This window comes from Echiichthys vipera (assembly GCF_963691815.1).
Source record: "Echiichthys vipera genome assembly, chromosome: 6".
Taxonomy (NCBI): domain Eukaryota; kingdom Metazoa; phylum Chordata; class Actinopteri; order Perciformes; family Trachinidae; genus Echiichthys; species Echiichthys vipera.
The window spans coordinates 15,108,926-15,226,012 of NC_139831.1; the positions used below are offsets into that span (position 1 = coordinate 15,108,926).

General features: G+C 40.7%; 7 protein-coding genes across 10 annotated transcripts in view; 1 reads left to right on the forward strand and 6 right to left on the reverse strand.

The window, feature by feature from the left end:
• LOC310947961 (neuronal acetylcholine receptor subunit alpha-3-like) overlaps positions 1–6,296 on the reverse strand; it is a gene marked incomplete at both ends in the record, with an annotated part of 19,311 nt that extends 13,015 nt beyond the window's left edge. Inside the window, one exon of the mRNA XM_083914950.1 lies at positions 6,239–6,296. Coding sequence (XP_083771076.1) covers positions 6,239–6,296 — 58 coding nt within the window. The remainder of the gene's footprint in view (positions 1–6,238) is intronic.
• A 13,319-nt stretch (positions 6,297–19,615) lies between these two features.
• Positions 19,616–37,461, reverse strand: chrnb5b (cholinergic receptor, nicotinic, beta 5b; the record flags this gene model as incomplete). Its single annotated transcript, XM_083914951.1, has 6 exons — positions 19,616–19,771; positions 20,842–21,832; positions 26,658–26,767; positions 27,015–27,059; positions 27,207–27,352; positions 37,410–37,461. The coding sequence occupies 6 exons, from the start codon at positions 37,459–37,461 to the stop codon at positions 19,616–19,618; spliced, it is 1,500 nt and encodes a 499-aa protein (XP_083771077.1).
• A 16,939-nt stretch (positions 37,462–54,400) lies between these two features.
• Positions 54,401–68,145, reverse strand: LOC310948135 (E3 ubiquitin-protein ligase RNF38-like). Of its 2 annotated transcripts, none has more exons than XM_083915157.1 (12): positions 68,072–68,145; positions 63,205–63,257; positions 62,847–63,028; positions 61,589–62,027; positions 60,024–60,164; positions 59,702–59,890; positions 58,433–58,594; positions 58,236–58,339; positions 57,510–57,591; positions 57,293–57,414; positions 56,174–56,273; positions 54,401–55,464 (listed from the first exon to the last, which is right to left on the reverse strand). In XM_083915157.1, the coding sequence occupies exons 3-12, from the start codon at positions 63,026–63,028 to the stop codon at positions 55,402–55,404; spliced, it is 1,584 nt and encodes a 527-aa protein (XP_083771283.1). In that variant the 5' UTR covers positions 63,205–63,257; positions 68,072–68,145; the 3' UTR covers positions 54,401–55,401. The 2 variants fall into 2 exon arrangements, with proteins under 2 accessions (XP_083771283.1, XP_083771282.1); XM_083915156.1 differs by having other exon boundaries at positions 66,884–68,139.
• A 986-nt stretch (positions 68,146–69,131) lies between these two features.
• LOC310947976 (zinc finger CCHC domain-containing protein 7-like) lies at positions 69,132–76,178 on the reverse strand (the record flags this gene model as incomplete). Its single annotated transcript, XM_083914966.1, has 8 exons — positions 69,132–69,625; positions 70,250–70,367; positions 70,631–70,735; positions 71,378–71,413; positions 71,633–71,803; positions 72,991–73,101; positions 73,415–73,467; positions 75,812–76,178. The coding sequence occupies 8 exons, from the start codon at positions 76,176–76,178 to the stop codon at positions 69,132–69,134; spliced, it is 1,455 nt and encodes a 484-aa protein (XP_083771092.1).
• Positions 76,179–83,256: 7,078 nt separating this feature from the next.
• LOC310947978 (signal-transducing adaptor protein 1-like) lies at positions 83,257–87,771 on the forward strand (the record flags this gene model as incomplete). Its single annotated transcript, XM_083914968.1, has 10 exons — positions 83,257–83,358; positions 83,526–83,597; positions 84,319–84,435; positions 84,545–84,601; positions 85,463–85,755; positions 85,976–86,107; positions 86,996–87,065; positions 87,153–87,255; positions 87,336–87,509; positions 87,614–87,771. The coding sequence occupies 10 exons, from the start codon at positions 83,257–83,259 to the stop codon at positions 87,769–87,771; spliced, it is 1,278 nt and encodes a 425-aa protein (XP_083771094.1).
• Positions 87,772–89,297: 1,526 nt separating this feature from the next.
• ankrd13d (ankyrin repeat domain 13 family, member D) lies at positions 89,298–97,851 on the reverse strand. 3 transcript variants are annotated; one of them, XM_083915159.1, is made up of 17 exons: positions 97,600–97,851; positions 97,187–97,283; positions 96,854–96,989; positions 96,631–96,755; positions 96,320–96,365; positions 95,195–95,338; positions 94,855–95,044; positions 94,677–94,743; positions 94,020–94,101; positions 93,564–93,625; positions 93,330–93,460; positions 93,075–93,232; positions 92,670–92,783; positions 92,325–92,497; positions 92,146–92,225; positions 90,976–91,215; positions 89,298–89,503 (listed from the first exon to the last, which is right to left on the reverse strand). In XM_083915159.1, exons 2-17 carry the CDS (start codon positions 97,268–97,270, stop codon positions 89,440–89,442), a joined length of 1,896 nt encoding a protein of 631 aa, XP_083771285.1. In that variant the 5' UTR covers positions 97,271–97,283; positions 97,600–97,851; the 3' UTR covers positions 89,298–89,439. The 3 variants fall into 3 exon arrangements, with proteins under 3 accessions (XP_083771285.1, XP_083771286.1, XP_083771284.1); XM_083915160.1 differs by lacking the exon at positions 97,600–97,851 and having other exon boundaries at positions 96,854–96,986; positions 97,187–97,448; XM_083915158.1 differs by lacking the exon at positions 97,600–97,851 and having other exon boundaries at positions 97,187–97,448.
• A 710-nt stretch (positions 97,852–98,561) lies between these two features.
• kdm2ab (lysine (K)-specific demethylase 2Ab) lies at positions 98,562–112,347 on the reverse strand. Its single transcript, XM_083915151.1, has 23 exons — positions 112,006–112,347; positions 111,740–111,780; positions 109,719–109,857; positions 109,377–109,455; positions 109,166–109,212; positions 108,603–108,781; positions 107,751–107,857; positions 107,537–107,630; positions 107,137–107,290; positions 106,933–107,048; positions 106,160–106,286; positions 105,519–105,793; positions 105,313–105,390; positions 104,845–105,105; positions 104,324–104,452; positions 104,131–104,217; positions 103,505–103,729; positions 102,998–103,027; positions 101,580–102,625; positions 100,919–101,082; positions 100,642–100,788; positions 100,275–100,490; positions 98,562–100,156 (listed from the first exon to the last, which is right to left on the reverse strand). Exons 1-23 carry the CDS (start codon positions 112,025–112,027, stop codon positions 99,975–99,977), a joined length of 3,945 nt encoding a protein of 1,314 aa, XP_083771277.1. The 5' UTR covers positions 112,028–112,347; the 3' UTR covers positions 98,562–99,974.
• Between the last annotated feature and the right edge of the window lie 4,740 nt (positions 112,348–117,087).

The window sequence follows — 117,087 nt, forward strand, 5'->3', positions numbered from 1 at the left end:
GCTTACACTGTTGTACTACTGATGCAGGGCTTGACAATAACTTTTTTTGCTCCCAAGTTGGAAAAATTAGGGACCACATAAAGAACTTGAGTGCAATGAAAATTAATCAAATAACGTGTTTTTCCTTAATGTGTCTCACCCATTTTTTCACCCTGTTTTTGGTCCGCTTGGTCTTCAACCCTGTAATGCACAATTTAGTTATTTACACCATTTTTTCAGGCTGCCATAATAAATATGCTGAGTTGATGTCACATGTGTGTATAAATTGTTATGACTATAAAGGAAAAAAAAGAAGAAAATTAACCTCACAGAAAAGTAATGAAATCACATGGGAATAGAGGCCTTTGAAAACTGTTCTGCTAAGTCTTGAGAATCAGTGAAAACAATCATAACAAAGTCCATATAGATTTTTCTCCAAAAATCTAGTAACCACTGAGACCATCGTCACTATTCTGAAGGCCTAATTTATGTAATAACAACTTGGGGTAACTAGATACAGCAATAAATAAAACGATGATATGCGAGAGCCTGTGTTTGTGTGGTATCAGCTTGACAAACACAGCTTGCTTAGGGCACATGAGCAAACGCATCTATTAAAAACAACAAATCCAAAGAGAAAGAGAAACTGAATCAATAAAAAATGTACACAGGTAACGAGGAGAAGAATAGTGGCTTCAAGATGCTCAAATGCCTCCGTCTGAGTCATCTGCTGTCTTGCCCAACCTCATCTCCAGCTTTCTACTTCTCAGCCTCTCTCCCTCCATCCTAAAGCGTGACTCAGTTCACTGCCAGTGCCGAAAACCAGGATGTCCTAGAGGAATCAAGCAGCAGGGCTGTCTGGAGTAGGATGTCTGTGTGTGTGAAAGAGAGTGAAAGTGCAGTGTTGGTTGGAGGGGAGTACGATGGTTTAAGCCAATCCATAGGGGGTAGAATAAATTCCTCTGCCTCTGGTGGTTACACCGTGTGTGTGTGTGTGTGTGTGTGTGTGTGTGTGTGTGTGTGTGTGTGTGTGTGTGTGTGTGTGTGTGTGTGTGAGTGTGTGTGTGTGTGTGTGTGTGTGTACGTGTGTGTGTGTATGTGTGTGTGTGTGCCTGCCTGGGGGAGGGGGTGGGGGGTTCGGTTGCAATAATCACACAACAATCGTGTTAAGAGGATCCTCAAGCCACCGCACAATCCTTAAGCCACACGCACAGTAAACCAACACATACACACACTGATCGCCTGTCAGACTTAAATGCAACTATATTGCTTCTGGGTGAGAAACCAGAGAGCTGTTCTGTAGTTCCAAGCTCAGAGGAGCATTTAAGTCTGGCAGAGGAGCAAATATGCTTGTGATGATGTTGTGATGAAGCAGACAGCTCCATACAAGCAGACTTAGATAGAAGCCACGGGAGCTTAATATAAACCATTCCGAATGCTGGTGAAATAAAGAACTTTTGATTGTTGGCCACACTACAACCCCAATTGTGAAGACTCAGCTGGGAAGGCATTTTTCTAAATTATTAGCAATACACTTTTACTTGCTGCTCTTTTGGACAGAACTTGTTAAAAAGCAGATCCTCTTTACACTGTCAACGCGCAACTGCAGCCTATTAAAAGCACTGTAGAGTGAGATAGAGGGCCAAGCCTGAAACATATTGCGGATCAGATCAGTATAATACAGGCATGGCTGGACAATTCTCTCAGCTATTTATGCTGTAGATGATGCAGGCTGGGGGGAAATACACCATGCAGTTTCACTCATTTTAATCACTCAGTCTCAAACCCTATGGAGACCATCCTATCCTAAAATATGCTGATGATGTGCACTAGAATCTATCACACAGGCGGTGACTTTAGCAGTGCAATGCTGTACAGATCTCTCACGCCTTACCTCAGAGCTACTCTATCCAAATTCAACTAAAATACACCAATCCCATGGTCTGCAGAATCAGCTTTTCCTCTGTTATGAGGACAAATCACCCAATCCTTGATGGCATGAGACAATACCTTCTGTAGCCCACAAATCGGACCCCCGCTGGGAGTGTGTGCACGTGTCAAGGTGTGGGTTTTTTTCCAGGCACTTATCTGCATCACAGCCTGTGTACAGAATCATACAAAAGCCCACACAGCCAGTGAGGGACTGAGGGGAGGATGGGAGAGAGGAGAGGTGGAGGATGGAGTTGGGGATAGAGGAAGGTGACACCAAAATATTGCCATTTTTCTGTGGGTTTTCACTCTAAATAGACAAGTTGACCACCTCTAACAAGCAAGGACACAGTAGATTTCCTCTCACTTGAGCAAAATCTGTTCTGCCAAGGAGAGTATTGACACTGTCATCCCTTTCACGGCACCGCTTTCTTGTTCCTTTTGAAATCCGCCCAGTTCAAGGGCGAAGCGACAATGCAGTAGGCTGGAGCAAATCTCTCCACTTGAAGAGAATGAGAGAATGAGTGAGTGAGTGAGTGAGTGAGTGAGTGAGTGAGTGAGTGAGTGAGTGAGTGAGTGAGTGAGTGAGTGAGTGAGTGAGTGAGTGAGTGAGTCTGCATCCGGTTACAGGATGTGTGAAGCCAGTGTCTTTCACATGTCGACTGGAGCGTGACAACACGAAGGCTCTTAGTGGTGCTCCCACAGGAGGACTGTGGGTACCACATCTGGGACAAACTGCCGCGCTCTGGGCTTTGAAGTTAAAAAACAGTTTCATATGATATGGCAGTGAACTTTCTTACCCTGATTTTGGAAATCTGAAATTAAGAAATATCGATCTAATAAATGGACAATTAGATTTGTCACTCCACATAACATCCACTTAAATGAGGCAGTAATGTTGAAGAACAGAACACCAGCTCAGGCTGAAAAATAGAGATACATTTAATTCCCATGAGCTATGGAGAGTACATGTTGTAATCAAATAAAGTTTATTTCCTTAAACAAACTAGTTTAAGCTGTAATTGTTAGTAGATAGGCCTGCACTGTCCCCGTATTTAAGAGTAAACTTAAAACTTTCCTTTTTGATAAAGCTTACAGCTAGGACTTACGAGCCCTTAGCAATGTTGTTATTTTTAAGCTGATTTTGTTCTGCTTAATTATGCTGCTATAGGCCTAGTCTGTCGGGGGATAATACTTTTCCAGATACTCTGAGCTTCTCTCCACTGTGTCTGTATCATTCATGTCTCATCAATGCATGTTACTAATTCAACTTTCTCCCCGGAGTTGTTTGTGCTTTGTCGTCTCGCAGGTCTCTGCTGATCGTGGTGGTGCCTGCTGCCGTGGTCCTGCATGACGCTTCCTGCTACTATTATAATCTATAACCTTAGCTGTGCTTGTTTCTACTATTCTGCTGTATTAACTGCCATTACATATAAGTCATATTCACATTACTGTAGATATTATTATAGTTACTGGAAGTGTCTCTCTCTCTGTCTTTATGTCTGTCTTTGTCTCTCTCTGTCCATCTGTCCGTCTTTTCTCTCTTTCTCTCTCCTTTTCTTCCTCCCCTACTGGTGCAGACAGATGGCCGTCCTCCATAGAGCTGGATCTGTCTTTTTCTGTTTTTTTCTTTTTTTTTCCGTTGCCACTGTACTCTACAGGGGAATTGTTGGGTCTATGTAAATCATAAATAAGTCATAGAGTGTGGTCTTTACCTTGTTTGTAAAGTGTCCTGAGATAACTTTTGTTATGATTTGGCACTTAAATAAAATTGAAATTAATTGAATTGAATTGCTGTTCCCCCTTTTCAGTCTGTGAAGATTAACCAAGGCAATACAACCTTTCTGGCTGTCACCATAGACTGTATAAAAGAAGTGGATGTAGCAGCGGTGACATTAACCATTGGTTTGTGGAAGACCATTTTGAAGCCTTGAGTTTGGTGTTATGAGCGACGCCATCTTGTTTTTGGGAGCTAGAAGTGAACATGTTTGGATGAGAGGGTGGAGCTGGGGAGGAGCGAAGGGTGTATCTGATGGACAACCCGAGGACAAAATGCACTTGTCAATCACAAGGTAGTCACGCCCTGAAGCATACCCTGCTTTATCCTTTAGTTTACTCAAAATTGTACAAAAACAAAAAAAACATACTGCTGTGTTGAGGAACACTTGAAACTGTACCATAAGGTCATTAGGAAAATGTTTACTGAGTTAGAAAATGAAGTGAGAAGTGGGGTCTTTTTTACTACTATACAATCTGACATGTTTTAGCAACCAGTGGAGTCGCCCCCTGCTGGCCATTCAACACCATGCAGGTTTAATGCACTTCGGCATTGGCTTCACTTTTCAGGTGGTACAAAGTTCGCCAGACAAAAAGTTTCTTCGGTGCTTCTGTAGTTACTCTTCTCTGCCTTTGTGAGGCTCAGCTCAAATTTTAGCAACACAAATCAACAGAAAAAAACTGACTGACAGGTCTTCACAGCAATGAGCACTTAAAACGAAGATGCTGCCAAAAAAATCCATTACCACTTTAAAGTAAGTTATTTTATCCTCCACATAGATACGCAAAATGTTCCCAATGGCAAAGACGTTCTCCACAGATGCCTCTATCTGTATACTCTTTGTGGATGTGAATGCGATGAAATTCAGGATTTAAATAACCATTCGGTTACATGTGAATGCAGCTTCAAAGCATTTATATATTCTTTGTTCTGCTATGGGTCCCCTGGGAACCACTCAAGGACCCCACTTCAAAATCTGCTGTTCAAAAGCACACAGTCGACTGGCAGACTTATATGAAGAAAATAGAAAATATGTGCAGAGGGGATTTTGCAACCAGTGGAGTCGCAAAATACAGACGACCTGATAGAGTGATCCAGCTTGGCTTAATGTCACAACAGACATTATATCAAACCCAGGGGAAATGAGTCTTGCAGTTAAAGTATCTACATAGTAGAAAGGTAGATTCCCATGTCTTTTTGATTATGCAGCTGCTTGAGGCTATACTAATATGAACATGCTCAGTCCACAGAGAAATGCACACCGCCTGTATTCAGATACTGTGCTTTAAACTAGCCATCAGGACTTCTGTACGGTTGTGGTGTCACAACTATGCTATATATAGATAGAAAGTGTCTCTACAGTGACGTTATAGTCATTCCCAGGCTTTAATGATGGCGCAGATACACAGAGAGTGCAGATGCAGACGACCCAGAAATGCTAACCAATCAGAGCAGACTGGGCTTTTTTTTAGGAGGGAGTCTTAAAGAGACAGGCGCAAAAACGGAGCGTACAGGTATATTCAGTTACACAGTATGAGAAAATAATGTTTTTAATATTATGGCATGTAAACATGTTCTAGTAGAAACCTAAAATACATGTATAAACCTAAAAATGAGCATGGAACCTTTAAATGATTTAAATCATCAGGATCAAGAGAGACTGAACTTCAGGTATGACTGGCAGCCATCCACCCACTGTAATGCCCTAAAGCAAGACACTTAACCTCTGCAGGTCCATGGCATCCGTCCTGTACCTAACCCTGACCTCTGATCTCTGAGGGTTGAGTGAACCCACAACCTTCCACAACAGAAGGATCCAGAGATTAAATCAACATTGACAGTCATTGAGCTGCTGCTGCTGGAGAAACGTATGTCATCCATGTGTTGGCTCATTTTGTGCACGAATGGCTGCTTCTCAGTAGCTCCAGGGGACGAGGTATCAGCTATAATGAGACCATGTCTTGATCACAAATCATCATCTCCAAGGCAAACTAAACCCTGTGTCCTTCCCTGCAACATAACTCTGACTGCACAATCAGATGAGCACAAATACTCAGAATGGGAAAAAAGCAATGTTGCCCCCCGCCGTCTGAGGTACAATATAATGTTTTTGATGAAGCAGCAAGCGGGACGTTTATCAGAATGGGGGGTGGGGGCTTTTCAGAGATCAGCTCTTGATTTGCTGCGAGTTGTGCGCTCCTGAGCTTTCAAAGACTGAATAATTCAAAACGTATGCTGAATATGTTTGCACAAACTGACAGTTGCACTACATTTAAATGTGTCATCGCGCTCACGTTTCGTTTATAACCATGTTTATCCCTCTTAATTGCAGTAGCAATTGGAGGAAAAGCGCTGTTTGTTTTCACGGATCTTTCACCCAGATGCGCACTGGGAAGGTAAGTCGAGGTGGCTGGAAGCTAAAGACAACTTAAAAAGTAATGAACCATTTACATGAGTTACATGAATTTAAAATAGATGATGATTTTCCTCAAGTAATGAGTGTAAAGCTACTTTTTGCGAGCCGGCACCGACTCACGGCGCGCTGTGTCTTACCTTGCGCTGCGAGGAGCAGCAGCAGGAGGACGTTTGTTGGTTTCCCGGAGTAATTCATCTATACATCTGTGCTTGACGATGCTTTCTGAGGATAAAAAGATGATGCTGGTGTCGGTAAACCACGGCGGGTGACTTGTGTCAACAACCCACGGCAGACTGTCAGTGAAGCCTTTATCATTCGAGCAACATTTCCCTTTGAGCTCCGTGGAGAAGCTGGACTCGCGGTGCGCTCTCCCGACATGCACAACTTCTGCACGTCCCGCCTTCCTCTCCTCTCCACCCCTACTCCCCTCCCTCCTTCTTTCTGTCCCCGTGTCCCGCTCACCCACCCACTCACCCAAGGGGCAAACCGAGCGACCTGACGCACGGTGACTCACAGGTGCCAAGTTTGGAATAATGGAATGGGTTTCAAATAAGACTTTAAGACCGCCGGGAGTCCTATTACAAAAATGTCTATTTTAACATTTATTCCCATATTCAGTTTGCATCCTGTTTCGTTAAACAACTCAACTACATGTTGTTTTACTGTATTTTTACATTTCTGATTAAGTTTAAAATATTCTTTATCCATCTATCTATCTATCTATCTATCTATCTATCTATCTATCTATCTATCTATTGCATTAATAGAAGGATATAAATGAAAGTTCACACCCAAAGAATTATCCTCACATCTACTCAACAAAGCTCTATATAGAAATACGCAGCACACACAATAAAATCACATATTTTCATTGCTGAGCTGTAAATGACCTATTTAGTCACTTAATTGATTTTGTATGCATAACAATGCTCAGGCAGCTTAAAGCATTAACTGCTCTGTAAGTCTTGCTGCAGAGTCTGCCCAATTCAAATAATGGAAAGTAAATGCACAGCAGCAGCACTGGAACTGCTGTCAAGCATGAAGTAGTTTAAGATATCACAAAGATGTAGAAGTATCTTTATTTTTGTTTGGCCCAGTTTCTTAAATTAATCTTTTGTAAACATATGAAATATGTTTGTGCGTTTTTTAGTATTCTGCAGCACAAGGTGTATTTGCAACATACATACATTACCTTGTACACAAACTACACACTTAAATCTGTCTAGAAATGCATTGAGAGACAAAATAGAAAAGGAAGTATAGTATGTAGTATAGTGTTCAGAATATAGGAGATAACAGAATTTTTTTTTATCATGATTGACATGTTATTGTGTGTTTCCCTGCTGCACACTACCACCACATCAAACAAAACTCAGCTCTACAGCGCAGTAAGTGTAATGTGAGAATGGGACCTGTGTACTGCACACACACTGCAGTTGATCGTAAATGTACAAAGTGCTCTGCATGTTAGCAGCTGGCAGGTCCGGAGCCAAGAGGCTGAAGATGATTGAAGACAATTTTCAGCCCAATTAGTTTTGTCACTGGGGAAGTGAAGTCAGCCGAGGTTGTTGTTTAAGCTCTAAAGGGTGGAACCTGTGGCGATTAAATGCCTCTCATGGGCCAATAGGACCCCCCAAAACAACAACAGAGACAGAAAACAAAGAGGAAATTAAAAGGGAAATAAAAAGTTAGGAGAGAATGTTACAGAGAGGGCATGAGGGGTCAGACTAAAGGCATATGCCGCTAATAGAGAGAGATACACAGCTGAGCTTAAATGTTAAAAAGCTCCAGAACTGACATGCTATGTAAGTGTCACCAGAAGAAGATAGAAAAAACAGGGGTGCAATTTGAACGATTGATGGGCTTCAGTGAGGCAGAGCCAATGACTCTATTTGCAGATTTTTAGATGCTGAGGAAGAGTCTCCATCCACCGGCGCAGACAAGGGAGCAACTGGAGATCGTTTTCTTTGACTCTTCCTTTCCCAATACCTTTGTCTTTTTATTTTTCTGCCACCAATATTTCAACTTCAACTTCTACCTTAATAACAGTGAATCCTGCCTCAGTGGTACAGGGACAGAATTTGTGATTGATATTTAAACAAGCCTCCTTGTCATTCAGAAAATTAACAAAAAAATTGCAGTTATTTTCCCTCAGCATGAGCTTTAAAGCTAAAAAGGTCAACTTGTGACCTTTGCTGTTTATTGAATACATTTCCCCAGTGTTCATTATGAGGGATGGAGTTACCAAGGTGTACAGTACGTTTGTCTGAATATGATTTCAATTGTTCAGTAACAATAGTACTTGTTTCATAAACTCATTTAATGAACAGTCTTTGATCTAAAATTGGGAACACATGGAAAAGCCTTTTAAATGTTTCACATCTTCAGATATTGTTTCTGAAATACATAATATTTGGTACTTTTTTCTCATAGTTCTTCCTCCCACTTGTTTGTAACTGCCCCTCTGCTCACCTCATCCGCTTCTTATCTGCAGCTCTTTCTTGGTGATTAGTTCCTTTAATTAGGAGTAAAATGTGATAATGGCTTCCCTGGATTCACAAACCTCATCAAAGTAAAAGCAAGTGTCCCTGATATTTTCTACACTCAGGACTTACAGTATTATGCTCATCTTTAGGTTCATACTTGTATTTTGGATTTCTACTTGAACATGTTTACGTACTTTAATGTTCTTATTATATTTACATGTGCTATTTTAATAAATGGATATTTCATAGTCTCCATTTTAAAAAATAACATCATGCACACGTTTTTGGAAAAAAATGCAGTTTACACTAACCCATGTATATATATAGCCCCCGTTAGCCTAGATCCCAGATCACCGCAGCCGAATGAAAATGTAAACATAGGTTGCACTTATGACGCAGGTACAAGTTCTGGCGCATATTGTGACGTTGGCTACCGGAAACTTCCTTTTTCTTTGTTTACATACAAATGTGCTATAAGAGTTTTTCGAAATTTCTACTCTCCTCAGAGGCAAGTTCTCGGTTTGCATATGAACGAAGGGCACAAATGTAGGGTGCCTGTCTCTTTAAGCCCCCCCCCCCCCCCCCCCCCCCCAGCCCCCCACACACACAAAAAAAACAGTCTGCTCTGATTGGTTAACGTTTCAGGGTCTTTCACATCTGCACCCTCCGCTTCTCTGCACTGTCTTTGCATGACTGTTACAGCGCTGCAGTGAGACATTTTACCTATACTGTAGTATAGTTGTCAAATGAAGTCCTAACAGCCCATTTGAAGACACAGTTTCTGAATTCAGGCTTTGTGGATTGAGTGTTTTGATGCTTTCACACTATTAATATAGCACCTTGATCTGCTTTTTATGATCAGAAATCTCTCTTTTTACAATATGGGACCTAAAGAAAAATAGGCTTAATTAATGTGTCTCTCTTCTGCAATTATCTTGATAGAGCTGGTCATATACAATAAAATGATAATGATAAAATATATAAAAAGTATTAATACATTAACATCATTCTACCATTTCTATTCACACACACACACACACCCACACACACACACACACTTTCAGCATTGTGTATGAAAGTGCACATTCTCAAGTGTGTGTGTGTGTGTGTGTGTGTGTGTGTGTGTGTGTGTGTGTGTGTGTGTGTGTGTGTGTGTGTGTGTGTGTGTGTGTGTGTGTGTGTGTGTGTGTGTGTGTGTGTGTGTGTGTGTGTGTGTTTGTGTGTGTGTTGTGTATTTACTTAATACTTAGATCCAGCAGAGAAAGTCAGAAGAAGAAAGGGAAAGAAGCAGAGCATCTGCAGCGATGCAGGAATTAGTCAGGTTCACAGGAGTAGACTATTGCCTACAGTGTCACAATCAGTCGGCTGGTGACTCCAGCTGAGGTGACATCCCAGCGCTGCTTACTCTCCACCAGAGCAGGTGAACCGAGGCAAACACTCTCATGCCCTTCTTCTCCATACTATCCTTTTTTCCCTCTCCCTTCTATCCTTCCTCTTTCTTTTCTTCTGTCCTGTCTCTCTCCCCGTACGACCATGCACAGACGCACTGTTAAATAACAGCACGCATCAACAGCTCAGACAAAGCAGAAGGACCTTGAGGGCCTGATGGGGACAGCGAAGGAAAAGGAAAAGGGCAAGTGTGGTTGCAACAATGTGTGTGTCAGACAGGACTGTCCTGGCTCATCCACATCAACCGTGTACGCTGTTTCTCTCTCCTAAGCCAAATCCTTCTCTCCGTTTCCTTTCTTTCCACCTTCCTCACTTTATGGCTGTCTCTCTAAATCACTCATTTCCTGACTTTGGTTTCTCCTTTTCACATTTTTATTGCTATATAAGAAAAGTATACTTATACTACGTATACTACGTGTGTGTGTGTGTGTGTGTGTGTGTGTGTGTGTGTGTGTGTGTGTGTGTGTGTGTGTGTGTGTGTGTGTGTGTGTGTGTGTGTGTGTGTGTGTGTGTGTTTGTGTGTTATATTTCCTTCCCTCATCAAGTGCATTGTTACCTGTAGTTATATTCTTCTTCCTTTCAGCTGGTCACAGTCTCACCTCGTTCAGTCACTCACACTGATGAGACATTCGCCTTTGAACGACTTCTAGTCGTTGCAGCAAGTCTGATCAGTAACCTTTATTATTGAACAGGTTGTGTCTGTGGCAAATTTAATATCAATTTAACCCGTTGATATACTGTTGACCTTAACTCAACTGATCTTTTAGCGTCTTTTAGCTCAGGGTTTCAGTTTTACAACTCAAAACTTTTAGGTTCACTCACTGCTAGGGATGGGAATTGATAAGATTTTATTGATACCAATGTCATTATCAATTCTGCTTATTGGTCCGATTCTTTAGCTATTTCCTTACTGATTCCTGATGGATATTCTCGGTGGAAAAATGAAGTCAGCATACACAAGTTTTCAGCATCGACACAACTGTTTTATTATCTGAGTCTGAACACAATGTAGATGAAATAAGAGAATATTAGTACAGCTTTTCCTTCCTGTTTAGTATTTTAGGTTTATCAAATAAAAATTCTAATAATACCTATTCTAATAATATTATTATAACGCCATGTAACGCCAGCATTTCTTCCTCTCCATCATGACTCCTTCTTGTTGCAAGTTTCCAGCAGTGTAGACACATGAGTTTGGCATCATTGTTTTTCAATGTGCAGCGGACGTTAAAAACGGCATTGGTCAAAGGAATTGATAAGCTTGTAGATGTACGCTTCCAGTTCCGATTCAAATTTGTCACCAGTTCTCAACTGGAACTAGTTCTTGATCACATTCCTACTCACTGCTCTCCTTAGTGTTGTTATTGGCCACAGCTGTTTACAGTGAAAGAGCTCTGATAAAAAAGACTGCACGCCACTCGCCCAGCAGATACATTTTGAAGAAACATCATGCTGAGCGGATTACTTCTTCTTTTAACATAATGAGGAAATGTTGTTAATTAACATATCTGGAAAAGTTCAATCTTGCATAGCCAGACCCATCTCCACGGTGCTGTTTCAGTGCCGGAGAGAAGTCTGCCTGCACTAGTTAACATTCTGGGATAGGGGAAAAAACGTTTTGGCTTGTTTCTATATCTTTAAAGCAACCACAGCCAGAAGATAGTGGAAGGGGTGGGAGACGCTGGCTGAAATAGGCGGCCAATGGCAAGTTTTATCCAAAGTTAACACTAAAATGTTGACTATTTCATTTGTTTTCGTTATTTAACTTTTTTCTGGATATGTGTGGGCACTCATCATGTGCTTAACCTTAGCGAAAGGTTATGTTCTGGTTTGATGCAGAAAAGCTCTCCGGAAAAAATTTAAATAACATTTTCAGTTAAAATGAATGCATTTATTATCCAAATTTTTAATAATTGACTTGTATTTAATTTTTGGTCATAGAGATGGGGTTGAAATGTAATCCATCTTTCTTTCCTTACCCTCTAACCCCATCTGAACAGTTTAGCCTTCCTCCCATGATCCCCTTCTTCCTTCTGCTCCGTCTAATCTCACCACTCCACTGTCACCAGCATCCGACAACCCCTTTTTAAAAGCTTTGAGCATCCCCTTTCCTCCTGCTGCTTGTGTTGTTCTGCCAGTCACGCTACACTCGGTGACCCCACTCAACCCTGAAGCATTCAGCCTCCTCTCCCCATCTCATCCAGCCCTCCACTCTCACATGCTCCCTCCTCTCTCTAACTCCAGCAGACCCATTAACACCACAGAGAGTGTCCGTTCATCCAGGGTCCACTACAGCGTGCTTGGTCATGCTGTGGCCTGTTGCAGCCACCAGCAACTAATTAAAGTCCCTTCACTGCTCCAATTACAGTTATCTGAATAAAGCCCTTTGCAGCTAATTGAGCTTTTTCTGCACCATGTTTTTTTCCCCTACAAACCCCTCTCACTTATATACACACATTTACAAATGTAGACCATCAACCCTTTATATTGTGACACTTTTTTTTTTACAATAATGCTCACAACTCCAATCTGCTTATAATCTTCTGTCCGTCTTGTTCTCTGAATAACCAGCAGTGTCATTTACATTTAAATGGCTGCAGAAGATGACTCATTATCTGGTCTGCTCATGTTTGTCCTAATATGATTTAAATGAAATATGAATGATTGTCTGAGCCTATTTTTGCCATCACAGATGATCTGCCCATCGTTGCTTCAAGTTATTTTGAATCATTTTAAAATGTGTTAGGAACATTTTGTTAATAGCTATTGTAAGCGTCATTGGTGGCTTTGGGGCAGGTGTCCAATTGGAGTATTTCTTATTGTGACTCGTATCAGAATAGTGCAAGATATCTGGTGACGTTTTTTGTCACAAACTGTTGTGCTAGAAGCACATTATTGTAATTCATAACAGACAGGGTGTAGATGTGTTTTGGCACATCTACACCCTGCATTGTTTCTCTGGCCCATTTATATCTTGATCTATAATTACGTCGAGTAAAGTCATAAAGTCAGGTTTCTAAAGTTGGATTATTTGGAACAAAAACAACTCTAACTGTAGAGGATAATGGAACAAGCTTGAAAGGAATCAATCACACTGATCAGATGTCTGTTCAAACAGGCTACGTTGTGTCCTACAACCTGGACTAAAAAGACTAAATATATGACCCCGAACAAAGTTTTTAAATTGCACCACTTGCCATTTCATAGAGGGGAATTCAAACCATATGCATTCAAATTGATGGATTGTGCTGTACATTCAGTACTTTCATTGGTATGTTCATGTCAACATTTAGTAATCAGTTGTGGTTAAATTAAGTATTTGGTTGCTTATAAAGATAAAATTATTATGACTTTATTATCACTTTCCTTTTTATACAGGAAACATTCTCACTAAGATGAAGGCTAAAAAAGTGACTTTACTTATTCATATAACACCTTGATGTTCTGCAATCATACATATGTGATATGTACACAATGTGTAAAATAGTATGTACAGCATTTGCATTGAAATGTCATCCCAAATGTATCATATGGACTCATGCTTTTTCTATGATTTGCTGTCGTGGTAAAGTAGTGACAATTCCTGTTCCTACTCTTGTTGCTGAGAGAACCCTGCAGTGTCTCTTTTGACCACTAGTGAGCAGCACCAGGCACCCTGATCTGTCAGCAGGTAGCAGACATGAGGACAGATTTAATGCTCCAGCAGGGACTTTACAGAGCGACCCCTGAGCCCAGTTTAAAACCCTTAAAGAGTTTGGACCGAAGCTCTGCGTCTGTCCCCCGAAGCTCCAGCTCAGAGGGGAGGATCGATGGCCCCCCTGACTCGACTGCACGGCAGCTACACATTCTGTAATGCAGTAATGTAGTTCATAAATATTGACCACAGAGCTGAAATGGAGAGTATAAATCCTGAAGGAATGTCCTGTGAGGATAATGGGGAGATGGAGGGCAGCGGCCAACTACAGGAAACAGATCAAAGTGCTGACATTCACCAAGCTGCATCTGAGGTTTAAGAAACTTCAGGTTGACAGAGGATAAAATAAAATAGAATAGAATAAAATAAAATAAAATAGAATAGAATAGAATGAAATAGAAAGGAAAGTCTTTGCATGTAATCCTATTCAAAAATTAGATTTTTTAATTTATTTATCAAACATACAATTAATACATATTTCAAATGCATATGACTGCTTGTCTGCCTCTGAGTGTGTGTGTGTGTGTGTGTGTGTACTGTATGTCTATATGTTCGCACATTATATATGACTTAATGCACGTGGGTTTGTCTTACAGAGAAGAATAAATGCTTATTGATCTCTGACTACAGCATGAAGCGGTCTTTAATGTCGGCTCCTCTGCCGGCCTAACAGACGGCAGAGGTCTTGTGTCTCTTGTTTATGGCCGACCTTTATCATCCATGTCTCCCTTTATCATTCCTTTCCCTCTTTTTCTCTCCCACGCTGCTTGTAACCCTCCTTCCTCACCCATCTGCTCTCATCTCCTCTGTTACGCTTCATGATCAGACCTGGAGACTATAACACCAACTCTCTTTGACTGACTTTTCGCTTTTGGGCCTGGTTTTGCAGTTAGCCAGGAGGACGTGGTAAAGTGATAAATGCATGAGAATACACACGAACACATTCTCATTATATGTTAGTGTAATTTGTGTTGGTTACACTGTTTTCATTTTCTGTTTGTATAACAAAAATGTAATTTGTTTGTAATCCATGTATTTAATACTAGAAACTACGTCCGAAGCAAAGAAGGAAATCAGCCAGCCTAGTATAAGATCATTAAACTCTACCTAGGGAGGTGGCCGAGGTGGTGGATGGCTCCCAAAAAACAGGACTTTCTTCCAGGGGCCCAGCATTCGTGTCCTGGCAGTGTTTGTGTGCCAGAAGTACACGCAAAACCACAATTTTTTCTAATTTTTCATTCATTCTCTGCAAAAACGCTCTAAGAAGTTGCAGGCTTGGTTGCAGATTGCTGGATTGAAGGATAGTTTAACTTCCTGTTGTTTTAGTGTTAACCAGCAACGTATAGCTAATTTATAAAAAAATAAAACTACTGTATGTACCGAAGAGGAAAATTAGGGATCATGTCCTCATGCTGGATCAAGATATTGCTTTCAGTTAGAGACACATGCATGCATTTTTACAAAAAAAATTGATAGGACATGAGTATGAGTTAGAACTCTTTGTTTTCCAATCAAGACTCCCTGAAAATATTCCATGCCATCGTGGAGAAGTTCCTTGCTGCCAGATCTATGGACGTCTACTCTCTTCAGACCAACCGAGGGAGTTATCAGCAGCAGCCATGGCTGGAAATTATTTTATTTACCCCCCAAGAGTGAAATGAAATGTCTTGGCAACAGCAAATGCAGGTAAATCAGAAACTGGAAATTCAAAATTTGGGAGTAAGGATATCAAATACCAAAAAAAAATCTAGCAGAAAAAATACATAAACTCTTAGGTTGAGAATTATTGAATTAGTTTCAAGGACATTTTAAAAGGTATTGGAAAAATCTTATGAAAGTTTGAAGGATCATCATTGTTGACACAAACACAAACCCACCATCAACACCACCGCTTCATCAGCCCCTCTAACCCTCATGTGGCCACCCTCTTAATGGAAATTGATGCAGATGTCAAGTATCTAATTTATGAGTCACACGAGGGGTGGACGGGTGCACAATCATCAGCTATAATTGCTCATCCCAATTCCAATTCAGTGGTTGTCACCATGTCTGTCGGATTATGTCACTGTTTGACTCTGAGTGTGCGTTCGCATGTGCGTGTGTGGCTGATATGATGTTAGCCGGACAATTATGATGCAATAGTATCTTGGCTGGAAAACAGCATTTCATACTGTATATATTTGAGTTCTGTAACAAGACCTTTTGGAGGTGACTATTAGCTGTGTGTAACGAACAAGCTTTATCCGATGCTTCTGGCTCCATTTTTAGGTCTCATTTCAGGAAATCTGCTGCTTGATATTCCAGATTTGTGTGTGTGTATATATTCATTCACATGCTGTGTCCCTTTAGCAGTCATACCGCCTCGCTGCTGTCTTATGCTAACAGAAGGTGAAGATGCAAACCTCCGGGATACAAGTCTGTCTAATGAGGCCTTAGTCAGCTGAATAACATTTAGCCCTTGCCCTGGAGAGTTCACATACACATGCATAAAAGTCTAAAATGCCAACTGCCTGGAGATTGTGCTTAATTTTCAATCATCTCAACGTGGCTATAAGGTGGGAGAAAAGCGCCTTGAGGATGTTTAAGCTTTTACTTAACAAGGTAAAACTCAAATAATCTGTTGGACACACACACACACACACACACACACACACACACACGCACACAAACACACACACACACTAAAGGCAAATAGGGCAAAACATTTTAACTAGTAGATATCACCTTGAAACTTTCCCAGTTAATTACTTAAATTGAGATAATTACTTTTTGTATAACAGGTTTTCCAAAAGGTCACGTTATGCAAATGAGGCATTAACTAATTAAACATCTTCTAATTGGCATACATTTCCAGAACACAATTTTGAACATTGGATAAAGCCAGGTTAAAAATTCTTGTTTCATTTTGTCGACATATTGGGGTCAAAGGTTTTTAATTGAGGGATTTTTGGATATCTCTCCATTATAAATCAGAAAATACTGTCAACAGCCATAAAAATCCATTTTCACCATTTTCTTTGGAATAGAAGTTTACATAAATCCGGCTATGAATAATTCATAAGCAAACCCCTCCATAAAAACCTGATAGGAACACAACCAGAATGTTTAAGTGCTACTGAAGTGGTGGAACACATGTGGCTCAATTTTTAGAGCGGGTCGGCCAATGTCTGCGGTTCGATCCCCGCCCTGCTCGTTGGGCAAGACACTTGCCTCGTGTGAATGTGTACGACTGCTGTATGTTTGAGGAGGTGGTTGAGGAGGGCTGTAGGCTGAGGGAACATGCTTCTGCCCCACTATTGTACTTCACCATGTATGTCTGTGTGAATGAATGGAACCTGGACTCTGTAAAGCGCCTTGAGTACTGAGAAAGGCGCTATATAAATCCAATCCACTGTTATTATTCTTACAAATCTGGCTTTAAAGATATGTATTGTAAAAATGCCTTCATTTGTAAGACAATTTGTCAGTAGGCTAAAGAAACCATAATACATATCACCATGAAAAACATCCCAAGTTGATTGATATTAAGTAAATAATTAATTTGGTAAGGCTGAAACATTATGTTTAAATGAGGCAATATCTAATGATAAACTTTTGAGATATATACAGACGTAAATAGAGAAGGTGTAGTAAAATAAACATCTAAATGTGTATTTTGGATCTTTCTGCTAGTCTGAAAGAAGACATGTAATGGGAGTAAAATAGCCCAAAATCTTCAAATCTTTTTTACAGTGCATGTAATGAAGAAATGTTTGCTTGTAGTCTCAGAGAGGAAAAGCTAGAGGAGAGATAGTGAGCAATGCTGACACATGTTTATAATGCTGGATGAAAGACTGCAGGATAGAATGACCAAATAATGCTCATGTGATTCATTAGGTTTGCTTGTTGCTATCATTTCCCTTTATTGCTCCAGTTATCAAGACATCAGCTCCCATCACAGTCCAGTCCAGTCCTGTAATTCTCAGCATTTATTCTCTGGAGCGACAAAACTCAGCATCACAACACCCAGTGGGAAGAAAACAAAAAAAGTATATTTCATTTCGTCGACTGAAAAATCAAAGATGAAGAAAATCAGTACAGCTGGATTAGTACAGTAGACCTTTTCCTTGGCTAATGTTGGTAGCAGTGACGGACAGCGCGTTATGAGGGTGACAAGTTATAATAACTGTTGGAAATAATTGCTGGACACGGATTCAAGTAAAATCTCTGAGAGCAGATAATCAAGGTGAAGCAAGTGAAGAGCCAGGCTGTTTGGTTAATTTGCCTCAGGTCAGTGCGTATGAAATACTGTACAATATTATTGCTGCTGGTTTCCTTGGTGATGGATGCTGACGAGCACTGCTTTGATGAAACCAGCGTACTGTACCTTTAAAAGAAGCACAGAGAATAACACCAGCCTTAGGGTCATTGGTTTTTAGTTTTCAACTTTTTTCCGTAACGTCTCTTCTTTTAAAACACAGCTTATTTTAAACACCAAAACAACAGCTTTTCATACATTTGTTTAGTCTATTTTTTATCATCATCATCCCCACCATTATCACTCCACACAGTGAGGTGTGTGTGACGATAAAAACGTATACACCCCTCCACTATTATTTGAACAGTCCAACAGTTAGCTGTTTTGTGTCCCCTCTTGCTCTCATTTTCAAGGCAGATATTAGAAAATCATACAGTATGTGTGATTTTGGCAAAAGGACACAGGGAGGTGATCTTCTTCTATGTGTCTACACAGAAGGGATTCACTGCTTCTCCACTGCAGTTGATGTGTTGTCGACTTGAGGCCCGTATCTCCAGAATGAGTCTGTTTGTGAGTCTCTGTGGCGTTGTTCATCTTTGGGCTCTTTTTCATCAAGTCAACATAAAAAAACCTACAGAAAAAAAACAACAGTGCCCTGTTGTGAGCATGCAGGCCCCCATAATGTCATTAGAGCCATTATAATGTGATTTAGACGCTGGGGGATTGGGTGGTGGAAGAGAGCAAGTCTGTTCTCAACAGAAAAAGTCCTGAGTTGCTGTTGGCCAGGTAAACCTCTGTGAACAGTGATAGGGGTCAACACACGTTCAATTCTTTTAAAGGTAAAGGTCTTATTTTTTTTAAATGCTGCTACATTTCAATCATTTGAGACTACGGATCTATATTGATCCCCAAGAGAGAGTATCATGACTCAATGGTGGTTTCACTTCATGTTTTCAATTAAAAGATCATTCTGATTTATTATAACTTGGGTCTTGTTTTAATAGTTTTGGCAATTGTTATTTTTGATTATGATATGATTGCACACACCACAGTATTTGCTTTGTGCATGCACAACTACAATAAGTGAGTTATGCCAATGTTGAATCTGATTGAAGCTGAAAACATTTCAACACAAACATTTTAGGTTAAAGTTGTGGAATATGTTGTACATGTCAGCCTTTTTGGTTTACATCTAGAACATAGCTAGTTTTTCAGTTTTCTTGTTATTATATCTCTAGTGAAACAGGGAAATATTTAGTAAAAGTATTCTTAGGAATCCTGTTTCCCGGGAGTAAACCCTACTACGTAGCATCCACGTTCCCAAATCTCCAGTTACAGTATGATCTCCATCATTGTTGTCTACTGAATGATGTCCAAAAATGTGTGACCCAAGTTGTTATAAAATATAGTTATCTGTTAATTAACTGAAATACATTTAATCTGAGTGGATGGTAGGACACATGGAGGCCTAAGAGGACAAGGGGTGGAAGTAATGAAGGGAGCAGGTGGTGGAAGAGGGCTGAAGTGCATCCATATAATCTCCCAGTGAGCGTGTGGTGTGAGGCGGACATGTGAATTCATGTGCTAAAATGTTGTCAGAGCTCTGTTTCTGAGGGGGCACTCAAAGTTCATGATGACGTTTCAGACTTCAGTTATGGTCCACCTCATCAACAATAGGAGTGTTGTAACTATGGAACAGAGGCTGCATGAAGAGGCCCAGAGTCCCGACCACACACACAAACACAAAGATCCACAGGAAGAGTCGGTCGATCACCATGGCAACGTACTTCCAGTCTTCAATGATCTGCAGAGAGAGGTTAGATTTTAAATATCGCCACTTTCCTGTCCGCAACTTAAGTTACAAGTTAAGTCTTTTTCTGCTTATAATGTCTAATTTCGTATATCTAATCGTTTATTGGCTGAAACAACTTAAAGCTGTTGATAGATTTGGTCTGGGGGCAGGCACTTTTACCATAACTGCTTAGGTATTTACCATTGTAGTGGCTAATTTTTTTCAAGCTCAATAGTGTAACGAAAAGAATGGGACTCTTACTGAATCACTACAAGATATTTGTGTAATTCCTACAATAACAAAGTCCTCAACTGAGCTCTTCATAGGAAGGCAAACACTCAAAACACAATATTTTGCAGAACACATACAATGTAGATTACATTAAATATTCCAGTCCAGGGGCCTGTTTCAAAGATGTATTTTAGACTGGTCTTTAGTGTGAGGCCACTCTTACAGTAATTGTGCTGCTAGATTAGTCTTGACATTTTAGACTATTTTGAGCCTAAAAGGCTAACCACCCTACCCCGAGGCTAACCGTATTTAGACATACTGTATGTTTCAAGTCTGACTAACAGTAATCTAATCATAGCCAAAGTTAAAGTCTATCTGTGTGAAACGGGCCCCAGTTCTAATGTAGAATATTTATTGTAACACAATAATATATCTGCCACTATGAATTGTTTAAATAAAAGATTGTGTAGCTTGAGCATAAAGGCCTAAAGGACAACAGGGGGTGATTTGCAGTAAATACTAATGTCAACATGCTAACATGCTCACAATGACAAAGACGATGTTCACATACTGATGTTTGGAAGGAATAATGTGGTGGCACCAGAGGAAAAGTCAGGGGATCAACAAAGTCAGAATGATAAACGTTTGCCTAAAATTCCATAGATATCCATTCAATATTTGAGATATGACCAATAGACTGCATTACCAGTTGCTATCATATATATCTGTTCATAGCTATCCTGCAAAAAATGTAAAAATCTCAAAAAAGTAAAAACAACAAACAAGGAAGATACAACCTTTGAAGCATGCTGCATGTATTATGACACACATATACATATAGATACACCTACCCCCTCATCATCATCCTCGCTCTTCATCTTCTCCGCAATGTAGCGCACTCCATCCACCGCATCCTCCACGTCAATGTTGCACTTCAGTGTCATCCTCTTCCTGAATTCTGTGTTCTCTGACAAGTCGCTGATCTTCCAGCCATAGCGTTTAGCCGACTCCTCATTCACAAAGAAGGATGTGGAGGAATCTGCCATTCCTGCAGGACTTCCAGTCCCTCCGTCAGCTCCACGCAGTTTCTGGTCAGAGTACGAGCGCTGCTGGTGTTTTTTACGGAACTTCTCACGGATGTTGGAGCTACCGGGTCTCCGCATGAACAGGTAAGAGGGAAGCCGGTACAGGAAGATGCGCTTGACCCAAGGAGGCATTGTGTGCGTACTGGGGGACCGGTGGTGCACATTGAGCACGCAAACACTTGTGACAATGGAAAAGGTAACCAGAACCATTGAAAACATCAGGTACTTTCCAATTAGAGGCACTGCTAAAGACGTGGGTGGCACAATCTTTGATATAAGGAGCAAAAACACAGTCAGGGCCAAGAGGACAGAGATACAGAGAGTCATCTTCTCTCCACAGTCCGATGGGAGGTAGAACACCAGAATTGCCAGTGATGTGATCAAGATACAGGGAATGATCAGGTTAATGGTGTAGAAGAGAGGTTTTCTCTTGATAATAAAGTCATAGGTGATATCCAGGTACTTGATGTCATTAGGGTCTTCGTTCTTGCGTCCAGGCAGTGAAACAATATCCCACTCACCGCTGGGTTTGAAGTCGTCACGTGAGGCGAAATCACTGAGGAGAATGATATCGATTTCAGTGTGGTCATAGGTCCAGGAGCGAAACTTGAGGGTGCAGTTCTGCTGGTCAAAAGGGAAATCACGGACTTCGATTTTGCAGGCTGACTTGTAGATAGCTGGTGGGAGCCAGGTCACCTCGCCATTATTGGAGACTACAGCATTGGAGTAGAAGGAGACTTCATAGGTCCCATCAGCACTGAGAGGATGAAAAGGTATAGGAGGTAAGCAAAAGAAAGGAAAAAGAGAAAGTCAAAGTACTCAAAGAGAAACCAATAACTGGACAGATCATTCATTCAGCTTCAATCCCGGCTGACGGACCCAGTTCAGGTGGTTCGAGTATCTGATAAGGTATCCCCCAGGACACCTCCTTGTAGGTAGGTGAAAGTATTCAAGGTGCAACTAACTGGAAGGGACATGTTGGTACACACCCAGGGCTAGCTCAGTGCTGAGTACAACTGTAATCTATGCTGGAGCAATATCAGCAAGAGAGAAAAAGTTTACTTGAGTAAAACAATTTACTGTGCGGACTGATGGCGTGTCCAGAAAATGATTTCATGACTTTTACTGTGTTTCTGCAGAGGCGGTACATGCAACAGTTGCATGTGTTGAGAGGATGTATGACAATCATCTCAGCAACATGGAAACAACTGCCCACCGCCAACCTCAAATCTGCTGAAACTGACTTTTATTCAAAGGCTGAAGGTGATGCATTATAGATAAGTGGTCTATCAATTATAAAGTAGGTCAGGAATCCAACCATCACACTTGGTCTCTAATGCTTTGGGCCCTGCTGTGAATATGGAGACAAATAAAAAATGCAGAGGCCCTACCTGCTTACTGCAACCTCTGGTCCCTCACACTTGGCCAGGGACCTCGACCTGAAGTTGTAAAGTACTGCTGATCATCTCCCATCATTGTGCCTCTTAAGCCATTATGCTCTTTATGTGATCTTTAGCGGACCAGCAATCTGTGCTCATAAAAACTTTAATGCCTACTACTCCTGTATAAACTGTGGGGTAACACTGCTGACCCAAACACAAAAACTACACACCCACACAGCCGTGAGCATGTCAAACCATCTCAATATTAGGTTCATTATTTACCTCGTATACAGTACTTGAGAAAACCAGGTCTATTTAGTAAATGTTCTGGAGCTTTTGATCACACAGTATCACACAGTCCTCCTCAACACTTGACTCAGGCTTTTGTACTAGATGTTTTTATGTTTTATGTATTTGTTATGCAGCTGACAACTAAGAACCAAGGTGAATACTAAATAGTAAATCTTACACAGTCAAATAATTTCAAGTTATCGTACACAATTTGTGAGAAAGAAAGTTAGAAAATGATTCACCATTTTAACTGTCTGATTGGACACGTACCACAACTATAAACAAAAATTAATGCAAAGCTAAAAATAAAAAATAAAAATGTTTTAATGTGATTTGAGACAACAGAGAAGGACTCCTATATCAACTAGATTTTTGTGATAAAAGTTAACCATTAATGTTATATGAGAAACTAGCAGATGGAAAAAAGACCCAGGTGTTGACAGATATGTGTGACAGATGAAGTGAGGCCTGAAAGCCTGCGTGTCTGCCAGCCAACACTCCAGTGGATAGCGGTAGTGGGGCTAATTTCTCCTTGAATGAACATATTACAGCATCAACGTCCTCAAGTATTGATTTTCCCTTGCAGCTATTACATACAGCTGTAAGATAATTTTTAGATGTGCACACAAAGTGAAAACCTTCTCACATCAATGTTTTGTGCATCCCTGCTCGATGAAACACAATAATGTGGGAATGTTATCCTACAGTTCAGAGTAGTTTGAATGTGTGGTAGGAGCATTAGTGCACTGGTTTATGTTGACACTTTGATTGTAAAGACTATGATTTCATTGTATTGATCCATATTTTTATTGCTCAAATGCAGCTGAACCATGTTGGAATTTATGGTTGCTACAAGGTATAGAAGAGTTTCTGTTGATAATACATGTTTTTTCTGGAATATCAGTGAGATCACTTGATGTGGGCATCAGTTGTCAAAGGTGTGACCAAACGCACCTGCAGATTTTATCACTTCAACATCTCTACACAGCCTAGATAATGCTCCCATGAAATATATATATTACCACCAGGGTAAGGTGATGATGAACGTGCTACTCTTTTTCATACAAAATGAATACAGTCACCTTTTAAATGCTCAGGGTATGAAACCTGACAGAGCACCTATGGCAAGCAATTTTAACATTTAATTGATCTCTATCTGTAATTACATTTTAGATATCCATAAAACAATTTCTCCTAGTCAAAAATGAATTCTTGCTAGTCATAATAATGATTAAATTAATCCACAATGACATTCTTCCTAGTACGAATGACGTCAATTTCATGTGAATTGGTATGGAAGTAATTCTGTTTCATTGGATTTTGAAATTAAAAAGCCATTCAATTTCTAGCTCTCAATATTTATGCATTGAAATTGTGTATCGGAATGTTTTGACTCTGAATTTAACTCTTCATTTTTCAGTGTTCAAACGAACGATAATTCAACGATAAAGAATTCAAGGTTCAAAATGTCAGTATACCAAATTGATGCAACTCAATGTTAAAAATTCAACATGCCAAATTCAGGTATCAGCTTCCTGGTAACAGTTTGTATTGAGTTGGTCTAAAACAACTGGTTACCTTGATCTCATCTTAAAAAATAACGAGGGGGTTTATCAAGGGGGTTTTCCAAAAGCTACGGATATATTGACCACTGAAATACAGCTCCCTAATGTGTAGAGTCGTAGAAAGCTGTAATGCAGTGTGCACTTATACAATCGTATCTGCCACAGTAGATATTAGATGCAGCTTGAAAATCATCAGTAAAGTGTTTGTGAATCTGACGAGAGGCTGAACACAACAGCTGCTGTTAGACAAACACACCAGAACATTGTTACAGCTCTCCTTGCTCGATCACATACACCTGGGGCCGTATTCACAAAACATTTTATTCCTAAGGAGCACTAAAAGTTCTTAGTTAACAGTAATTTCTTAAAACCTTTTCACAAAGCGTCTGAGACCAACTTTTACTAAGAAGTGGGAGGGACTCCTGAGCTAAGACTAGAGGGCGGGGTTGACCTTGTTGCTATAAATGACATCATATTCATACCTTCTATACCCACAGTGCTGAGAGGGAATGAGTCCCTAAGAGTGAATTTATGATAGAAACACTTCAACAGGGAAGTTTATGAACTGTTGCATGATGTGGGGTCCGGATAGGGCATTTATCACCTGGTGCAAAATCCTACTAACTGACAGCTGAGAGAAGCCAAGATCATCTGCGTTGCAAAGCTGCACTTTTGTAGAGTTGTAACAACTTTATTCTCCGGGGACATTTGGTATTTTTCATTTGTTGGTGATGTGGTGGCATCCCTGACCAACGCTACCACGTTCATAATGCCATCTCCATTAAGGCGATACCTCTTTAAAAGCTCACTATCATTTAATCTCCCCGAAATGTTGAATGCAACAGCCATGTTAGGTCCTTCCTGATTTACTCTTAGTCCTCGAGAGGACTCCTACGTTTTTATAGATTTAGGAGCTACTATTAGCGCTAAAATGCTTTGTGAATTACAGTTATCTTAAAAAGCTAGGAGTCCTAAAATTAGGAGTGAAACGCCCCTTTTTAAGAGTTACTTACTAAAACAGCAAGTTAGGACCTACTCTTAGCCTTAAGATGTTTTGTGAATACGGCCCCTGATCTAGTATCTAGAAACGATTGCACTTCCCTGGTTCCCAGCATGTGAACACTGAATTTTATACATTGAATTTTGCAGCTGAATTTGGCATTTTGAATTTTTAACCTTGAATTTTTTAACTTTGAATTCATTGACACTGGAAAAAAAGAGTTAAATTTAGGCAAAACATTCAGATACCTTTTTAATTTAAAAATGCGATGACACAGATTCATGCCCATAAATTGGGCTTTCAATTATAGATATCCACACATACACAGGTCCGGACCCAGGGGAATCTCAAAGTTATCCCAGAGGGATAACCACAAAATCGCAACAGCGGTAGAATAGAAAGGGGAGAAAAAACAACCAAACTGTATAGAGCCACTACAGGCTTCCTTAATGAAATAAATTACTAAGATGATAAACTAAACCACCGCTGCCAAGCAGCTGACTCAAAACCAGAATTGTCCAGTAGACCAAGAAAACACAAAACAAAAGGCAAAGGCTTCCCAGGAGCCCTTTGATAATCCAAGAGTCTGGAGTCACAACAAACTCTCCAGCACCTAGTTATACACTAGGAAACAGGCAATTGACATCAAATACACAAAGTTCTGGCTTGGTGTTAATAGATACACCAACAACTTGAAAAGCAACAGGGAGAACCTCTCACTACCTCTGAAGGTGAGATAATGAATCAGCACAGAGCACTGGAGACTCAGGGTATATGAAAACTCGCCACACACACCTGACAGTAGTGGCAGTGAGTTGATTCTCTCACCACTCTCACAGAGCCAAAATTCAGTTCCCTCACACTGAAATGTTCTTTTTTGACCAGGAATAATTGAATTACAGATATCTCCAATACATATCCAGTCTAGATATTAAATGTTAAAACCCCTTGCCATAGAGCACCTGTCTTATGCGTGTTCTTTTGTCCTGCACTTAGTATGTGTAGTATGTGCGTGTTTTAATGATTTTCTTTCATAACTTCACTACGTCCCTGTCTCTTTTTCTCTGTAAAATCTCATCACCATGAGACTGACTGCAGACAGTCGAGATGTTAATAACAAAACATTTTAGTTGCATTCATTTTCCTAAAAGAGGTGAAAAGTGGGTTAAGAGATAAGAGGATAGAAGAAATAATCAGAAAACATTTTAGAAAAATTGGGCTTTTGAATAAAGTTGCGTGTGGGTTGTTTTAGTTCCTTTTTTAATCACTTAGTTTTACACACAACACACACACACACATACACACACACACACACACACACACACACACACAAATCAAACATACTTGTTGTAAAGGACGATGTCCGGCAGCCAGATGTGTTGTGACGGGAGCCGGATTTTCTTGATTCCCTCATACTCTGCAGGGTCCCACATTAATCTGTAGTCGTCCCATACCTGATGAAGAAGGGTACAGATAGGGAAATAAATAAACACAGCAATATAGAGACATGAGTCAAAAATCACATGTATTAAATCACACACACGCTTACAAAATAAAATACATGCAACCAGAAACATACATTAACAACGTATTTGTATGTATTTGTACCTGGCAAAAAAATGCATTTTAAACAGTTAAACACAAACACAGAACACAAACACACACAGAAAGGAGAACAAGAGGATGAGTGGGGACACAAACCTGCCTGAGCCAGCAGTTGGTGGTCATGATCTGCTCCCTCTCATTCTGAAACACAGACAGGAAGAGGGTTTGTGGATGGCTAAACTCATCCTAATAGAAAATATCTCCAGCCATATGCGTTCTTGAATTAAATAAAATTAAAAAAGATATGCTTCTTTAATAACAGCATATGATGTGGATGTGTTTTCTCACCACGTTTATCAGCTGGGCTAGAGACACCTGGATGTAAATGGTGACTTGCTGGCTGTTGTTGACAGCTGGTCTGATCAACTTATTGTAGCGATCTTGTGACAACAGGTGACTCACCAGCCGCTCCTCCACCTCCGCACACAAGGCAGCTGCACACACACACACACACACACACACAAAAGGAAAAAACAGAGTTGTATTATGTTCTTTGTTGGTCCAGCACAGGAGTGGCCAACCATGTACTGAGAACAACAGTCGCAATAAAGTTGCAATAAAAACATGCATACTGTTGGTTCTCCATTGTTTGGCAACACACTTAGTTACATTTGCCACATTCATGTTTTATAGTATGTCTCGGGGATTCACACCACTACCACAGCTCAACAAATACCATCCCAGGTGTAATGGATCCTTTGGTAAGTATAGCTAAGCTAGTTTTGACTGTACTGGGGGTGAACTTTTATACAACTAACTCATTTGAATGATATCAAGGAATAAAGCTCCTTACTGTGGATAAGTTATTTTGGTATGAAAACCAGTATTGTAAATACATGTCTAGCATTTCAAACAAACCAACATGCTTGAAAATTGTTTGAAAATTCTGCTACAAATTATGATTATGATGAAGAGTGGATAGGCCTCCTGCCTTGATAGACATGCATTTACTGCTCCAATGGACAGCTGCAGCCACTGCAGTATACGTATATATAGGCCTATCTATGAATTTATAGGTAGGATATCACTATGCTGGGGCAACACGGTGGTGTTGGTGGTTAGCACTATCCCTCACAGCGAGAGGGTTGCTCGAATCAGGGCTGGGGCCCTTCTGTTAGGAGTTTGCATGTTCTCCCCGAGTCTGCGTGGGTTCTCTCCAGGTTCTCCAGCTTCCTCCCACAGTCCAAAGACATGCACGTGTTAGGTTATTTGATGACTCTAAATTGCCCATAGGTGTGAATGTTAGTGTGAGTGGTTGTTTGTCTCTATGTGCCCTGCGATAGACTGGCTAGACCAGGGTGTACCCCGCCTCACGCACGATGTCAGCTGGGATCAGCTCCCCCAAGACCCCGACAGCGACAAGCGGTTGAAGATGGATGGATGGATATCACTATGCTAACTGTGATAAATGCTACACGCTATAATCAGAGATAACATGGCATTATTCATACCACATGACCACACAGGCCAGATGCTGTGCTGGCCTCTTCCTTTGCTAGTCTCTGTTCTGCTAGGGATGCAAATAAATCACCATAAATCTGGAAAATGTGTGTGTTATTTCTTGTTATTCAGATATATACAAATCTGAATTAGTGCATTTTAACCAAAGCAAAGGAATTATTATTTTCTGAGCACAAAACAACAGTAGATCCCATATCTCTTCAGTACACTGTCTAAGCTATTCAAATTTATTGTTTTCCATAAGGATGAAATATCCTCTGGTTGTTATTCAATCTAATGCTGTCGGACATCTTGCCAAAAATGTCAACTGCAGCCCTGAACAACTGCCTTGAATGACTCCAATAATTTCATAATCTCAGTGGAGTGAGTGTTGAGATGATGCACTGTTAGCAGGATAGGATAAGATGGTGTGTATGTGTGTGATTGTGTGTGTGTGTAGGTAGGTAGGGGCTGACTGAACCCGTGTGTGTGTCCATGCATGGACACATACGTTGTTTATGTATGCTTCTGGTTGCATGCATTTTATTTTATAAGCGTGTGTGATTTAATACATGTGATTTTTGACTCATGTCTCTATATTGCTGTGTGTATTTATTTCCCTATCTGTACCCTTCTTCATCAGGTATGGGACGACTACAGATGTGTGGGACCCTGCAGAGTATGAGGGAATCAAGAAAATACGGCTCCCATTACAACACATCTGGCTGCCGGACATCTGCCTTTTAAACAAGCATGTTTGATTTGTGTGTGTGTGTATGTGTGTGTGTGTGTGTGTGTGTGTGTGTGTGTGTGTGTGTGTGTGTGTGTGTGTGTGTGTGTGTGTGTGTGTGTGTGTGTGTGTGTGTGTGTGTGTGTGTGTGTGTGTCAGTTTTAAACATGTGAATTCAAACTAAAACTTCTTAGTTAGGTTAAGGAAGAATCTGGGTTTGGGTTAAAATAAGTATAGTTGTTATTACATTAAGTTACATACGTAAATTAAGATCAACAGAAAAGGCAACATTGTTTACTGTGGGACACTACGTCACAATATAAGAAAGGCTCTGATAACACACCGAATTACTTAAGAAATCAACTTGCCCAATAGAATGGCTCCTATCTGAAAGAGGTGTGGTGAGTTAAAGTGAACAGGTTAAAGTGTCGGATGTTAACATAAATTGCACATCAACATGGTGGGCACCTTACAAATGGATGAGGTCTTAAGAACAGTAAATAAACAAATGAAATTTAGGTGGAGTTTGGCAGCTTTTTCATTCGTCTTTAAGACCTACTAAGTCTTGTTTTCAGCATAAATAAAAGTCCTTAAAGAAATAAAAGAAGAAAGAAGAAGCAACACAAGCTCTCTGATCATTGTCGACTCTTGCTTATTGGTATAGCTGAACAGGATCATAACGAGAAAACCCACAATAACAGAAGCACACACAAACACACACAACTGCCCAGAGCAGTAGTTGGTGAAGCGATGTTTAAATGTCGTGCTGCGAGGTCTCACCAATTAGGTCCGCAGATGTAATGAGTGTGTAATGAGAGTAATGTGAATATGTGCCTGCATGTGTGTGTGTGTGTGAGACAGAGAACACAGACATGATGTAATCGTGTATTTATTGACAGTCCTACACACATAAATATACATACTGTACAAGAATACTCTATACCTACCAGGCATTTCATAGTATATATTGCATGTTAACAATGCAGGCAATCTGCAGTGTTTATGACAATATTGAGTGAGTCACATTTGAACACACATGCACACACACACACAGAGAGAGAGAGAGAGAGAGAGAGAGAGAGAGAGAGAGAGAGAGAGAGAGAGAGAGAGAGAGAGAGAGAGAGAGAGAGAGAGAGAGAGAGAGAGAGAGAGAGAGCGAGAGAGAGAGAGAGAGAGAGCTACTGCAGGGCTGATTTCCCCCATTTAATCAACAAAGAACAATATCTGACCGGGTCACAGAGCTTCAGTGATAGTGGGTGATTTGAAACACGGATCTTGCCAGACTTTCATACATTTTAAACTAGTGGAAAAAAATCTGGAACTCCTTGTTTTGGCCTGTTTATTTTTTTAAAAGCTCCTCTCTTCAACAAAAATGTTCCATCAGAACTGACTGGGACACAGTTTTCCGCCTTTTTATGTCTCCATATAAGTATGTGCGCTGTCCCTCTGTTGAAAATAGAAATACGAGCCTGGTTTTCTCCCGTGCTCCTGTACAAGCCAATAGGCACTCTCTGTCACACCTACTTTCATTGAGAAGCTTTTTCCCTTGTGTTTTGTCTTGTACCTGTTCTTTCTGTTTCTGTTTTCAAGCTTTGAGCTCTGGTTTTCCTGCTTACAGGACAATATAAACTGGATGGTGACAAGAAAGAAAAAAGAGAGAGGAGGATTACATAAGAGGTCAAGAGTTTGACCTATATCTCAGCCAAGAGCACCATCTTTAAAAAGCACTTAAAGCATGATAATTAAGAGTAATCTTAATCTCATGACTAGTTAATTTGGGAACATGAACAAAACACAGAAGAACCTAAAGAGTAACTCATCTCCATAAGTGTGGAGGTTTTTGTCTGGACCTTTACATTCAGCTGAGCACTGTAGTAATTTAATTTCTCTCAAGGCAAATATTTAACAGTAACATACGGTAGTCAAGTCAGTTTTGTCCATATAGCCCAATATCACAAACTTGCCTCAAGGGGCTGTGCATTCTGCACAGCATACGACACCTTCTGTCCTTAGACCCTTGATATTGATAAGGAAAAACTCCCGAAGGAAGTCGTTAACATGAGAAAAATGGATGAAACCTCACAAAGGGCAACAAAGGAGGGATCCCTCTTCCCTGGTTGACAGACAATAGATGGTAGATAAAATAAGAAACTGAAGCTTCAACTTTCTCCAGTCGTCATACAACTCAGTAATTTAAACAGGACATTTTTGCTTTTATGTTTTCATGACATTTTTGTTTGTGTTGAAGGATAAAAGTCGGTCCTCTATGCAAACGTCTGTCCGAACATCAGTGAAGACAGCGAAAATCTGACTTTGTCTGGCCAAGGCAAATTCACCTTGAACCAACCAAAAAACTGACAAAACCAGTATTTAATTTGGCATGACATCTGATTTTAAGACATCTGCCAGTGGAGAGCTGCATAACTTTGTCAATGGTTTCCATATTATAGCTGCATTTTATAGTCTAAGCTGTAGAGTTTGACACTTAACTAGTCTGGCATATGAAAGCTATATGACGGCTGTAAGGCCAGGTTTAAATTTCAGCTACACAAGGAAACAACATTTTCAGTAGAAGATATTGTGTTAAAGTCAACCATGCATATTAAAAAAGCTGTGCAAACACTTCTGAACTGACATCAGAAACATACATGTGTCCAAATATCTCGAATTTGCACAGTTGGCAGCTCTGGTCAACTATAAATTGTACTTTGTACTACATTGGTTTTCAACAATTCTGCCAGCTGTCATATCAATATTTATCCAAGATAAAAAATATTTGAGACAAGTCAGGTTCAAACTGAAAAGAAGAGACACTGAGCTTTAAAGGCAGGTGCAGGAAAGAGACAGATATTCCACACTTAGTCAGCCAAGATTGACCTCCAGTAGGCATCTATCTGAAGAGGAGACAGGAAATGAGTCCGGCATCTGAGCAACTATGACATGACACAAAACCTCTAGGGTAAAAGTCTTTAGAGTGCTCTGAAACCCAGAGCGCTCTCTGTCAGGATTAGACAGAAAAAAGAGGCAGAGACACATGGGAGGAGAGAAGATACACACAATAAACAAGAAGTGTGGGAGAAAATTCCCAGATTAATACATAATCATCTGATAAAATTAAATAGGATCAGGCCTTATTATAGTGATGATTCATGGGAAATTACCGTGATTAATACGTTTGCCTAATGGGATCATAGCCTGTCAACAATTCATAGTTGATGCGCAAACTGCAGGTTTGTCGTATTCATTTAAAACTAACTGGTGTGATTGTTGGTTGCCTGGGAGTTGAGACCACACACTCTATAAATCCTGTTAGTCCAGCAAAGCTCAGTGTTTCAGACTTATTTGTCATTGTGCTTTAGTTAATTGGATTTAAGCCACAAATAAAAAGTAAGCGCAGCTAAACCACCAAGCAGTGACAACCAGACAGATGGCCACAACATGAACACAGATGTCAGGAGCCTGTTTAATATGAACTACAATCATTTTCTAGGTTGCTAAAATGAAACAAAAATAAATGATGGAAAAATATACTCCCATTAAGCTTCAATTAAAGGGACACATTGCACAAGTTCATTTTACTCATCATGAGGACTTTAAGACTATTAAGACTTTGATAACATTTGTATAATCTTTTCTGTGTCTAAAGAAATACCCCTGATGACATCGATGTCTTGCAGAAAGCTTGCATTATCATTGGGCTAACTGAGTTTACATTGACGTTTACGAGCAGCAAGACTTCAAAAACAAGTATCACCCCGGATGTATGATCCAGTGTTTCTGACCTATTGGATCTAAAACTTAGGATTTCTCGGCCACTGCTGCATCGATTTTTTTTTGGTTGTTATCTTCTCACTTCATGAAAATGCAATACTAAATAGTAGTAGCCCTTTAATATCAGCACATGGCCCATACTGTTAGTTGGTTGTTTGGATTAAACAAGCAGGCTCTGGGTTTCAGAGCACTCTAAAGTCTCTACCTAGTCTGTAAAGTGTCCTGAGATAACTTTTGTTATGATTTGGCACTATAAATAAAATTTAATTGAATTGAATTGGATTTTCTTTTAGAAAATCTAAGGCACATAAATTGTTTAAAGGTCTCATATTTTAAAAAGTGAGATTTTCTTTTTTGATTAGAAAGCAGGTTGATAAAAGTATCAAAAGGCTCAATCCACAGAGAAATGCACACAGCCAGTTTCCAGAAACTGTGCTTTCAAACGAACAGCCAGGACTTCCGTACTGTTGTGATGTCACAACTATACTATATTTAGGAAGTGTTGCTACAGTGCTATTATGCCAAAAACACACCAAACAGTGGCAAAGTTGCAATTCACCACAGTCACAGCTGTCTGCAGCAAAACTAAAAGTTGGAGAGGTTAACTTTTAGCAGCAAAGTACGGTCAGATAATACCAATCAGCCAATCAGTAACAGAGTCCTGTGACACCTTTGACATACTGACCTATGTTTACAAATAATTTCTTTCCGCTTGAAACACATGAACACGTCTCCTAGCCCAGCAAAATATAACTTGGTGTGTTTTCGGCGTTACAGTCATTCCCCAACTGTAATGATGGTGCAGAGATGCTGAGAGCACAGATGCGGAAGACCCCTAAACGCTGACCAATCAGAGCAGACTGGGCTTAATATGTGTTTTTTAAACAAGTGTGTAAACATGTTCTAGTAGACACGCAAAATACGAGTATGACTTGGAAAAGTTCCATAAATATGGGTTCCTTTAAAACCCTAACTTATTGAATTCGTATCTAGACCACCATGGCCTGCAGTGTGGAATTCCCTGTAGTGGCTTCTGCCTTTTGTTTTTCCCCGGGCTGCTCTTTGATTTCTGCCAGAGAGAAATAGGAGATGTCCTATAGTAAAGTTGGTGGTATAAAGATAAACCTAGCACAAAAAACTACTAACCTGTGAAAGACAAATGTGGGAAGGACTGAGGAAGAAGCGCAGTATGGGCTGTATAGGGATGACAGTAAATGTTAAAATGGTACGAGGCTAAAATGAGATGCGTATGCGGTAAGTAGAGGCCGAGCATTAGGGAGTCTACCAGCAGGTTCCATCACACATGTATGCACACACATACACACACTCCTGTCCGCCTCGCCGCACTTTCTACACCTCAATAATTCATCGTTGCTAAAAAAAATAAAAAATGGCATCGTCTCTCAAGCAGAGACTCGACCACAATCAAAGAGTAGTCTCTGAGTCTTTCTAAAGAATACCAAATAAACACAGAGTCTCCATTACAACATACAGAAGGTGTAAATCAAAACGGAACAAATGTTCATCTGAATGCTTTGTCGCTGCTGTGTTTGGGTGATGCAGATGGAAGCAGGGGCCGTGACATCGATCCAGTGTAGAAAGAGAAAGCATCCAAATTCTGCATCTTTTCTTTTTTCTCTTTTAGTGAAGTGAATTATTCAAGGCTTTGCCATCTGCACTGGCCTGTCTGAGGCCACAACAATTTAGGATTCAGCTGTCTTTGGCTTTTCCTTAGTGCGCTGCCCGTATCAGTCGTGTTATAAAAGACACCCACCCACGTGCAGCTCATATGCATCCGTGGCCACGTGGTCAAGTTTCAGCCAAGACATTTCACACTGCGCACAGTGTATCTACTGCCTGAAAGATTTTTGTGTTTTATAGTATCTCATGGGATTTCTGTTGGTTGTTTACCCTCAAACTTATCATCATCACGGACAGTCTGTCCTCCATCTGTGAGGATAAAACTATTCTTTCACTACAATGATTTTCTTTATCTGTCACAACCTCTCCCTCATGTCTTTCTGTCCTGCTCTGCTCTTTTCCTCTCAGCAGTGACAGGAGGAGCTGAGAGGCAGTTGCAGCCAAAGTGTCTTTCTGTCCTCAGCTCCCTCTGTGTCACTCTCACATGTAACCACAGCTCAAGTTTTTTCAAAATACATCTGATGCAGCTCTCTGTCTGGAAAACCTTATAGACCTTATATCTCTCTTCGGCTGCCTCCTTTTTCTCATTCAAAGAGCAGCATCCAAACATGTGTGCCAATGCAATGACTAATAGTTTACTATGAAGTAGTAACTCATTGATGCCCTGTCCTTTTGACACAACATACATCTGCAGTTATAAGAAAGTCGTTTTTTAGACTGGTGAGAAAACAACAGCCTTGGAATAACCCAGAGACAAAACTTGAGAGTTGCATATTTCTGCCCATCGACATGGAAAGCTTCACCCGAGGGCTACAGAGAAGCAGAGTCAGGGTTGTCACACACATAGCGTGTGATTCCCCCTCTTGCACTCTGCAAGCTTTTAATGAGCAAAACTTTTAATCAGGTATAGCTGTAGGTTAAGCTGTACGTCGGCACATTTACTACAGCGTACATCTGATACCAAGAGAGGCATGCGTGATGAACTCAATATGTCATAACAGAAAATAAAGACAGAAAAGTGGCACACAGGAAGTAGCAGAGACAGAGAGTGACACGACACAGAATGAGACCAAAAGCAAAAAGTGGCTGCCTGGATTTAGTCCTTTTTACTGGAGCAGCCAGGGTGAAGTTTGATGAGAGTGACAGAGCCACAGTCATGCAATGCCTCAGCTGCAGACAGAGCACAGACGATGGTGAGGGGGTCATAGAAAAGAGACAATGTTAGACCAAAAAAAACATGAATAAAGAGGTCAAGAAAAGGGGAGGCGGGGAAGGAAGGAGGGAGTGGGAACGATGAGGAGGAGACTTACTGAAAGGCATAAATGCACATATTGCAAAAGGTCCATACTTGATTATTTGATCTTGAGAGCTTTATAAATAGTTTCATAGTATTGTAGGTGCAAAATTTAGATGCAAATGTTAAGTTCTATTATTCTGAGAAAGGGAATGAAAAAAGGAGAGCTGAAGAGGTCATAAGGAGCAGGCAAATGAGAGAGAAAGAGAGATGAGTGAAAACTGACCATCTACTTAATGTCCTCCGAATTAATTTCATGTGTGTACCGTTTCAGTGACATACTGTTTAAATATGGAGTTGTTTTTCTGTACAGTAATTAACTACTTTGTCATACACAAAACACAAACAAAGTTGTGAGTGAACTGACTGGGTCATTTTGGCATCTACCGTATGAAGTCATATTCCATTATATTTCTATTATCTGCGCACAGCATGCATTTGAGAGCTGCAAAGATGAATTGATCAGTTGTCAATTTTTGAATGAATCGCCAACTGTTTTTGATAATCGATTTTTCGCTTTGAGCAAATTCCTCTGATCCCAGTTTCTTATATGTGAAGATCTTCTGGTTTCTTTATTCCTCTGTGACAGTAAACTGAATAGCTTTGAGTTGTAAACATAACAAAACTTCGAGAAGGTCATCTTGGGCATTGGGAAACACTGATTGACATTTTCTGACATTTTATAGACCAAACAACTAATCGATTTCTCGAGAAAATTATTTGACAATGAAATAATTATTAGTTGAAGACCTTAATGCCTTTATTACACTGAAAACAAGTCCACCAAGCCCATTTAATGAATTTGAGGAGGTATAGACTCAATGGGTACTGTGTGCAGCACATCATGCGCTGACACGTTGAGATGATTGAGTTTCAGCACCATGGACAGCTTCTAAATGGGATTCCCCTTCAGTGCCAGAGTCAGGACCACAGACAGCTCCTCCTATGGCGCTTCAAGTGATGGAAAACAAAAGACTTCTACTGTATCTCATCTGACAGAGGTGCATTACGTTAAGGTTCATGCATTTAGACCCCTGTTATCATCAGAGGGGCTTGGCACACACTGCAGGGTACAGCAGGGCCACGGAATACATTCAAAGATTGCTCAACACACAACAGGGAAGGGAAATGTATATAAAAGCAATGCAACATTTCTCTCAACACCACAGCTAGGCGGATATAAAGCAATTCCATTATGACTCCGGTTTGTTTTGTAAAAAAAAAAAAAAAAGTTAGTTAGGCTAATTGAGGCATGTTATAAAATCACGTGCTAAAACTGTATGACGCACAGAAAAGCAACTATTTTTTTACACCCCACCAGGCTGCGCCCCGGTGTCACGTGCTGTCTGTAAGGTTAAATGCGGCTTAAACATCTTCACAAAATGTATAAACTCACAGTTAGCCTACATGAGCGGATGTGTGGTGTAAATTCACAACACTTCCCAGACCTGTCATACAAATATGCATGCACAGAACCCAGAGAGAGAGAAAGAGAGAGAGAGAGAGAGAGTGTCAGGCTATTTTACAAACAGCCCGAGACCGTGTGATTAAAGCCCCATACACAAAGTAGAAGTCCCGTCCCGTTCTGGCAGGATTTGAAAAAGGGATTACTCACTTGCCACGGTGAGAACCAGAAGAGCCAGCGCTGCTTTCACCGGGGCTACCATCGCTTCCTCCCCTCCAGTGCGACAGACACACGAAAAACTTATAAAAGGAGAGTGTTTGTCGCGTGGGGGTTTCCTTCTTTTCTGCCTCCCCCCGATGTGAAGTGAATTAAAGAGTGAAAGAAAAGAGGGGGGAAAGTCAGGCTGGATTATAGCGGTTTCATTGCAAGGGATTCCGCTAATGACGTCCAGCAGCTGTGGCTCGGAGGCACGGAGAGCAGCACTGACTGCTGTCTGAACCCAGGGAGGAGGAGGCTGGATGCTTTCTGCCAGAGCGCACCGACTCCACCGCTGGTCCTGGAGCTGTGATTGCGCGCAGCGGAAACCGGCTGAAGAGAACAAAGTCCCCCCTTAATTCTTCTCGAGCGGGGCAAAAAAGACGTTTTCCTCGGTAATGTGGTCAAGGGCTAGTGGGGATACGCCAATCCCGTTATCGCCGAAGCGACTGTTCTTCAGATAAAAGATTTAAGCGCCACGGTCTCGCATCGCCCTTCCCGCCCTGCGCGCTCCCCCGTCGGGCGTCAGTTTCACTCTCCGCCGTCTTGATGGACACAATGTGACATGACAACAAACAGGAAGCGATAACAGTCAGAAATCCCCTTAGGGAAAACATGTTACACAGCAGCCATTGAAACCAACCTTATCTTCTCCAATCCGAAGGGAAATCCCTCGGTTGAAAATGAACTTTAAGTTTATTAAAAAAACACTTTTAAGAAGCTCAGAAGGGGGCAGTTTTGTTAAGCTGTGGCTAAAAATAACAACATAAGAAAGCTGTATCTCTTTGAACTCTGCACTCTGTTAACTGATTAGAAAATAAAGTATTTAAACCCAGAGACTGAAGTTGTGTAGAAGCAGGTCTTTAGCAGTAAGTCAGTTTTTTATCCGCATTAAGCACACTGGTTCAGTTGTTTGTTCCCTCTCTGAGGCTGGGAAGGATGATGGTGTGGAGGTCATGACATTTCATAAAGGAAGCGTAAAAACCTTTAGGCGTGTTGGCGTCCCACCTTTTGAAATAAAAATAATCCAGTGAATGTGATTATTGTATTGATCCCTATGGAGCAATAGTTTGAAACTGTGTTTCCTCACCACAGGGAGGTCAAAGGTCAGGGTCAGCTACAGGACATGGAGCTGGGGGGGAGGTGTCTTGGTAAACGACAAGTCAGCAGCATAGACCCCAAAGATAGTCCCGTAACCAAGAGGATACCCAAAACATGGTAGCTTATTGTCAGTTGACCACCCCTGTGGGGGACTGGATGTTCAGGGGTAGACAGCAGGTTGACAGTAGATGCCACATAGAAGTGGTGTACATTATATAAAAGCTGGGAGCCTGATGATTAATTTGAGATGCAGCTCAGCACTGTGTGTTAAGGTTTTCCAGTCATAAATCAGAAATAAAAACTCATTCATTCATTAAATAAATACATTGTAAAAGTGCATAAGGGCTTAGTACATTCACATTTAAATATATGGAAGCCATTCTCATGCTCACTAACTTCTCATATTTGGGTTGATACCATTTGTTACACAGATTTGGTGCCCAGTTTAACCATTTCTTAGGACTCGAGAATTTATGAAAATGGTCAAAAATCCCTCTACCTGATGAACACCATAGAAAGGCCAGTGCTGTGATTTTGTGTCAAAAACATTTGACATACTTTTGTTTAGGGACCCAAGTATGCAGAAATATTCAAATACTCCATTTTAGAATAAGCGAAAATAACACATTTGTACTGTATGGGGAAATCTGCATGAAATATCTCAATATGCGTTTTCATAAAGTTGGAATGTCTGTAAAGGGAAGACTCGTTGGTACCCATAGAGAGGTCAGAGATCAAGGTGCAAGTCAAGGGCCTAAATTCATCAGAGCACAAGGACAGGCGTGGCAATAACAATAAAAGAAGCAAAACAATAACTGCTAATCAAATCTGCCATTTTGCAGCCGGGCAATTACAGTTTTCCTTTTCTCATCATATGAGCTGTCAGGTGGGAGAGTCAGGGAACCATCACTGGCAACACTCTTTACTGTACACTCAGTGTGTGTGTGTGTGTGTGTGTGTTTAAAGGCTGCAATCCTCCTTAGTCTGCACACATCAGTTTGTTATAAAGAGGTCCCTTTGTTGAGGAAGACATGGCCTTAAATGTGCTTCACAAAATGACTTTGCTAACCTTCTTCTGGCTTCTTCAGCTTCATAGTTACCATTCAGATATTAGAAAGGTATCAACGTTTTCACCTAACTCTCGGTAATCAAGCAAATAAGCATATTTCCCAAACTATACCTTCAAGCCTCACACAAACAGTGTTCCTGAGAGTTGGAAAAAGAAGCAAAGCATCCAACTTCTGAACAAAGGCTGCGTAATATGTGACTCCTCAAACATGTGCAGTCAAGAAAAGACGCAGGGAAATGGAGTCTAACTCTCACCTGAACTGTGGCCTCACTCCTTATCTCACACAACAGAGGTTCATACAGTCATGCATGCAGCCACTTTGTAAAATTAACCCCTAGTCACAGCCCCAAATGCAGCAAAATTGTATTACCTTCCCATCACTCCCCATTACAGCCACACTTTACCAACATGCAAGCATCCGCCTCCCAATGTCCCCGCCCCGTCTTTCCTAATGAACATTATCTCTGCATCCTAAAGGCAACGGAGAGGAGCAGAGGGAGGCCAAATTTAATCAGAGCTACTTAGAGCTTGCTGTGGGGTCTGCTGGGCCAGCCAGCAAACACACCCACACAACACACACACACACACATACATACACACACACACACACACACACACACACACACAGGAAAGTACACATAAAACAATGTTTATTTTAGAGATGCAATCTATTACCAAATTGTTCCTGTGTTTTGAAATGCTATATTTGATAGCTGGAAGATTAGCAATATAACATGCATGCAGACAGACTTTAACATTTGTCCCAACATAAACCTTCATCATTTATTTAACCGGATTAGTCTTTACTTGCATCATTCTACTAGTTAACTTAATAAACTTACAACTTTATCATCTAATTATGCCACATCCATGTCATATGGAAGTTATTGTACCAGTTTAAAACTTTGAAAAAGAGTTTACTTAAACACGAAATGCCTGTCATCATTGTGAATGGGAATGCAACTAACTTGGCATTTCAAGGGCAGGCGATTTTACTCATCAAAGTCTGTTTAAGGATCTTGGGGAGCACCAGTGTATATGAAGAAAAAAGTAGTTTAAAGCCTTTTGGGGAGCTTCACAAAGTCGATATATGTCCTAAAAGTGGTGTCAGCGGTTAGGGATGAAGACTTTGAAAATGAAAACATAAATCTAGGGGTGTACAAAAGTCTACAACACAGGCCTCATGTCATCAGTATAGTATTACTTATTAGGCCATTATTTATTATAGAACTACATTGTCAGTGCACTATATTTCAAACGCTCACACAATCACTCCTGGAGTCATACAAATATCTTGAATAGTCTGATGATGTGAATGCTCAAGGTCATAAGAAAATGAATCTTACCCATCTCTACCATCTATCCAATATAACATGAATGCAGCAGAGACCTCATGTACTCCCAGCACCCTGACCAGAAGTCCAATCAGCCTAAATCAAAGTGAAAACACCAGTGTGAGCATGCAGGGCCTTTCAGTCAAGTGAGTTTTATTTATACGGCCCAATATCACATATTCACCTCTAGGGTATCTGTACAGCATACCCTCTATCCATAGTTTTAAGTCTCTACAAATATATCGCACTCAAATACTAGAAAAAATATATCCATATAAAAAACACAGTGATTAGGAAAATATTCTCAATTTTCTCATAAGAAAAAAGAAAGAATGCAAAGTGTGTTGTTTTTTTTGCATAATCATTCATCAATTCACTTCCTACGTCAATAATAACCAACCAGAGCCTTAGCGCTCAGTCAGCGTAATCTAAATAACCACATATCACACACACACACACACACACACACACACACACACACACACACACACACACACACACACACACACACACACACACACACACACACACACACACCATATGTCTCCTCCACTCCCTCTGGGTTACAGTAAACTCACAGCTGCATCTATTTCCCAACAGCTGCATCATCATGTTGCATACCATTTCAGTGGATTAAGTTTGTTTAGTTTACTCCTCTCCAAAGCACCTCCTCACCAGCCTCCCTCTCATCTGTAACTCTGTGTTTGTTTGCCCTCAGGCAGCATAGTCAGAGACATCTTGCCTTGGTGAAGCGGCCGTTTCCCCCTGCTGTATTAATGTTATCATAAATTTAAATCACTAGGGGATATTGGAGTCTTGGGCTGACAGTATGAGATGAGGGCTTTCTAAATTCCTGACTGGTTGCCTGTCACAGCTGGTCATTGTCCTGCTCCAGCCGGGCAGAATCAGTATGATGTGCAGTGATGAACGCACTTTCATCTATTTTTATCTGTTGCTTCATCCTTACTTGCCTTCTGTCTTTATCTTCTTTATTTGTACTCTTACTCCACTTTTGTCCTTTTGTTCCATTCATGTGCCTGCTGCCTCTTTAACCTCCTCCTATCTCCTCCCAGTGCTTCTCTTCCTACATTCACTTTGTCTTCTTGAGTCCTCTTCATACCCTGTCGCTCTCCTCTCATCTCCCTTGAACCAAACAGGCATACAAACCCCTGCTGAGATCCCAGTGGGTGGGAGAAAAATGTTGAGGGAAATGGCAGAAATCTTATCAAGGCTGAACTCAATAAAATGATCTGACGGAGCCGGCAGCCTCGGAGCATGTCTCCATGCTGCTTCTGAGTGTCCTTGCTGCTATGATACATCATGCCCGATTTGGTTTTCCGTAACACTGGAAAAGAAGGTGGGTTTTCTGTGAAAGTCCCAGGATGGTCCCCAAAACCTTTTGGAAGTCTAGAAAGGGCTTTCACATACAGTATGCACACTGTCCTTTTCTGAATGCTACCGGCTTAAGTAGACACTGCTTTAATTTCGGTGATGTAGAAAATCCACCTCGGAGCAAATGATTTCAACCATGCAAATGCAAGTAGGTTGATTACATTTTTAAAACTGTCTTGTGTGCAGAGCAGTGTGCACAGGCATGGCTGTGCCGTCTCTATGGCAGCCCTCCTCCACATAAAGCCTCTCATGTCATCTTCACTGCAGGCCAAGAAGATTCAGCACCGCACATAATCCAGAGGAAACAGCGATCTGACAGGCTTGGACCCCACACACGTTGCCTACTGTTGAAGAAATACGACAGCATCACATAATCCGGCATGTTCCTGTGACACAGGCTCATTCCCCGTTCAGAGAAGAGAGAGGAAGATAAAGAGAGGGGGGCTTGAGGGGAAAACAGTACTGGTGAGATAGTTTAGTGGATTTAATTTACAAGAGGATTATTGCAATTATTTTTAGAATATGTTACATTTAAAGTTGGTGTTTTAAAATAAATATTAACATGTTTGGATAAATCTTCCTTTTGATACTTGCACTTAAAATGATCAACAATAGAAACCCCTAAAATGAAACTAGTGTGGGGGAAATAAACAACTTATTTAAAAAACAGGCAAATCTAAAATAAACAACTGTAAATGTTTTGGTAACACACTGAGGTTCCATGTATTTAATTGAACACAATAATGTTATTCCTCCTAAGCCTTGCGGGTCAGTGCAGGCTTCTGTGTTCAGTGATCAAACACAAAATAACAAACTGAGTAAATCTCCCTGACAGGACAGATCTGAAGTGTGTGTGTGTGTGTGTGTGTGTGTGTGTGTGTGTGTGTGTGTGTGTGTGTGTGTGTGTGTGTGTGTGTGTGTGTGTGTGTGTGTGTGTGTGTGTGTGTGTGTGTGTGTGTGTGTGTGTGTGTGTGTGTGTGTGTGTGTGTGTGTGTGTGTGTGTGTGTGTGTGTGTGTGTGTGCATGTGTGTGTGCGTGTGTAAATCTATCTTTATGCTCGTAGTTGGGCTGAGACGCAGGTGTGGCTTTACATTTCATCTTTCCAGGTGCACTCACATGAACATGAACCCTCATGAATAATAAAGTGTTCCATACTGTCGCTCTTTTCCTGGAACGGCTCTGGTCCCTTTCAGTTTCAATAGCACTGAATGAAAGTAGTCCATAGGTGGCTCTGTCTCCGTTGGTGGATGGTTACTCACTCATTGCTTATTGAATTAAATACAACATGACAGGATTCAAATGGCTTAGGGCAACATTTTAAACTTCCATTTTTACATGCTTGGATTGTAAATGAGCAACAGCTGGTCAAAGGGAAAGAGATCCTTCAGACGAGTCTATAACATTTCTGACAGCACTGACCTCCAAAGACAAAGACTGGGAACTGGATGTAAAGTTTACCATCATGTGCAGAATTTATTGCTGCCATGACATCTTTTTCAAAGTTCAATATATAGAGCTTCAAAGTTTACATTTTGACGGACGAAACAACAGTTGAATGAACAATCAGCAGCTGCTTTCTTGTCATCTGTGCTGGCTAAAAAAGTTAAGCTATAGTTAATCTCGGAAACCGTCGGCTATCCGTCTGACGACAGTTTAACCTCTGTGGGTAACAGCTAATATTTCAGGCTCTCCGGTGGAGTCAGCAGATATCCAGGCCAAGACCTCCTCATCCATACAGCAGTCATTGTTTATGGTCTGATTAGAAACTTGAGACGTGGGAATGGAGGTAGAGTTGTAGAGACGACATCTTTTTAAACAAATATCTGCATATGAATGCAGATAAATAAGGACAAAAATAATTGTTTTATCAAGTTTAAATGTAGTTTCTGGTCTTTGCTTTTACAGAATAAATAAATAACTGAATTGACAGGAAACCTCAATTAATTTCTATTCACTGTCATCAGTTTGAATTAAGGTTATTCATTGTACTTTGCATCATTGGTCAGTCTTCCCAAATTGATTAAACATAAGGGGGATGAAACACAAGTCTTGAAGCACAGAAGTGGCCTAGTTAAAACCTTCAACCTCCTGTTATCCTGAGCCATGTAACAGATCGGTACAGTACCTTCAGGTTGAACCTAGCTTGCATCGCAGCGTAAAGAACAAGCTGTGAAGTAATTTTCTGGGGCAGAAGACGCAGTGTGTTGTTGAACAGCATGGAATAGGTCAGAGCTGGAGCATGAAAAGGTTGCTGCTGCAGTCCAAAAGCAGCAGGGCTGACTTATGGTGCTTTGCTTTGGGGGGTGGTTTATGATACCGGGAATGTTTAAGACCCATAAAGAGTTTTTCCCTTTGTGTGTAATGAGACTGCTAACTGAGAGTTGGCAACAGAGCATATGAGCGGAGTGCGAGCCAGCGAGCAAGTCAGGTGATTTTGGAGTGTCCCTTTAATCTTGAGCTCCAGTTTGACACTGGTACCGCACATCATGACTTTGAAGCATGCCCGAACTCATCTCAGTGTTATGCAGCATGGCAGCACATGCAGATGGACCTATAATACAATGGCTAAAACACGATCTAAGTGAATTTACATTAACTACTTTATATCTAAGAATAAAGATATACTTCTATACTTAAAAAAATCAGTTTATTTACACATGGAGGAACAACTGCCAAACATTGTAGCATCAAGCAGAGATGGAGCTTGAACCCTTGAAGGAAACTACAACTGAAGGCAAATGAGTCCTCTTACTTCCAACAGATCACACACAAGTCAGTGAACAGACATATCAAGTGTGTGTGTGTGTGTGTGTGTGTGTGTGTGTGTGTGTGTGTGTGTGTGTGTGTGTGTGTGTGTGTGTGTGTGTGTGTGTGTGTGTGTGTGTGTGTGTGTACTCTGTAAAGTGTTACGTCACCATGACTAAGTCCGTGGCTGACCTCTGAAGGCTGCAGCACGGCCAGCAGCCAACACCTCATCCTGAAATGTCCACAAACAAACAAACTTAAAGACAAATGCATTCACACGCAATCACACATCACTTACACACACACACACACACACACACACACACACACACACACACACACACACACACACACACACACAAACACACACACATTAGGTGGTGCATTATGCTAGCAAAGATCAAATGCAAAAGGGATGTTGGTGACCAATTAAAAACTAAACTTGAAAAAAAAAATGAAATTCCAAAGATCCGTTTTTTGTGCTATCAATAAATCTTCTAATTATTTTCTCAATTAATCAAAAGATTTTGTCAATAAAATCACGAAAGGATTTTCAAGAAATGTCAAGTTCATTTTCAAACACAGGCAACAACCACACGCACAAGTACCCACATACACAGGAGAGCATTCACAAATTCAGATAAAATGGGAAAGGATGCAACTGATTGAAATTAAGAATTTTTAAACTATTATAAAACAGTTAATTCAATTATTAAAACTCTTAATTGTTACTATGGTACAATACTAATTCTACAAACCCTGTTTCCAAAAGAGTTGAGACACTGAAAGTGCTGCAAGTGTTGTTAAAAGAAGAGGTGTCACAACAGCGAGGCCAACATGACCCAACATGACCCTGTCCCAACTGTTGTTGGTGCTTCGTTTTATGTGTAGAGACTGTTATGACGCTACTACAGAGGTTTGGTACTATTTCAAACAATAATAGTGGTTTAAAAAGTTTTGGATGAGTTCAGTGCTCCACCTCCAGATACTCAGTGTTAGCCATGTCTGGCTACAAGCGACTCTCCGGGATTTCCCGCAAATAGGTCACGAAAAAACTGTCTTGATGGCTTCTTTATTACATTTTACAGTGTCGTAACTCTTTTGGAAACAGGGTTATAGAAATGTTTCATCAGGACAAAGTTTTCAAGATTGTATGCTTGTTTTTCATGCCATGCACTCACTGCGTCTGTATCTTGTGACAGACAGGCTATATTGTTTGATATTGTTTATGCTCTTAAATTCTCTAAAATATCACTGACTCTTTTGTTTAGTGGTTGGAAGTTGTGGCAGCCGGGAGTTAAGGAAATTATAGAAGTTGATGGTTCATTTATGAATAAAGTCTGATAACCGGTTATTGTCACATGGCTTGCTAAAAATAATTTGTGGACACAGATGTTTGTCTCCATTAAAAAAATGTTTTAAGTGACTTGGAGGATGATAGAAACCCCAAATCACTCGGGAAAATGAGTTTTAATTTGCTCCTGATGTTTTAGATCTGAAGTCAGAGTATTTGTTCACAAGGATATTAAATGAGTTCGGTCTTTGGCTCCTTTCCCTGTGAGTTTTCAATAATCGCATCAGACGATGCAAAATGACAGGTGCACCAAAACAACCAGGATCTCATAGATCTCTATTAAGTCATGGCACATCACTGTCAGAGGGCGACATATGTGACTCATATTGGCTCCTTCACTACTCTGACCTGTTGGCCAACCCTTCTGGGAGAGAGAAAGCAATACTTTCCCACCTTTGTTGATTCGAAATGTTGTTTGTTGTCAGTTAAATACAGCAATAAATTGCATTTCTATGGCCCAATACTGGCAGGAGCCAACATTAAACCCCGGAAATAAAAAAAAATACCCACCATAAGAATTACCAAACCAGCTGGCATCTGATGCTTTTTTAGACTCTTAATAAAATCACATGTCAAGAGAACTGATGTAACACCATAACCATGGTGGCTTTAAAATGATAACCAAAGGGACAGAGAAGGGAACAAAAGGACATGGAGATGACAAATACGACTGACGTTGCTTGAAAATGAAAATATAATTCCGCATCAGTCACATTCATTGCAGCACTAAAAATGTACTTTCTGCATGTCCATTTGTATGTTGTGTGCACATGCATTCATGCATTCTTGTACTAAATATCCATTAATAATGTCTTCATTCTTTTAGACTTTATGGCCAGAGCTGTTTTACAGAGTAAATTGATTTTTTAATCCTCTCAAGTAAAAGGTTAATTGTTAGGCTTGAGGTACAACTCTGGAGAAATCAGAGAAAACACTGATTAAATAACTGTTAATAACCTTATTTTTCAGGCTTTGAGACAAACTTAGACATTCCGAACAAAGCAAAATTGAAAAACTGTTCCAGTTTCTGATCATCTGTACACCAGAGTATTTCAGGGTTTTTTTTGACTCATTTCATGGAAAGTTAATACTCGTCATAGTTTGTAGAAAGATATGGCATAACAGGATCAGGAGACCTGTTGGCTTTCATAATCCATAATCCATTTCTCAGAATAACATGTATCTCAAATTCCATTGTTTAATATGAGAAAAATACATTCACAGTTTTAAGATAACCTACATTGTAACTGCTTAATACAGTGGGTGTCACTTACTGTAAAACATAGAAGCCAACTGACAACAATGAGAGCATCTATATTTCAACAAGTGACTTCATGAACCTTTGCTTTAGCCCCAAGGCTCACACCGGCTCCCTGGAGAGGGAATTATTGAGCAGACTGAGAACTCGACCTTAAGGTCATGCTTTCTGTGTACATTAGGTGTGCATGTATGTGTATACAGAATATCACACAGTGTATATCACACACACACACACACACACAATGCACTCTCCCTCTAAGCTTGCCTTTCGTCTTGGACCAGTGGCGTATCCACACTTTTTTTTAAATGGGGTGGCCCATGTGGTGCACAGAGGTATACCGTTGTGGCATGAAGTATGTGTGCACAATCCAATTCAATTTTATTTATAGTGCCAAACATAAGTTATCTCAAGACACTTTACATATAGTGTAGGTCTAGACAACACTCTATGACTTATTTATAATTTACAGAGACCCAACAATTCCTCCATGAGCAGCAACAACATCGGCAACGAAAAACCTTCCCTTTAACAGGGCAGGAACGTCGAACAGACGTCGTGGGCTCAGTTTTAAAGCTGATGTTTGTTGAATGCCCTAGATCTGTAGTTTGTGGTTTTAAAGTTTCATGAAGCTGTGATTATCCTTGAGGTCACAACAGCTCATTTTATACAGTTAGGTCATGTTTCAAGAAATGGTCTCACTACAATGAAATGGCTTATATAGGGACTAAAAGCACCAGACATGAACACAATTGGACTCTGGAGCACTTTTTAGCCCGCTTCACAACAAGTTAGCTTTAAGCTAAAGTCTGCTACAGCCTCTTAAAGATGCTCCCGTAGGTCGTTAGTGGCACCCGGCACCACCCCAGTGGCCACCCCCTGGTAACGCCCCTGTCCTCACAGAGTAAATGTGTGAAGTGGAAAGCCTTGGTCCTAAGGCTGAGGCTCCCACTGAGCCCACAGTAATGAACAATTTCCACTCCACCTATCCTCTACACTTACACACACACACACACACACACACACACACACACACACACACACGCACACACACAGTCACACACTATCCTGTCTTGTCTGTCTGACTCTCTCTCTCTGGCTTGTAACTTCCACTTCCTCATTCAGTTTGTCTCTCTCACACATACACACACTCACATAGTGACAGTGATGGTCGCTGACAGCTCACAACATGATGGCATGACCAGCAGCCATCCAGGATGCAGAGAGGGGAATATCCCTATGAAAAAAATATTTTACACACACACACACACACACACACACACACACACACACACACACACACACACACACTTTACTGTTGACGCATCCACATTTAACCCTCACACTGCTGAGTGCATGTCTGTGGAGAGTAAAAGATGCCAGAGAGAAGGAAGAAGGGAAAGGGGAGAAAGAAAGATACAGTGCATGCAAGTGTACATATGTGTGTGTGTGTGTGTGTGTGTGTGTGTGTGTGTGTGTGTGTGTGTGTGTGTGTGTGTGTGTGTGTGTGTGTGCGTGCGCGTGCAAGTGTGAATGGGAAGCAGGCAGAGCACAAAGCCCTCCCTTTCTTTTTATATAAAAGCAGGATGGAGAATCTGTGTACCCTGTCAGCTTGCGACAGTCTGCACAACACACATACACATGCACATTCAAAGTGTGCACTACCCGAAGGAGTGCGGAGGAGACAGCAGAGGCGTAAAAGCCTCTCTTCCCTTCATTCAGGCATCGGAGGCAGGACAGAATGAAAATAAAGGAAGAAAGAACCTAATGATTTTTTTTAACGACATCTAGATTGACTATAAAGCAATGTAACTGTCTGACTTTCTGATTTTTATTGAGTGAATTCCAGTCATCCAATACATGTTTTAGATGTGTTCAAATGTCAGATTGGGAGTTGTACTGTGCATGATCATTGTTTATGTTTAATGATTGGTGTTCTTTTGTCCTGTTGTTGCAGCAAACATTCAAATTCCCCTGAAGAAGAAGTTAATCATTAAAAGAATACTACGCCCATTTTCAAATCCCATAGATGATTATTCCCATGGTCTAAGAAAGCCCAAAGATATGAGTTAACATGAACAACTCTCTTCCAAATGCAAAAACAACTTGTGACAGATGTTATGGATCAGACTGAGAGTAGTATAGATACATTTTCTGTTTCAAAACTACAGTTGAATAAAGCTCATTTGGGTGTAAAAAAAAGTAATTGTATATGGAGCAGCTCCAGACTTTATACTTGATGACATCACAAGTTCGAGACTTACGTCCCTGGTTTCTGAGCAGCTCATGTTCATTAATATTGATTGAACTTTCCTAGGTCATAGAAGAAACATACGTGTTCCCCTTTAAACCTTATCCCTACTGCGGCGTGGCAAAGCAAGACTATCCTTTCCGTAACCTCAACCTAAATCAAACTAACTGACCAACCAACTAATAACTCAAAAATCCCTTTGGTCAGTGTGAGAACAGGTCAAAACTTCCTCAGCACTTAAGATATTAGCAGCTAAAAATTAGCTTTAGCTTGACGCCTTATATACATTTGATTGTACGTGTCGCTTCTCTAAATGTAACAATGTGTATATGTGTCCCTGTTAAATAATCTAACACATAACTTAATGAATTACTTTGTCCTTGCAAGCATAGATAAACCAAAAAACAAATAAAAAAACACATACCTGAGCAGACAGTCATTCAGACTCTCTCTGAGGTCAAATTGATGTCATGGCTCTTTATTTTCACTTATTCTTCCAGAGTAACATCTTCTTCCCTTTAGACACCCCTGCTTGAAATATAACACACATGCACGCACGCACTCACTCACGCACGCACGCACGCACGCACGCACGCACGCACGCACGCACACACGCACACACGCACACACACACACACACAAAGCACAGCTACAAATGTAGTAGATTGACTTGAGGAAGTCATAGAAGGGTACTACTAAATACGACTAAACAGCTTCTTGAACTTGAACAGTGAGCTATTTGTGTAGAAGTACAAAATGATCCTCATCCACACTTTAAAAAAAAAGTGTTGTAAGTAGATGTGCAAATATAAATATATAATATAATATAAAGTATTCCAATTTATCTTCTACTTGTAGGTTGTCTTCTTCTTCCCCTCTCTTTGACCTGCAACTGACAGCCATGAATTAAAGTTCCTCTTCTTCACAGCCACTCTGCAGGACAAAGTAGCATGGAACATGTCACCAGTCCCGGGCACAGCCTGAGGACGGGTCAGCCAGTCACACACACACACACACACACGAGTGGCCGCAGTGACACTGACCAGCCACAAAGGAGGACTCTCAAACTGGAGTTTCTCCTCTTCTTGCTCCTCGTCTTAAGCAGCTAGAGTTATACTGTAAAACATGATTTGGTTAGGTTTGTGCAACCATTAAGGGTTCCAATAATGCAGACTTTACTGTGCAGTCGTGATGTAAATGTGAAAATAAAAAAAACACTACAGCTTCATTTCTGCATTTTGTAGTCCATTTTAATCCAAGTGTTTTAACAACATCAAGAGGGTCTCACCTGCCATCAAAACTTCATTTTAAATCATTAACTTAGGCAACTTATGGCTTCATACAACCCTAGTTACGAAATGGGAGCTGGGCAAGTGAGAAAGAAAAAGCAAGGCAAGACAAATATTGTTTGTTCCCAGAGTTAAGTATCTGGACTGACAGTTTTAGGTAGAGCTCCCTCATCACTTCCACTTCACTGCTCTGCAGCGGAAGCAGGTTAAAGGAGTGGGTGGTGATCACAGCAGAAGTAAGGGGGGGGGGGGGGGGGGGGGGGAGATGCATAAGTAAAAAGACAGGAGAGGGAGAACACAGTGGTGAGACAGAGGAGAACAGAGAGTAAACAGTGGACAGTGCATGAGGAGGACAGGAGAGAGCAAAGTCACTGAAGGAAAAGGACAGATATGGTTGAGGAGAGGGGGTGCAAAAACAGAGGGAGCTGATAGAAAAAAAGATGGGCGAAGCAGAGTTGGACAGGGTTAAGTACAGGAGGACAATGAGTCATCAAGCCTCAGCGAAGAGGTTTCTCATTCAATTAAATATTCATTCAAAACATATATACATCCTTTGTCTCTAAAAGGGAGGCAGTAATCTGACTACTGTTTCACTTTACAGTCAACACTGCCACACAGATGGTGAGAAAAGTGGCTACCACAATACAAATGCAGTCAGACTTTGATTTAAAGAAATCAAAGCGACACCTGCGTATCAGAATTAAAGGCGCAGAGGCCAAACTTTGGCTCAGACGTGATCAAACTGTTCTTGAGGATGTGACTTTGCAGTGTTTTTTTCAAACTGGTTATGCTTACTTGGCATATTTCCACCAATCTATTTCTGTTTAACCCGACCTCCAAACCACAATCATGCAGTTGCATGTCAATGGCAGTTTTGAGTTGTAAACGAGTGACAGAAGAAGAGTGGATGGAGCAAAGAATTGCAGTTGCGGCATGGAAAATGCAAAAAGAAACTGAGGGGATTAAGGCAAATATTGGTTCTGCATTTTTTGCTTTTTTAAAATAGTCTCAATTTTGTTTTCCAAACACAAAGAACAAATCCAGATTAAGGTGTAATTCCAGCGTAAAACACAAAAAAGTGAGCGAACCCAGAGTTTATTCATATAGTGCTTTGGAAGACTTACCAACTGGCCCCGGCACCAGCTCCTCTCGTAGTAAAGTCAATTCAAGTCGATTACCAAATGCAATCCAAATTGGAAGGAGCCCATTGGTGCTTCTGTTTTTGTTTAGGGACTCGTGTTATTTAGAGCAGTATTAGTGGTTAAAAAAGACGTTTTGATGCCTTCACCGTACTGCCCCGACCTAATCACTGTTAGCCACGTCCCGGCTGTTAGCGACTGTCAGCAACTCTCCAGAACCCTCCGTTATCAGTTGTTACAATGAAAAATCTGTCTCAGTGGCCTTTTTGATATATGTAAGAGCAAAAAAAGACCATGGGATGATTTTACGCCGGAATTACACTTTAAATTCTTACTACTTGAACCCCCCCCCCCCCAACCAGTATCTTTTGATAGAAGTCTCCAGAAGCTCTTCAGAATTTGTAACAGAAGTCACTGCAAGTCCATAAAACCGGCTCAAAGTGCCCCCAGGTGTTTGCTTCCTCTTTGTCACATTCTATGTAAATGGTCTCCGGTGAAAAAACAATGACATTTGTGTTCTCTGCACCACAAGCAGCTCCATGCTCGCAAAAAAGTAACCATTTGGGCGGCAAAGCCTAGAGGTGACGTCTGCCTTTTGGACTTCAACTGTAGATACTGTATTTGTATTGTACAATAACAGACGGCGGAAGACAAAAGGCGTGTGCTGCTTGGGGAAACAGCTGTGAGCAGTCAGGGAAAAGCACATGTACATGGACAGTGGGGAAAACAGACATGTGCTGCTAGCAGAGGTGGACAACCTGGCCGCCTGTCTGTGCACCAACTGTATGCAATCATGTATTTTAACTGTTGTTTAAAGTTAAGGAGCATTTCAGTGATAATACACTCTCAGTTCGTTAAGTTGTTTACTGCGGTCTTTACATCATTAAAAGGTTCCAATACCTTGTTTAAGTTTTAGATTCATATACTGTACACTGGAGATCGAAATTAGAGAACAACTTATTGATACTTGATTTATTCTGAAATATTTATATTTTTATTGTTCAGAATTTGATAGAATATCCAGTGTGGCTACAGCACTGCTGTACTAGCATGTTTTTTTAAATAACCAAGGCACTTCAACAAAAACATTTATTTTGTGAAAGGACAGTGAGCAAAATTAGAGAACAGAAACCATTGGGTCAAAAGAGAAGATTTAAACAATGCTTTCTTGCATCTAAACACCGTAGAGAATCTCTGGAAAATCCTTTGCATCAAAGTTATGTCTAAGAAACCCACTACAGTTACTGAACTGTGGAAGAAACTGAAGAAGAATGAACCAAAATCAAACCAGACCAGTGTGAGAAACTAGTGATGTCCTGTGGGTGCAGATGTGCTGAAGTCATTCAAAGCAGGGGCCTCTACACTTCCTGTTCATTTTTTAATTCTATAGCCCTAAGAAAGTGTTGTTTAGATCTTCTCTTCTGACACAATAGTAACGGTTGACTTACAATAAAAAATATATATATTTCAGACTAAATCAAGTATTTATAATTTATTCCCTAACTGGGAACAGGTGTAACAGCAGAATCGAGGGTCTGATGGGAACCTTAAGCGAGTGATGCTTGGTGTGCTTACTGTCTTGCCATGCTGGCATCGATTCAAAAATTAAATGAGTCAACTTGTGACGAGTCTGTTATGTGCCGCTTCTACATTACATACTGTCAACCTGTAAACCAATAGGTATCTATCAGGGGATCAAAACAAGGACCACAGCCTGAGCAGATGTGGAGGGAAGGTGATCTAGAAATACATTAACGCCGCCTAGTGGCAGTTTGAAGTAACTACACCTCCAGACCATAATCTGAAAAGATGAAACCCAAAGGAGCAGTCTGCAGTCAGTGTCATTTTTTAATAATACCACAACTTTAAATCTAACAGAGAAATCCAGAACAATCAAACCTGACTCATTTCACTACCTCTTAAGTCGCTGTTTTTTTTTTCTAAAGAAAAATGTATACAAAATGCGAAGTTTAAAAAGTTCATATCAAGCCTTTATTTGGTATACAGATATTCATAGATTTATACAGTATATATAGATATATGTATATATGTAACACATGTGCCACCGCAAAATCACAGACAAACTTATTTTACTAAGAAAAGAAAAATATATGATGTGATACATTTTAAAGTAGTGTTGTGAAGCGTTTGTACTGAAAGATGATCAAAACCGGAATGATGAGGTAACTGCCAGGCAGGAAAACAATCACTTATGGTTGAGTAATAATAATAATAATAATAATAACAATAATAACAATAACAATAATAATCTACTGAAACAAATAGGCAACCAAGAAATATAGTGGCAGCATGGACCCTTAGTGTCAAACTAGAGAAAAGGATTTAAGTCTATAACATACATACACACAGAGTATGCATACAGACAGACAGTGCATAAATGTACAAACAGGAAGTCAGTCACACATGAGAGCAAAAACTCTCCCGTGTCGTTACTCGTCTGAAACAGAAACTCAGGCATGCTCCAGGACATCTAAAGAACTCTCTCACGCACACACACGTACTTAAACACACACAGTTGTGTACCACAGGCAAGCCTTAGAGGGCTGACCAAACAACGCTCGCACAGTCGTGGTGCATGCACCTGTTCACGCACACACACCACAGAAGAATAGTGATCCGACAGCGTGTAATTCACTAAAAGATGAGAGTGCCCGTATTCATGTTAACAGTACGGTAAAACAAATCAAATCAAGGGAGAAGGGAAAAAGACTGTGAGGATAAAACAAGCAGGAGGTGCTGCACAGAAACACTAGGAAGTGGTGTGTGCTTTTGTTTGTGTGTGTGTGTGTGTGTGTGTGTGTGTGTGTGTGTGTGTGTGTGTGTGTGTGTGTGTGTCTGTGTGTGTGTGTGTGTGTGTGTGTGTGTGTGTGTGTCTGTGTGTGTGTGTGTGTGTGTGTGTGTGTGTGTGTGTGTGTGTGTGTATCAATATATCAGGAACAGGTAGTGCTGAACGCATTTGACAGACAAAAGGGAGCTTCTGGCTCCCTCATGTGGTCACTCTGAGTCTCTCTGGACCTCTGAGGCGTCGGCCCGGCAAATGGGACACGTCCTGTTGGCCTGAGGACAGAGAGAGGAAACAAAAAGGAGATGCAGTTCAGTTTTTAAGCTAGTTTCATATCTTCAGTTCCTGATCGCACAAAATGGCCATTCCTTTAACTGCACATTTGAACAGTCACCGGGACACCAATTTCTGTTATTTGTTTTGTCTCAATTGGTAATCCCTATAACCCAATTCACACCGAGGCATAAGGCAATGCCATCGTGCCTCTGAATCATAAGACTGTGTTGTGATTATCACAAGAAATTGATATTTGAGAGACTTTTATTAAGCATTTCAGTGGGAAATCAAGTGTGAAAGCATGTAAACAGCTTCTTCAGATGTTCCTGTCCTGGAGTTCAGTGTGGTTTACACACTTCACTGACTCTTCTGTGCTGAATTTAAGAACATGTCTACCATATCTAACAGACTATAATTAAGTGTTGCTTGTGTCACTTAGTTATTGTGTACCAGGATTTGTGTATGCATTTCTTTTGACAAAAAAATGAGGTTTTCTCGCAGTAAGTTATTGATCAAATCTCTAAATGCAGCATCGTCAGGGCCCCTGTCACACCTGTCATCAGCGGGCTACTATGTGACACTTCTGCTTAGAGACTTGAATCCATTACCAAGCGATGCGTGATTAGCCTTAGGTGAACTCAGAGAGTCGTATATGTGTATTACATGAACACAGTGTGAGTGAGCATGCTCCACAGGGATGGTACTTACCCTCAGCCACTTGTCGACACACTTCCCGTGGAACTCATGGCTGCAGGGCAGGACTCGCAGCAGTTGGCGGGACTCAAAATCACTCATACACACCACACACCTGCAAAACAACGGGTATTAGCATGTGAAGTACGGCAACACAAGAGAGCTGCAGTGTACGTTTTAGTGGCTATTTCAGATTTAGTCTTATCTTTAGACAAAAAAGCTTATTAGTTATTTTTATATTTTGGTCTAATTTTAGTCAACGATAACTCAATAAAAGGTTTAGTCATATCATTTTAATCATTAATAATCATTACATGTTAGTCAAAATATTTTCTCTGAATTGATTTTTAGTCTTATTCCTGTGTCAAGTGTCCTATCAGGTTTAATTGAACATTTCATTCAATCTAGTACAAACCAATAATTTAGTTATTTTAGTGAATCTGATTAAACATAACAGTTAATCTTTTACATTATCCGACATTATCTAATGTTATTGACGATGTTGTGTTGAATGATTTAGAATCTGAATGCTACCGACCCGGTACATTATGAGATCCAATCCGCATCAGCCAACGTGCAAAAATATGCGTAACTATTAGCGTTTAAAGACGTTCATGCCATCTCATCATCTTATTAATCATAAAAAAAAGGTTGTTGAACACATTTAGGCATAATTATTGTTGAAATTAACCCTGGGCATCTGTTGTTTACGCACTTTTTACATGACACACTGGGCTTCAAGGAAAATTAACTCTCTAATTACTTAAACCGTCTCTTATAGCTCCTCTCAACTGTAGGAAAACCTCTAGTTGCTTTTGAATGGTCACTTTTAGGAATATGTGGGCTAGACATTTTAACTTTTATTCACAATGTCTAACCCCAACAGACAGAGATGTAATTTCTTTCCTCCAATATGCTTTGAAGCTGTTTTCTGCTTTCGATAGCTTGCAAAACCACAAAAATGCAAAATACCTTCCCAAACTGTATCTGTAAACATTAGTCTCTGTCAGTAAATACAAAAAAATCCATAGTTTTAGTTATCTGATGAGCCAACACAAAACATCATGAATAATTCACCCTATTAACAAGTGATATCTGGTGTTTGCAAAAAAAAAAAAAAAGGGAGGCACTCACAGTGTTTGTTCAGACTGATGGTTATTTGGATTGAACCGATAGGAAGGCAGCTGTTCAATGTCTCCCTTCGTCAGTCCTCTGAGTTTGGCCTCTCCCAGACGCTCAGCAAGGTTCAGGAGGGCCTGTAGGGGGAAAAACATAATCAACAACAGAAGACTGAGTCTGTATCCCGCGAACATACAAAGAAAATGAATAAAAGAAGTAGATAAAGATGAACCTCATAATTTTCCACTTCTCCATCGTCTACATCCAGCTCTAGACTGATCGCAGGACCCGTGGGCTGGACTGGCAGCATTGAACTACAGAGGGAAAGATTTAAGTTGAATTTATCAACACAAGAAGCAAATTAAGTACCTTCGCTGTGCAGTGCTGGTTAAACTTCTTCCAACACTTTACAAAAAGAAGCTCAGATAGCATGCATATTCAAGTTGGATAGTTAATGTAATATCTTTCCATCATATGCATAATATTTAAATCTTGCCTTACATTTGTGTATTCAGCACTTCACTATTATGGTTTCCCCCTTTTCCCTTTATCTAGCAATTCTGCCCTTTTGTAGTCATAACTTTTATGCAACAAATCCTTTGTCGAAGCGCTCTGTTAATCTTTGTTTTCCACATTTAACTACTGTGTAAATTATAAGACTGCAGAAAGAAAGAAGACTTTCAATGTAAAACTTTCATTATTGCAGTTTCAGCTAAATAAAATGATCTTGGCTGTACTGTTTTTAAATAATCACTGTCCGTTCTGCAGTAAGACTAGTCACCCAACATAATTATCAACACCCTGCAATTGGTTGTGTATTTCAAAAATAAATATCAGGGCATCTACTATATATATATATATATATATATCTGGCTGGTACAAATTAAAAACATTCTTTCTTTCATTCTTTCTCCTTGAACTGTCTTAACTTAGTAAGTTAATGTAATGATATACTTACAGGAAGTAAGGCAGGAGGCTTGGGTGGTAAGGCGAAGGTGGCAGTGGCTGTTGCGAGCGGTACCGTCGACCAGGGAGACGCCGAGGAATAAAGTTTGGATAGGACTGTGGGGCAATCGAAAACACATGTGTGAAGAAAACAGAAAAACTTCTTCAAAGAAATTAAAATTTGATTGCATTATTCTTTTTTTTGCTCACCATTCCGAAGAACTCCTGTGGCAGGGGGTCATGGGAGAGGAAGTGAAGCTGCGTGGAGTGTGGTGTGAGGGCAGGGTGGGTGGTAGGGGGGTAGTGGAGCCCAGCACCAAGAGACAGGTGTTCCCCAAGCAGCTCCACGTCATTCTCTATCCTCTGTAGTGGCTGGGAGGGGTGGAGAAGAAATGTGAGGCAATCAGAGGGCGACAGAGAGACAAATACACACTGTTACCATCTGAGATTATTTCATGTGATCACAGAAACAGAAGCAAATTAAAACAATTCAAACATAGATAACAGAGAAAGAAGAATACGACAGTGAGGTGAAGGAGGACGGCCAACTCTGAACACAATTAGTAGGTGCTTATAGAAGAATGTTATTATACAGCACGGAAATATATTTAACAGTTTTTGTAATGATCGATTGAACTTTTGTAGTTCATTAATTTTTTCTACTAAATTTTATATTTAAAAATGTAATAATGTAATTGCTCTGGTGTTTTGTACTAAAATCCTAGGCAGCTCCTTTTATTAGCATCAAATGTTAATTAATATCAAAGCCACACAAACTTAATAAAAACTAAACTGAATGTACTTTGTGGCAAAGAGCTGTTGTTTGACTGTTCAAAAAAACCCAATTCTGAATCTCAATGAGCGTCCAACTATCAATCAAGCTCTGCTTTAGACTTTGGCGCACACTGACTATTTGAACACCAAATTTTTTAGCAAAGAACAAACAGAGACCTTTCATCTAAGAAGAAGAATTACTTTTATATATCCCACAAGGGAATAAAACTGCAATACCACCATTTACCTAGTTCTCATTAGAGGAGCTTGCTGTGCAGGCATACACCTGAAAAACACCCTGTGTCTGTACATGCCCTGATTTATTACCAAACAACACTTGTACTGTTTTCAAGTGCTTTTCAAACAGGAAGGGAGAACAGCACAAATCCGTTCAACTCAAATGTATAAAATATGCATCATCCATTTTGCTTTGACATTGTAAAACACCTTTGCTGCTGCATGTTTTATACAGCAGGCGAAAACATTTAAAGCTTCCCTTGAAGATGCTGACAGTCAAACTAGTTTCTAAAGTGAAATCTACCAAAAAGGGGAATACTTTTTTTTTTTTTTTTTTTAGAGATGCACAAAAACAAATCTAGTCAATTCAGACCTCAACTTAAATTGCCATATTCTCCAATATTCACAGAAGCTGCATCTGATACCAGATCAAAGGTTCGAACGAGCATAAAAAAAATTCCTGCTCACCGATCGGGCCTGCTGCGTCGGATAGGGTCCAAACTGTCCAGGCTGGGGAAGGTGAGGTGGGTGGTGGGAAAGGTGTGCTGGGGGGTGAGAAAGGTGAGGAGGGGGGAGCAGGAAGGTCGGGTCACTGGAGAGCAGCGATGGAAATGGGTAGGGCAGGGGTAAGTGTTGCACAGAACAAGTTTGAATGACCTAGCAGAGAGAAGAAAAAAAGAAGACAGCAATATCTTATTTAGTGGGGCATGTTGTAAACTGGATTTTGAAAACATCAAATAATGAAAACTCAGAAAATGTGCAACGTTACTATGTGGAAACAAACACTCACAGGTGGAGGGACACTGCAGACTGGATAGTGCTGTCCACTGAAGACTACCGAGCATGCTGGGATCTGCTGAGGGGCGGAGCGAGGCGGCAGGCCTGGTGGCGCTCCCGGAGGAGACACAGGATACGATACTGGAACTGAACCCTAAATACGAAGGTCATATGGTAAAAGGTCTACGAACACAGACTGTGATTTAAAGTTGAGCAGCTGGAGTTACAAGACATCATCTGAGTAGCAAATAAAGAAAAACCTTGTGCCAAAAGATTTATCTTTGGTTTTAAGCACAAGTCGAGCAAGGTTTACCCAAATAAAGGTATGTTCTGAGATGATACAATTAAAAAAAAATTTCATTAACAGACCTTTTTCTATTTGTGATTTAATGATACTTATAAGAGATGTTTTGCAGTTACAGTAGTATTTTGAAGAAAAGAGGAATGCCTTTTCATGTTGGAACTAGAGATGAAACGATATTAAAATTTCATATCATGATTATTGTGACCAAAATTATCAAGGTTAACAGTATTATTGCAGTATTGTTAAAATGTGCTTAAAATGTTGATAAATAACTGACATATCCCCAGTTTTATATTGAAAACCACAAATAATAATGAGCAGCACTTTTTGTTCACATAGGCATTAAAATAATAACCTGTTCTGCACTTCGGACTCAGACGCTCTTAAAAGACTGACAGATCTCCAGAGCACTGTCACTGCCTTCCATCATATTTTCATTCATCAAAACAAACCGCTGTTGTTGCACCTGCATCTGGGAGACTGTTACTAACTTTGATCGATGCTGGTCATTATTCCCTGCAAGTTTTTCAAAGTGCATTAATCAAACACGGTTTTAATGATCATTTAAATCTGAAACGGCAATACTAACCTTCAGGAATTTTATTGCAGTTTATTAATAAACTGGTAACCGGTTCATCCCTAACTGTTAATGGCATTAATTAGTGGATATGAATTCTGAGGTGAACTGAGTTATTGTTAAAGTGGAACTTAACTGACTGAAGTTCAACACCTGAACTCACTACAGTAAACTGTTCCAAATATCTAGAGATGAGTTAAAACTCGAAATCACCAATTAGTTATAGCCACAAACAATTGGTTAAATATTGGATATGATGTTTTAACAAGATTGATGCCTCACCAAAAGTTCTCAAGGGTAAGGTTTCCACATGCCATAAACTTTCCTCCAGCAGCCAATTTATATCAAATTCATTTTAATTTAAGTACTTTACTAAATCATCACCCGCTGGAAACACAGACATGATAACAGACAAGCCCTCATTAACCTGCCAAATTTCCCACCTACATTTTAACATAGTTAATTTAGTGTCTGCTTTCCAGATCCGACAGGCTGTAGTTGACATCTTTAACTGCAAATTTTTAATTTTCACATGGCTTTAGGTTTGACCTTTGAGAATCCTTGTCAGTCATAAACGGTAAATCATGTTTTCTCATTTCATCAGTCTACTGGAATCATTTCAATCTTTTCTCAGTTCTAAGAACGTTTTCTTTTTCCCAAATTCACCAACGAAGAACACATCATCTCGAGAAGTCACCTGCTCATGGAGGTCCAGCACCATACTGCTCTGCTGGGATGGGTGGGGGTGTGGGTGCTGTGGATGGGCCGCAGGGTGCAGCAGCCTGGGAGACAGGTTCGGGGACTGGTGGAGGGGCCTCGGGGAAGGATTTGGGGGGTGGTGACCTGGGCGCTCTTCGAGGCTGGGCCCCAGCCCCCTGGGAGGTTGCTGGCTGTAGGGTGGGTAGCCCTGAGGGGGAGCCTGGTGACGGTAGTTCTCATCCTGGTGGCCTTGCGATGGGCCATGGTGGGAGTGCAGGTGATGGTGATGGTGGTGGACGTTGGGGTGGTGATGGTGGTGGTGATGGTGGTGGTTGTTGTTGTTGTTGTTGCCGTTGTAGTGGTGGTGGTTGTTGTGGGCGTGGTGGTGGTGGCGGCTCAGGCGGTCTCTCCGGCCACGCTGTCGTCTCATTGGAGGGCTGAGGAAGTAGAAAAAAGGGGGGAGGGGGTGCCCAAATGAGCTACGTTGTTATTTGCATAATTATCCACGGACTATTGGCAATTTATCACACATCACAAACCTCCCTCTGGAGTCACAGGTTATACAACTTTTTTCACATGTGCAGTAGTTCGCCCCAAGACCTGTACACAGATTTGACAAGTAAAAACTCTTCCTATTGAAAGTTTGAGAGTGAAAAACTAAAGCTCCTATGCATAATTCTGACAAAAAGCCAGGCAGACATAACAACATAAATCTTCTGCTGATATGAATATTGTGCTGCAGGGTTGATGCATTTTAGACTCAGAAATTAGCATCGACAAATAGCAAATGGTATTATTGCAGAAAATAAGCTCTGTGGCAAACCAAAGTTGTTGATACTGATATGTTTCCTTCAGCAGGATAAGCTTCACAAAAGAAAACCACATTTATGATTTTTGAAGTGGTAATGCAAACGACAGAGGTAAAAAGCTAACGTTAGGCAATAAACAAACTACACCACGATCGCATCACCACTAGCTTCCAATTCCTGTTTTGCGTGTTTGGCTTAGAAAACAAAAGATATTGAGTTTACAAAGACAGAATATTTCATTCATATTTGAGAGTCTGGAACAAAAGAAAATTACCTAAAAGGTCCCATGTATAACGTTTTACATCCATTAATTGTTTTTTATTTCCAATGGACGAACGACTTGTTAAGTAATTTAAAAAATAAGACTTTCACAGACTCTCCGTTGCCTATCAACAGCCTGTGGACTGACTTATATGTAACAGTTTCTTAACGCGTGCACACGCTTACCTGCGTCTGTTGCGAACAGGCGTGTGGCATCTCTCTGGCATGTAGTGGGGGTGTGGTCTGCGACTGGGAGGCAGCTCCCATGGGCGAATAGGAGAGGAAGGAGTAGAGGGAGGGGCGGAGTTTAGATCCAACAAGGTCTGCTGGGAAAGACGCTGCCTTTTTGGGCTTGGGCTGTCTTCCATCTGCAGGCAGAGGTAGAGGAGGAGGGAGGGGGGCAGGGTTATAGTTGTTCAGGGAAAAAACATAAAAGGTGGACAGACAAAAGGGGAGAAATGAATAAGAAAACAATGACATACAAATCGTGTTCAGACCAGGAATAAGGCAGAGGCAACAGGCAGTGCTCATGTTTCATACTTACTTTGTCCCGATCCTCACTGCACACATTATCTGGATGGAAATGTAGCAGTCCTCCTGCAGGCCATAGAGGAAAATAAACTGAATCAGATAAGATGGGGCTGAGAAAAACATCAACATCACAAGACACATGCACATACGCTTGCTAAGCCGACAGAAATACAACAACAACATACGCAACTGGTTGTCTTTGATTTGATTTTCCAATCTAAAAAGACTCCATTGGATCATCTTAAGGTCTGGCTGCTGAAACAGTTCTTCAGACATAACACTACAAAATCCAACAGAGACGATAAAAATCTGGCAATCAATCCGACATCTTGCTTCACTAACAGGGTTACAGTCCCCTGTCCTCAGCAAATGGTCTGTCTTCAATACAGGCTTTTGAATTTCCTGCTTTAAAACATGCAGACAAAAGAGAAAGCCATCTATGGAAGATGTCATACTGGACTCATCCACTGTGGTTCACGCAGGGAAATAATTTCCGCGGATCTTCCATAAAAAGTCAGTGTAGACTCACAGAGACACCCACTTATCAACTCCCCAGAACATCTTGTTAGCTTTGCACATGGAACGCTGAATGCAGATAATGACATTTGTCTCCAGTCATTAGCTCACCTTCACCATCACTTTTCTCCAAGTGACCATAGTAAACTATCAAAGGGTGAAAAGAAAATGAGTGCAAAAATGCTATCTGTTACCTGGTTTCAGCTTTTCAAATGTGTGGTTTTCCGGTTTTTATTTGTTTTATATCTTTGTAAATGGAATCTCTTTTGATTTTGGAGTGTTCGTCCGACAAAACAAGATTGGTTATCGGAAATTGTTGAAGACATTTTTTCAAAGTTTTGTGACTTTTTAAAAATCGAATAATGCAAAGAACTATTGACAGATTAATCGATGAAAAATAATTGTTGGTTAATAGTTAATTGTTAGCTTCAGCCCTATCCCAACTGGAGTGATACATTAGAGTGTGGTCCCTATGGATACTAACCAGTATCAGAGAGCCTTACTGCAAGTCTGTTTCTGAGCAAGGTACTGAACCATAATTTGCTCTTCAAAAACAACTTACTGTTTACTCCCCATTTTTGTCTGATCATGATGAAATCTCTCTCCAAAGATCAACAGACCATCGTAAAAAAGACCAATGATATGAATGAGATTATTATGTGCAACAAAACAAATGAAATACTAAAAAAAGGAAAATAAACATCACAGAATAAATCGGTAATACCATAAACATAATCTCAGAAGAACACAATGCTCTCCCAGCTGTTTATCTGACAGACCACATGTGCAATCTGGATTCAGCATGTGCACACAGACATTTCAGCGGCTTAAGAAGGATGTCCTTGAACTCAGCTGACAAGAGTTTCCTCTAAGCAGTCCCCCAAAAACCTTTAATAGCTAAAAAGAGGGGAGTCTCCCCTCCCCTCCCCTCCCCTCATCTCTTTCTATTTCTCCTTCATGCAAACAGCCCCTCCTGTCTCCCCAGAAACAACAGCTCTGAAAGCAACCCCCCACCCTTTTCTTGTCTTTGCAACGCCACTCCAGAGCCATGTGAAGTCTCACGATAGTCACAGCTCAAAGACGCCCTGCTAGCGGCTGCCGAGAACAGAGGGCCAGTCAGTAGAATGACTAGTCGACAGTAGGGCCAACACGCTGGCTTACATCTTTATTTATCTACCATGTCTCTTTCTTCAGACCTCATAGGGTCCTGGGCTTCATCTACCCATGTGTTTTGAGGAGAACTAGGTCTGTTAATGCAGATTCTCCCCGAGGGCCATAGGAGAGGGGGTGACGAGCCAGACTGGACAGGTTCGGTTGGCGAGCGCACATGACCTTGTTTCCTCCAAGCATGACTGCTGGGGAAGACTGACACCATTTATTTTACAACAGACAATCAAGTCAGGCAGGCCAGATACTGAACTTATCAGCTGTCACCAAGAAGCAATTTGTTCCTGTTCTGAACCATTATTTAGAAGAGACAAGCCTAAAATAGAGTAACAATCTATTTCACCCACATAATCTGAAGAAATTGCAGTATTGATGAAGATCTGTAAGAAACCAATCCTGACACATCCTGCATAAAGTGATGGTATGAGGTGTAATACTGTGACATGTACAAAAACAGGAAATCTCACACACACACACACACATACACACACGCACGCACGCACGCACGGACGCGCATGCACGCATGTACGGACACACACATGTCAACAATACTGCTATTATAACAGAGATGCACTAAAAGCTTGCTTTCATTCATTCACACCACTTTTTTGCTTTTGAGGGAATCCAATGTGGTATTACAGAAGATTTCTCCAGTCGCTTTTCCATTGGTCAGCAAAGGAAACCTGCTGAACCCTAAACAGACTGGTGTCAACGTAGAATATAATGAAGAGGATAGGAGTCAGACTCACTTTGAATTTCTTCTCTGGCAGTTTCATTTGTTTTTTCCTTAAAGGTTTTAGGCTGTTTTGCATTGCCTTCTTAGTGATTTTGCACTGGTTAATGAACAACTGCTGTTGTTGGCATGAAAAGCCTATTGAATAAACGTTTGAGTGATACTGGGCAGTGCAAATAAATTTGACTTAAAGTGAATAAACAAACAATGTGCTTACACAACTCTATTGTCCATTCCTCTGTTTCTTTGTGTTTGGGTAGTGCTTTGTAACTACAAAACCATATCAATCTTTACCCTGAACCACTAGATAAAAGACGTGTTTGACTGTTTTGGGAAAATATAGAGCTTTGCACAGGCTTAAATATAAGTTGAAGAGCATTAAGGCTTATAGATGAAAGGGCTGGTGGTGGACTACAAGGAAGGCTGAACTGCAGTCTACATCACAGCAGATGAGCAATCTCAAACAAAAAGATTTAATCACTTTCAAGAAAGATTAGGTTGTGTCAAGACTGAAGAAGAGTATATCTAAACCACTGGGCAAATGTACCTGTCTCTGATTTTATAAGTGAAACTACATACTGCTCTCCAGCCATCAATATTAGGTTTCATTCCACAAGATTTCCACTGGCAACCAGGTTGTTTTACATATTTCAATAGGATATACCTCAACATGACACTGTTATTCTAATATAAGTGTATTACTTCATTATTCAATCATTATCTAAAGCGCCTTTCCTCCTGACTTCATCCACAGGAGTAACATAATATGAACTGCAGGCCTTCAGCACCCCCGTGCCTAGATTATCCAAAGGAAAATTCTGCAGTGCTAAATTCCTAAGGAGAGCCAATATAATTTGAACCGTGAGCCAGGCAATGACACGCATTGCAATTATTTAACTGACACTGTCAGCCAAAGTGATGAACAATAAGTGCATTCAACCATGTGGATACATTGTAAGAACCATGCAAGTAGCTACATGAACTCAGTGAACTGCTCCAAGTGCTACACACAAGCCAGAGTTCATGGACCTGGTTTGCCCTATTCAAACCTTTGAAGCAGAGTCTTCACTACAACACCTGACATGACATATAGATGGCTTTCCAAGGAACAGCTGGCAGTGGAAGCACCCAGCCTTTTAGTCAAATGTCTTAAAGCTTGTTAAGCTGCTAGTGGTCTGCCTGCATGCCTCAGAGAGTGAATCCTGTGTGAGTGTGTGTGTGTAACGATGCATCTAACCGGGCTGCAGGCCCTGTTTGTTTACTGAAGCCTGCTTACCGGCCCCGGGGTGCCTGTGGGCTCCGTGCGAAGAGTGGCGCTGCGCCCCTGCAGACAGGTAGCTCCCCTGGGTGAGCTGCTGCTGCTGGCTCTCCGGGTAGCTACGACCACCGTGGTGCGGCGGCCAGATGGGGTTGCTCTGCTGCGGGTAGCTCACCCCTCCTCCTCCGCTGGCGTTCATCATGCTCCCGTTACCAACCGCGTTGCCACTGCCGTTGCTCCCAACGTTGCCGTTCATGCCGAAATGATAGAAGCCAGACCGTGACCGTGACCGAGTCCTCGGGGGGTCCATGGCTCGGGTGGGCGGTGGTGGATGGACGTGATGAAGGTAGACGTCCAGAAACGGGCAGGAGCCTCCCTCTTCAGACCGCTTCTACGCGTCTCTCTGTCCACCTAGTTACGACTGGTTATGACGACCGGCTACTGCCAGTGTTTTCTGAGGCATTTAAAGCTGTTTGTTTTTAATATAATGAGACACCTGAAAGCAGCGGGTTCAGAGAAGCACCACCTGCAACGACTGGCCCCAGAGATATCTGTGCGGGCCAACTTTAAAAAATATATATTGTATTTCTATTAGCATATATAAGGTATAACAGTAATCCAAATACAATTTTCTCTGAGTTAGTTATTTGTGGGTTTTCGTCGTTACCACGACAACAGCTGAGCAAGTCACAGGTTTTCTATTGTCTTTTCACTGTCAGGCTTTCCCCGGTAACAAATAAAGTGTTTTTAAGGCAGTAGTCGCTCAAAATTAGGTCCAAGACCGCATATATTAACATGCGACTGAAGTTAATATCGCCACCAAAAGCTTGTCAAGTTAAATCCTTCAGTTCAACACAAGAAAAGATGGCTAACGTTAGCAAACTAAAGAAAAAAACAGCTTCAATCTCCCTGATATAGCTGGCTGTGAAAAACAAAGTTAGAAGCATAGATTCGTGAATAAATTCAAACTAAATTACAATACTGTAAGAAGTGAAGTTACACCCCTTTACATTCGCCAACTATACCCTGCTCTTTCATTAGCATTTTTCCCAGCTAGCCCCAAAGGCTAACAGGAAGCGGAGTCTAGAGGGGAAAACAAGTCCAACAGTGCCGACATTACAATCCAGCTAACGTCGCACTATGTCGATGTTAGGCAGGTCGTTAAGAGCGGATTACCTCAGACCGAAGGAGAAAACAGATAGCTACCTTATCCGTCAAGTAACGAGGACAGTATTTGTCAGATTTAAATCCCCTCTTGTGTTCGCTATCGAGTGTTTTTCTCTGGTCAGCGGGGAGTGTGTGGAGAGATCAATCAATGGGAGTTTCACATCTCTGCCCAAGTCACCTCCAATCGATCACAGAGAAACATGCAGCTCCTCGTAAGCCTATCCAGCGAGTCCGTTAATAACACAAACACAAAAAACGCCAGGAAAAAAACGCAAACATTCGTGCCACACTCGTCCAAGCAAAATTGTTCAATTTACAGCGATCGCGGTCGGTTTTGAGCAGCAGCTTGTTATCAGGGTTGACTGCTTTAGTCTGGGAAACCCAGGGCAGCTGCTGCTCGGTTCATTAATAATTCAGCAGCTTCCTACCAGAAATACTATAAGACAACGCTTTGAAAGCCACTGGCTTCGTACTGCTTTTCAGGTGGAGGAGCTCTGCATATGTGGCTCTCTGATAATGCTATAATTTTATGTTTTCACGTAGTATTATGAGTATTATTTTTATAGCAGCAGAAACGTGTTAGGATTAAATTAGCTTTTCAGGTCTGCTAATATTGTGTTTTTGTTCCTTTAGCTTTAACTGTATTATTGTTTTCATTATTTACGTGTTCAGAAAAAAAGCATTCATCAGACATCACACAATAATCATATCTTTCAACACAAATTGTAAACAAAGCTATCTCGAAATCCACGTTTAATGTCATCTTTACAATATAAATATGATATGGTACTGTAAAAAATAACACATCTAAAAGGGATAACAAACCATCCCATACAACAGGAAACCTGAGCCGAAAAAAGTAGGCATATTGTGTAAAAACAAATTCCAAAATGCTAAATCTTGAAAACCGTACTGGCTAAAAATAATTGGCCCGGACAGTATAATAGTAGCTGCACTTGCAGACCAAGGTCAAAGTACATTCATATAAGCTACAGTGAAGCTCCAACTGTATATTCGATTCCACAGTTTCAGAGTCAAAGACAAATATTTATTTTTCCAGTTAAATTTTTTTACTCATTGAAAAAAAAAGATAATCACACTATCTTCGTCTGTGGCGTACTCTTTGTTTTGGGGAAATAAGGCTTATACCACCAATGTCTGTATCACCATGGGGATGTAAATCCCCACGTTTCAATCCTCCTCTCTTCTTCCACCTCTCGGTCTCTCTGCCCTTTTTGCTGCTGCCACCTGCTTCATTCCTGCTCTTCTTCTGTGGAGGTGGCGTGGACTGCTTGTCACTGTGGAGTGCAGATCTGAAGGGGTCTGCAGGGCAAACTTCATCATCAAAGTTCCTCTGGGGTCGCCCCAGTAGTCCTCCTTCTCGTCTGGCTTGAGCCTCTCTCCTAAGTTTCTTCACCTCTCGTCTCTCTCTGCGCCTCTCTGGCCACTTCTTCCTCCTGCCAGCCCAGCTAAACGTCTCCTGCTTTGTACTGCTCCTCCCCTGGACTGGTTGATTCTCCTCACCACTCTCGCCTGTTAGTTCAGCAAAGTGTTGCTGGTATGAGAGAGGCAGGGATCCAGCCCTCAAAAGCTCTGAAAACATAGATTAAAGTTAAAAGTGGCTGTTGTTTACAGCATTTTTTTATATAAACAATAGGTCAGATGTAATTTGAAAGGGATTGCTCACCGAGACAAACCAACACCGAATTATCCCCCAACTCTACAGTTCTCTGCAGCTCTACGGAGCACCTTTTAGCTCACTGTGTTTGTTTAACGGCTCACAACTTTACCTACTTTTCAGCAGCAACAGGTAGGCTGTTTTCAGTGAAAAAAAAAAAATGCTACCTGCCCAGCATCAAACAGCAGACTGGTGAACATAGCAGCCAGATAAAATGCAGCTGAAAGAAGACTGAATACACAGTCTGGATTTACACAGTTTATTAGGTACAACTAGCTATAACTAATGCAGGCTAATACCTAGTTCTGTAATACATGTTACATCCATGCAGGTTATTGTGATAAACTGTTGAAACTGTTTTAGAGAGGTGTATTTTCTGATTCAACTGTATAATCATTTTGGAATGGAGGCTGCAATTTGTAGTGCTGTTGAATTTTGCTATATATATATTTTGTCCAACCCATTTATATCAATAAAATTAATTTATGTAAAGAAAAATGTTTGCACCATTTTATGTATAATAATATATGTTTTGTCACCTTTGGCTTTTTTCTGCTTCCTGATACGACATTGGAGGATGTCCTCCATGGTGTCATAGTGGCAAACATATGGCAGTGAAGGAAAGGTCCCACTGATCATCCTCCTCTTAGAGCACTCCTGATACCAACAGAGAAGAGGAGATAACATTGAAAGTAAGTGAGAAAGAAAGAAGAGCAGGTACGGTAAAGTACAATCCAAAAGAAGATACAGAAAGAGAAAGGAAGGTATACAGAGGGGGAGAGGAAGGCACAGAGATACCTGAGACAGTATAGAGAAACAGACAGAGAAAGAGAAGGATTACAGATTAAGGCAAAGATCAAGTCAAGAAGAAAAGGAGATGGTAAAAAATACGAAAGGATTCCTTCCATTGTGCCACTTACATAGCCGTAATGTCCCCTGTTGGAGCAGTTGTAGCAGTGAGCGGGCCATTTCTTATGTTTGATGGTGTGGATTGTCCATGGCGTGACTGGAAGCTCCAACTGGATCTGGACAAAAGGACAAATGAATAACATTTTAAAAGAGGAAAAAGGACATGAGTTGATTTTGTTGTATCAATACACACCAATCAATGAACCTTACGTTTCACCAGCGTATTTAAGAACAACATTACAATAGTCCTGTGCCACCAACTCCCAGTTTGGATTAATTCTATTACTATCAACCTGATTGCTGCTATTGAGCCTGGACTGCTACATATCCTATATGCAATCCTGTTGGATACACTTGTCATTCACACACAAATCCTGTTTTTCATGTATGTATAGTGCTATATTTTTTAGCGATCTTACTCCAATCTCATAGCTCATTAATTTTCTCATTACATTTGAGCAATACTGTTGGATGTCAACCCATCGTACATCTTATTCTATCTTATTTAATCGTTGTATGAGTGGTGCTTTTATTGCTTTTTTATTGTTCTCTTGTCCAATACATTTCAATACAACGTTGACCCTGTATGAACCAACATATTATTAATCAAGTAAATCTAAAAAAACTACAGGTATTCTAAAATGGCGGTGTAATACGTCCAGCTATAAAGACCTTTCAATGTTTAGAAGCATTATGCATCTTGCTTAGTAAAGAAGGTGAGATAAGAAAAGTGCAGTAAAGTCAAAACATAAACTCACTGTCAAGTGGTATTGTCTCCAAGTATCAGGGCAGGTCTGAGGAAAACCCAGGAAACACAGGAGAAAATTACTCTTTTGAGCAAGAACATAGAACTGCAGAGGTCAGAAAGCAGGAGATACACACACGCTTGAGGATACAGAATATGTCAACACCCAACTGACAAATACGTTCAAAGTTTCCTTAAACGTATAAAAACACATTCCCCAACCAAACACCCAGAGTGGCCAGACCTGGGGGCTGACACGCAAACTTACATCAGACAGGTGCCCCGACATCCCACAGCGCTGGCAGTGTTGGTTCCACACCGGGGGCCTTTGACAGGGCCTGAGGCCATGGGAAGGCAGTCCACAGCTGGGGCAGGGGCGGCACGGACAGTCCCTCTGGATGTGGCCCTGGATCCCACAAAGGACACAGGTGGGACTTTTCTGCTGATGTGGACACATTTTTTAGCGTGTTAGGATGGGTGTTATCATTTTTTCAGTCAGCCTGTATAGGTGAGCAGGGAATTACATCAACACATGTCACTAGTGAAATTTATGGCAATCTGCAAGGGACAGAAAAATTACAGAGTGGGTAAGCTAGTGAGTTAGAGCAGAAAATACCAGAAACATGCAGAGAAAAGGAATTACATATCACAATATAAAACATTAATGTTTTGTCCTTAACATTTTTCTATTTGACAGCATCATTTCTCATGACTACACAGCAAATTTAAAATTTTAAGCAGCAGAAAATATTATTGATTTTAAAACTGAGCATAAAACAAAAGCGCCCCCTGAAAATTATTTTAGGTCGCACTCACACAGTCCATCCGTACCGTGCCCAAACAGGTTTTACGGGTAAAGCCTAGTTCGTTTGACCAGTGTGAGTGCAACCGCACCGCGCCTTGCTGCGGCCATCTTGCCGGCCACAGACCATTTGGGAAAGGTGGGCTTTTGTAAAGTACGTTTGCACATGTACGAGCACAAGCGTGCGCACGTGTACGGGTACAAACACGATGCCTACGGCGGCTCTGACGTCATTTTATGTGCGCCTGTTTGGACATAGAAAAAAAAAAAAAAAACGGACCATGCGCGGACATTTAAAACAATGGCGGTGAAAGGTTCACGTTGGTGTGATGCGGAGGTGGAGTGTTTACTGCAGATTTGGTCGGATGAAAATATTCAAAAACAGTCGGACAAGACGCACAAAACCTCTGAGGTCTATGGAAAGATTTGTAAACAAAGCGACGCATCGCAATGACGTCAATCAATGCGTGTGACGTGTTAGGGCGTGAGGACGTATGGATAGGCAAGAAGCATTCGTGCGAGGCCCAGGCAGTGTGAGTACAAACAGGCCTATCCCGCGGGGAGAGAGGGAGGGGGGGACAACTACCCTAAAGCACGGGGCACGGTACAGACAGACAGTGTGAGTGCGCCCTAAGGGCCAGAATTTGCAGCAGCTGAGCAAGTATTTCAACCTGAATAAGGGTTATTAATGAACAACTGTATTAAAGTCATGCAATAGCTATTACTACCAGACCCTAACATCTGCTTTATACTTACTTAATGACAGTGTGAACGGATATTACATGTATGTAATAGAAACGTAGCGGATGAGTTTGTTCCTTTACCTTGTGGTAATAGCAGCTCTTGGCAAGGTGCCCCGTCCTGTTGCAGATGTTGCAGATCAGAGAACGACCGGCTACAAAGTAGCGGCTGGGCAGAGACCGGTCAGCACCATACTAAATAAAGTGAGTGGACAAAGACAAGACAGGCATCACTTAAAAAGGCAGTCTTGTAAGTTTATAATACTGAGTCCATGCTGCAGTATTAGACAACAGCCAGACAAAATTTGGAAAACTATTTGGACGGTTCTCTAAGTCCATACTGAGAATTGTTTTAGAGCATATCTATACTGTTTAAGAAGTCTTTACTGAAAGGAATTGACATCTATTTCAATTAATTTGGTTTTGAATCTTGACAATGTGCCTCTCAACAGAAACATGGATAAGAAGTAGATGCGTATTTCTGAAAATAATAGATATCAGAAGTTACCTTGTCTTTCTCTGATACAGCCCAGGTATCCTTCATCAAATTCACAGTCTGATCTATGATAGAGAGAATATCCAAGAATAACATCAAGTTTTGTAAAGAAATAATAATTTGGTTCTCAGGCAGGATACCTCATGCAATGTAACACCCACAATACACACAAAAAAAGCTTTGACAAATCACGAATGGGTCAGGAGTTTTTCCAAAATCTAGTAGATTTATAAAAGCTGTAGCTCTCAGGACTTAGTTATTATAGGAAGGTCAAATGTTTTCTATCACTGAGGTGAGGGGTAAGGGGAAACTGAAAAACCTATCTGCTCCAGAGGAGCTGCTGGCTGGCAAGACAGGATGGAGAGGTTGTGCAGGGCAGCTCCCCGGTGCGAATATCAGTATCTTCATTAATGTGAAGCAGAGAATCTCTGAGAAACCGAGAGCACGCTGAGCAAAGTGTCTCTGATTGTACTCCTATAGATTTACAGAAATCTCTGTCACTTTCTGTGTCCATGTACCACATTGTTTTATTTCAACAATAACATCCAAACAAAAAAAAACTGTGCTCACTATTTCAACTAAAATCACAAATTAAATCAAAATTATTTAAAAAACAACCTTCTTTTAATTGCAATCACCTGATATAAGTTAGAAAAGATTATTTCTTAACCACTTCCACTTTGTTTAATAAAAGAAAGTTGGTGATATGCCTTGGATTTCTAGGCCCTGTTCTGATTATTTTTCTCTTTTTAATGCGTTGCCCTTGGTATCACACCATGCCACTGGCTATCAACTGTAAATCAAAGTCATTCACTTACTTACACTTATTTGAGCGCAACATATTGCAAGTGCTTGTCCAATCACTGACTAACAAGCAAAATAGTTTGTGCAGCACCAGAACACTTATCTTCTTCTTTTTGTGCAATAATCCACCATTTGAGTGCAATAATCTAATCTTACTGTTCATTTCTGTGATATACAGTCATACATATTTCATCTTATACATTTCCTCTACATTTAAATGATCTGATTTTACTTTCTGTGAATTTTATTTGACCTGTATTCTTACATCTACCTTACTAAAAGTTTATCGCTTACTGTTTATTGTTTTTTTTCTATACTTTCAGTATTTGTTTAGCTAAGTGTTTATTGGTTATCCTATACTGTATTTCTTAATACCTCCCTTGTGTTTTTGTAAGCTGCTGGAAACTCAAATTCCTTACGGGAGTCATTAAAAAGGATCATTAAAGAGCGAAAAATAATAATAATAATAATAATAATAATAATAATAATAATAATAATAATAATAATAATATTCAAATGCCGACCAACCTATAACCTAGTTAAAGGTTACAACATAACAAACTGTACCCACCAATTTCAGAGGTGAAGCCACAAAGTACTCCAACATGCACTGGCTGAGTCCATAGTTATGTTTTCTTAATATTACATGGCAAAGCATATTGTTCAGCACATGTAACTCAACATTTTGCTTCTCCTTCACTCACAGTTGACCTGTTTTTCCTTCATGTAAACATTTCAGAATCCCACAATGTGAATTTAAGACCAAAGTTAGACTTTCTATAATGTATGACAATATTGACCCCTCTTGTGAAAAATGTGGAAAACTCCAGCAAACCTCATGGATAGGTTTTGATCGTGTTAAGCTTTACATGCATATTGCACTGAGATCCTCAACACATTAACAGAGGTAACCGGGACACATATAGAGCAAGATGCTATCAGTGATCTCTTTGGCATCCCCCTGATGCCTTTATCTAAGTTACAAGCAGGGATGATAGCTTTTGTAACATTCCTGGCTAGACCTTTAATATTAATGAGATGGAAATCACCAGGACCACCATCGCATACTTTGAGGATAAAAGACGTTTAAAGTTATTTGCAATTTGAGACACTCCGGTGTCCACTCAAAGGCTATTTGAGTAAAGATGTGGGGGACCTTTTTTTGCTAATGCAAAGAAAATTACTTTCCCAACTATCCCTGAATAAGATCCAGTCTTATCCATCCATCTTATTGTGACAACTTATGATTTTTTTCTAAGGGTAAGGCAATGTTTTATGCATGTGATACGCAAAATAAGACCAGGCCGAATGTAGATTGAACTGTTTGTTAGTGTTTAATAATTAGTGTTATTTTGTCTATTTTGGTGTATGCTTGTTTCTTTTCTAATTTTTTTTATTTGCCTTATTTCACATGTAATTTCATTATATTTTTACACTGCTATTCCCAAGCACTGTAACCGCTTTGTCACATTGCGCAGAAAAACACACTAAGCAAAGTTCATAAACAGTAAAATAAAAAAATAAAATACAATTTTCTTGCGCTACTGAAACAGGATGATAGACAGCAACAATGTTAACAGAGAGTAAGGTCAAGTTTGGTCTAACCTTCATCTTCAGAGTCTTCCTCAGAGCTGCTCCAGTAGCTCAGGTTGAGCTGGATGCTTGAGTCTCCCACCTGCTCCTCTCCTTCCAGGATCATCCACTTCTCGATGGGCTGGTCACTGTCCTCCTCCTCATGTAAATCTATACTGGAGGTGGGACTCGGCCTGCGTCCAGAGGTGGTGTTGAATGCCAGAAGCAGCGGAGGAGAGCTTTCCACGCTGAGCCGTGCAGCTTCTTTACAGCTGCTGTGATGTTTCTGGTAACTACTGAACTTGATATACTCTTCTCCTTCTGAACAATCCTCAATAAAGAAGAGGTCGTCTTTGCTGCCTTCCTCACCATCATCTTCATTTCCCTTAGTATACTCCATAGTGTAACCTCTAAAAACAGCAGCTGAACAGCGCTCCCCACAGACTGCTCACTGTACTGCACTCGAACCGCTAAAGGCTAACGGCTCATTTACCACCACTTTTTCTTAACTATCTAGTTAGTACCGGGTATAAATAAAAGTACCTGGATATGTTTTTTCCTAAAACGTGTAATTATGAGGTGAGTATGTAAACATTCAAAATATATTGACACGTGGGTTAACATTAGGCTAACCGGCGCTTTGCTAAGGGCTATGCTAACGTTCACTAACGTTAATGTTAGCTCTGTAGCAGCGGAGGCAGGTGCTGCATCAGCGAACACAACCAAGTGAAACAAAGTCTATAACGGCGCTTACCGTTTGTAGTTCACTATACATCGGTTGCAACTTCACACAATGTACAAAACTGATATTTCCCCCCCCCCCCCCATACAGATGAAAGGACTGTGACTTACACTGTTGTTTACAAGTTTGAAGAACTTTACCGGCGTTTCCGGGAGTTAAAATGTTGGACAACCAAAACTGCCCCTGCGTTTAAAGAATGCGGAGTTTACGATTTCAAAAGGTGTTGGGTGAAAAACGATAGAGTACCGGTGTGTTTTTGCGATAATGTACTCTTTGTATAGTGTGGATAATGTAAAAAATATATTAATAAATAAAAAGTTTAAATAATAACAATAATTTGAGTTCACGACAGAAACATTATTAATAGTTTTGAGTTCATTTGTTGTGGTGGAGTTTTCGGCCTATTTCAGTCTAAAATGTATCAAGAGAAATAGAAATAAATTGAAGTAATGATTCAAAGTAGGTTTACCTCAAAAAGATTGGCCTTCACTTAAGAATAATTAACATTGATGTTTTCGATGTGAAATAAGTTAGGACCAGTGTTATCTTTTAGCTGCCATTAGGCACACTGAGGTAATTTCCTCTATTTTTCAGGGAATTTAAGGGGCTTTAACCTGAGGGATTATATTATAGGCTAAAAAATTTAAAAGAACTTACACATGTTTGGTATTTTATTGGCCGATTCCAGCGTTTAGACTAATATAGCTTACTATATAGGCCAACAAAAATACATGGATTTAGTGGACTATTTCTCCTCTACTCCAGCTTTCCCAACTCACCCGACTTTTAGCACATTTCACTGTATATTGATAACTAATTGTTAGACATTTTATAAAGTCAAATTGATATAACAGAACAGTTATTTAATGAAACACATAACAAATGTATATTAAAAGGCTACTTAATGCATTTCTTTTTAGACTTGTACGGGTGCGTATGACTTCTGTACTTCTTAAATCTGTTTTCATATTCCTCTATGCCATAGTGTGAATTTAAATATTTAAAAAATAAATATTGTTCCTGCCCCCCTGTGTTTATATTGTTCATATTCTTCTATATGTATCAAGAGTTTATTGTTTCTTATTGATGCTTCGTGTATGTTTGCACTCTGCTGCTGTAATATGGAAATGTCCCCTTTGTGGGACTAATAAAGGAATCTTATCTTATCTTATCTTATCTTATCTTATCTTATCTAGCGCCTTCTCTGCAAAAAGATAAAAGATAATAGAGTGCGTGCACCCGTGCGTGTGCGCCCAATCAAAGGCTCGTGTAGCTGTCCGCCGCTCAGGTGCTGAAGGCACACTGCCGTCACTCCGCAAACTAACACACACAGGACCAACTCTGAGCAGTGCTCTCTTTTAAAAAACTTAATTTTTTCGTTTTTTTAGTAGGAAATGTTTCGCCCTCGAAACCAACTACACTTTATTTACCAACCAACGTTTAGAAGTTAAGTGGACACACTTTTTTAGAGTCAGTGTGTGATGGACGCACGCTTTGGACAGGTGCCGCTCAGCCTTACGCAGAGTAAGTAGCGATGTTTCTTATAAGGGTTAAATTAAAGTTAAGGTGGCACCTGTAGCCTATAGAGTAAGTTTTACACCCACTCCATATTTAACAGCAGTTTCACCACCAGTACGTTTGAATGCTGGTATGTAACCATGTTTCATGTGTGTGTTTCATTGTTTCGCTCCGGTGCTCAGGGCACGGCGGCGTGAACCAGCTCGGCGGTGTCTTCATTAACGGGCGCCCCTTACCGCACCTGGTGAGACAGCGCATCGTGGAGCTCGCGCAACGGGGCGTGCGTCCCTGTGACATCTCCCGCCGCATGCGCGTCAGTCACGGCTGTGTCAGCAAAATACTGTCCAGGTAAAAGGGACTCCGTCTGGTCATTTATTTAGTTTGTTTATAGACATTGTTATATGTAGTGAAGCACATTTTGCATGGTTTGCACACATTTAACAATGTTGTTGTCTGTAAAAGCTTAATGTTAACCTTTAAAACATGCATACGTATTTATTTCATGTGGCCAAATCCTGCTGCGTCTGTATATTAGATCCAATTTTATTTGATATAGCGTATGTGCTCATCCCATGATGATGCCTTATTCAGAAATTAATATATTCTAAATATAAATTGACTTCAAGACCATGTGGTTTTCTTGCTTTTCGAATCTACAGTGGTGATCTGTGTCGTTTCTCACTTTTTTCCAACTTACATGAATCATAACAGCATCAATATTTGTTTACTTTCTACTCAGATCAAATGTTAACCCTGCTGGCAGATATTCTATGTATACTGTGTGTATTCAGGTACAATGAGACAGGGAGCATCAGACCAGGAGTGATCGGAGGCTCTAAGCCAAAAGTGGCCACTCCCAGAGTTGTGCAAATGATCCTGCATCTGAAACACACTTACCCCACCATGTTCGCCTGGGAGATCCGGGACAGGCTGCTGCTGGAGCGAGTGTGCGACCACAGCAGCGTGCCCAGCATCAGCTCCATCAACAGGTAAGGATGACCTTGTGTTTATTTTACACAGGTCATTAAAAAACATTGTTGAATGAGTTCCTTCTGTCTTTACAGGATCATCAGAAACAAAGTCCAGTCCGAGTCTTGTGAAGTCGGTATGGTTTTTTCCTGTCCCTTCTTCTCTCTCTTGACCTATGTGTGTGTCTCTAATGTCTCCTGATGTTGACCTCTGACCCTGCAGTGTCATCAGCAACATCTGTTGCCCCGGGAACAGCCTATTCCTCTGAGTCCACCTATTCCATTAGTGGGATTCTGGGAGTCAGGAAATGCAGCAGCAAACAAAAGGAAGGTAAAATAGTCTGAGTGTGATCAGCGTATCTGTGTGTGTGTTTGACTGCACACGACATCTACCGTGTATACATGGATGTATTTGCAGAGCAGAGATTACAGCGGTACCAGACCGATGAGTAAAGCCGGTGGTCCTGTGTTAATAATACTCTGTCTGAAACAACCTCCGCAGCAGGAGACCCACCTCGCCGCCCCAGGCTTCTGTCCTCTCAACCAGCACGGCTCTTTGCTCCCCCTAGCCTCCCCCTCACCTCAGCTTCTCATTACAGGCTCGCTTACACCTCCACTCCTCCATCACTGCAAGCATTAGAATAGGAGATTGCATAAATAAATATGCACTAACAGCTGGGGAAACATGGATTTTGTCATTCTACTAATTAGAACAAGTGACGATTGCAGTACAGGGATGGAGGTAGGAAGAGATGTAAAAGTCAACCTGGACAGAAGCTGTTTTGTTTTTCCAGGAGGGGATGTCTCCTGCAGCTTTTACCACAACAACCAGCCATGTTCCTGTAATGACGTCTGGGGAAGGTCCGAACCCTGCCTGACCTCTATCTCCAGCCTGACTTTTTACCCTGGCCTGCCGGCTAATCCTAATCCTTCTTAGGTCAGTCTGCATCCAAATATGATAACTTAAGTCTGATATGAGTTCAGATTTAATGCGTTACTCTCATCTCTCTTCTTGTTTAGGGCCTCTATGTCGTTGCAGCCAACCGGGGCTGCAAAAGAAGAGACAATATCATCCCTTTAATGCCAAAACAAGACAATTTCACAACTGGATCAACTGAAATTGTAATTATAACGACATGACTGAAATCAAGAAGGAAACATAAATCACAATTCCAAACATGTAGAAATAAAATTGAAATGACATACCTCACCTGTCGTGTTTCATTTACATAATTTGGTTTCAAAGAACACGCTGTTCTTTCAGAGGTGTTAACAGAGCTTCATCAGTCAGACGTATTATCCCTCGTCCCTGTCACCCCTGTGGCCATTTTCTCCTCATTTAGTGGTTGAAGGGGAGCATCATTAGGGGCCCCGTGATGGAAAACAGCGAGTGTTTTCTCTCCTTAGTGTGCGTCTCCCTGGCCTCCCCTCCAGCATGAGGGATTAAAGGAGGAGATGGGAGATGCCGGAGGGAACGGCGGGGTCAAAGAACACCGTTGAGAAGGAAATCTGTGGGCAGCAGTGGTCATCCGTCTATAGGAAGCATGTTGAGAACAGACATATGTGGCAAATGTTTTTACTGTGTATATCTTCATACAGATATTTGCATTTGAATGCTCTGTTATAGATGTTCAAACTTCTGCAATTAGACAAAATTGTTTGTAATACAAAGGTATATACACTTCACACAAAAGTCAAATCAATTTGACCTGAAGCCCAAATTTAACTTTTTTTCTCAAGGGGTTTTAAAGTCTTTACAACACCCTAAATTGAGTAGAGACAAGATTTTGAATGAATTACTGTTACTTGTAACAGAGTATGTCTACACTGTGGCATTGCTACGTTAAAAATATTCTATCTCGGTACTTCTTCCACCACTCAGGGGCAGTAGTTGTCAGTGCTTTACTTTGTTAATAGCAACAATATCAGTAAATTTGCACAGAGTAGTCACTTTAAAGCTGCAACTTGTTAAGAGAATAAAAATATACCCTGATTCACTTTTAAAAACAACAAAACTGAACTGTGCTCAGCCTCCAGCGGTCTCTCAGTAATGAGCTGTTTTTAGGCATTAGTTGTGTGCAGCCAGTTCTCCAGAGGATATTATGAGAAACGCCGCCGTGGTTGCTAGGAGAACAGTGACACAAGTGCAAAGCCAGTCAGACCAAAAGGGGTTATTTTTGGGTCCACACAAAACAAAGAGGGGCCTACTAAAGACCTCAGGCTGTGCTGTGTGATATAACATGAACCAGGCGTGTCGATGCATAGGAGGTCAACTTAAAAGTTATTTAATAAACCAGAGTATCCCTTTCATTTTATTTTACGTTCCTTTAAAGGTGACAATAAGAATGTTCTTTATTCTTTATTTGGATCCCTATTAACTTCCACAAAGTGGTCGCTAGTCTTCCTAGGGTCCGCACAGGAAGCGGCAGCAATTAAAACAACCAATAATAAAATCAGACTATATCATTAAAACAAAAGCAGACAAGAAACAAAAGCATAAACAAGGAAGCTATATTCACGAAACAAACAACAACAAAACAGCAAGTTCAGCCTCATAAATAACAGCAAATAAGTGAAAAACACATCACAGTAAACAAACAATAATAACTAATAGTAATCAACAAGCACAATTACTGTAGATCTAAAAGGGATTCATTAATTTATGTTTAAGTAACGTTTTAAAAGAGGGTCTGCTTTTTGTGTGTCTAATGCTGACAGGGAGCTTATTCCACACAGAAGATGCCCTATAAACAATAGTTCTCATCTTTAAATTTGTATAATAACCTGTCCCTATTACATAGAGGCACATTTAAATTCTGTTTCTACTCACAACATCTAAAAGTCACATGTAAAAGCATGTCGTGAACTGTTTTCACAGAGAACTATTTTGTAAAATACTTAAAATCGGCTAACAGATCAATATGTTACAGTTAAACATTAAAAACTTTGGCCACAAAGGAATCAGGTTGAAAAAACCTCAATGTTTTCCCTCCTGTTTTACCTTAGACTACCATTGCAAGACAAAGAAGACATAGGCCTACTGTATGTGCTTATGTTTAATACTTATTTGTAGATTTTAAGTGTTTTATTCTTATTGGAAGGTAAATAAATGTTTTTAATTATCCCCTAAACATCTAACAAAGGCATTATGTGGATCACTGAGTTGACCAGTTGGGAGGCACAGCTCTGCCAGCCTCCAGTTAGCGTCGCTGTCACACACCCTGCTGGCACACAGAGGATAAACCGTTCAGCCTGCTGTCTCGATGACCTGCGGGGCTCTGGTGATGACGATGTTTGTCCATTACTCAGCAGCTGTGATGAGATCAGAGACTACCGCTATCTGGCTCACGTCATTAGCATCTGCAAGACGTATGAGCAGGCAGCAGAGGGCGGTTTATTCTCACAAGAAAGATGATGTAAAAGACCTTCTACTGCTGTGTGTGTGTGTGTGTGTGTGTGTGTGTGTGTGTGTGTGTGTGTGTGTGTGTGTGTGTGTGTGTGTGTGTGTGTGTGTGTGTGTGTGTGTGTGTGTGTGTCAGTTATAAAGCCTTTACAAAGTAAGCTGTGATGAATATTGACAAATTCTCACTTTCTCTGAATGTATTGTCACCATGGAAATAATTAAACTGGCTTGCACACCATGATTGAGTTTTAACTTGGGATGTGTGTGTGTGTGTGTGTGTGTGTGTGTGTGTGTGTGTGTGTGTGTGTGTGTGTGTGTGTGTGTGTGTGTGTGTGTGTGTGTGTGTGTGTGTGTGTGTGTGTGTGTGTGTGTGCGTGTGTGTGTGTGTGTGTGTGTTTGTGTGTGTGTGTGTGCGTCTGTGCGTCTGTGCGTGCGTGCATGCTTCATTGCCTCTGAGGCTGTGGTCTAAAACTGTCTTTCTTAGTTACGCCTAGGTTCAAAGTCCAAAAGTGGACTTTTATTTGGGATTTTCTATTCAAACTACTTCCTCCTTCATAAATCACCACATAGTTTCCTCATTCTCAGAGTCAGAAGAGCACTAAGACTGAAGGAAAAGGTGGAGAAGAGCTCATTAGTGCAGGTTTATAGACCAATAAACATCTCACATATACTAAAGAGCCATCGTGAATCCATCACTTCTTTGAGAGATTCACAAGGAAGCAACTAGACACAAATCTTTCTCAGGACCCAACTGAATTGCTTATTCAAGACTAATGACAAACAGGGGTGAAGTGAGTAAAAGCTGAACCAAACCAGGCCTGAAGAAGCACACTGATTTTGCTGAATGATGTCCGTGCCAGCAAGAGTTGTCCATAAGAGGAGGACCACTATCACAGCTCTGCCGCTCTACTACTCTGGACACCTGCTGAAAAAACTCACCAAAGAGAAGGTGAGGATGAAGGTGGAAAGAAAAGTATAATAATAGAGGACTAAATGGGTGATAAATGGTGATGTTTGACATTTCAATATAAGGTATTATGACTGCATTGAATTCTGTTTGAGTTGCGAATGTTGTGACAGGAGCAGACACCCAAAATGACTGCTTTTGATTTCCAGGATTTCAAGAAGTACTACGGAGAGCTCCGTGGAGCCACACTCTTTCTGTACAAGGATGACACCCAGGATACAGTAAGCAAACACAAGTTTTACAAGTAACTGCAGCATTGTGATTTACATACAATACATACAATAATAAATCAATAAACTGTGAATTTAACAATTGTTTCTCAGAGAATAAATGTACAGTGTTAAAGGCACCATATTATGCTCATTTTCAGGTTCATACGTGTTTGGGTTTTTTTACTAGAACGTGTTTTTACGCTTTTAATGTTCAAAAAACACATTATTTTTCTCAAACTGTCTGTATGAATATATGACTCTTTACATATAAGCGCATCTGCTCTCTCAGCATCTCTACACCGTCATTGCAACCGAGGAATGACTGTAAAGGCGCTGTAGCAGCACTTTCTAACTATATATAGTATAGTTGTAAAATCACAACCGTACAGAGGTCCTGACGGCTGGTTTAAAGTTTCTGAATACAGGCTGTGTGCACGTCTCTGTGGATTGAGTGTCTTGATTCTTTCACAGTATTTATTTATTTATCTACCTGCTTTATAATAAAAAAGTGGAATTTCACTTTTTAACATAGGACCTTTAAGCCCCATAAACTGTGTCAACGCTGTTGAAGGGCTATAAGAAAGTGACACAGAAGCCACGGTGAAGAACAGGGACACAGTCTAATCATCATATCCTAAGTCACTCCTATTTCAGATCAATTCATACATGTTTTGGTGATCAAGCATGTGTCTGATAACAAATGGTAATCCTTGTTTGTTTACTTTGCCAGTACACAGAGAAGCTTGACCTGGAGCAGCTGAAGTCCATGGAGTTGGATTCTCTGCATCAGAGGAAGGCACCAACCGTCTTCACTCTCACCCTGCACACAGAGGAGGTGCAGCTAAAGGTGTGATTTTTCTCTCTTTCAGGGTGGAGTCAGCCTCAGGTCCACACAATTAAAAAAACAACTTTCATTTACTTTAATTAGAATATGTTCTGTTTGTGTGACTGTACAGATGGAAAACTCTGACACAGGAGAGGAGTGGAGGGGTTACATCCTGACTGTGGTTAATGTAAGCAAACACATATTAACTTACTTTGATGGGTTGATGTGGCAGCGTGTAGTGCTGCTGAAGGTACAGACTATTGCTGAATGCCGAGGACAAGTATTTAACTCTTGTAATTCATTAACTTGTATTTCTCTGTGTTTTTGTACAGTCTTTTGAGAAAAGAATGAATTTCTGTGTGTTGTACTTACCTACCCATTAATACCTGTTTGACACACAAAGCCAAGCTGAAAAAATAAAGGGGACACAAGTATTCCCTGGTTAATAATTAGGCTCATAATGCTTTAAGGGACAAACTCCCCCTTATGACTCATATAGTGAAAATGATATTGACAGTAAGGATACAAACAAGGAAGCAAACTAAAGGTAAAGGTCCAGATAATCTAGCAGAGAAAACTTTATTGTCCCTGAGGGGAAATATGTCTTTGGGTCAACAGTTTCACATCTATTACGTGTGAGACAGAAAACCTGCGTCAGCAAACATTTGGGAGAGGTTGGATGTGCGCAGTTTTCTGTCTAGTATTTGATTCCTTAAATGTTGCACCTGGGCTCAAATTGGATGCTGACAACAAAGTATTTTTTGTTGCAGCATTACTGGGTAAACACAGTATTGTTATACTAAAGAAGTACATAACCGAATCCCTGTGAGTAAAGAGATCTTAAGGGTTGGAGTTTAATGCAAGCACAGTTAGATTTCAAAATAAAGTTAGTTGTTAAAAACTTTACCATTTTTCATTCTTCCTCATTTTGTCATGGTTTTGGTACATTCAAGTCATACCTGTATTTTCTAACCCGTTACACGGTGAGTCAAATTGATGATATCTGACTACATGTAAAACAGTGCTGACAAGCTTTGTTTTCCCGCAGAAAGAGATTCCCAGTAAGCTGCAGCTGCTGCCTGGCCAGATGTTGCTGCTGCGGGAGGCTCTGGATCAGGAGAGGAGAAGAAATCCCCCCACGCAACGTCCACCCCTCCCACCACGACCATCCTTCCTCCTCTCAGCCTCAGCCTCAGCCTCAGCCTCATCATCAGCCCCAGCCTCAGCCTCAGCCTCAGCCCCAGCCTCAGCCCCAGCCTCAGCCTCAGCCTCAGCCTCAGCCTCAGCCTCAGCCCCCCCTCCACAAGACAAGCCTGACCACAGCAAGCCTGAGATTCCTGAGTAAGTTATAGAGCCTGCATCCAGAAACAAATACAGACTGTATGTTTAACGCAACATAAAAAAAACCTAATTATTTTATCACTAGACAGTTTATCCCTTCCTGATATCCTAAACCGATGAACGTGCTTACGTCTCGTGCCCTCTGAAACAACACACATGCACCTTTATTACCTTCACTGGCAATGAGGAAATGTTTATTACCTTTCTTTGATTCCTGCAGATGTTTCTTCAATGTGAGTCGGCAGGAGGCTGAGCAAATGTTGCAGAAAAACCCAGAGTATGGAAGCATTATCCTTCGCCCATCTACCCTGGCCAACAATTACGCCCTGACCCTCAGACGGCTGACGCCCAGGTCTGTCTTAAATGTACCACTACAGAATAATGTAGTCTGCATTTAGGTTACTCTTTTCGGTTGTCACAAAATCAGAGATAAATATCTTTTTTTTTTCTTTCCTTGAACATAGAAAGCTTTTTGCAGCTATTTTTTCATCTCATGAATATGAATATGGTTTTATAGTTTTTATATCCAATGCTGCTTTATTACTTATATTATGCTGGTGTGAGTCACCTGACACATGCACAGGAAGAATGAACGATCATTTTTAAATTCGCACAGCAGTAAATATGAACTTTGTTTTTTTTTTCAACCCAAATGTAACAAGGGTTTCTATAGAATCAACAGTGTGTTATAAACAAAGTCCCTCATTAGCATATTAATCATTTTCATGTCAGTGTAATGTAATTAAGCTATCTTAAGATAAGATAAACCTTTATTGATCCCCAGAGGGGGAATTCAGCTGTTACAGCAGCGCAAAGGCAGCAACAGTGGTGGGAAAAAAATGAAATTAAATTAAATAATGAATAATAAGAGGTAAATAAAAAACTAAATTTCTTTATCTAAAAGAAGAAGAAAAATATTAGATTATTAGCAACCGTCACAAGGTCAACAGTGTGCACCAGAATGATATGATTAATTAAATAATGGCAGTTAGTAATTGCCTGTATTAATATAGAGATGTAGTGAACATGTAATATATAGAATATGATGCAAAACAACATCAGAACATTTTAACATGCTGCTACGGCTGATAAAGGGATGAACACATGGATAGGTGGTTGTTGTTGTTGTTTTTTGCTAATGCCCGTATGTTTACATTTCATATAAAGCATAGAAAAATCAACACGTTGTTTATCAAAGGCACTCAGTAGTAAGCACATAATCCTCTTGCTTGTGTTTCAGTGGGCACGTCATGAAGAACTATAGAGTGACCTCCACAAACTCCGGGTTCGTCATTGAACTGGACACAGCAGTAAGTCCCACAGCTCTTTAAAATGATCTTTCTTCTTCTTCTCGCCCTTTGCTCGTCTTCAAGTGTGTCCTCTTCTCTGCTCTGTAGATTACCGTCTCCTCCTTGAATGATGTGCTTAAATACTTCCTTGAAAAGACAGAGTACCGTCTCCAGCCCTACATGGCATCTCAGCCCTACGACACTCGCATTGGTGAGAAGAACAGTCACACAGCTGTCACAAACTGTCTCAGCGGCGAGACTCCTAACAACCTTTATGTGTGTGTTCAACAGATGTGTCGCCTGCTCCAAAGTGCGTCAGCATCACCTCACCTACATCAAAAACTATACCCAGGGCACAAGTGGCACCTATGCTGCATTCACAGACCAAAGTAGAGTTTGTGCCGCCTCCAGCCAAACCAGAGGAGGGTGAATATGTGATTCCTGATGATCACAACCTCAAGTTGGGTGAGGATGGGTGAATATTTGTTTTGACATCAGAGCTGTCAGAGTGCAACTATGAGAGAGTAAAGTCTGAATGAGTAACATTTGTATGTTTCTGTCCAAACTAGTTCAGTTGGACGGAGAGCTTCGGAAAGTTTTAAAGCTACGGAGGGAAAACACATACACTGTAACTGACGAGGAGGAAGTCACTGCATACGAGAATCAAACAGCTGGAAGATCCCACTCAGGCACAGCACAGTGGACCACTAAGAGTGCAGCAGTGTAAGAGGCGTGTACTGTTGTTGTAGCTCAGTAAGGACTAAAACTAAACTAAAAACTAAATTAAACTGAGGCAAATCAACATCAAACCAACGACCAAACTGCAACCTCAACGCAAGCTGCCAGCTTAGTCTCGGCCCCTCACTCTTGTGAAGACATTTATACTCTACCACCTGCCCAGGTAAGTATGGGGTGAGCTAAGCTGATAAAATAATTTAACATTTGATTTGGGATAAACTCTGTTTTGTTTTGTTTTTTGCAAATATTACCTAATTTTGTATCATCTGCAGTTTATCAGTTTGAACATTCAATATATTGTCGTTGTAGTGTATTCAATTGAACATAGGTTTAAAAGGATGTGCACATCATTGGATTCTGTTTTTAATTACGTTTTACACAATGTCCCAACTTCATCGGAATTGTGTTTGTAGTTATTTTGTGTCTCTGTCGTCATTTTGGGGTCTGCATGTGTCTCGTAGAGTGACATCTTGCAGGTGAAGTTCAGGGGTCTCTGGCACTATTACCTAATTTTGAATTTGATGCCTGCAAGATCAACATCATGTACAATTTATCAGTTTGAACATTATATATCTTGTCTTTGTAGTGTATTCAATTGAACATAGGTTGAGAAGGATTTGATATCATTGTATAATGTTTTTATTTAGGTTTTACACAACGTCCCAACTGCATGTGAATGGGGGTTGCACAAAGAAACACTTAATAACTACAAAGAGACTCAAAATGAATCAGGATTATTATTATCAAGGTATATTGTTATCTTCTCGATGAAAGATTTACAAATCACTAAGTGACAGATAGTTTCGGCGTCTACATAACGAGAGATAATAGTCATTTGCTACTTTATCACCTAGGTTGGAATAGATTAGAATATGATTTCAAAGATTATTTTCATATTCATTATCTACAACTTAAACCGATTAATCCATAACACACGATATGGATGTTTGGAAGGTTATAATGATTTGTCTTTGCTCAACAACTATGGTTTTAAAATGTAAAAATGAACATTACCTAAATATTCCATGAGACAATGTTTGTACAGATCACGATCGTCCATTTTTTGATATGAAATAATAATCAATCTGTAAAATGCAAAATTAAAAATACAAGTGAATCTGTTTGTTCCTTTGGTCAAAAGTACTAAATAAAAAAAACATGATCCAGGATGATCATTATTCTTTATTTTTCACACACAGGAGTAAGCCAACATAAATGTTTCAAATGTTATAATCATATTTTTTATAAGTTATTCCATTAAAATTGCATTTACTTATTTTTCATCATTATCATGGAACATGTTATAGGTTTAAAGTTTAAGGATCATTCATCACTCAATAAAGACAGCAAGACTGTGAAAAATATTCAATAAAAAAAAGAAAAGCAAAGATGTTCTCCCTTTTGTCTCCTCCTTCACTATAGTGTGTTTCAGAGTACCAGTTTCCACCTCTTCTTATTTAGTATTTATCCCTCCCACCTCCCACTTTTTATACTCTGGTCCTTAACACTCTGTTGTAGCAGCCATCGTGTGAGAAAGACAAATAAAATATATGTAATAACTTAACATCTCAGGATTTAAAAAATAAAAACAGAATAAATTAAGAAGTCTGTTCCCCAATGAAGACACGCCTCTGTTGTTGTCGTTGTCGTTGTGACATTACTTCTCAGTGAGTGACAACTGCAGGATCCTCTCCAGCTCATCCTCTTCCTCCTTCTGCTTCCTGTGACAAAAGTAAGAAATAAAGCTCCAGTCAGAAGAATGACAACCCAGGGACTTATAATAATTATTACTTTATATTACTCTTGTTTTTCACCATAACTCAAGTTTCATTTCAAACTAGAATTACCGCATTGCAGTTGTATGCCTCAGCCAAACCGTCAAGATAAAGTTTACATCCAAACGTACGTCATATATGTACTGAAGACTATGAAGGAATCTAATTTAATTTAAATACAAAGGTATTAAGTGCATCTTTGCTGAAACGTTGACGCACACATTCAACGGCAGCACAGACGAACTCGACAATCACCACAGTTTCAAGACGAGTGTCACCAATTCAGTATGTCAAACTGAACCCTGTTCCTGAGTTATGACGTTTAATAATGGAAAGACACATTATGAAGTCACAGTGAAGTTGACCTTCGACCTTTTGGATGCAAAATGTCATAATTTCGTCATTTTATCATATTAGACATTTGTGTGAGATGTTGTCATAAATAGCTTAGGAATTATTGAGTACCGGACCAAAATGTGTTTTATGAGGTCACAGTGACCTTGACCTTTGACCTCCAAAATCTTATCAGTTCATCTTTGTGGTGGTCATTTGTGCCAGATTTGAAGAAAATCCCTCCAGGAGTTCCTGAGATATCCTGTTCAAAAGAATGGGACAGACGCACGGACGGACGGACGAAAAACATTACAGTTCTTTGTTGTGCCTCAGCAAGAGGCCAAACAGGGTTTTGGGAAGGCATCTTTCTATCAGCGCACAATACAGACGTCACTAAACAGATACACAAGAACAAGGCATGCTAAAGAATTCTGGGTTACTGCAGGTGAATAAAGGGAGTAGTGTAAATATTGTTATCTTAATATTAAACCTTAAATTAAACGCTGGTTGCAGATTACAGCAGGCAGGAACAAAGCTTTCCTTAAAAACTCAGGTGAGGAGAGAAATCACCTCAAAATAAGTTGTTTTTCAAATTTAGGTGAATTGAAATTGCATGTTTTTAATAGAGGTATTCAATCATGGATAAAAGAGAAACACCATTGCTTCCACACCCCTGTAGACAAACCTGTATGCTGCGGATGTATTTTTGTGGATGTACCTTCTTCCCTTTTTTCTATCTTATTGTTTTTCACAGATGTGTTACTGTTATGTCCACGTCAAATAAAAGGACTACTCGTACTACACAACCTCATCTGAACCATTGTACTGTCTCTGAATTAATGTGCATCACTTACACCGTGGAACAGATGACAAGAAAAGATTGAGATTGTTGCCCTACTGTGCTCTGGCTTTGTGAATGAACCACATACTGTATATATATACGTATATACAGGTGTGTGTGTGTGGTTGTGTGTGTGTGTGTGTGTGTGTGTGTGTGTGTTTGCCCAGTGACAGACTAGCAAGCTGTCAAGGGTTAAGGTGTAAAGATTGCTCAGAACCTTCTCTTTGTATTCCTCCCGCCTCACCTGTCCATCTCCTCCTGTTCCCTGCAGGACATCTCCATGGCGATGCGCAGCTGCTCATCAAAACTCGACGCCCCGCCAAAGTGTCCCGGCAACCGCGGGTCGGTCGCTGTGCTGTAGGAGAGCGGGGAGTTCGCTGTGGAGGTGGGGTCTGACGGGGAGACAGGGGCAGGCTGGCTGGGGTCGGTTGTGTCGTCTCCCTCTCTACCGGCCAGTGAGATGGACAGAGACTCCTGGATTGCCCTGAGACAAGAAATAATTAAGATATTAGAAAGACTAAAACCGGAGTAAAGAAAGATATCCAAACAGGGAATGTTGGGAACTGTTGGGCTTCATTACAGGATGACTGTTCCCGCTGTTCCCAAGAGGAGGTGGAAAGAAAAAGCTAATCACTGAACACTATTTAAAGACATTTAATTAAATTACTTTAAAGCCAGGGGATTCCCTGAATAAGATAGAATTATGAATAGACACGAGTTAAACCTCATGACAGTCCGACAGCAACAATTACAAATGCTTCCATTTATAACAAACTCTGAAAGACCCTTCTTCTTCCTTGAGCAGTTTAAAAATAATAATCTGCGGTGGGATTGTGCTGCTCTGATAAAGTAAATTTCTTGGATGACAGCCTCAAACTCATGCTAATTTTAGGAGTTGGTTTTTCAACCTTATATTCGATTATTCTCTATAAAGTACAAAATACTTCAAAACATCAAAGAAATGACCAATTAAAGAACTAGAAGAGCACTTGGCAGTCAGAAGCTACTTTTTCGGATTATTTAAACATAACTTTAATGCAGCACAAATGCCCTATCTCGCAATGTAATTGTATGTGAAAAATAATGCATGCATCCGTCCCGTAGGATCGTGGATCCGCTTTATATTTTGGTGGGTTCTTCTTTGGCTCATGCTACATCCTTCTACCAAGTCTTGTGAAAATGGTGCCAGCAGATTTTCTGTAATCCTGCTGACTGACAAACAATCCAAGCCGAAAAAAAACATGACCTTCTTGGCGGATGCAAATAGATATCTATAAACGGATACATATTTTTTAAATCAATATTTCTGTACATCTCATGCTAAATACCTAAAAAGTAAGTAATATATTCTGTTTACATAGAGTTCACAGAGTCTTCTCTCCAGTTTGAGCAGTGTGAAGAAGGACCATCTCACCTCTCCAGCTGAGAGTCTTCCTCGTACAGTGGAGACGGGGGCACCGGGCGGCTGTTCGTCAGGGCCTCCCAGATTGTCACCTAAAAACAACACACAGCTGTTAGACAACTGGAACAATCAGTCCTTACATCTGCCACGTCACTCTGAGATTCATCTGAAGTTTTTTTTATGACTGTGACCTGGTCGCTCTCCGTGCCGGCGTCCAGCAGGCTCTGCTGGATGGCGAACTGCAGCAGGTTGTCGTCCTCGTCCCTCATCGGCTCGCTGCGGCCTGGACCGAGGGTGGTGTAGTCTGCGGGGGGCTCAAACACGGAGGGGTCCACCTCACAGTGGATAGGAGGTGTAGCCTGACCTGAATGAAGATGGGTTACACCGTTACTGTATGTGCAGGTAAAAGGTTTATCATTTCTCGCCTTATATTTTAAGAAAGAACTAAAGGACAAAACCGTATAATAATTTGCGAGCTGACTCTTGTTCTATGGTAAAAATGTTATTGTCATATTTTGAATATATCAGGTATTTACCAGCTTCTTCGGAGCTCTCTGGTGTATGAACCGTCACAGAGCTGACTGGCTCGTCGCAGCCACACAGGTTACTGAACGTCACTCTGGCATTCAACACGTGGAACAGGGGAATCTCTGGAGGAAAGTCGGTGTTTGAAAGATTTAAATTGCTGATTATTCCTATAGCACCAATGGGGGCAGTGGCTATAACGGACGCTGTGACGTGTGATGGCACACACAAAAAAGCAAGAACCACTCAATAATTCCAGAAAAAAGCTTTTTGTTCTTATTATTTCAGTTCGGGCATGTCAATATAACAAGCTACAGCTGATACACAGAACTACAGTGGCTTGTACCCAAGTTTAATAAACTCAAGATGTCCATCTAGCTACACACAGGGGATGACCCACAATGTGTTATACCCACCTATCTTGACAGGAAAGCCCGGCGGCAGGCGCAGGGTTATGAAGTCACGTAGCTTGGCAAAGTGGGCGTTGGAGATGGCCATGAGGTCAATGATGGGTGTCACCTGCTCGGCCAGGGACAGAGGGTGACTCTCACTCAACCACAGGGTTGCTTTAAACCTGGAGAGGACACAGAGACAGACGGGAAAAAAAGCTCTTTAAGTGCTGCTTGTGGGGATGAACGTGAGCACCACGTGCTCCCACAGCTGCATCATACTTCTGGACTTTGCTGGTGAGCTCGACGGGACGTCCAATGTCCCGGGCGTTCAGGTTGAACTCCGGGTTGAAGTACTCATCGGCTGTGATTGCGGTGGGGTTGTGAGGACTGGCGCACTGGGACACGTTACTCTGACGGGAACACAGAGATAGAGAGTTAGAAGCGACGGCGTTCTTCAAAGAAAGCTGCAGGTTGCGTGGGTGGTGCGTGGGTGGATGCTGTGGGGACTCTTACCCCATTGTGAGCTGTATGTTGTTCAGCAATCCCAAGGAAGGACTGCAGAGGAGTCTTTGAGCCTGAGTGGGAATATTTATAATTTATTTATATCTCTACAAGGACTGCAAGGGATAAACTTGGAGCCAAAATAACATTATAATACATAACTTTGGTCTATGACTCAAATAGAAATACAAAGGGATCGACTGTGTTTAGTTTTTATTGTTATTTCTTACATCATCTTGAATTTACTGAGGTTCAGTCTGACTTTGCCGTACTTATTTTCTGTCTCAATAACACTTACCTTGTTTGGATGCTTTGTGTATGTGTTTGTGTGTGTGTGTGTGTGTGTGTGTGTGTGTGTGTGTGTGTGTGTGTGTGTGTGTGTGTGTGTGTGTGTGTGTGTGTGTGTGTGTGTGTGTGTGTGTGTGTGTGTGTGTGTGTGTGTGTGTGTGTGCTTGTACGTTTAATCACCTTTGCTCCTTGACTTATCCTGGTCTGATAGATGCTCTGTCCTTGACCGAGTCACCAGCTCAACATTGGTGGCACTGTAAACCTGGACACAACAATGCACAAAAAGAAAACACTCTTGAACACACTTTTTTTTTTACACTTTGTTTGAGTAAAGTCAACACGTTTATTTGGGTAAGTACTGTGTGAGGATTAAAGGTCCCATATTGTGCTCATTTTTAGGTTCATGCTTGTATTTTTGGTTTCTATTAGAACATGTTTACATACTTTAATGTTAAAAAAATATTTATATATTTTTACAATATGGGACCTTTCTCTCCTGGTCCATCTTTGATAGAGCAAACAGCATATTGGGATTGTGTTTTGTCTGTAACTTTTCACACTATTTTCTTGTCTGCATCTCCATTGTAAAAAAATTTTTTTAATCTCAAGAAAGGACAAACCTGAATAAACAAAATATTTATGTTTAAAAAAACAACACAAACATAGTATTCTTTCTTGTGTCAATGAAACATTTATCTAAAATGATTTAAATGTTTTCTCAGTCGTGGGTCAAATCAAATAGTATTTGTTACTAATTGTTTGTTAAACTAACTTCCAAATAGTCTGATCATGTGGATCAGCCATAGTTCAGACCAGGTTGGCTCAGCAATCTCTTACCTTGGCTTCGTACCCGCTGACCACCTCGCTCTTCTCAGAACGCCAGCCCCAGATTCCCGACTTGTTCCTTGACAAGCACAGAAGTTATCAGCAGTTGTGTATGTGTGTTAACTGGGGGGATGTGATGCATGAATGTGGACACATAATGAGGGATGGTGAGGCATTATGCGCTTATTACCGTTCAAAGGCAATGTTTCGCGTGTTGAGGTGCGTGGAGACGATAGGCGATGTGAGTCTCTGAGCTGTGTTCTCCTGCGACGGCTGCATGGCTGCCAGGAGGGAAGGCGCGTCACGGGGAGACAACACTAGCGGCTCCGTGTACACCACCTGCTTCTCGTGGTCCACCTCCATCACCACGGCACCTTCGTCTTTCAGGAGCACGCAAAAGACACATTTAAAACCCTCCAGTGGAGTTCTTTCTACGCCTTTCAGGGCAGGTCCAAGGCAAGCTTTCACGACAAAATCATCCATTCATCCATTTACATTAGCTGCTCAGTTATTTCTACGAGCACACAGACCTCCGCCCTTGAAGATGTAGCTGCGTCGTCCTTTCAGCCAGGTCATGTGTTCGAAGCCCAGGAGGGTGGTGTCAACACGGAGGCACGAGCCGCTCTTCCACACTCTATAGACGTCACTGGGACACACCTTCGACACCAAGGGCACTAAGAGGAAGATGGAAAAAGATCAGGAACAGTTAAGGAACAAGAGGCAAACAGAATGAGGTAAACAAAAAGGAAGCAGGTGGAGTACAGTGAAAAGAAAAGCAGATTTACATGGGAAGATCATAGACTGTATAAAAAAATGGACATAGCATCTCCGTTGAGGTCTGTTCTCTAAACTTGATACGGTAGTCGCCATCTTATCGGACTTTAACTTTGCCTTATTTCCTCTGACCAAAAAAGGGCATTGATGTGTTTTTGGGGGGAGGGAGATACGTCCGTCTGGCTGACGTAGACCTCCGAGGAGAAATGAGGGCCAGCAGCTAGCTGTCACTTAGGAGGCCACGCCTCCAATAAAATAAAAACTAGCCCGGTACTCATACCTATTGTCATTACAGCTGAGTAAATTGATCATCTACTTTATAAAAAAAGATATTAAGAGAAATGATCGTACTAAGTTAATATAATTTATGATCTTTCTTGTTAATACTGGACGATGGAACTAGAATTTTAAGGTGCAAAATGTAATCTCCTGTTCACTTGAGCATCTTCTGCAGATTAAGAAGGTAATCCAAACACATGAAAGCACACTACCTTACTGATTAGTCCTGTTAAATTGATTACAGATAAAACTTTAGGAAGGGTATCAGTAATTTGTAGTGGGCTACAGTTGAAATTAACCTAACCAGTCTTGTGTTTAGGCCGCTGTTTGAACTGACTGACTTAAGTTACCAGTCGGAAATCTCTTGAAGCCCCGAAAATGCAGTAAATACAGCATAATGCAACTTGTATTGTTAACAATGGCTAACCCGTTAAATACAATGGTCTTCCGACTTTGTAACTGGAACGCGGTCAGCTTGGGTGTAACCTCATTCCTGGTTCTTCTGAGGTTTGTGGGACGCATCGTGAGTGACAGCTGCTGCTGGAGCTGTCCAACTACTGTGGTGCTGAAACTGACCTCTGTGGAAAAGAACCCACACTCACCCCAACTGGTAAACTCCCACTTCATCTCCACGTAGAAGTCCCGCGCCTGAAGGGACCAAGTGAAAGCAAAAGGTCCATGTCATTTTGTGTTTGTGTGTCCTGATTCAAGTCAAGCTTGGGACTTGTGAACATGTTTGGGAACATCGATAATGACAACGACACACAGCGGCCTAAAAAAACAAACAACCTTACCACAAATATTTAACAAAGTTTTAAGGCGTGGTTGGTGTGTCGATCTGTGCAACAGGTAGCGTTTAAGACGCTGGAGGCCTAATCTTTTAATCAAAACGCAGACTGTGAAGCAGTTTTACCTGTCTTAGTTTGCTGAGCAGCTCTGGTATGCCAGCCAATCTCTCAGTGGCACGTTTGTAGTCTCTGTACTGAAGCACCAGCTGAACCAGCTCTGGGTCCCCGGTGCTCACCGCCTCCTGCAAGACTGAAACGCACATCCACATTTAAATGCCAATACGTGATTCTTTGTTTTCCTTTCTGGGTCATAAACTGGGTCCAGTCCCCCCACAGCAGAGCACTCACTGGTCCAGCCCTGTGCGTTGTTGTGTGAGGTGTCTGCAGAGTGTCTGAGCAGCACCCGGGTCGACTCCAGGTGGCCCAGACACACAGCCAGCTCCAGCGGGGTGCGCCCTCTGGGATCCAGGCGCTCCACATCCTGCTGCAGAACACACACACACACACACACACACACACGCACACACACACGCACACACACACGCACACACACACGCACACACACACACACACACAAAGCAGCAGCATCAGCGCAATGCAGTGTGCAGACCTGAACAAAACGCATCTGTAAAAAAAAAAAAAAGAAAAAGAAAAACACAGGTGTTGAAATAATAACCTTACCTCTTTCTTCTGCAGCTCTCGGTCGAGCTCCAGGTACTGATTGTTCCACACCAGGAAATGCAGAGGAAACGCTTCTTGAGCCATGGTTGTCGTCAGCCTTGACGGTTAAGACAGTAGTAAAGCTTTGTTTGCAATATGACTTCAGATTGCAGTGACACCACAACAGACTGGACACCTTTCCCTCAGCTTAGTTAAGGGCAGAAAAATGGGTACACGCTGATGAAAAACCTGTCACTAAGTAAATCTATCAAATCAGCAGCAGACAAAGTAAAATACTGTGCCTATTAAAATTAGTGGGCTGAGTTAGCTCTCGGCTAACTCAGCCCACTAATCTGATGTAGGTAACGTGAGCTAACTGGCTAATAACAACATTGTTGCCTGCTCTTCTTGACACCTCTGTTCCTTTTACTCACGAAGAAAGACAACTACTGTAGTCGAGCACAAATGCACCTCCGATGTCCGTGCATCCTCTCTCAGGATGGATATGTTTTTAAGAAGGAAAAAAGATGTATATCGGTGAAATCGCCGGCTGACAAACCGAGCTAAGCTACCGCCGCTGTCACTGCAACCATCCCTGTTTATATCGCAGTCGTTGCGGTGTCAAAATAAAAGCGAGATGATAATAAGGCAGGCCTTTATTCCACTTTCACATCCAGGTCACAGGAGCTGAGAGGATCCAGCTGCTGCCGGTGCAAGACGATCATTAAGCCAGAGCACATATGTCAAAGTCTGCTGTCTTCCTGTGCAAAATGAAGTCTATTTACAGCTGCAGCAGCCTTTTTTATTTATTTGTATTGGCGTCGCTTTATTTCCAGGTTATGGAGAGAAGCTGGGTGGAGCCGAGAGGAGCTGGTGTTTATGGAGGACTAAACATGACTTAAGTGACAATAAATAAAAACAGGAATAAATAAATACATGCAAGAATAAATGGAACCTCCTACCTCAATATCATATGGACACAAAATAATTAAATAAATGTAGGTTAAAAGAAATGTAGAAATAGATGAAAAGCATGTATTTATGCATTGTTTTTTTATTTTTATTTATACGTTTATCCATGAATTCATTTATGTATTTATTTATTGGCACTTAGTCATGTTTAGTCCTTTTTAGATATTTGGACCTTGAGTACAATTTCACTGTATCAGCAGCCTATGACTTTGTCTTATGATTGCTTTTTTCACATTATTATGTTTGTCAAATGACTATATGGGTTTTATATTATATATTTTTTCATTCATGCATTTAACATGCAAAGCTCCTTCCTTTGATCGTCCTTTTTTGTACTTAGTGTCTCACAAATGTAATCTTCCTGGTTTTTTTTTAACATGCGCTAAATAAATCAAATCAGTCACCCATAGTTTATCATTTTTTTTATTTTTCTTGAAAAATAACACAAATAACATAAAATGAAAAAGGCTTCTGAAAATAATTACAATGCTAAAGGACTCCTGTTTTGATAATCGAAAAGAGGAAACCACATTTACACAAAAGTATATATTTATATACTTATATTCATTTTAAGGGGTATGGCCAAGAGAGCAGTCTGGAAGGGGACCCTTTTTTATACAGAACCACTACACTTAAGTGAACAAATAAATGAGCAACCCCAGCCCCCAAAGTAAGATCGTACATCTCTACGTTGAATTGGACAAGGTCATGAAACTCAGTGAAAAGTAGATACTTGCATGTTTCATCCATGTAAAGAACATAAGTGTATCAAAGAGGGGTGGGGAGCAGTTTCATCTAGAATATTAACATTTTTGCTCTAAATGTCGTCTCTGTACAAAAACAAAGCAAAAAGGAGTTTGGAAATAATAGCACCTGAAGTCTAACGGTAGTTTGAAAATGCACCATTTATCTGACACCTAACCCTCGGCTTACCCGGAACACTTGATGCAACCTGCCCGTTGATGGGGTGAGGTGTTGTTGCTTTGTCGATTGCCTTCTCACACTGTCTTTCTACACTTTTATACAACCACATCCACTCAATGTCCATGTATACTTATTATGTATACCACTGGACTAACAGTCCAATTAAGCTGAACACACAACTGGTGAACACAGGCCATTCCCCTCACTCACTTTGTACGTCATGATGTAAAAGACCTGTCACCTTTAGTCGTCTTAAAAAGAATAAAGATCTTAACGCATAGTTGTTGTGCATAAAGCAGGCGTAGTCAAACTTCTCAACATTCGCTTTCTTAAATCTGACAAAAAAATAACCATCTACTTAGAACACCCAACTGTAGCTGATATCATAATGAGTTAAAATGATAAATCACATGATAAATAAGACTTAATGGAGATCAGCCGAACATAACGATGCAATTATACCCCAAAGATGAAAATGAACAGTCTTTCTGAAGGCAGGAGGGGGTGATGGGATACAAGACTGGCATAAAAAGAAGTTGAGCACTTGTGCAGTCTTATACAGAAAATGATGTGCCCATGTTCTCCCACTCCTGGCAAAAAAGGATGTTTTGCTTTTCCCACACCGCATCACTTCCTAACAGAACAACTGGGAAAAAAGAAAGCGGAGTCTCCTTTTAGGGTACATGGAAAACAATTTATATAACTTGAAAGGAACATTGTTCTAGCTGTGACAACCCCTTTCAACAACACCAGTTAAGTGAGAAAGCACTCCCAGTTTAGACCCCACCCCTACTTTAACGTGATACAGGTGCATGTGTCCTTCCCTTCCTGGCTGGGTCCTTTGTGTCACATCAGGATCCACTCTGTTACCTTTGCACCACAAATTGCCTCTGCAGTCAGAGGTTTCGGGTGCTTAGGATATCCGCTGGATCAGTTTTTCGTCCGATAGGCAGTAGAGCGTGTTGACTGACAGCTCGGAGATGAAGGCCTCACAGGCCTTGCGGGAGACACCTTTACAGCCTCGCAGGTCGAGCAGTGAGATACACGAGAGACGGCGGAGATACTTGAGACACGTGTCTGTCAATTTACTGCAACCTGGAAAAGTAACAAGTACAAAGACACATCAATACTAGTAAAGTACTGTGTGTGCATGTTCAGTCTTCCTAAAAAAAAGTGTATTGTGCCTCACATAATATCCCTATTAATCTCTCACCTCCCAGGTTGAGTTCTGTGAGTGTGTTTCGGGTGGACGAGCCCACTGCAGTCAGAAGGTTTATGGAGTTGTCTGTGAGGCTGTTACAGTGGGAGAGGTCCAGCTTTGTTAAATGGGGCATGTGGCGGATCACCAGCCGCAGAGTGGAGTCGCTAATGTCCAGGCCTGCTAGTCGCAGACACTGCATGGTCCGCAACTGACTGCGATTGTCACAACCTGGAATAGGGGAGGTATTTAGGATGATGAGAAGACAAAAGAGTTTCTGAAAAAGTGTTCGATGAGGTAAAGGGAAAACGAAAGTAAAATGAAAAGAAAGGCAAGAGGTAGAAATTAGGGCCAGACTGCTTTGAGACTACAATTTCCTCACCTGGAGGGGTGACTAGATCCCTGATCTGAGAGTCTTTGACGCCGTCTGCATATCGCAGGTCCAGAGAACGGAGGAGAGGGCATCCGGAAGAGCAGAGAGCTGAAATAGATGACCAGGAACAACCTGCCACCATCAGATCCTTCAGCCCTGCAAAGTCAAGAGAAGATTGGACTAATAGTGTGTTTTGTTCGTAGGTAGAGCACACAACTGATCAGTCAAAACATGACAAATTTGTTTGTGTGTGTGTGTGTGTGTGTGTGTGTGTGCGCGCGCGTACCAGGCAGGCGGCCAACAAGCCAGTTGAGCTGTTTTTTAGAGATGTTGGTCCAGGAGAGGTCGAGTGTGACCGGCTGTCTCTTTATGATGCCTGTTAGGGCCTGAGGAGTAACGGTGCGTTTGATGCTCAGATCAATCCTCGCCCAAAGCCGTTTGTCTAAACACCTACGGACAAGCACACACTGATGAAGAGCACATTCATTCATAGTTACCCATTTGCAGAGTGATGACCTACTGATACTACACACTATTTTACACTGATAAACACTATCTCAGTGTTGAGTTGCAATAGAAGAGATATTAAAAACTAGTGATTGGGCTTTGATAGCAAATTATGAAATTTAAATCCACTCCTTATTTTGAATCCATTCCCCCTTTCAACATCTGCAAGAAACCAAAGACGATCACCTTTTGTTGACTGTGAAAGCAGAAACGCTAGTTTTTAGGGACAGCCGACTTAAAGTTCACAACCTGAACCTACAACCTAGAAAATGAGATGAACATGACAAGCCTGCAACCTATATTTCATTGTTCTCTACTAAAAAAGAAAGAGCATCCGAGCTTAACGAATACAGGTATTTTGCCGACCAGAAATAGGATACAAAATTGAACCAGCAATTAAAAACATGTCTAGCAAAAACATATCCGCTAAGATGTCTTACCATTTGTACCAGTTCTTGCAGACAGCCATGCAGACGCAGAGATCCGCTCGACTTAAGTAACAGAATACAGATACCCACACCTCCCTCTCACAGACTGGTCCACTGCCACCGTTCTCCCTGTCTGCCTCGCTCCCTCCTTCCTGCAGGGCGGACAGAGGGATGCGGAGGTGGGGAAGCTCAGAGGCTGAAGAAGATGAGGCGCCGTTGCTTAGTTTTGCCGGCCTGCTCAGTCTTGTGTTTTTAGAGTCCTCCAGCCTCTCTGGGTGGGAGGTGCGAGTGTCCGTGTGTCCACTACGAGTGTGTGGAGGTGTGTGCCTACTGGAGTGTTGATCAGGACGGGGGACGGAATTTCTAATGGGGGGTCTGACGAGGGCTCTGGTCCCGCTGTGTATTGTGGAAGTGGCAGTTTGAGGGGCGATTGCTTCTAGTTTGGGGACAATGGCTGACAGGTCCCGCTTGGCTCGGGTTGGCCTTTGGAGTGTCACTTTAAAATAGGGTCCATCTTTGGCCCCCGTCTCACTGTTCTGCGCCATCTCCTCATCCCCTTCCGCACCATTTTGGTTGACCACCTCGTTCACTTCCTCTTCTCTCTCTTTGGCTGCCCGTCCCGCTCGCCTTGCCTGCGGCTGGTTTTCTTTATCCAATCCCCTCCCACTGTTTTGCTCCCTCTCCTCTTCCTCGTCGTCATCGCTGCTACTACTGCTGCTGCTGCTGTTGTTGGTACTGCTGCTGTCCTCGCTCTCCTCCTCCAACTCTTCATGGCTTCTACCACCTCTGATTCCTCTTCCTGCTCCTCCTCCCCGCAGCCTTACCCCCCTCCCCCTCCCTCTGCGGGACTCTCCTTTGGGCTCCAGTACCAGACCGAGGGAAGACTGTTGCTGCTGCTGGAAAGACCCGGTCCCTCCTGGAGAGCTGTGGTAAGGGGAGCCACTGGCCCAGGTGGAGCCCCGGCCTCCGCCCTGAGATAGTCTGCTGGTTGAAGGGCGCAGCCGGGACGTCAGCCTGGAGCCCAGCAGTCTGGGAGAACGCTCTAGAGATGAATGTTTCTGTTTTGTTTTTTTTTGGGGGGGGGGGCAAAAAGGATGCTACATAAGAACAAGATACTAACAAACACTAACAAGGTGCTACAATATGCTCCGACTAGTATTGTGTATTATTAACACTACCCTTAAATATAGCCCCAGAAAAAGGGTTTTCAAAAAACGTGAAAAGAGCTGACTGCCGTATCGCAGCTACAATGATGTTACATAGAGCTAACTGAATTTTCATAAATTCACATAATGAAACATCATTATGGTTGAAATGCATCTTTGACAAACTAAGCTGTTTTGGATCAAACTACCTCCTGGAATAATACTACATATGCATCCGTTGTCAAATGCAATATGCAACATCACAGAAATAAGTGTACTGCTTACTTTTAAGATTTTTCTGCGCTCCATTTTTATCTGCAAAAAACAGAAAAAGGGTTAGGGAATAAGATAAATGTCAAATAGAAAGAAACATACCCACACAAGCTGTTATCTACTATTTCAAGTCTGAGGAGATGCCAATACTTATATCTGAGACATCTGTCAAACCAGTTTCAAGGTGACTGCAAGTTCCATCAAGGCAACACTTACATTTTTTAAGGTCTTTAGTGACTTAAATATATGTTTTAGTCTGACAATGTATATTTCCTACTCTTGGGCCAGCTGAATTTTCAGTGCATCAAAATATTTATAGCTTCTAAAACTGAAAAGAAAATCTAAGAACTGGAGTATGGGTAATTTTAGACATCCAAATGCCCATTTGGAAATGCAGACATGCTGAATTGTCCATATTCTTTAAATCAACACATTTCCCCAATGTTACAGAAAAAATAATGTCACTTCTTGCTTCTGATAATTACAAAAATTCACCAAACGCATCAAAATCCACATTACCCTCTTCTTAAGTTTGAGCTCCAGTGCATTTGCTCTTTTGCGGTTCTGTTGATGCTGCAGTAGCAGTTTCTGAGAAGGTGGAGGTGCTGTGGGTCGGGATGAGGATCTGCTGCTTCGCCCTCGTCTCATCCCTTCACTTACACCAATTCCTTCCCGGTAGGCGAGTTTGGACGGAGGCAGGGAGGATGAGCCCTCCGACTCTCCACTTTCCTCATCGCTGGAAGACTGGTGTGAGACGGAGAGGAAGAGATGGTCGGTGGGGTTGAAGAAAAAAAGGGAGTCATTTTCAATTTAGAATAGAATAGAATAGAATAGAATAGACTTTATTGATCCCACAGCGGGGAAATTCACGTGAGCAGTAGCTTACAACACAGACACAGACAACACAGACCCTTAGTTTACATAAGGTAAACAAAGATAATTAAAAATAAAATAGAAGATAAAAATAAAGAATAAGAATAGAAAATATACTATATACAATATACAACAACAATTTGAGTATGAACATCAACCATATGGAAACTGGTGGAAGTTATTGAAAAGTTATTGAAAAAGAAAAGATTTCAAGAAAAAAAGTGGTCTAGAGATTGAATGAACCAAGAACACACAGGGTATGTGTCTTCTACCTCTGATGCTGAGTCTTTGCCTTGGTAACATTTGGGACATTCCCAGCAGCTGGGCAAATCCTTATTGATCTTCCCCTCACCAGGTTCCTGAAACAGCAAACGGTTAATAGCTTTAAACAGCAACTATCAAATCTGACCAACCATGCAACAATTGGGTAATGTATTCAGTTTATAGCCTTCACTGTCAGATTACCTTACTGCATTGACGGTGGACAATCTGCGAGCAGACAGAGCACTCCATTAATGAGTGAGTGCTCGGATTGGATTCATCCGATTCTCCTTCTCCACATATGGCACATCGCGCTGTGTTTGGCAAGGCAGGCTGGTGAAAGAAATAAACAATATTTATACCACGGGTAAAGTAATGTAAAGATTGTTTTATCTGTTCCGATCCACATTATTGTGAATTACAATTCGGAAAAACCAATATATTATAAATAATAAACAGAAGCCACTGGTAAGTATTGCAGATTTTTATGCCATAGTTTTGAAATTCTGTGTTATCCAAGCAGAGGGCTAAGCAGATTAAGACATTTGTGACACTGGTCTTGAATATTCTCTGACAATGAAGACTTCTGGAGTTGTAAAAGAACATAAACAACATGAAGTTTAATATCAGTAATTTACCCAATTTTGAGTTACCGGCCCAAGATATTCTCCTAGTGTACACTGTGCGTTATCCCAAGACAATAAAACAAAAGATAACCCTCTCACCGTTAGACACTGTCTCATGATACAGCCCTTCTTCATGCGTCCAGGCCCTCCAAACTTCCTCATGTCGTGGCAGTACTGGCAGGTGCCGCACTCCTTTCTGCAGCAGCCAGCACAGCGCTTGCATCTCACCCGTCTGCGCCTCAGGGCATTAATGGAAGAGCGTTTGGTGGGCCTCTGACCCAGAGACTTGTGGAGAGTGGGACCCAAGCGAGGACGGTAAATGACAGGGGGAGGGGGACTGGGGGGTTGGTACCATGACGGCTGTTTTAGGGACATCAGCAGGAAAGGCAGAGAAAAGGAAGGACTAAGTCATACTAATAATGAAATGTGAAAGATTAACTAGATTTTTTTTAAGTATTCAAATAACTAAAGTTAAGTAAAAATCAAATATTGTATTTTACTTACACTTAGACTGACTGTAAGTAAAGAAGATTAACTGAACACTGTAAAAATTAGTTCTCTACTCACTCTGTTGGGCCACTTGACAATGGGCTCTCCAGTGTAGGACTGCGTTGGGTTATCACTGACATGCTCCCTCAGCAGAGTCTGGACAAGTGGAGAAGAGAAAAAGAATAGTAAGACATAAAAATGTCAAATATATTTGGACTTCCACCAGCAGTATCAAGTAAGTTCTTTGTGAGATGACATGCACAAGGAACCTGGGCGACACCCACCCTCATGTCTTCGAGCAGGGCTGAGGGGTTCATGATGCCTGCAGGGACACATTTTTTCTGGGCCGGCAGCTCCTCCAGCTTCCCTAAGAGGTTATTTAGTCCCTCCAGCTCAAAGGGAGTCAGCATGTGCTTGGGTTTCGTAATCGGAGCTGGCTCTTCTTCTTTGACTTCTTCTTCCTCTAACTTGATCTCCTTGTTGTCAGTGTCACTGTCTACTCCATTTGAAGTACCATTCTTGTTGTCGTCATTGATTTCAAGGTCAGCCTTGGTCAGTCCTGAAAAGAAAGCCAACATAACGGTTGGAGTTAATTTCAGTGAAGCTGAAAACACACCAAGCAGCGGCGAAGCTCGGCCAGGAGTGAGCTGCCAGATAATACCCTGCAGCAGCCAGTAACAGAGTCCTGTAACTCCTGTGACATGTTGACCTATGTTTACAAATAATTTATTTACACTTGAACGCATTGAAAACACCTCCTGGATGCAGAAAAATGTAATTAATTGCAAAGAGCAGCACTTAGTGTCATTTGGTGAGTGCCGCCGCTTTGCTGTCTTTTTGCCATGAAAGATTAATATATAGGTATATTGAAAAAAGAGAGAAAATATTTGGACAGCAATGTTTTATTGAGATCCCCCGTCCTCACCTATGCCCAGGGAGTATTTCTGGAACTCAGGAGTGAGGTGGGAGATGTTGGTCTGACAGTAGAGGTATCTCTCCAGGACGTACCAGCACATCTCATAGTAGAATGGGTAGCGGAACTTTGCTGGCACCTAGAGGAGAAGCACAGAAACAGATTAAATAAAAATTGTATGTGGATAATTAATGCTTAATAATTTTCAGCTCATCAAATACCACTGAAAGTAAATAAAATGTATACTATGTTGCACATTTTCTGCTTCTTCAAACTGCTCTTAAGCAGCTCTGAAACATTTTTCCGTTGATCATCTATAGCTGAGCAGTGACAGTGTTACAAAACATTACTAAAACAATTCAAAATTCTTCACACAGTCTGCACACTATAGAACAGCATGATGCTCAAAATGTATTGGTAAGTATATGCTATACAGTATGTGCTTGCTTTTTCCTGTTAATTATTTAATTCTACAAAAGGACAAGAGAAAAATAAGACCTCTGTAAACGAAATGCAATACTTTTAAGCCCTTATTTCGAGAAGATTAAATTCAGTGTTTAATACTTTTAAGACCCCAAGGGTACCCCGAATTTTACTCAGTATCATCAGAAACCCAGAGTTTGTGACAAAATTGGTAATAGAGAGAAATAAATCAATGTTTTCTATCATAGGCAATTTCACAGGATACGACCTAACTTACATAATCACAAAATCTGAAGCAAGAGGACAGTTTTATATCAACAGCAGTAAAAGCTCTAAGTTGAATGTGAGCTGCTGCTGCTCACCCGTGTGCGATCTTCAATGCTGTAGATGTTGAGCTGCATGGGGATGTTAAAGCTGTGGAGGAAATTCCCCCCAAACACCAACGTGTCCTCCGGGGTGTACACAGCATGGATCCACCCTACAACATACAAGACACAGGATGCTCGAGGTATGTAGTGGTCAAATGTGTGTGGTATTTGTGTCCCTGCCATATCACAGTAACATACCTGATGGGATTATGAAGGTGTTGCCCTGCTTGAGCTCTATCCTCTGACAGTCATGACACTTGTCCCCCAAGAAGATGTCTCCCTGTTTTCCTGATAAAACCCAGTTCTCATACATCTCCAGGTTCTGTGGTGTGGGTGGAATGAGCCAGAACACCTACAGGGGTCATAAACAAATAGTTCATGTTGATGGTCTGATATCAACATAAAGACGTGTCCATGGCACTGATGTGCATTTACGGGACATTCACAGAAAGTAGATCGTTGGTCCACAATTACATTTGCTTTTTTTCTCTGACAGCATGAGAGAAACAATGGCTGTCACACATTATGATCTCAGGTCACTGCAGGCAGCCAAATATTAAAATGTATGCCTCTTGTGTGCTGCGACATCCAGACTGACCTTTCCTCCTCGCAAGATGTGGTACCAGACTGAAGTGCCTCCAAAGTCAATGTGGAAATCTGTGAAGCAGCCCTGCACACTCATGAGACAGTACCTGAGAGACGTGGAGGGAGGACGGAAATGAATTAGCAGTATCCCTGATGTAGGTGTGATCAGTATTGTATCTTCTCTGCAGCAAAATGTTAAATGTTTTTGAGGCCTCCGGTTTACTCACTTCTGTACTTTGGGATAATGCATGTCTATGATGGCATTAGTGGAGTCTCTCTGTCTCTCCTTGAGATGGCGGGGCCACATGTTGTCCACCCAGTCAATAAGATCCACCTGGACAATTAGGATGAAAAAAAATATGGTATGGTATAAAACATACATTCGAATTGTATGCACCAAACCCAAGACTATTTCTGATAACTGACACCACTTTCAGTATCAGGGTTCCAACAGCTTAAGGCAAGTTCAATTCAAGACTTTTTAATGCAACCTGGAATGAAATTCATGACCAATTTCACAATAAACTAAAAATAAAAAGAAGTGCATTTTACGGTGAGAGTCATTTGGTAAAATGTTTTTTTAAAACTAAATGTTACCAATTATTTTGAGATTTGAGCCTAATTACGTCAGGAAAAAATTGTTACGTCCCATTTCTTAACATTTTTAAGACCTTTGAAAGTTTGATTCCAGACGTTTTAATAACAATTAAGGCCTTGTTTTAGATTAATTAATTAAGGGCTCAGTCACACTTGGCCGAGTCAACTGAGCCGTGCCTTGCTTTAGGGTGATTGCCCCGAACTACGCTTTAGCCGTGAAGCGTGCTTGTGCATGGTATGAATGGACAGTGTGAGTGCGCCCTCAATGTCTTTTAAGACTTTTTAAGGATCTGTGGGACCCTGAGTATGAAGACAAAAAGTTGGTACCCTAGGACCAGGCCAAAGATCTAAAGACAAATGCAGTGCAGAAAGAGTGATTTTCTGTCTATTTACATTTTTTTTGTGATTCAGAGGTATGTGTCCCATGTGTAAGAGTTCAGATATGCACATCTGGGTTATTGTAAAATTGTGTGCATTCTCACCGAAGCCGGTCGTTTGACCAGATTCTCCAGCTTGGTGTGGCTGAACTCCAGGCTGATGACGTTGTAGAGTTTTTCTCTTTCCGACGGTGGTGTCTCATAGTAGCGACGCCACTGAGCCATCGACATCTCTATTCCCTTCTGTGTGTTCACGTCCATCACGTCTACAATGCGTCGACTACCTGTAAGACAATTGAGAGGGATGCAACAACTGAGACCAATGTAATTATACCCAAACTATACTAAAATATATTCAGTGGCAATACAAACTAGTCCCAGCAGCTTTAATCTGATCAATACTGGATTTTGGAGGCTGGTATTGACATTGGTATTTGGAGGTTTATAAAAATTCAATACTTCCATTTTTTAAATTGTGATAGATACATACTGGGACACAGTTGAGAGACTGAGTTTAGCATTTCCTTCCAGCAATTTTTTGTTACTTATCGGCCAGCATATTCACAGCTATCATTATATCTGGAAGAAGGTTATACCAGCCAAGTATAGCATTTTTATGTATAAAAATAAAAGCGGTTACCCTGCAAAGGCATAGAACAAGAACTTACCAACAAAGAATTTGACATCGCTCACACTGAAATCTGAGTCTGGCATTCTGAAAGAGAGAAGCAATTCTGTAATTATTTTCCTTTTTTTCATCTCCACATACAAACAGGTCAAACTGCTTTATTGGCATTTCATTAGACTATATCTCAATATAAGAAACTAAATAATGAGTGTATGTGTTCTGAAAATAAAGAGTAAAACAACGGTACTGACTGTATGCCAAGGCCATCAGCTGTCTCAAAGACAATGGGGTCCCTGAGCCCTTCCCTCTGGATGTACTCAAATGTAAAATCTAGAAAGGAGGCACATGCACTGACAATTAAAAAAACACACACACACACCTGCATTGGGTAGATAACCTAAAGTCAAGACAACAAAACTTAGAATATGAACTGGCAGAGACACTTTTACTCAATCAACACAGTGTTCAAATTTTGCAGTCAACAACAATCAAGCAACACAGCATGTTCAACGAACAGTTAAAGTATCTTTACAGGATACGGTTTCATTTAAATTATATTCCACACATTTCTTGGATCAGTTGAAACCTCTCACCTTTACCGTCCATGTGTTTGATCAAGTCAGAGTTAAACCTGAGGCACTGCAACTTCTTGTCCAGGTCGAACATCCGTTTTCCTTCGATTTCATCATCTGAAATTCCATCGTCCTGGTAGCGCCGCCGCGTTCCAGTGCGCTGAGGACAAAATATGGTTTCAGTTAACTGATACGTTGCACATGAAACATATAACACATAACAGAAAGAGGACAGGATAGGTGGACTGGAATGACTGTCTTACTGCATTAAAGATACTTCAGTACCATGAGAAAGCCAGGTTATAGCAATACTGATGTGAAGATGACATATGTAAAAAGTGAAATAATAAAAAGAGACTTAAGAGAGAAAAACATAAAAACAACAACTAGTGTCACATCAAAAAAAAATAAACTATTACCAGTACACCCTTGGTACGAAAAAGTACCGAGTTGAACAGTTCTGAAACTACTATAGATACAAAAATCCTAGAACCCTCTGCAAAAAATCTTAATGTAGCCTATTTTAAAATGTTCTTACTGGAGTCTAATTGCTTGGATGTGAGGTGACACCCAAGGGAACAGTCCATAATATATCAGTGGCAAAAAGGAACTAAAAACAGTGATGAAACTAATGCTTTCACCAATCACAATAAATCAATTCAAGCAGATAATTCAGCCAGATTTCAAAATCAGTTCATGTGAGAACCGAACAATACAGAATTACAATAACCGGGGTTAATCTTCCACACACAGCCCCCTCCCCTTTCATTCACCCTACCCCTATGCAGCACTGCTTGGCTAGACAGATGGATAAAGCACAACACCCCCGCTCTAAGATCTCCCCACCCCCATTCCACAAATGATGTTTTATTTAAGTCTGACACTCCTCACTTTTATACCAAGCACTGCCCAGCAGCTATTCATATACAAATGAAACTAATTTAATATTATGAAAGCGACACTGTTGCTTCCAGATAAAAGTAATAAAAATGACAAAAGCCAATCAATGATTTACAATCAAGAAACGATTCATTGGGTGCTTTTTATTAAGCTTTGGTGTGTTCAACAAACAGGCCTACGCATACTAACCAATACTAAACCAACAATAACAGAATAACCCTTATTACATATTTTGACATTTATTTGATCTCCCCAACCACTAACATCAATATTTATCAGAGTACACATTAGGAAGCCTGTAAGCACTTAGTTAATAACTTGGTAACCTGCGGATAAGATTGCATGGAGTTGAAACAAGGTCACTGCCTTGCATGTTTTTAAGTATCTCCCTACTAACACACCTGGTTCTGATAACCTACTCATTATCACACAGCTTAAGCTTGGCTCAACAATAAGAATTAGAATCAGGTGTGTTTAAGTCGAGCTACCTAAAACATGCAGGGCAATTAGCGCTCCTTGATGACACTAGACCAGAAATATCCAACAGGGGGTCCAACAAACCAACATATTAGCAAAGATTAATCGCAATTGGGAAATAAGGAAACGTTTAATTTACACAGCATTGATGAAAAACTTACTGGCCTTTACGTAAAGTATTAAGAATCCACTGTGCCTTCCACATGAAAGCCTATATTGACATAAAATCAGGATGTTTACCTATACTGTCAATTACTATTTTAATATCTATTCATTATAAAAAGGCATGTGTATAGGCTGAATTAAGGGGGGTCCCCGCTCTGTTTCTCTTTCAGCTAAGGGGTTCATGGCCTAAAAAACGTTGAAGACCCCTGGTATTTATACACTAAAATGTTCTGCACCAGACAGTGAACTTGACCTCATCTTGAACCCCAGAGTCGTTAAGACAGGTTCATTACCACCCATTAAGGTGGCACACAAAACCGAAAGGACTACACAATGTGACACAAACTAAAGTGGGCAATCAAATACAGTGGTTTTCATTCACTAAAGACTGTTACAGTGTGTATTATCAAGTCTAACATCACACAGACACTTGGATAAAAAAAGAGCAAACATTGTAAACATAAAACAAGTGTTAGCAGTTTAAAGTTAATGGTACTCACCAGGCGTTTGCTGTACCGTGTATGCGAGTCATCCATAATATCTAGAAGTCAAACAAAGTATTGGTAGTGGCGTTAAATTACATTGAATCTGAGTTTAAATGTTTCAGTATGACAGAAACACACACCTCTCTCGAGCCTAGCTACACAGCCATGCTAACGTTAGCCACCAGTGTTGCTATAGCCACGGAGCTAACTAAGGTTAGCAATAAGACAAAATATTCAACCTCCGTCACTGTGTGAAGACAAGTGCCGACGGGAGCATCTACCTTTTAACGGGAATATCCTCATCCAATGTGTCCATTTACTGGCGTCATTTAGCTGTCGTTATCGGCTGAACTAGCTCAATTGACAATCCCTTTCTTAAGTCGTCGGCTAACGTTGACGCTAGCTGACGGTAGCCTCTATACGGCAGTTGTTAAAGCTTCTTTATATATTAACGTTACCTCTGCGTTTAAACTCCTTTTTAACCGTAGTGGTGAACGTAATGTGTCCCGGCTAGAGCGTCTGGGGCCTCTTAGTAAAGTTTCTCCCCATGTTAATGTGATAACAGCTGTGTGTTATGTTTGTTACGTTTATTATTATTGTGCGATAAAGTTAGAACGATTCGACGCTACGAGCCGCCATTTTCAGCTGGTCAGAAAACACACATACACACAAACCAAGGCTAACGGAGGGAGGCTGGGGCAGCAACGTAAAACACAGGTCTGCGCTTTTGGGGTATGACGCATGCGCAGTAACTCTGGAGGACTAACCACGACTTCGGCAAAAAGGTCTCAATAAATAAATAAAAACATGCCTAACTAAATGTAAAAATATAGAAACAAATCAATGTATGAATACATGTATAAATAAATAGATGAATAAATGAATGTATAAATAAATAAAATAATAAATAAATGCAAGATTACATGTATAGATAAATAGATGAATAAATGAATGTATAAATAAATAAATGCTGAAATAAAAGAATAAAAAATAAATGCATACAAAATAAATAAATGCTTGACTAGATGTATAAATAAATAGATGAATAAATGAATGTATAAAAAAATTAATGAATGAATAAATGATACATTTCTGTACTCCTATGTCCATGTGTAAATGAGGTAGGAGGTCCCATTTGTTATTAAGACTTAAGTCATGTTTACTTTGTATGTAAAGTTTCCACATATTTTATCACATTTGCTCTAGGTATGAATCTACCTCATTGCCCATTTGCACCTGTTTAACATGTATATATTTGTTGTCTTTTTGTTTTTTATTCTATTCGGTTCATAACTTATTTATCTTTTTAGTCTTAGGCACTCTTCTCTTTCTTTTTGTCATTGTGCAATGTCTGCTTTACGTGCCTTGCCTCCAATTACCCCCTGGGGATAAATACAGTTTGAATCTTCTTTGAAGCTTGAATCTTACTCCTCCAAAGGAATATCTTGTGCAATAATAACATGCTCCACTCTAAATATACATATTTTAGTATAGTTTCTGTTCTCCCCCCATCTGTTTATACTGTTCCCCATCTGTTTATACTGTTCCCCATCTGTTTACACTTTTCCCCATCTGTTTATACTGTTCCCCATCTGTTTATACTGTTCCCCATCTGTTTATACTGTTCCCCATCTGTTTATACTGTTCCCCATCTGTTTATACGGTTCCCCATCTGTTTATACTGTTCCCCATCTGTTTATACTGTTCCCCATCTGTTTATACTGTTCCCCATCTGTTTATACTCTTCCCCATCTGTTTACACTCTACCCCATCTGTTTATACTGTTCCCCATCTGTTTACACTCTTCCCCATCTGTTTATACTGTTCCCCATCTATTTATACCGTTCACATTATTATATTATTTATACTATAGTGTGTGTTTATTGCTTATATTATACTTTGCTTATTGTTTTATTATATATTCTTTTCTAAAAATGTACCAAGGGGGAGTAGCACTCCAATTTCGTTGTATGCAAATGCAATGACAATAAAGGCTATTCTATTCTATTCTATTCTATTCTATTCTATCTGGTCTGCAGTTGCCAAAAGGGCTCCATTGCTGGCTCACTATCATGGTCATAACAATTTAAAGTATTATGTTTAAGAGTTGTTACCTTGTTCTGGAAAGTAATCATACTTGATTTGTGTTGAAACAATCATTCTATCTCTAGCGCCACCTGCTGGAACCCTCCAACAGCGCAGCTCCAGCTCCACTGCGCATGCCCAAAGCCCAGACAGTTGTTTTTTTTCTGGTGTCCCAGCCTCTTTCCATTAGCCTTGACACACACTACACACAAGCCACAAAAAAGCTCCTGACCCAACCCCCCTATGCTCCAAAGGGAATTAGCATAGAGAGCCTCTCATTGGACACATTGTGTGCTATTTAAACAAGAATTCAATATGTTAATATGCAAGTGTACTCGGTTTGTCTTCCCCGGCTTGGCGGTGGAAGGGGCGGTTTTTTGTTTTTTTGCTTCCGCACTATTAAATATTAACACACTCCCATTACAAGGTCCTCCCTTTAGTGTAGAAGTATTTGGAACAAAATGTACCTTCAGTATTACAAGTAGGCATAGTCATTATACACAACTGTCTTTGTTATTAATGATACGGGGGTGCATGTTTCTATATTTCTTATATTGTTATTCCTTTATTGCTACTGTAACTGAGCATTAATACAAACGACAAATATAATAATGCAAGTCTTTTCAATCTGTATGTATATAAACATAATTACTTTCATTTATACATATCGTTTCTTATCCCATATTACATTAACATGCATTATTTCTGCGTTATGGTCCTTTTTTCCCGTAAAAATGCATAATAAAGATATAGATATGTATCAAATATACTACCATTTTACTGTGATGTGGAAAAGGAAAATGCACATTTGGTTTTGCAAGAGCATTTAATTTATACAGACTGGTATGTAATATTTGTGAATACTTCTTAACACACCTTGTTGTACTAGTGTAACTTTAAATTTCCCTTCTGGGGATCAGCAGTTTATTATAATTGTTATCTCATGTCATCGTTGCTTCCCAATCCTGATGAACCTGCGGATGCGGAGCAGGAAAGCGAGCGCACCCGTGTGTGTGAGCCCCGCCGCCGCTGGGTGTTAGTGGGCCGAGCCTCTGCCTCTGGTGAGGGAGAACAGCGAGATGAGGGGAGAGGGGGATGAAAAGAGGTCAGGGAAGCCGTTCACGGTATGGTTCACACACGGATGTTGAGTCGTGCATACATTTCCTGCAGCCGACCACACAAAGCAGAAGATGCTCTGAATGTAAAAGATGTTTGTTGTGGGAATCCATCCACTGTGAGACAGACTGGGTCTAAATGTCCAACACAAGAAGCGAAGCAGCACTTGGTCCAACGCACATAAATCTTTTATTACATAACAGGCTTTACTGGGTTGACACACAGCCAGTGCAGGCGTTTCAGCAGCACAGACGCATACAGACATATCACACACAACATCACACACAATTTATTCAAATGATGACAACAAATAAGCCAGAAAATACTACTTAATTGGATATTTGACAAGAACATTATGTGTTTGAACATGAATGGGCGTTTGAAGCCAAAACAAGATAATAGTCATTTATTTTACTTAATTTAAATCAATATATTAAATATGAAATTATTTCCTGATAATAAATATGACTGTCCCCTTCATGCACCACCAGGAGGCGGTAGTCGACCAAAATGGGCCAAAAATTATATTTTTTTTAAAGTCACATGTTGAGCCATCTGGTTATGAACAGGCAGTGAGAAAAATCTACACATTTATAACACGTTTTCAAACACTTCATACAGCGAGAAAATCATTTAAATTCAAATGATTAACAAAAGGGTAAGAGCACAGGGCTGGTATGGTTCAAATTCTTATTTTCTTTAACTCTTTTATTAGATTTTAAAACATTCAAATGATTGTAAGGGTAAAAAAAATACAAGGGAGCAACTTCTTCCCTAGAAACACTACTACACAAAGACAAAAAAAGAACATTATTACAACATTTAGTGGGGAAATAAGTGAATTGATGGTGTTAAAAGCTGATGCAGGTGTTTACCTGTGTAAACGCTTTTATGAGAAGAAGCTGTAGAGATAGGAGAAGCCAACGATTCCAATGATGGTACAGCACAACGTAATCATCATCTTTTTCTGTAGATGTAATTAAACGAAACAGACTTTAGTCAAGACAGCAGCTGTCACTGGAATTAAGCTTCACTTTAACAGAATATTCACATTAATGGAAACAATGGTTTGAGGAAATGATTGAGCACAAGGAGAATAAAGGGTCACAGTGTCTTTGAGTGTGTGTGTGTGTGTGTGCAGAGATGAAAGGTTAAAAACTTACCTCCTCTTTGACACCTGTTGTGCACCAGACTTTAAAACTTCACTTTGCAGCACAATGGTTAACACCAACAATCTGCTGACAACAGCTACCATCCCATAATAAAAAAAAAGCATTCACCCTGTTCTTCCATAACATGCACTCATCAAAAAGTGTGAACATTCAGTTACATATTTACCTTCAGCCAGACATGGGCACGCAAGGAAACGCTCAACTCATTAAAAAACATAAAATCTTTATTTCAATAAAATCTGTGGCAGCTTAATTTAAACAGTGTACAACGGCCTCCGTGTTCTCGTCCCTTCTCTCATTGCAGTTAGAACGGCTAAAGTGGTATGTGACGAAGAAAAAAAAGGCTTGAATGGGAGCATAAGGATTGAACAGTCGAGGGCAGAAGCCAAAAGAGCCGCCTGTGTGGTCAAGAAGAGCCACGCTGGAGAGGCCTCTCACTTTCAAGTGCTCCCTGCACAGCCAGAATAAAAAGGAAGCATTCAGGCTCCGGTCTTACAGAAACAGAGGCTTCCTTCAGAGATGAATGGTGGCCCTCATAACGCACAGACATTTAAAAAAAAGATAATAACCCCTACATGTGGTCAATACCTGTTGATAGCCCAGTCTTTAATGACTGGAAATAGTTTCTCTGATACAGTCCTTGTGTGCACAGCTGAAACCACCGGCTTTAACTGCCATATTAAAGCCTCTGGGTGATAACAGGTCATGTGCTCTGTGGTTCAATAAACTCTCTGTGTGACACACATTCCTTTAACCGAGAACAAAAAAGATCTGCTGAAATGATGGTGGCCGACGAGAATCAAAGCCTATCTATTAGGCACACTAAAGCTCACGCAGTGTAATAGAACAGCCCTACAGTAAATCCTTCCTGCTTTTGGTTTGGTATGGACGACATTTCCATAGATTTATAAAACAAAACAAATCAGACTTTGTGAATGAAGTTGATAACGTTACGTTGTGATTTTCATCACTGTGTTTTTTTGAAAATAT

What these genes read in the sequence shown, in the direction of transcription:
- LOC310948135 (XM_083915156.1), bottom strand. Translation starts at nt 67,175, where the DNA reads ATGGACCCCCCGAGGACTCGGTCACGGTCACGGTCTGGCTTCTATCAT. An exon ending in TCTGCAGTGTCCCTCCACCT is followed by an intron (nt 59,891 to 60,023) that starts GTGAGTGTTTGT and finishes TCTCTCTGCTAG; the next exon opens with GTCATTCAAACTTGTTCTGT. An exon ending in CGACGCAGCAGGCCCGATCG is followed by an intron (nt 58,595 to 59,701) that starts GTGAGCAGGAAT and finishes CACCCCTCCCAG; the next exon opens with CCACTACAGAGGATAGAGAA.
- ankrd13d (XM_083915159.1), bottom strand. Translation starts at nt 97,270, where the DNA reads ATGGCTCAAGAAGCGTTTCCTCTGCATTTCCTGGTGTGGAACAATCAG. An exon ending in CGAAACATTGCCTTTGAACG is followed by an intron (nt 94,744 to 94,854) that starts GTAATAAGCGCA and finishes GTGCTTGTCAAG; the next exon opens with GAACAAGTCGGGAATCTGGG. An exon ending in GAACAGGAGGAGATGGACAG is followed by an intron (nt 89,504 to 90,975) that starts GTGAGGCGGGAG and finishes CTTTTGTCACAG; the next exon opens with GAAGCAGAAGGAGGAAGAGG.
- kdm2ab (XM_083915151.1), bottom strand. Translation starts at nt 112,027, where the DNA reads ATGAGGATATTCCCGTTAAAAG. An exon ending in CATTATCCCAAAGTACAGAA is followed by an intron (nt 107,631 to 107,750) that starts GTGAGTAAACCG and finishes CACGTCTCTCAG; the next exon opens with GTACTGTCTCATGAGTGTGC. An exon ending in CACCTTCATAATCCCATCAG is followed by an intron (nt 107,049 to 107,136) that starts GTATGTTACTGT and finishes TGTATGTTGTAG; the next exon opens with GGTGGATCCATGCTGTGTAC.